This window comes from Lissotriton helveticus, chromosome 1_1 (genome assembly GCF_964261635.1).
Source record: "Lissotriton helveticus chromosome 1_1, aLisHel1.1, whole genome shotgun sequence".
NCBI classification, from domain to species: Eukaryota; Metazoa; Chordata; class Amphibia; order Caudata; family Salamandridae; genus Lissotriton; species Lissotriton helveticus.
Genome location: NC_136057.1, coordinates 1,620,575,918 through 1,620,720,096, shown reverse-complemented (window position 1 = coordinate 1,620,720,096; position 144,179 = coordinate 1,620,575,918). Strand labels below are relative to the sequence as shown.

The following is a 144,179-nucleotide window of genomic DNA, read 5'->3' as shown; positions in this document are numbered from 1 at the left end:
TCTTGCGAGGTATGGGTGACAACATTGTCAGAGTAACTGCATTCCCAGTTCACTCAAAGTCCCTTACACGACTCTCCTGGAGTGTGGAAAGTCCCTCTACTGTCATCCACCGTTGTTGCCAGCCATTCTCCAAACACAAACAGCAGCGCAATCTGGGCAACCCTGGGCGGCTTCTGCACAGGACATCCTCCACCCCCTTTCGCCCTCCCCAATGCTAAATTTGGAAGGCCTGAATGCCACATTTTGGGGAAGGAAGTTGGCTCTGAGGTTTGCTCAAGTTCCGAAATCGAACGTTGAGCTGGAAATGTGGAAATAATCTAGAAAGTTATTTTGCAACGTCAACAACAGAAAACACAATCACCCTGACCATTCAGTTGTTTGCCATTTCAAGATTGGCCAGGAACCACGGGGGAATTCCAGGGCTCGGTCACATGCTGTGCTATATCCGAGTTCGCCGAGTAGTACAGTAAGCACAGCCTTGCTCAATGGGCATGGACGTACTGTTACAACGCACAGTCCGACATTGGCTCATCGGTTTTTAGGGAGTTCATGTCCCTGAAATGTTATCACCTCATTAAACACGACTGATCACCCCCAGAATGCAACGTTGCTTCCTGCTTGTGCAATGCATCCACTCTTTGGGCACGTCTTACACATACCAACTGGTGAACTGGAAGACCCAGCAGGAACTTTGTGCATGAGTTAGCTTTTGCTTGTTTGGCTCTGTATGTTTCCGCTCGCATAGGTCTGCTCATGTTTTTGCTTGTTGGGGTCTGCATGAGGCTGGTTTGGCACACAATCTGTTACTTGGTTTAATTCAGTAACAAAACTGCAGATCTGAATAACCCGTTTTTTTCCACCTAGCAAAGAGCTGTTCTTCCATTTAGTGCCACGAGTTGTAAATCCTCAGAAATAAGTTGGGCAATTTGTATGGGAGAAGGATAGTCCATTCCCTGCAACCTGGAAGATAGATGTTTAATACTATTAGCATAATATATTGTAACAGTTATTTAGAGCTTATTACCCTAAGTGAGGCGCTGAAGCGTGTTCCCACACAGGTAGCATGCTACACCCAGTAGGATGTGTGGTTGGGCGTTTGCTGTCTTGGTATTGAGCCTATATGGGAAGGTGGATGCAGAAGCGTGAAAGATGGATGTGTATGGCTTATAGTCTTATGTTCTCCATCCTATCTCCTGAGCTGGCTGTGGCAGGAGGTTTTCCACTCTGTGATCCAAGGATCTGGGGGGTAGCCAGTGTGGAGAGGGTGTGAATTGAAATCATAAATCTTCCCTGGTAGAAGGCATTACAGCCCTCTTTTAAATGATTGCCATTATGCCACCTCAGCTATGGGAGGTTTGCTAAGATGCACGGTGGTAATAGTATGTGGGCGTTCACTCTTTGTGCCTGTTCGGGCCTGCAGGGACTATGTTAGAGTCCTCCGGTGACCAGCAACGCGTGGCAGACCTCCCTGGGTTTTGAAGGCTTGTCGACAGCGTCAAGCGGTTATTTAAGTGTGTCTGTTTCCTCCAGCTGCCAGCAAGGTTCCCCATGACCTTTCATATATTATATACCTGTCCCATTAATATGAGGGATAAGGTAGTGAACTGGTCTATGGTATCATACGGTGCCTCAGATTATGTCAGATTGAGGCCATGAGGACCATAAGTAGGCCAGAGCTACTGTTCTCCATCTTGTGGTCACATGCTTAAAGCGTTAGACATTGTTTACTATCTCCTGGAGCCAAAGTACAAGAATCTCCACCTTGTGGTTGCATACAGGGGGGTGTACTCCCCTAGAGCCAAATACAATTAATGATTCTCTGTAGTGGTGATTGGGTGTGTACCTTGTGGTCGAGACAAGGAGAAGCAGAGTTCCTGGCCCTGTGCCCTTTCCAGGCTCAAATAGGCACCACCTTTAACAATATAAAGGCCTTGAACTGTAAGTATTCCATAGATTTTTTGAATGTTTATCTGTGACATCAAGAAGAAATTTCTATGAAATATTCACATTTCAAAAACTTGAAATTGTCTCTCAGATAATCAGTTAAATCTTGTTGCTGAACCCTGGACACTTGCTGGCGCTGACACGGCAGTAATAGTCCCTGGCAACGTGCTGCCCATGGCACAACACTGTTTTTTCTTGGTGACATGTTGGCATTGGCATAATCGTGGTAATTCCAGGTAACATGCTAGTTTTAGCACAATGTGGTAATCCCGGCTAACATGCTGGTCCTGTCACATTGTTGGTATTTACTAATAACACAAGGATCCTGCCACAATGGTGGGAATCAGTGGCAACACACAGATCATGGCACATAGGTGGTCATCCATGACCACACTTTGACCCTGGCACAACTGTGATAATCCTTAGCAGCAGGCTGCCCATGTCAAAAGGTGATAATCTCTGGCAAGATGCTTGCCCTGGCACAATTGAGATCATTCTTCTCAACATTTCAGCTCTTGAAACATTATGGTTATTCCGGGTAACATACTGGCCCCAGCTCAAAGGCGGTAATTTGTGGCAACACACTGGCCCTGGTACAATGGCGGTATTTCATGGTGATACGCTGGTTCAGGTACAATAGTGTTAGTCCGACGCAATATGCCAGCCCTGGCACAATGCTAGCAGTTCCTGATTAAATGTTCTCCCTGGCACAATGGGTGTAATCTCTGGCCACGTGCTGGCCCTGGCACAATGGTGATAGCCCCAGCAATATGCAATGATGGTCATCCCTGTCACCACAGTGGCCCTTTGACAATGGTGGAAATCGCTGATAATGTGCTGGCCATGGAACAATAGTGGTAATCTCTGGCTTTATGCTGGCCCTGGCAAAATGTTGAGAAATTCCTGGCAACATGTGGGCACTGGCGCAGTCGTGATAATCCCTGGCAACATGCTGACCCTGGCACAATGGCGAATGTTCTGGGCAAAATGCAGGTCATGACACTATGGTCAAATTAGTGGCACACTGGCAGTATCTCAGACAACATATGTCTTGGCACAATGACCGTGAATCCTGGTAAAATTATGTATTTAGCACAACTGTGGTAAACCCAAGCAATACACTGCTCATGGCACAACTGCGGTAATCAATGGCAACATGCCTGCTCTGGCACAGTGGTGATAATCCCCTGCAACACGCTGACCTTGGCACATGGTGGTATTAATTCCTGGTGATATGGTGGTCCTGACACAATGGCAACAATCCTGTGCAGTAAACTGGCCCTGGCACGATGGAAGTAATTCCTTGTAAATTGATGGCCCTAGCACAGTGGTGGTAATCCCTGACAACATGTTGGCCCTGAAAATGATGGCATTTCCAAGACAAACTGTCAACGCTGATGCAAGGGTGGTAATCTCTGGCAACATGCCGGTCATGGTACAGTGAGATCAGTCTCTGGCAACATCCTGACCCAGTGGTGGCAATCCCCGACAACATGCTGATCCCCACACAATTATGGTAATCTTTGGAAAATGGCGGCCCTTTCGCAATAGTGGTAACCTCTCTTAACATGCGAAAGTTGGCATAATGGTGGTAGGTCTTGTTAACAGGCTGGAACAGTCACGGGGGTTGTCATCCCTATCAACATGCTAGTAAAATGTGAAATATGTTTCTGTTATTGATATAGACGTTGCATTTGACGGTACACCCTGTGAAAATGGTCTTCCTGTGAGCACCTTCTGAAAGGTGCTCATTAATATCAGGTCGCACGTTCATGCTGTCCCCGTTACATGCAGAGAACAGTTTTAGGGTGACTTTTAAGGAGGAACCCCCAGTCTACAAAGCATGGGTCAGCATCATCTTAAACACATCAACGGAAACTAGCAGATGGATAAGCTGCAGACATGTTTGAAAAGCTTTATTCAGAAAATAATAACAAACATAGACATCAGCAAGAACAATTCTAAAATATGATCAAATGTAATATGAAATACAAGCAGTGCTGACATCAATACTTGAAAAAACAGCATTTTATAGATTTTGTGAAAGAGGAAAGGAAAGGGGAAGAGAGTGGAAAAGAGGGGGGAGGAAGGGAAGGGGAGGTACGGATAAGAAATAGTGAAGTGAAGCATAACCATTAATCATCAAATATTAAACAGTAATAAACTTATGAATAAAGGCATATACATAAAGAAACTAAATAAACCATACATATAATTCAACATGATAAAATTATGTAGCAAGATGCCTGTACAAAGGACAAAAAGATAGAGAGTCAAATGTTCAAGGGGGTTTAAAATTCTCTGAACTGATGCGTAAAGATTTCTTTGAGGCCAAACCATCTAAATAGGAGGTGAAAGGCAACCAGAAAAGATCAGTATTGCGAATTGGTTTACAGGAGGAGGAAAAGGCAACATCCAATCTGTGAAGTGACAGAGATTATTCCGCCAGCCTTGTAAGGATATATTGGTGAGGGATTTCCAGTTAGAGGAGATATGTTGAAATGCAAGAGCGAGCATTAGGTCAAAAAGGCCATGTGAATGAGCAGGAAGATCTAAAGAGTCAGAGAGACTACCCAAGAAGAGAATGGTATTGGAATAAGGGACAGTAAGCGTAAAAATTTGTTTAAGATAGGACCAGATTTTGTTCCAAAATCTAGACACAACAGGACAGAGAAAAAAGAGATGAAGAAGGTCAGCATTAGGAGTACCACATGTCCAACATTTAGAGTCAGTTGAAAAACGTGACAAAGAAAGAGGAGAGAAATAAATTCGGTGATATAAGAAAAATAAAGACTGAGTAAGAGAAGCAGAACGAGAAACTTTTAAGGCTCGTGACCATAGTTTATCCCAGAGAGCAACAGACCAAGTGCAATTAAAATCTAATTCCCAGGAAAGCTCTAGCTTAGTTTTAGTACGTTCCGGATTAGGGGAGGTGAAGAATTTGTAAATAGGAGACGCTTCAGGAATAGTGGCAAGAATTTTAAGGAGAGAAGAACTGGGCACAGGTACAGAGGAAGATGGTAGAGAATAATAAAGGTCAAGAATGATTGCCATGAGAGTGGTGAATTTCTGCAGAAAGAATCGCGGGCTATGAAACAAGAGTTGAAATTGGGGAAAAGAACAAGGTAAAATTCCATTAAAGAGTTGATTGACCCAAATAATACCCTTTAATCTCCAAGCATTCCAAGAAATAGGTCTGTTATTCAAAAGGATCAATGAGTTATACCAAATAGGGGAATTTAAAAAAGATTCACGTGTAACAGTGGAAGGGACAATGAGGGGTTTTAAGATAGAGGACGTGTGTTTGAATAAAGGAAGTGAGGTATGGGGAGACTTGACAGAAAAACGCATTATTTCATCAAAGGAAAAAAGTAGTAATAATGTCCGTTCAATAAGTAGCCAAAGCGGAGTAAAAGGGGAAAGATCTGAAGAAAGCCATCTTGAAGCTTGACGCAATGAAAAAGAATAATGATAAAGACGGAAATCAGGAAAGTTAACTCCTCCATTAGCTTTGGATTTCCGTAGAGCAGCAAGGGAAATTCTAGATTTTTTATTCTTCCAAAGGAACTTCGAAAGAGAAGAGTCAATTTGTTTAAAATAGATCGCAGGAATGTGAACAGGTAACAGAGAAAGTGTAGATGAAAATAGGAGCTATCATCATTTTAATTGAATGATAAGCTGCAGACATGATGTGTGGTATTCTGTTTCCGGATGCCCGATTCATAGAATAAACATATGAGCTGTTAAAGCAGCAAGATAAATGTCCATTTGTGTTTATTGTTGACAGCATGACCAGTAGCAGATAATTGATTTCATTTGGAGTGCCTCTGCTCTGCATAGGTGTAAAGATGCTATTTGTTAGGCCGCTGGGTAAATATCAGAGAATGTGTGTGTAGTGGCGTCTTTTGTATGTGTAGTAGCAGCCTGGGTGGTGAGCAGCCAGCTAATCAGCAGTGTGTGGGTGGTACCAGTGCTGCTGGTTTGAGGGACGTTGGCGGGGTCATGTCTGAGTCTAAGCCTTGGGACAGCAGGCACTGCTGCACAATAGAGATTCAATGAGCACGCTGTGTGTGAGTCCAAACGCGGGAAAGTGAAGGGGTGCAACTACTCAGGACTTAGGAGAACTGGCAGGGTTTAAGCACTGTGGAGTCATGGGTTGCAGTGGACTTGAGGTGCATAGCTGAGGTATTTCTTCACGCGAGGTGAGTAGGACGGAAGTGCATTGGTGGAGCTGCGCATGGGTCTTTGTGCTGCAATAAGAGAGAGATAATTCATCAGAGGTGAGCATACGTGAATCTAAGCACTGTAGTGGAAGTGGTGATGGACGCGCTTTGTTTTGCAGCAACCTATTACTAAGTTATATTTAATTCATTGTCAAGGCTGCTGTATCCAGTAAAGGAGTGCTCCGGCAAGGGAGCCTTAGATGGGTTCACAGGGCCCAAGTAGATGTCCCACTGCATGTTACACATGGACCACATCAGCATCCAGTGGTGGGGCGGGGGCACTGGGGATGGGAGTGAGGAAGGGGGAGTGCGAGGGGGGTTTAATAAAAAATGTTTTTTAAAAAGAAAACTTATCTCCAGCTGCTGCCTTCCTTCTGTGTCACAGACTCGCTCCTCGGTTCCTTGTCCCAGCAGACACTGGTACTACGTCACAGACTCTCTGTGCAATCCCGGCACTGTTCTCATACTATAAGAGCAGCATGTGAATTGGTCTGAGCAGGCTGAAAAGAAGCTCCGCTTAGGACAGGGAGGCTGTGCAGTTTCTTCAGCCTAGCTGTTCAATGCAGCCGGGCTGAAGAAACCTAAGTGCGCATGTGTGTTTGGCCAGTCTGAGACAACCGGCCAACGACACATGCCCAATTAGAGAGTGCATATAGCGCTCCTCCTCCCCCTCCCATGGTCCTGGCCCCGTCCCTCCCTATCGCACTCCTGCTCAGCCAGCAACTGAAAAATAAATCAATGAAGTATATAATTTTATTTTGTAGATGGTGGTTCTGTGCCAGTGGGGGACTCTCCTCTGCCATTGCAGAGGAGCTGGCCCTGTCAGCATCCCATGATGATCTCCTTTAAGAGCACCTTGTAATACTTCACTGCAGGAATATGCACTGAACTAAAACTTCCCTTGACTATAGTTTTGCTCCATCTAAATTACAAAATAGGGCTACATCTAGGGTGCAACTGACTTTAGGGAGGTGCATTTGCTGTCAGCTGTCGATATTCATTACATTGAATGAGACGTGTCCCTATGTCTTTGCCTGTATGTTGGCTCCTGGTTTCTTTTGTTCTTGGCAGTCACTGTGATCTAGGTCTCTCCCTCACAAAGAAACTGTGTTTTATCAGCTTCATTATGTTGAAGGGTCTTAGATAAATACAACACACTTCCAACTTTGTACACAACCACTTTGTAGCTTAAAATGCAGGCTCAGCCAAGATGAGATACCCAGCACTTCAGAAACTGTGTAGGGGTTTAAAGGCAGCCCCTCTTTATGTCAAGCTGATGGTCTGAGCTGCTGCCCCCTAGCTTCAGCTGCTTGCCATTTTAAAGGTGATAGTGAAAGAGGCGGCATCAAGAAGTTTTGGAGCTGCACATGGGCCTTTGTGCTGTAATAAGAGTGAGATATCATCAGAGGTGTGCATAAGTGAATCTAAGCAGTGTAGTAGAAGCATACTTTGACCCTAGGCAATCCACACCTCTGTCAGCCCAGCTTCAGTAGCCACCCCAGAGGGCCCTAACTTAACTCATGCATCATCTCCCACCTCCGCTCCCTCCTCCCGTCCTAGTTCTTGTGCAGCCCCATAGGGTAAGGGTCTTCACTGCAACCCCCACCGTCTTCTCACCACAGCATCACAGAGTCCACCATGAGCAAGACCACAAGTGAGCAGGAAACCGTGGACCTGAGGAAGAATCACATCAGATAATAAGCTCATGGACACTACATAAGTCATAGGATTTTATTAAGCGCACATATCACCCAAGGTTCTCAAAGCGCTAGTGAAAACCAGTGAAGGGAAAGAAGGACGATGGCAGGAGGAGGAGAGTGACCAGAAGAGCCATGTTTTTAACCTCTTCCGAAACTGTTTGTGATCAATGACCATACGAAGATGAAATGGAAGTTCGTTCCACAAAACAGGGGCCAGATGTGAGAAGGATCTACCGCAGTTCCTGGCGGTACCAATCCTAAGAGAATTGAGAAGATGTTTCGTTCCTCACCTGAGGATCCTCTTAGGTAAGTACCAATTTAGTTTTTTGGCAAGGTAACTAGGCCCTTTCCCATACATGTTTAATGTACCAGACAGATGGTCTTGAAGCGGATTTGTTTCCTGATGGGAAGCCAGTGAAGAGCTTTCAGACTGGGTGCCGACGGGGACGGTGAAGGAAGATTTAGTACCAGTCTAGTGGCAGTCTTCAGAAGTACTTGGAGTCTGGTGAGAGGCTCTACATTGATGGAGGCCATCATGGCATTCCCGTAGTCGAGCCGACTTATGATTAGATCCTGGATAAGCAGTTTTCTTGATTCAAATGGGATCCATTGAAAGATCTTACGTAGGCTTCGCATTACTCCATAACAGGTGCTCGTTATATGGTTTATGTGGTCTTTCATAGACAGATTGTTGTTGATCTTCACTCCAAGGTTACGTACCATGGGTTTGGGAGAAGGACAGGGGTCAAGGCTCTGAGGCCACCAGTCACTAGACCAGAATTCATGAGTCTTCCCGAAAAGGATGATGTCTGTCTTACTGGCATTAAGTTGAAGGTGGTTGGTTTGCACCCAGAGGTTAATGTGGGTCATGCAATTTATAAATCTGACTCTAGTGTCAGTTGGTGTGATCAATAGTTGTGTGTCATTAGCGTACCACACTGTATCAAACCCATAGGATCTGATCACCTTGTCCAAGGGTGCCAAATATAGGTTAAAAAGCATGGGGTTTAGAATGGATCACTGTGGAACTCCATTGTCTACTGACCGGCTGCGAGAGCCCAGAGTGCCTAGCTGAACCATCGAAGTTCGGTCTGTTAGATAGTTCCTGGGCCAGGCTAGGGCTATCCACCTGACTCCCATCTCCCACAGTCGATGCTCTAAAATCCCGTGGGAGATGGTGTCAAAAGCAGCCGACAGGTCTAGTAGGACAAGTATGGCTGACTTGCTGCTGTCCTGGGCAAGTCTTAGATTGTCAACTACCTCTACCAGTGAGGTTTTAGTGCTGTGGGCAGCCCTAACCCTGATTGGGAGGGGTACAACAATTTGTGACTTTCCAAATAGATTGTGAGTTGCTTATTGACCAGGGAATCGAGTACCTTTCCAAAGTAAGGAAGAGGAGAAATCGGGCGCTAGTTGCTGGGTTCTTTATGGTCTGTTGAAGGCTTTTTCAAGATTGTCTTGACTCTGGCTGCTTTCCGTTTTATAGGGACTGTTGCTTGATTTAGAGACAAGTTAAAATGGTCAGTGAGACTCTTGAGGAGCGCTGGGGCAATGCTAGACAGAATGTAAGGTGAGACAGGGTTGACCGGAGAACTCAAATTGACCTTAGAGAGGGCAATACTAACATCTTCTTGAGTGAGTTTGGTAAACTTTTCTAGGAGTGTTGAGGCAGATGTCTGATTACTGTCGGGTTCATTATAATAATATTCGGTAGTATGATCAAAAAAGGAGTTATGAATGGTGTTGAAATTCTCCTCAAAGAAGGTGGATAACGTGCCAACCCAGTCTTTTGAAGACGGATTATCAGAGTGACAGGAGGAAGGGTTGGTAAATTCTATTAGTATTTTATAAAGCTCCTTATTTGAGTTAGCAGCCTTTTTGATTCTGTTCCTAATATATGTTTTTTGTCTGATTTGATATTATCTAGGTAACGTCTATAGATGAGTTTGTATGCCTGTCTGTCCTCGGAGCTTTTTGGTGTTCCTCCATTTCCGTTCGGCTTTCCTACTGGCTAGTTTTTCGGATTTTAGGGATTCAGTAAACCAAGGTGACACTCTGGGATTAAGCTTGACCCTTGACAGGGGTGCGAAGATGTCTAGAGCCTGAGTAATTGCCTTATCAAAGGCGTCCACTGCGTGATCTATATCATTTGTGCTTGCGAGGAGCGGGTGGCTGAAGTAGGGTGAAAAAGTAGCTAGACTAACTTTCCTCCAGGGCCTACTCCATTTCTATTCACTAAAATGATTATTGTTAATAGTGATTATTTGTAAAGAATATTTCAATAAACTATGATCCGACCAGAGCAAGGAAATAGGGGGCTCCACTTTAATATTAAAGGGGATTAGTGAACAGGAAGTCAAGAGTATGGCCAGCCAAGTGGGTGAGTCCGATCACCAATTGTATTAATCCCAGTGTGTTTAGACTAGAAATCAGTTGGCACGTATCCTTGTCGGAAAGAAGCTCTGCAAGAAAATGTAAATCGCAGATGAGGAGAAAGTTGTTGGCTGTTAATACACGTGGAGCAATAAAATAGTTTTTAGGGCCGGGAGTTCTGTAAACTAGGGCACCTCTCCAGGTTTCCTTGGTTTGTTTTTCGATTCTAAAAATACTGGGGCAAATTTACAAGCCCCTTGCGCCACTTTTGCGTCATTTTTAACATGGGAAAAATGACACGAAAGTGTCGCAAGGGGCTTGTAAATCTGCCCCACAGAGTTCAACCTACTGTGAGGAAATAGTTTCCAGTATATTAATCTTCAATACAAACCTGAAGGCTATTGCTGGGCCACCTCCTCTCTTGATATTCCTGTCAAATCTGTTCAATTGATATTCAGAGGGGAAAGCAGTTGCCACAGCAGGAAGGGCAGACTCATGAAGCAAACTCCATATCTCGGCGACTGATCAGGGTGGTGGCAGCACCTTGCTACATCGTTGGGAAAGGCGAGCAGACTGCGAGAGTCTCTCTTCTGCTTACTCGCTCTTTGTAGTATTACTGGAACAGCGCATTTTAAACTTTTTACATACAATTGATTTAATAATTGTGTTGTGTAATTAACTGTACCGTTTTTAAATACCTTTGCGCGCTGCTACCCGGTCTCCCTGTGCCCCGTTCCACCGCGGCTTGTTGGTGCCGATTGCTGTGGAGGGCCAGGTCGGGCGCCATCTTTGGTGAGTCCCGGACCCCTGCTGGACTCGAGTTAGCGGTCCAGCTGGGGGAGGGGCTTGGGCCTTAAATAGTGATGCACTTCAGAACGCGCAGCGGTCTCGCGCAGCGGGCGCGCCGTTTGCGCGCCGAAGGAGCACCAAAGGAGGGCCCGTCTGTGCCCGTCCGTGCCTCGGACGGGCCCAGGGCCAGCCATTCTGCCCGATATCCCCCCGGTCGGAGCTTGCCCGGCAGGATCAGGTATTCCCGCTATGACCTACTGAAGCTCAATATGCCAGCCGGAGGGGGTCTCTGTATGCGGGCGGGGCGAGATTGCACTATTGTGAAATGCACTAATTGTAAATTTTTGCCCCAGCCTATTTTACCCACATGGTTGGGTAGTGGAGTGTACCCCACGACGATTAAGGCTGGGTTAATCAATGCTAGATCCATGGTAAAGCACGCGGCTGATATCTTTGAAACGCTCGCGGATGGTCAGCTCGAGCTCCTTTTCATCACGGAGACGTGGCTTACCAACACATGTGCTCCGTTCATAGAACTCGCTGTCCCTAGAGGTTTCAAGATTGCCAGAGTTGATAGGTCCTCAGGCAGAGGGGGCGGACTAGCAGCAATTTATAGGGAGGGATGGCACTTCTCCAATGAACAATCCGATGCAGTGGCTAATGGAGAAGTTCTCCACTTCTCTTTAACTATTAATTCCCATTTTACCTTGGGAGGAACATTGATCTATAGGCCCCCAGGCTATGCTGGCCACTTTATTGATGTTCTAGAGGAATGTATAGTGCCACGGGCTTTGAGCTTTTCGAAATTTCTCCTGGTTGGCGACCTCAATATTCATGTAGATGTCTTTGACTCTACTGAGGCGCGCCGCTTGGGGGAAGTTTTCGATCTGGCTCAACTTAAACAGTGGGTGACTTCTCCGACCCATCTAGGCGGCCACCTTCTGGACTTAGTTTGCTCTAATTTTTCCATCGGGGCACTAAGTTCAGAGAAAGTGACGTGGTCTGATCACGATCTGATTAGGTTTTCATGGGAAGTCGAGGATGTAGGCAGATCAGCCTATGCACTGCCCATTAGCCACCCTCAGAAGGTCAACTTGGTTGCCTTCGGCCGGGCTCTATCTAGAGCCCGCCCGACGCTTATCCCTGAGATAAGCGAGGCGGTTAGTGGTTTTAATGAGTGGGTGCTGCGGGCGGCTGATGCTTCAACGAAATACACTACTATACCAAGGCTCCGCCACACCCCTTCTCAACCCTGGTTCTCACCCGAGTTGAGGGTGTTGAAACTAGGGTGTAAAAAGCTGGAGAGAGCATGGAGACTTGAGTACAGTTCAGAGACTAAGGGCGCTCTGCGCACAGCCCAAAAGGACTACTATACCGCTATTAAGACAGCCAAAGGTTGTTACTATGCAGGGAGAATCACTAAAGCGGAAAATAACAGTAGAGAGATTTTCTCCATTGTAAAAAGCTTTTTATCCCCTGCTGCCGACACAACCATACTACCTTCCTCCATTCACTGGTGTGAGGAACTGTCTGACTTTTTTATCAATAAAATAGCCAAGATTCAGAAGGATTTGCTTTCTTCGCTGCTAATGGTCAGCTCAGCGGCTGACTCCTCCCTTTTGCCATGTCACTGTGACACTCAGCAGTTCACGGACTTTTCTGTAGTGGCCGACTGTGACATACTGCTACTCCTTCAGTCCCTTAAATCGGGCTCACCTTCAGACCCCTGCCATGCCCGGGTACTCTCTGAAGTGGCTAGTATAGTTTGCAGTGAGGTCACCCAGATAGTGAATCTCTCTCTATCTTTAGCAACAGTTCCCACAAGTTGGAAGCAGGCAAAGCTTTTGCCGCTTTTAAAAAAACCTGGGCTGGATGCCGCTGCACCTGGGAACTATCGTCCTATATCCCTTTTGCCGTCATTGGCCAAAAGCTGCGAGAAAGTGGTTTTTCGCCAACTCGAGAACTTTGTTGAGACCTCTAATGCCCTTCATCCAGCTCAGTCAGGTTTCAGGGCGGCTTACAGCACGGAGACAGCTCTGGTTGAAATGGCGGAGGCGATCCGGGAGTGCTTGGACGGTGGCGGCAGAGCGGTCCTGATTCTTCTCGACCTCTCTGCCGCGTTCGACGCCGTTCCTTACGAGCTCCTCCTTGCCAGGCTGTCCGCAATTGGCATTGGAGGCTGCGCCCTGGCCTGGCTGTCGTCATTTCTAACAGACAGGACACAACAGGTCTGGATGCCGCCCCATGCCTCTGAGCCTAAACCACTTCTCACGGGGGTCCCTCAGGGCTCTACTCTTAGTCCCCTACTGTTCAATGTTTATATCACTCCATTGGTTTACCTGGCGGAACAGTACGGGGCTAAGATTATTGGGTATGCCGATGACACACAACTGTTGTTTACCTGGCCGGACGACCATCTGGACACTACAGCAGTCCAGCTCTGTTTGTCCTCAGTCTTTCGCTGGTTGACTATGGCCCAGCTGAAATGCAATGAGGACGAATCTGAGGTCCTCTTCTACTGTTCTTTCCCTTCCAGTTTTAAAAACTCATTATGGCCCCCGAACATTCCTAGTCCCAAGGTGATGGGTGGCCCCGCAATAAATCTTGGTATATGGTTTGGGGAGGACCTTAGATTTGAGGATCACATAAAGAAACTAACAGGGACATGCTTTGCCACTCTGAGAACATTACGAAGATTTTTCCCCTTGCTCCCCAGAGAGGCAAAAGAGACTATTGCCCGTGCTCTCATCTTAGCAAGACTGGACTATGCGAACGCTCTGTTTAGCGGTATCCCTGCCTATCTGGTTAAACGCCTGCAGGTTATCCAGAACGCCGCTGTCCGCCTCTTGTTCAATGTTCCAAGATGGAAGAGCGTCCGCTCTCACATGCGCAGCCTGCATTGGCTGCCAGTGTCTCAGCGCATCTTGTTTAAATCTCTAGTGCTCTCGTTTAGAGCAATTCATGGTCAAGGGCCTGCCTATCTGAAGAAACGACTTACCTTCTATGCCCCTCCACGAGCTCTCAGATCATCCTCCCTGTTTATGATGACTCTTCCTCGCTTTAAGCGAACTAGTCTAGGGGGTCAGTCTATAGCCGTGGTTGCTGCCCGGGCTTGGAATGCCCTTCCCCTCCACCTGCGCTCTATTCAGTGCGTAGGCCAGTTTAAGAAATGTCTGAAAACCCATCTATTTACCAGTATGGTATAAGCTGGTCTCTGCTCTGACTTCTCTGTCTTTCCCATCGCGCCAGGATACTCCCAAGTAATAGAGCGCGCTATAAAATGGTTTATACATACATACATATACATATCTCGAGAGCATGTTTTGGGATTGATTGTGCGGAGTGAGGGAAGGATTCGAATTGAATGTCTTCCGTGTCAACTTTGAAAATAGATGATAATAATGAGGTTGCCACAAGACTTTCTGATGGGTTGGCAGCGTGTTGTATATTTAGTGCTTTAAGCTCTTCACTCGAGTAGCGTTGGACTGCCATCAAATAGGGGTGAACAGGCCACTAGGGATGGCTAAGAATGGAGAAGGGAGAAAGAGAGACAAGCATTGGCATAGCCAATAGGTCTCGCTTTTGGGACCTTATAAGTATTTAGTTGTGCAGCAGAAAATCCTTGGTGCAATAACACCAACTGTTGCATGGCGGAATGGAGGAAAAACAGAAAACACGTTTTTGCATCTGAACCATAAACTAGAATATTCACTGGCGGGTGAAAATAATTCAGTTTACAGTTAGGGATATATACAGAAATTTAAAATGTTCCTAGTTGTAGTCGTACACATACTCTACTATTTTTTGTGAGTGCTAAATAAAATAACAATTGTTAGGCTCATAACTTGACTTATTAAGCAATTCTTTTTTGTGAATCAGACTCTGTATGTTTCAAAGAAAATGTGTATCTTCAAAGTTATTAGAGCCAATCTACCTACAGTTCATTACAGTATCCATATATATCGAGTTGAATCAGCAAGTTGGAGAGAGGGGTTGGCCTAGCGGCTAAGGCGCTCGACCTCGGACCTGGGGATCTGGGTTCGAGTCTCGGTAACAACGCCAAAAAAACCTCCTGTGATTCTGGGCAAATCACTTAATCTCCCCGTGCCTAAAATGAAAGTGTGTCCTCATGTAACGTAACTGGTGCTATGTAAAGCGCTCTGATACCTGGTTCGGGTCTAGTTCGCGCTATATAAAACTCTGCAAAAAAAAAAAAAAGTTAAAAGAAAAAAAAAACGCTTGGAAGTAATTTGTGTTTTTTTGAAGTGCAGGTAGCGGGAGTTGGTGTGGCAACACAAAGTGCAGGTGGGGGGAGCAATGGGGGTGAGCAAGAGAAGCAACAAGTGACAACAAAGGAGGGCAAGAGTGAGGGGAAGCAACATGAAGGACTGGGTGACAGTAACAACATGGAAAGCGGTGGTGGGAAGGAGAAGCAGGGGAGCGAGTGACCAATGTGGAGCAGGTGGGGGAGAAAGAAGCTTGCGGCCAAAAGCTCAACGGGGAGGACACAAGAGTGAGTGCAACAACATGGAGGCGGGGCAGGGAGAAGCACACATGCAACATATAACTACACAGACTGCAGAGGGCTAGAGGTACATGACGGAGACGGGTGGAAAACACGCACACTCTCATTGCTTAAACAAAAAGAAAAAATAGTGCTTGAAAAGCAAATGTGGTGGGGGCATAAAATCCAATAAAAAAAGATGGTAAAGAGACTAGGCGTCATGGGAGGGACAAAGACAAAAATGACAAGCTGTGAAACAAATAAGCTGAAAAATGAGTGACAGTAATGGTAAGCAATGGGCAGGCAGGCTTCAAGCCCCTGTATATTCATAGCAAACCAACAATAAGTCTTTTGCAACCAGAAAGGATGTCGGCTCAACCTAAAACCGGAGTATCATTGGTAAAAATTAAATGAAATAAGTCTGTAACAAATGCAATACCTGCTGCTCCTTTGCAACGGGCCATGGGGAAACGAAACGGGTTTCGGCATTCCAGGTGGTTATAAAAATATCAGCCAGGGAACACAGAACCATCTCAATTCTTTCGCGCTCACAAACAAGCAGAGAAACACACACAGAACCGGAGCTTTGCCTCTCAGCATTTATCACACAGCTGCAGCAAACGGTATCAATTACTTGTCATAGACGGGATAACAGAGAGTTACCAGAAGCCAGAAGGTACACATGATTGGTGGAAATGTTGGAGCCCGTCTCAGCCGCCGTCTCAGGTAGTGGGATCTCCGTCTGTCCTTCTCCAAATAGACACGGAAGCGGAGAAGGACAGAGAGGAAGCAGGTGGTGACGGAGGAGAGCGCCAGGGCGTACAAGAGGAATAGAAAGAGATGGGGCAAACAGAAACGGAAGAGGGGAGGGAGAGGATTAGTGGAAAAAGAAAGGGGCAGATTAATAAAGGGTGAAAGTAGCAAGAGGAAGGAAGTGCAAAGAAAAAAACAGGAGAAAGAGACTGGGTAGAGGAGAAGGAAGTGAGCAGAAAGAAAGGAGAGAGTAATACACAGACGACAGAAAACCGGTCTGTGATTTTGTCGATTAAAGAAATATAATCCAGTGACAAGTCGGCAACGTCTCCCAGAAGAGGCCAGTCTGTTGTTTTTGAGGAGTGTGCACCTTACATTTCTTCCATATCCTTTCTAGACAAGCGCGTGCCTCGCACTGAAAGTCCGCGGCCGCGCTGTCACGAAAGTGAAAGTGATCGCAATCGCTGGGTGTAAGGGTGCCCGCGAGCGATGCACTTAATGACCCATGACATAGGAAAGCTCGATGGCAGTGGTGCGCGTAACCGCAAGCGCTAGGCCAACAAAAGCGTGGGGTAGCACTTTTAAAAGCCCACTACTAAATGTCTGGCAGTGCAGCGCATGCACTGCCTCAGGCGAGACCTGAAAAATGGGCAGGAATCCTGGCGGCGGTCAGACGCGGACATGCACAGACACGCACAGACAGGCTTGCCTTTGGCGTGCCTTTGAGCGTGTCCGCACCCATTCCTACCTTAAGTAGGCAGGATAGGGAAAGAAGAAAGCAGGGTCTAGAGTGCCTACTGGCCGATCTGTGGTACACTCACTTCCTGTGCCAACAAGTGAATCGGCTAGGCAAGTCCCTCCGCTCAAGCCGTACAAGCTGTGGTGAAACTGGGACAGCTCAGGAAGGCTTAGGTGGGAGAACGTTCAGTTAAGATGCAGTGCAAGTTTTAATAAAAGTTTACAGCAGATGCTGCTCGTGATAAGAGACCATGAATACAAAGTTTACAGTTAAAACTGATGCGCGCAGAATGCCAGTTGTTACAGCATCTAACCTGGTATGGTGCCATTTGTTCACTCAGATGAAATGCGCAGCCTGCCTGTTAAAATGGAGAGTTCCGGGGGCGTGGCTTGGCGCCCGGCGAGGACGGCAGCGCGGATGTGAGCGCTCCCGGTCGCTCGGGGATTCCGCCGCTACCAACTCACCAATTCCACCTGCAAATCAGTTTTCCTTGAAGCGGAGACCACAGCCCACAAAGCGGTTCCGGGCGCTGGCTTCATTAAGCGCCGAGATGGTTGGTTTCAGCAATAACGTAGCGGACGCGGCTGAGTGAGAGTCGTGCCCGCCATTTTGTTTTCAGTCAGCGCGGACTGCGGCGCATCTCTCACCCGACCATGCGAGCTTCTTTATGACACCCGGGCATTGTCAACTCCTTCTGGTGAGATTTTCTTCTGCACTTTTATCTCAACGCTGCGCAAGTTTAATACGAGCTGCTCTTCAATGAAGCCAAACGAGTTTTTTCAGCGTTCAGCATGTCTTGGGCAGCCATTTTAAGTAAATTGAATTTCCTCTCCTCAAATACCCTGTTGGTGTTATTGGACTGAGTCACCTTTGTGTTGGAGGCGCTGTTTTCTCTCACGCTCCTATATTCTCAGGGCAGCTTTCAAATTGACTTTTACACGCTCTCCACATCTACCATCCATATCTTTTTGATGTTTTTCACCTGAAGAATCCTTTCTGTCTCACAAAGGGAATTGGCTGCAGCTCTACCCATCTCTTTGACTCTTTGGCGCTATTACATTCTGTGCAGTCTTCTGCTGTCTTTGAACAAGCAGTGCTTATCATTGGACTTTATCTTTCTTGTTTTCCTTACCAACGATTCACTTCTATTTCACTTTTATGGATAAGAAGACATTCTCTCGGGCCCCCAAAAACCCGCGTCGTGTCTTCCTCAAAAACTCCAAAGTCTTCTCTGCACTGGCACACCTTGAGGCCTCTCAGAATCTTGTCACTCCAATGTCGCAGTCATCTGCGGAACGACCTACTCAGTCTTCAGGGAAAATCACGACGAAACGTCTCAAAAAAGATCCTCCATCGCCAACGGGGTCCACATCGGCTGTCTCTATGGAGCTGTTATTGGAAGAGATTCGTGCTCTCAGGCCCTTCATGGAAGAAACCAATTCTAAGTTGCAAGTTCTTACCGACAATTGGGCCCAAATGGATGCCAGAGTGACTACAGTGGAACACTCTATCATTTCTCTCCAGGAGTCATCCTCCAAGGTATCACACATGCAATCTCAGATTTCCTCTCTCCAAAAGCAAGTTGAAGAATTGGAAAATCGAAATAGGCGCAATAATCTTCGTCTTTACGGCCTGGCGGAGAACTGTGAGGGGACTGATCCTATTGCCTTCTTCAAATCATTTCTACCCAAGCTCCTTCACCTACCTGAAGATACTGCACTTAATATCCAGCGTGCGCACCGGTTGGGACGCCCCCCTTCTACTTCCTCTCCTTCTTCACGGCCAAGAGGTGTCATCATGTACTTCTTAGAATACACTGACCTCCTCAAAGTTATTTCAGCAGCCCGTGCCACACCTCGACTGCAATGGTTAGGTTCTAACCTTTTCTTTGCACAGGATTACGCAAGAGCTACAGCTACTCGACGCAAGGCCTTCTTGGACATGCGACCAGATCTTCGCGCCATTGGAGCCAGATACGGTCTTTTCCACCCATGCCTATTCCGAGTGACCTACAACAACAAGACTACGACATATGAAGATCCTGTCCGTCTACGAAGCTTTTTGAATGCAACTCAAGCCTCCGATATGGACTTCTCCAGCTCATCATCAGCCTTTCCGCCATGATTTCTATGTGTTACAGCTTTGCAATTTCAGTTAATTTGCATGCTTGTCGTGCATGGTTAAACGTCTTTTTGCTTGTCCTTGTTATGTTGTCAGGCGGCTCTTGTTCTCATGTTCCCCTGTTCTCCCCCTCATTTCCCTTCGTATCTCTTCTCTCCCTGTTCAATACTTAGTATTGTTTACTGCCGCCTGTTTATGTACCTTTTTGCTACTCATTATTGCCTTGTTCCCATCCTCTTTCATGCGTCTCATTCATTATTGTCTTTCCTCCCTTCTCCTTGCAGGTTTTCCCATATGTTTGGCGTCATTCCCCCGACCTGTTGGTTCGTTTGCATCGGGCGCTTGCTTCCTTTGCCTGGTGCTCCCCCCCTCACTCATCTCCTCGCGTACCCTCCCCCTGGTGCTCAACCCTCCCCATCTCTACCCTTCGTAAGTATGTTTTCCCTTTCCTCCCAGGTGTTCACTTTCCTCCTTGTATCTTTTTTGCTTTTATGTCTCCCAATTTTCTCTGTTTCACAGGTGTCTCTTCTTCTTAGTTCTCGAATACTCTTCTTTTGTTGTCTTATATCTATTATTCTGCCTACTTCTTGGACTACCTCATCTTCTCCTCTACACAACTCGCTTCTACTTTTCTTTTCCTCACCCTATTTCTTCTTCCCTCATCCTTTTACTCTCTATTGTACTGCACTGCTTTTTATTGACTCTCTTATTCTTCTTGGCTTTTTAATCCTTTGGGTCTCTTTTGCACTCCCTTCTCTCTCTTTGGTCTTCTTCTTTTTCTTTGACATGATGTGTCCCTGGACCACCTTCTCATTTTTTCCGCATCTTCTTTTTCAGTACTTTTTTCTTCTCTTCTTTTGCTTCTCTTTTTTTTTCTTCTTCTTTGATATGATATGTCTCTTAAAATAATCACTTGGAATGTTAAGGGCATCAACTCCCCCATCAAACGACAAAGAATCTTGTCTCATCTTTCTCGTTTAAATGTGGACATTGCTTTTTTACAAGAAACCCATCTGTCTGCTGAAGAATCTGTTAAGCTGAAAAGAAGCTGGGTGGGTGATGTTTATTTTTCCCCTGGGGATGGTAAACGCAATGGAGTTGCTATCCTTTGTCACAAAGCTCTTTCTCCTTCTATGATTGCTCAAGAGTCAGATACTGAGGGCCGCTGGACTTATGTTAAACTCTCTGTTAGGAATGTTCCAGTTTCTCTCCTAAATGTATATGCCCCTACCACTGGTGATCCCACTTTCTGGCATTCATTTTCCCAACATGTCACCAGATTCATTGATGATAATTTTATTTTAGCGGGAGATTGCAATCAGCCCTTGGATCCCTTTTTAGACAGGAACTCCAAAGCACATTTTATTCCTAATAAACCTCACAAATCCTTTTCCCACACCATCTCCCAACATAAACTCACTGATGCTTGGCGTCTTTGTAATCCGAATCTCCAAGAATTTACGTTCTACTCCCCATGTCATCATTCCCAATCTCGAATTGACTACATTTTTGTTACTCACAATATTGCCCAAACTATCTCTTATGCAGAAATAGGTCCAATTTTACTTTCTGACCATGCCCCTACATTAGTTCAATTGAATCTCTTACCCAAATTAACAGGTCCTAAACGTTGGCGTTTCAACAATTCTCTTCTCCTCGACCCCAAATTTACTACCGCCTTCACCTCTTTCTCCCATGAATTCTTTGCCCTAAACGATGACTCTCCTGTTCCCAAACATACTATTTGGGATGCTTTTAAAGCAGCAGCAAGGGACTTTATCATTAGATTTGTTGCTAAAAAACGTAGAGCTGCTCGAGTAGCTACTAAAACCATCCTTCTAGTCATTAAGAAACTGGAGCATTCTTATTTTACTTCTCGCTCACAGTCAACTCTGACCGCCCTCATCAGCGCTAAGATGAAATTTAACAAAAAATCCACTGATGATGCATCACTATATCTATTAAAATCTAGCGCCAAGTTCTATGGAGGCAAAAATAAGGCTGGCAAGATCTTAGCCAATTATTTAAAGGTGAAACATAACAAACTAAACATTGAATCTATCTACGACAATGACTTAAACCTTAAACACACAGACGCAGACATTCTCACTGCATTCTCTACTTTCTATAAGACCTTATATTCTTCTGAAACTCAACCATCCTCCCATTCACTGGATACTTTTTTTTCCACCATCCAAAAGCCATCACATTTTCCACTTGACCTTTCTCAATTAGAACACGATATATCCCAACAAGAATTACTCAAAGCACTTCAAACCCTCCAAAAAGACAAAGCCCCTGGGCCCGACGGCTTTACGGTAGAATTCTTTCTCCACTTTTCTAAGCTTCTCATACCCAGACTCCATTCCCTTATTGGCACCTTCCTTTCCTTGGGTTCCTCCTCTGGCTCCTTTTCAGACGCTCATATCTGCCTCATACCCAAGGAGGGGAAGGATCCTCAATACTGCAAGAATTACAGGCCGATTTCTCTGGTCAATATTGATTACAAAATGTTTGCAAAATCCCTCGCAGCTCGACTCGACCTTCTTCTTCCAGACTTATTGGGTGAAGAACAGTCCAGCTTTGTCAAAGGCCGATTTATTACTGATAACACCAGACTCCTCTTTAACATTCTCTCTAAATCCCGCCCTTTACCTCACCCTCTTGCGGCCATTGCTTTGGACGCTGAAAAAGCGTTTGATAGAGTTGAGTGGACTTACTTGTTTCATACCCTCCAATGGTTCGGTTTTGGCCCTGTTTTCACGTCTTTAATTTCGCTACTTTATTCTAACCCACGCGCAGCGGTTTGTGCTAATGGTCAACTTTCTTCATTTTTTGATTTAAACAGAGGCGTTCGTCAAGGATGTCCCCTATCTCCCTTTCTTTTTAACTTGGCGTTAGAACCCTTCCTCTCCAAGCTTCGTCAAAACTCCTCCATCCTTGGCTACCAACTACCAGATTCCCACGTCAAACTAGCTGCTTATGCAGATGACATTCTGTTATTTGTCTCCAACCCCTCTGTCTCCATTCCTGCTTTTCTTACTGAAGTCCATGCTTATTCCCAAATCTCTGGTTACAAACTTAATAATGATAAATGCGAAATCCTTCCTTTAACTAAATTTACATTCAAGCCAGATTTTGCTGCCTCCAACTTCACATGGAAACCTTCCCATATCAAGTACCTTGGAATGCATGTTGCCCCCACCATCCCAGATACTGTTTCCTTGTGTATGTCCAAATGTGTTCAAAAATTGATAGATCTCACGTCCAAATGGCACCCCCTTTACCTCTCCTGGTGGGGCCGTTTAGACACTATAAAAATGATGCTATCTCCCATTGTTTTATACACACTCTCTAATATTCCGGTCCCTATCCTATCCAAATTTTTTAAACAGATCAACTCCATTTTAACCTCCTTTCTCTGGAACCAAAAGAAACCACGAATGTCCTTGGCACGCTTGATTCGTCCCAAATCAGAGGGTGGGGTCAACTTCCCTGATTTCCCAGCCTATCACAAGGCGTTCCAATTGAGACAAGCCTCTTTTTGGCTCCAGGATCCTGATACTCCATGTCCATTATGGGCCAAACTTGAACGCCTTCTTCTATCCCCCTTCTCTTTTTCTGAATACCTCTCCTTCTCTCGCAAACCTACATCTGTTTCTACCCCGATTCATAAGTTTACCACAAAAATACTCCTCTCTTCCTCTCATTCACCCCCTACCACTATTGCCGATTTCCTATCCTCCCCCATATGGCATAATACCTCCTTACTCATCCGAGACAGACCCTTTTTCTGGAAATCTTGGCACACTCGGGGTCTGCAATGGATTTCCCAACTTTTTTCCGATTCTTCTTTTTCACCTTTTCATGAACTTCGTATCCTCTATGACTTACCCACCTCCTTCGCACGCAAATATCACTCGCTTAAAAATGCAGTTCTATCGAAATATGATCTCCTCGCTCAACCCAACCCTCCTTCTTCCTCACCCACACCCGCTATCTCGCTCCACTCCTTTTTGCGCACTGCACCAAAGGCTACTACTATTTATAAATACCTCCACGCTACTAGGACTCCAAGACCTAAATCCAAAGTCGAGGAATCCTGGGAGCATGACTTGTCTGTATCTTGGTCAGTTCCCTTCTGGGACAAAATCTGGATCAAACTCCGCAAATCTTCAAGAGCAGCAACACTCACTCAGACTTTATTCTTTATTTACAATAGACTCCTCTTCACACCCTCTGACCTACACAAACGCCTTCCCAATACTCCTCACACATGCTGGTCTTGCTCCTCTCCACAAGCTGACTTATTCCACATGTTATTTTTATGCACTCATGTTCGTAGTTTTTGGTTACAAGTATGGGCTCAACTTAATGTGATTTTTCATACTTCCATCCCTTTCTCCCACACGCATATTTTTATGGGTAGCCTCTCCCCTTGCTGGGATGATGTTGACTTAAAACCCCAGATTATTGACCTTTTACTTGCTGCTGCTTTCCAACAAATAACAGTTAACTGGAAGGATTTCTCCAAAATTTCTTTCAAAGCGTGGTGGTTTAATGTCTGCCATAACCACAGACTCGATACCACCCATGTTTTCCCGGCATGTTTGGCTGTTAAACGCATGGACTTATGGACTCCAGTTACACTTTATTTGGACTCTTGCAGTAAACGTCTGTTTCATCCACTGCCCTCACAACAAGAAGTTCCCAAACCCCCCTAAACGCTCAATACATTCCATCTATCCTTCATTGTTTCACTCTCTTAAATTTTCCCAATGATTTTATGATTGCCATATTTTACGCTCATGCATTTTTCCGTTCTCTCTTCCTTATTTTTCATTTTGTACCCATATTTCTTTTTTATTGCAAATGCATTTGTACGTTTATGTCCTTTTAAGAGTCTTTAACTTTGTATTCCATTGTATTTTGTTTTGACACCTGTTCTTATTTTTTATTATTATCAAATAAAATCCTTTTGAACTTAAAAAAAATGGAGAGTTCCATACGGTTGGATTCTGTGTATCTTAATTTGCAGATCCATAACTGGAGGCAGCACACACCACTGGAGTGTCCCCACCAAACCTTTGAACTATGACATCCCTGTGAGCTCTACAGAGATATTCACACCCAGCTGCATTCTATTACCACTATACAGCACTCTTACAGTGCGCCCGCCCCACCATGCCCTAACAGCAGCTTTGACAAGACCACTGGGGACTTCATTAAACACAGTTCTGCGTTTTACTTCATTTATAAATGGAGCAGGCAAAGCCGATAGGGCTGGCTTTCATTAAATAAACATTTGTGAATGCAACTCAGGGGAATCGGCATCTGTGAATGCCTGTGCTCATATGCTTTGGCACATTACTAAATACCTAATGGCATTTTCCCAAGGTTTATTTTGTAGATTGACTATTTTCAGAATTGTTTTTATTATTTTCCTCATGTGAGTCATTCTTGCACTCCCTTAACAGAGTAGTTTGTTTTTGGGGAGCGCGTCCTGCACTGGGCCAGTAGAGCAAGCATAGACCACTCGTTGTCCCTCATTCTAGACATCATTCACAAAGCTGTTTGCCACCACAGGGTCAGCTTTGGCTTTGGCGGGCGAATTCAGATCCCAGCCCCGACCAGTGGAATCAGGACTTGGGAAATATAATCCTTACTGTCAGTGGCAGACACAGGCATTCCAGACATGCCCTAGCTGTGCAAGTAGCATATGTGGGCTGGTGGGTGCACATACACCGCTTTCATGTAGATCTCCACCATGGAAACGCTCACAAGTTTACTCCTGCAAAGAATAGGAGTAAAAGGATTTACACAAAGGGAATGGGGAGAGGGAACACCCTGGCATCAGTAGCGTATACAGCGAAGGGGTTACTCCATTGGAAAAAAAAAATATGTTTCCGGGGAGAAACAAAGTAAAATGTGCATATGTAAATTAGGGTCAAAGTGCTATATGCAGAATTCTCCATCTGGAGGAAATTCCACTTATACAGGTAATGTTAGTGAGCACAGCTGGAAAAACGTGTTATCTCAGGACTTCTTAGCCCACGGCATTCATAAATGTACTCCTATGGTAGGAGTAATTTACCAGTATTTATCTCATACCTTTTGTGTCTAGGTCACTGTCTAATACTTATCTTGCGTACCTTTCTACACTGATGAAATTATGTGAAACTGTTGTGATGCACCAGACGTAGCCGAGTTGTGTCTTTGTAGTTAGAGCAGTATTGAAACAATAGCAAGATACCATAGAAACACTGGAGCAGAAAATGTACTTTTCGGCCGCAGGGAAGTCCTCCAGCTGAGTCAGTCCTCACACACGTGGCTGTGCGGTCTGTGGTTGGTGAGTGGAGAAATCAGGGAATGGAAGATGTGAAAGGTGACTGCGTGTATTACAGTAAATGTGCATCGGTGGGGTGAGCAGGTCACAAGTTTACTGTCTGACCTCGACCTAGGACTGTTCCCATCTGTAATGTAGTGGGCGCTAGGCCCACATACTTGCAGATAAAACACACGGACATAGTAGTATGGTACTGGTAACTGGCCACATGCACCCGGGCACTTTTATGAGTAGTGTCACATAACTGGTGATGCCTGTGATGGATGGGTGTGGGGTGCATGTGTCCACTCTCACGAGGGAGTGGCTCACTAAGTGTCTGCTGAGACACTAGAACATGTCCAGCACAACACTACATTCCACCCAAACTTTATGCAAAATAAAACAAAGTCCAACCTCTGGAAACAAACTATTCACATAGGACACCCCACAGTCTCCTGGTCCAGAGAGGAAGTCCACGGGACAATAATGGACAGGTGCAGCTGGGAGCACCCGAGCATCTCGGCACATGTCCATAATTTAACCAGAGTCTACTTGGCACGAACAATGCGTCAATGGAGTCCAGATTCCTTGGCAGCCTATCCTTCAGATCAATGTCCTCTCATACACTGCTGGATGAGTTGTTTGCTCTGTCGGTGATGCTGTTGGTGTCTGTCAACTAAACGATGGTGCATCCGGTGCGTCGGTGGAGTCCTGCTGGAGAGTCTTCACTTAAGATGTCTGGCCACTATGATGACCAATCTGCCAGGGCTGGAATGGCGTTGATGATGTTCAGGGCGTTATCCTCTGAGGGCAGGCCGCAGTACTTCCCAGTACCTTGTTGGTGGAGCCACTTTCCGACCACCTCTCGTGTGAGGATCCCTGAGTGCGGGAATGTTCTTTGAGGCCCTTGTATTGCCCTGCCATAATATTGTGTGGACTGTGCGCTGCAGGAACACAGGATCCGATGACATTGTTTGGGCAACCGCCCGGGTTTGTGACTTAATGATCGGATGGGGTGATGCACGTGACTGTGATGTTGTGGTTGCTACTGAGCCTTGACGACAGGTAGTGACAACTTGCTAGGAGAGAGGATGTCTAGAGGGACTTCTCAGCCACGTATCTTTCTCTTGCTGTGACTCCCTCTTGCCTGTCCTGAGCCACTGGTGATTGTGTCTTGAGGCAGTGTGAGGGAGGAAACTCTGTGTTGTCTATGGCCCCCGGCGGGGCTTTGCTGGTGCAGTGGAGATGTAGAGGCTCTCCCTGCTACCTTCAGCATTGCTTCTTCTTTGTGAAGAGGTCTCTCATTCCTGGGCTCATGCCCATGCTGTCAGGCTCTCTGGTGCAGCTTTCTGCGCACCTCTGACTTTGTGCGCTCAGTCCTCTTCGTGGGCTCCCTCTTCTGGCACTAGGTGTGCCAGTTATGTAGCTTGCTGTGGTGTTCATTCACTACAGAGGGTGGGCGGCGCAATCTCCTTGCTTGTGGTGGTATCAGACATCCACTGGGTGTTGCACACTCTGCGCACGTTCTTCACGTACTTCACTGTGGGGTTTGCTGTCTTCTTTGGCTTTGCTGCTCTTGTCTCTTTTGTGCTTGTCTGGGCTGGTGTATCTTTGGGCTTCATGGGGTTCTTGGTGGGGTGCGACAGTCTTTCTCCTTCTGAAGGATAGGCAGCCCATTGGGGGCATGTGGTGCACTCAACTTACAATGCTCTTCTCCCCCTTCAGGGAGATAGGCAGTTGCTTTCTGGTTCTCAGGTCAATGCTGCACATTCAGGGTAGACAGTCTGTGCACTCACTCTTGGACCCTCTTTGTGCTGGGTACGCCTTCATGACGCTGTGGGCTGTGCTGCTCCTCACAGGCACAGTCTTTCTCTAGGCTCTTTAGGGCATATTATCAAGCAGGGCATAAACAATTATCACCGTTTTAGCGGCAGAAAACGGAAGCTTAAGAGGCGATAATGAGCTTGATAATATGGCCTTGTGCAGGGTTGTGGACCAGGGTCGATAATTCTCGCCTCGGTGCCTACTCTAGTCAGAAACCACACTCGGCAACTCTGGGCATCAGCTTGCCTCATCTTCACAACGGCCCCCCCAGACCGCCGGGGATGCTTGGTCGCACCTTAGAGATACCCATCAGGGACCATCTCTCAGGGTGAGCCAGGACGGGTTCCCCAGCGGTCGAAGCGTGGAGATACTCCTCCGGGAGTCGATTCCTAGCGCTATATAAATAGAAGCCCATGTTCTGGTGTGAACATGGGCTTCTATTGGAATTCTCCAGGGCATATTATCAAGCCCATTATCGCCGCTTTAGCAGCAGTTTTTCAGCCACTAAAACGGCGATAATTTTAACGCCCTGCTTGATAATATGCCCCATAGTTTCTTGGCCGCCAAACACCTTTTCTTCCCCTGGGGCTCTGTCTTGGTTCTGCTACTTTTGTTTTTACTTGGACTCTTGGCAATGTCTTGGGGTGTTTTTCTGGGGGCTGGGGCAGTCTTGGGCTTCATGTCTCTTTGCTGCTGCTTTAGAGGTCTACTGCCACAAGGGTGCACTCAGCACCAGTACTGGCTGTGTGTCTCTCAGCCTCCTTCTGCCTTTTCCCTTGTTTGGCAGCTCAGAGTCTGGTGTGGCACTGTGGCCACCAGATGGCACTGTGGGTGCTTTCTTAGGGGCCTCAGCTTTCCTCACGCTGAGGGCTTTGTAGCTCATATGGGTGCTGTGGAATAGAGTGCTGGGGTAGTACCTGCAAGCCCAATGGAGCATCTTCTGTGTTTTAATACTGCTGCCCAGGTATGGGGGCCGGGCGATGGAGAGCGGTGCAGCTCACATTGAATCAAGTCTCTGTTCTGCTGTTCGTGCTGCACTGCTCATGGGAGTGCAGGAGTCTTTGGCGTGTGGAAGCTGCAGCAGTACGCCGTACACAGTTCTACCTCGTTGACCAAGCGCTCCTCCTTTCTTTTCCTACTGGGACAGCAGAAGGCAGGCTTCTTTAGTCAGCCTTTTCTTTGGGCTCTGAGCCTGACATCCGAGTTTACAGTGTGGCCCCCAGGGGAAGTAAAGGTCACAGACCAGTCTTCCCCTGGGGTATTTGCGCAACGGCCGGAAGGACAAGGTGGGGGTTGGATTAGAGGGCAAAGGAAGGGGCGGGAGCTAGGAGGGTATATAAGGTGTCAGGAGAGGAAGATCCGGCCTCTTCCTGAGACCTGAGTGCCACCGGGGGATAGAAAGGAAGTTTGTCCACCCACCCAGCCTACAGGTCTTAAGCAAGGGCTTGGGGTGGATGTTGGGTCTGAGCGTGCCAGTTTAGGGCAGGTTGCAGAGCAGTGACGTTACAGTACTTTGGACGGGTGGTGAGTCACATACAGGCGGATCCACCCCTGGGGGGGGGGGAGAACGGTACACAGGTGACTGATAGCGGGGTGCGGGAGGCAATGAAGGAAATTCAACAGAGGATGCTTGGTGGGCAAGTGGAGGTGAGAATTGGGAGAAGAAGGAGGTCACCAAGTGAATGGGGAAGAGTCAAACAGGTGAGATGGTTTTGAGAAGGATGAGTGAAGAATGAGTCGGTATGGGAGGGGAGGGGAAAAGTATATTTATTGCATTTATGTGCTGTTTTAATAAAGACTAAATGCTTGCAACCTTGCCCTAATAAAATAGCCTTTTACGCTTCAAGTAACAGCGTGGAGTGTGGTTCTTGCGTGATTACACTCGGGCAGGAAAACAGCAGGAGTTTACCGGTGAGGTAGTTGATCCGTGTTTAAGGCTTGGTGCGGTACTTCACCACTAGGAGGCGCTGCAGTCACTTAGTAGGCCATGGCTCTCTTCGCTGAAACTGCAGGCCACGCTCTGATTAGAGCTGTGTAACCGGCGGGGTAGGGAAAGGCAGGAGACGGGTCTTGGTGATGGTTAAAGCAGGCTTTATGTGGTGGAACAAAAGGTCTGTACAGGTTTTCCTGGACACGACTCTTCTCGGAGATCTGCTTCTCTCGCGTCGGCTCTTTCTTAGTACCCCTTCCTCCCGTCGCTGAGTTGGGCTCCTCCTCCTTCTTCCTTCTTCGGGCTCCGTGGTGACCCAGGCTCCGCCGACGGGGAAGACACAAGAGAGGGAGTATCAGTTACGCTTGACAAACCAACAGTCAGGGGGAAAGGGGGTGAAGACAACCACGGTGCTCGGGGGGTAAATGGACGTGATGGATGTGGATACCGGGGACTTGATAAGGGCTCACGGGGTACCTCTACCCGGCCTACCAACCCAACCCGCTATCCGGTTACGCACCTCGGTTAGCCACGCCCCTCCAGGGGTGTGGCTGGGCGATGCGTGGGGTCGTTGGCCTCCAGTCCCGACCTCCGTTGCCGCTCTCTCCTCCTCCTCCGCTGTTGCTCTCGCCTCTTCCTCCGCTGTTGCTCTCGCCTCCTCCTCCTCCGTCACTCTCGCCTCCTCGTCTACGCTTTTGCTCCACGCCGCTCCTCTCCACTCACTGACCGCTCCTCCGGTGTAAAAACACACCTGTTCACTCTTACTGTCTTCTTTTAAGGCGTAGCCGTGCTCCTCCTCTGCAACGCTCCCACCAGACCACTTAAAGGGCCCGAGGCCCATCTCCTCATCATCGCAACTATAACGCTCCTTGTAGTAAATACTATCTTCACTGTTCCTCTCTGGCTAGACAATACTATTATACTTATGACATCATAGAATGCCAAGGAGTCTCTCTAGCTGACTGTACCTTTCTATTCCCTATTGAGGCAGTTGGTCATCTGAGGTTGAGCTACCAACAGCGAGCTCCTGGTGGGGTCTATCTACAGTTTTCCTTATAACTTAACTTATCTGTCTAACCTGGAAGGAACCTGCAATAAAGGATCTTAACTACTAAGTGGACTCTGCATCATTCATTTATTACAACTTGGCGACGATTTTTAAAAGGAGGAACCTACGCGTGATCTAGAGATAAAGACTTAAGGAACTATAGGAAAGAACTCAAGAATTCAAGACTTTCAAGGACACTTCATTTCACAATTAAGGTAACGCCCTGCCGACCCCACCAGTGTCCAAGTCCATCTGGACAGCCTACGCCGAGGGCGTGTGTTTCAGATTAAAGTCTGCTGTCAGTTTACGAGTGAAGTATTCTTCTGCACCAAAGAGTTGTGTCTACTGTTTGTCTACTAGACGTGATCAAACTGTCTGCAAACAACCCTCAAACTGAGTTTTGTGTGCTCTGCGAAGTTTTATAACAGCCTCTGCCTGCTCAGCTCGTTTCTGCCTGGTGTGGTAATACGAGCATTCACTCGAGAGACAATTTTGTATGAGTCAAGTGGTTTATAATGAACTCTGCGAGTCCCGCTTCATACACTTTCTGTCTTCTGCGCAGATCGGATTAAAAGCTTTGCAGTACTCTATAAGTAAAGGCAGCACACGAACCCTACTCTTTGCAATTTAGTTAGAAAAGTGCAGATGTGAGCATTCTATGTCCGACATTGTTCTTGTTAGCACATTTAAAGGAGCACTACAATATTGTGACAAGAATTGAAGAGTAAACGACCTCAACTTTCGACGCATTTCCGAACTCATTTACTCACCGTCCTGGATGCCTTTGTCCGTTGGTCGACGGTTGGCCACAAGCGATCTTCTCTCCTTCCTACCGGCCGTCCTTCTGATGACGTCTATAGAATGCTTCGAGGAGTTGGTGAGGCAAGATTCTCTTCATGCTCTTCGCTCCTGTGACGCCTGTGTCAATTTTCATAGAAGACACGTTCCTCACGCACTTTACGTCACTACGACAAACGTAGCGGCCATGTTGTATTTTGTTTGGCTGCCATGACAACAGCTTGCACTGTGCGCTTCCTAGTTGCTGTTCGGCGCGTCCATAAGCAGCTGTTCAGTTCTTCGTCAGAGTACTCGACTGCCAACGTTTCTTGTAGTATTTGAATACAACGTGCCTCAACACACAGACGACATTTGAGTCAATATTGATCGGATTAGTGACAATATGCGTGAACAGTCATCACTATTAAGAAATCGATCTTCTCATCGTGTGGGAACATTCAGCTATGACTGCGCACATCTGTGTACAGATCCCGGGTGAGATGTCGCTCACCGGAGCTAATATCATTTATTTAATTATTTATATTGCAGTTATTTCATCTTTGCATTTGAGTTAACACTGGTTTTTTTCAGGAATGTGGTGGGTGCTTTTAACAAAGCAAATCTGTTGTGCTCATATGAAAAGTCTGTATTCTGCGTTGGAAAGTAGTTTGGTGTCTTTGGGTAGTCAATACTATGAAAAGTCTGTATTCTGCGTTAGGGATGTAGTTTGGTGTTTTTGAGTAGTCAATGCCCATCCATGTTGTCAGGGTTGTTACCCTGAGGTGCCTTTCTAGGGAAGATGTTTTTGTGAGGGTAGTCCATGCCCATGTTATAGTGTATGTTCATCCATATAGTCAGGGTTGGTATCCTGAATTGTACCTTATCTAAGAGAGGTGTTTTTTGTGTGAATAGTCCATGCCCCATATACTTGGTGTTTGCGGGTAGTACATGCTCCATCTCTTGTCCCAGGGTTATAGTCTTTACTCTACGCTGTACCCTCTCAAGGGGACGTTAGTGTCTGTGGTAGTCCATGCCCATGGTTGGTTGTTCAGGCATGTTGATGGGTAGTCAACGCCCATAGTATGTTCCATAAGTATTTATGGCTAGTCCATGCCCCTTTTCCCACAAATGTTTTGTTTACTCTGCGGTGTACCCTTTTTCAGGGGAAGTTATGTGTTCTTTTTGGGTAGTCAACGCCCATAGTATATTTTATAAGTATTAATGGCTACTCCATGCCATTGTTCCCAGAGATATTTAGTCTACTCTGCGGTGTACCCTTTTTCAGGAGAGGTTATGTGTTCTTTTTGGGTAGTCAACGCCCATAGTATGTTTTATAAGTATTAATGGCTACTCCATGCCTTTGTTCCCAGAGATATTTAGTCTGCTCTGCGGTGTACCCTTTTCAGGGGAAACTTTGGTTTTTTGGGGTAGTCAACGCCCATGCTGTCCTGCAGCGTACCCTTTTCAGGAGAGGTTCATCGTCTCCTATTATTGGTAGAGATTGTTTGTACACTGTGTTTTATCTGAGTATACCTTCTTGTGGCTACTGGCCAGGGCTTCATTTAGGTAAGATTTTGAGTTGTATTTTTGTCATACATTTAGTGTCGACATATCTTCACCAAGAGTAGTGTTAAGGGTAGTCTTAGTTTTGTTTCAAAACCTCACTCTTTTGTTAAGGAGAGGGGATGTGGCATATTATGTCATAATGCTGATGTCATAATGCTGATTCTTTGTTCTTTTCTCAAATAATAATACCTCATGTTAAAGTCATCTTTTGTTGTACACTACTACTTTTGGTTATTCTAAATTGTGTACTTCCTTGCTGTCTGAAGCACATTAGGTATTGTTGCTGATTATTCCTTTGTTCTGCTATTACTCCATAAAGAGAGAGGATGTGTAGTAAATACTATCTTCACTGTTCCTCTCTGGCTAGACAATACTATTATACTTATGACATCATAGAATGCCAAGGAGTCTCTCTAGCTGACTGTACCTTTCTATTCCCTATTGAGGCAGTTGGTCATCTGAGGTTGAGATACCAACAGCGAGCTCCGGGTGGGGTCTATCTACAGTTTTCCTTATAACTTAACTTATCTGTCTAACCTGGAAGGAGCCTGCAATAAAGGATCTTAACTACTAAGTGGACTCTGCATCATTCATTTATTACACTCCTCCCGACAGTTCCACGCAGGGGTCGTTGACGGCTGTGGAAACAAGAGGGAGGGGTCACAGGTTACGGGCACACTCCGGGGCACAGGGGGCAGGGGCCACCCGTCGCGGTTACAAGCTGTCAATGCAGGTGGTGGCATGCAGCGCCGGGAGGCTCATTATCTTAACCCCGGTCGGGGTGGTCGCAAGGAAGGACTCCACTAATTGTTGACTCTTCAAGCACAGTCCACTTTTCAAGTATGGCGGGCTGTGCCCAGTGGCATAACAAAAGTTGAAGGGGGCCCCCTGCAAGGTACACAGAGGGGCCCTGCTCCAGATTTAATTCGGAGCTTTCGGGCGTGAGTACAGCGCTGAGGGGGCCCCCTGCAGCTCGAGGCCCCCGCACTGGGGGGGGGGGGTTGTGTGGCCTGTGTTACGCCCCTGGCTGTGCCTAACTATGCTGGCGTTGTAAGCAGGTTGTAGGGATCATGGCCATTACTCTTGGATACTGTAGGGCAGCTCCAGGAGGCGTTACTGGCTTGCTCTACTCACACTGAGGGGGGGGGGGGGGCTCCGTCCTTTCACTTGCCAGCAGGGTGCTCAGTGCTGCAGCAGCTTCAAGATGCTGCTGGTGAGACGTTCCTCACAGGGCAGCAAGAGAAGGTGCAAAAGGGGTGTACTTAGCAATCAGCAGTTCATGTGCATTATGCAGGTTCCACTGGTGGTTGACAGTGGGGCCGTGTGCATGCAAACAGCTGCAGAGGCCTTACCCCTGGATGCTGAAGTATTTGTTGTGTTGTTGTCTGCCCCGACTTCCTCTAATCGGGATGTCAACAGGTGCAGAGGGGGTGGTTTCAGCTTGCAGATTGCAGCAGGGGGGCTCGTCTACCTTTAAGTTCACCTGGTTGGGGCTGCTGTTTCACATGCAGGCCACTGCAGCCTTCTTAGCACTGCGGCCTGTGCTTGGCTTTGCAAGATTTATGTACATGGCTGTAGAGGGTAACTCTGATGCGGCTTGCAGCCGTGCTGATCTGTGCCCTGCTCACCTGCAGGCACTGTGTTCATTGCACTGTTTGTGTAGGCTCTTCGCCTGCTTGGTCACTTGAGGCGTGTATCGGGTGGGAGTCTTTGTCCCTTGCAGAGAGAGTCGGCAGCGTAGGGGTTCCTAGAACGCGGTGTGTGCTGCAACACTTTTCCCCCTTTCACAGCTCTCAGTAGATGTTGTGCTGGCAGCAGGGGGTGCCTTAGACGTGGGCTGTACTGCCCCCCTTGAAGACGAGCGAAGTAGCTACCAGCATGCATGCAGGTATCGACCCGCTCATCACCTTTGTCATACAGTGGGCGCTAGGTCCACATACTTTCAGATAAAACACATGGACACAGTAGTAGGGTACTGGCCAGGAGCTCGTGCACCCTGGCCCTTTTATTAGCAGGGTCACGTCACTCGTGATGCCTGTGATGGATGGGTGTGGGGGGCTTGTGTGTCCACTCCCGCGAGGGAGTGGCTGAATAACTGAGTGTCTGCTGAGACATTAGAACGTGTCCAGCACGACACTACACCATCCATGTGCTACAGTTTACCCTAAGCCCAGGGAGTAACTAATGGCTTGTTTCTGACACGACGCATGGCCTGTCGTTCTTTGCAGGACTAATGCAGCCAAAGCTAAAATGGAGTCCAGCGAAATCAAATTAGTACCCTGCCTGAGCTCCCTCCCTCTCCTATGCTCTACTCTGTCTTTCTGTCTTTCCAGTGTTTTATACCTTCCTCTTCTAAGTGATGTGTAAGAGGAGATACTAGTATGCTTGTTAATAGTGCTCCTGCTGTGCGGTACCATTTTATCTGAATGAGATATGCTTGGTCTGCTCCTGACATTGCTGTACCTATGATGTGTGCATGAGAAAACTAATCATACAAGGTTAGATACACCTCTTAGCTTGCCATCTAACAATGGATGTGGGGATGTTTAAAGGACAAAACAGTGCTGGGTGAGAGTTATGGGTAGTCTACCACTGACTTAACCCGCCTACACCCTTCTGCTTGTGATTCTAGTGGGAGGTGGTTTTGGGGGAATTCTGTGTTCCCAGAGCATGCCCCCACCCCCTTAACTGAATCACCTATTCAGATGCTAAATTAGAGGTGAGACATGAAGTGTGTGGGGAGGGAAGAGGGTGTGATGGTGAAGTAAGGATGGTGGGATAGGCAAATAAAAGGAGATTAAGGGGAGGGAACATTTGTGCAGTGACTGGAGAGAAGAAAAGTGCCAGGGTATCCTTTATAAAGGAAAAACATTGTTTGTGCATTTTATGTGGAATACATTTGTCATGGATTCAGGGGTGCAACTGGCAGCCCCACAGACCCTGCAGTATGGGGAGGCCCCCAGTCTTCTCTTCATGAAGCGGGCCCTCTCAGCAGGGCCAGACTGGGAACCAAAATCGGCCCCGGCAAAGTGCTCGGCGGGCCCCGGGAGGGAGGTTGGGGTGCAACCGAGCTCTTTGCCGGGGCCGGTTTTCGGCCGATTTTGTTACAGGGCTGATTTTGCAGCTATGCTGCATAAACGGGCCTGTAACAAAACTGGCCCCCAGGGGCCCAACACCGGCCACCACTCGTGCGGCGCACTGGGGGATTGCCCGGTGCCTGCAACGGCCAGTCCGGCCCTGCCTCTCAGCATGTCTGTACAGCGTGTCTCTCTAATGCAGCTGCAGTGTGAAGCATACTCTGAGCTGACATCGCACAAACCCAGGACTGAAAAGAAACAATTCTCCTCCTTCGGGGCCCTTCCAGTCACCTTACATGAGAGGGTGGGGCCCCCTGAAGGAGAGCATCCATAACGGAACACATGCTGCTCTTAAATGGAAAGACAGCAAAACACACAAGATGATGGACGGAATGTTGCACATTGGCAAAACATTCACCCCCAGTCACAGATCTGGGTTTAATCCATCGTTATTTTGCTCACCAAGCCACCCCAGTTCAGACATGGCCATATGCAAATCAGTCTTGACCCTGTGCCTCATGGGAACAGTCCAGCCCGAACTGCCAAGCCATGTCTTTCCTGGACCGGAATCAAGCACCCTAGGACCGGTTTCTGGCTCTCAGCCGTCTTCAGCCAGGATAGCTTAACTCCAGTGACTTGGTGAGCAAGGGACCCACGTCTGGGCATACCCTTCTCACATAGGGTGAACAGCAAAACGCACAAGATGATGGACGGAATGTTGCCCAATGGCAAAACATTCACCACCAGTCAAAAATCTGGGTTTAATCCATCGTTATTTTGCTCACCAAACCACCCCAGTTCAGACATGGCCATATGCAAATCAGTCTTGACCCTGTGCCTCATGGGAACAGTCCAGCCCGAACTGCCAAGCCATGTCTTTCCTGGACCGGAATCAAGCATCCTAGGACCGGTTTCTGGCTATCAGCCGTCTTCAGCCAGGATAGCTTAACTCCAGTGGCTTGGTGAGCAAGGGACCCACGTCTGGGCATACCCTTCCCACAGACGTGGGTCCCTTTTGCCATTGTGCAACATTCCGTCCATCATCTTGTGTGTTTTGCTATTCACCCTATGTGGGAAGGGTATGCCCAGACGTGGGTCCCGTGCTCACTAAGCCACTGGAGTCCAGCTATCCTGGCTGAAGACGGCGGATAGCCAGAAACCGGTCCTAGGATGCTTGATTCCTGTCCAGGGAAGACATGGCTTGGCAGTTCGGTCTGGACTGTTCCCCTGAGGCACAGGGTCAAGACTGATTTGCATATGGCCATGTCTGAACTGGGGTGGATTGGTGAGCAAAATAACGATGGATTAAACCCAGATCTGTGACTGGGGGTGAATGTTTTGCCATTGTGCAACATTCCGTCCATCATCTTGTGTGTTTTGCTATTCACCCTATGTGGGAAGGGTATGCCCAGACATGGATCACGTCCTCACTAAGCCACTGGAGTCAAGCTATCCTGGCTGAAGACGGCTGATAGCCAGAAACCGGTCCTAGGATGCTTGATTCCTTCCGGTCCAGGGAAGACATGGCTTGGCAGTTCGGTCTGGACTGTTCCCATGAGGCACAGGGTCAAGACTGATTTGCATATGGCCATGTCTGAACTGGGGTGGCTTGGTGAGCAAAATAACGATGGATTAAACCCAGATCTGTGACTGGGGGTAATGTTTTGCCATTGTGCAACATTCCGTCCATCATCTTGTGTGTTTTGCTTAGAAGGAAAGAGCCAGCAGAGAAATGCCTGGAGTATATGTAGGGTTGCCACCTTTCCCAGAGAAAAATGCGAGCTCACTCTCTTCATGTTTTAAGATTCTGCAAAGGCGTGTACATGATTCTTAAGTAGAACTTTATATGAAATAATCCAGATTAAACCCCAGAGTTCTTGTTTGCCCCAGGCATGCTTTGAATAAGGCATCTAGCGAAATTTTAAAGCAAAGTGCAATACTTATAGTTTCAAAATAATTGACAAATATATACCAATAAAAGCACAACATTGAAAAATGTGAGTGACCAGCTTTACTTAAATATTTCCAAGCACTTTGTGTAATCCACAAAGCAGATTGCCTTTGTGTTACATAAAAATATTCAGTGAATCCAATATTTAAATAACCATTTTATGTAGCAGTGTTGTAAAGCAGAGATCTCAACCTCGCGCTTGTCAGATGTATCTTCTTTGCAACCTAGTTCTTGTTATTTTGCTTTTCCCATTATAAACAGAACTACAAGGACCACAATGAAATGCATCAACGATTTACACCTGAAATGGAAAAATGCGAGGTCACTGTATAGGGTCTAATGGATGATTTCCTGAACATATAGCAAGAAAGTGGTTTCCTTCATTGCTTTCACATAGTTCGTTTGTGTTTTCATTCTGCAATAATAGGAATATTCAGCAGCTTTGCAATTTTAATTTCCAAACTAAAATCCTTATCTCATGTATAACAAGGGTGTCCATGATACCAAAGCATTGTCTATGAGGAAGGGGGCATAACACATGAGTTTATTGGACAGATGATGATAATGCCAAGTGGCTGTAAGGGAATTATTGCTGAAAGGGGAGTCTAAAAAGCTTTAGTATATTGCAAGTGGGTTTAGTGCATATTAAAAGGCCATTTTGTGGTTGCAAACCCTATGACTTTGTCAATTGCAGAGAATGGGATCCAAACTTCTTTGTTTTTTAGGTTCTATGGGCCATATGTAGGTAATTTGTGTTTTGCGATTCTCAAATTGCGATTTTGAATTGAAATTAGAGAATCGCAAAATGCAATGTAGGTAGGATTAGCCAAATTTTTGCGAATCCCACTTATTCCTTATTTGTGAATCGCAAATTGAGATTCACAAATAAGGAATACCTTCTCATTCATTCCTATGCGCTAGATGGCCCATAGGAATGAATGGGAAGACATTCTCAATTTGCGATTCTCAATTAGAGAATCGCAAATTGAGAACGCAATTTCAAGGGTGCAAGGGTGTCAATAGGACACCTTTTTGCACCCCTGAAATAAACATGTGTGCACATGTGGTGCACATACATGCGCTATGGGCATGTACGTGCGCCACATGGCACTTTGAAAAATGCAAAAAATTCAAATTTTCAAAGAAATCGCAAATTACCACCAACCTCAAATTGGTAATTTGCAATTCCTTAAGCCAAAATTCGCACAACTTGGGTGCTTCCTACATTGCATTTAAGGAATCACAATTTGCGATTCCTTAAATGCAAATGCAAAATAGGGAATTGCAAATTTTGCGATTTCTTATTTTGCGTGTGGGTTTTTGTGTGCTACATAGCACCCTGCCCAAATTGCGATCACAAATGCTGAAATTCTTTGAATTTCAGCATTTACATTCGCAATTAGGCTTCCTACATATGGCCCTATGTTAGGTAAATAATTAATTTATATTCAAGTGTATGTTGCGGTTAAAGATGTAATGTGTTTTAAATTGGCCTTTTTAAAATAGTTTTTAGGTCAAATATTTACTTTTCCATTTTGTGTACCTGAAAACAAAGTACAAATATAATAAATAGAAGTTAGGTCTACTGATTTTACTATGGGCAATCCCTTATGGTGGGGATTCCATCAGCATATCTTGTAGGCGGGGGCAACTCAAGTTTTGTCACGTCACGGGGTGGATTGTCTATCAAGAAAAGGGTCACAAATTTGAATGCAATTGCCACCAAAAAGAAAATATTCATTCTTAAACTGAAGACATGTTTTCTGAAGATCATGCCTGAACGAAAAATAATTTTGGTTTGGAGCATAGTTATTAATAACAGTAATAGGTATTTTGTTCGTGGAAAGTTTAGTAACAATCCATCTACCACACTAACACGTTTCCTGGGTCAGTAAGATGGGTTGCCAGAAAAATAACTAAATCAGGTTTCTATTTTGCTAGGTGAGAAATAATTATTTGTCTCTTAATGGGATGATTTAAACCTCTAACAATCCAAGTTATAACTCTGAATTTGAAAAATCATGCAATATAACTGACTATCAATAGGCAAAAAATAACAGGTAAATATAATAAACAGGTACATGGATAAACATGAAGCGGGTGAAAATGGATAGTACAATAATGGAAAAAAGGGAAAGGAGAGTAAGGAGAAGAATGGGAAGAAGTAGAGACAGTAGACAATAAAAAACACAAATGTGGTGACTGGGAGATGTACCTGTGGGTATTAGATACTTGCTTATCTAGAAATTTTATTTTTTGCACCACTGTGGTGAGGTAAATTGTTTTGTTGTAGGTCACTAAGCAGAAATATTGTTTTTACATTAGTTAATGGTGAATGAAAATGTTCATGCAAGGTTTCGTTACACTGGTGCACAGTGCACTTGCTCTTGGTCCTCTCCTCACACAGTGCCTCTTGCATATCCCAGAGGAGCTACGTGTTGGAAATTACGCTACTGTGACCCTTTTGCTCGTAGCTTAATAAAGTCACTTGAAAGTCTGGCAGTAGGTGGACACATGCGTGGTTTCCAGGGACTGGCAGAGCCTCCTGAACTGAACCAACGCCTTGAGTAATCGTTGATAAAAAATAAACATTATCAAAGCCAATAAGTCTCACCTACGCAAGAGCTACTGGCTCTGTCAATGTCTTTTAGCCATGTTGTACAGGCTGGGATGGGGCAGTGAGCTAAATAACGGTGATGGATCAAGCCCTGATCTTTGGACTGGGTAAGAGTGGTCTGCTTAATTCAGACACTCTGTTCATCACCACCCCCTTTTCTGAATCGTTTTTGGCCACTATAGGTGTGGCAGGGTATACTCAGACATGAGTCCCTTGCTCACTGCTCCATCAGGATTCAAGCAAGCCGGGCCGACGAGGCTGAAATGCCAGAAACCGGTCCCCGGTAGCTTGTCTCCTTTCTGGTGAAGAATTGGCTTGGTAGTTTGGTCTGCCCTGTTCCCATGATGCACTGGGCCAGGGACAGACTAATTTGCATATAGCCAGGTTCTGAGCTGGGATGGGGCAGTGAGCTAAATAACGGTGATGGATCAAGCCCTGATCTTTGGACTGGGTAAGAGTGGTCTGCTTAATTCAGACACTCTGTTCATCACCACCCCCTTTTCTGAATCGTTTTTGGCCACTATAGGTGTGGCAGGGTATACTCAGACATGAGTCCCTTGCTCACTGCTCCATCAGGATTCAAGCAAGCCGGGCCGACGAGGCTGAAATGCCAGAAACCGGTCCCCGGTAGCTTGTCTCCTTTCTGGTGAAGAATTGGCTTGGTAGTTTGGTCTGCCCTGTTCCCATGATGCACTGGGCCAGAGACAGACTAATTTGCATAAAGCCAGGTTCTGAGCTGGGATGGGGCAGTGAGCTAAATAACGGTGATGGATCAAGCCCTGATCTTTGGACTGGGTAAGAGTGGTCTGCTTAATTCAGACACTCTGTTCATCACCACCCCCTTTTCTGAATCGTTTTTGGCCACTATAGGTGTGGCAGGGTATACTCAGACATGAGTCCCTTGCTCACTGCTCCATCAGGATTCAAGCAAGCCGGGCCGACGAGGCTGAAATGCCAGAAACCGGTCCCCGGTAGCTTGTCTCCTTTCTGGTGAAGAATTGGCTTGGTAGTTTGGTCTGCCCTGTTCCCATGATGCACTGGGCCAGGGACAGACTAATTTGCATATAGCCAGGTTCTGAGCTGGGATGGGGCAGTGAGCTAAATAACGGTGATGGATCAAGCCCTGATCTTTGGACTGGGTAAGAGTGGTCTGCTTAATTCAGACACTCTGTTCATCACCACCCCCTTTTCTGAATCATGTTGTACAGCAGGGCGGCTGCTGTGCCGGGTGGCTGAAAGTTAGGGAAAAAAGTGCTATCATGCGACCAACACAGGCAAAGTGATAGTACTTTTTTGATCTAGGGGGGTGGGAAATGGCACGCACAAATGCTGGAGTGGGGCTGGAGGTGTGTGGGTGGGGTGTGGGGCAAACAACAATGCAGGAGGGAGCAGGATCAAGCAACTAAGAAAGAGGGAGTAGGGCCAAGCACAAATTGTGGGAGTTGGCAGAGCCAAGCAACAATGAAGGGGCAAGTAATAATGCAGGAGGGAGTGGGGAGGGACAGGGCAAGCAACAACAGCGCAAGCAACAATGTGGGAGGGTGGAAGCAATACAGTGGAGCTGAGTTTGGGGTGGGGTAGATTAAAGTGGAGTAGATTGGAACACAGTGGGATAGATTGGAGTGGAGGGTGTAGGTGAGTGGGTTAGATTGATTGGAGTGGAGTAGTCTGGAGAGGATTGGAGTGGAGTGGATTGTGGTAGAATGGGCTGGAGTTGGATAGATTGGGAAAGATTGCAGTGGAGTAGAATGAGTAGATTGGATTGGAGTGGAGTAGATTGTGGTAGATTGGAGTGGAGTGGAGTAGACTGGGGTAGATTGGGGAAGAGTGGGGTAGATTGGAGTCGGTTAGATTGGACTGGGTAGATTGCATTTGGGTAGGTTAGAGTGGTAGATGTGAGTGGAGTGGGGTTTACTGGGGTGTGATATATTGGAGTGGAGTGGGGTAGACTGTGGTAGTTTGGATTGGGGGAGATTTGAGTGGGTTAGATTGGAATGGAGTGAAGTGGGGTAGATTAAAGTGGAGCTGCATAGATTAGAGTGGAGTGTCTTAGAGAGGAGGGAAGTAGAGTACAGTGGCAAGTCGTAGAGTGGAGTGGCGTATCATAGAGTGACGTGAAGTGTCTTGGAATGGAGTAGCTTGGTGTAGAGTAGAGAGGCTCAAAGTGGAGTAGAGTGTTTTAGAGTGGAGTGGTGTAGAATGTAATGCCATAGAATTAACCCTGGTTGTAGTGTGCGTAGTGGGGCTACGCGGAGTGCCACGGAGTCCAAAACTCGGGATGGATTTAGACCCAGATCTGTGTACTGGAGTGAGCGTTTGATATTTTTCAACTTTCCATCCATCAATTGTACTAATTGCATATGACGGAATGCCTTTGCCACTGCTCCCATGCCATAACACAGACACAGTTGCAGGTTAAAAGAAACTGTTAGGAAGCTTTCTGATTGTGTGCCACCTACGAGGTACAATAAGGGCAACCCCTGAAAGTGTACTGCCTGCCTGGAGATTCTTCGCCCCTCTTCAAAACAATTCCCATGAAAGAGGGAGCTGTGGCTTCAAACTCTTTCTTTCACCCATAAGCAGACAGGAACTGAGGACAAGGCATGGTTTTTCTGTAGTTCAACTCACTCTCCCGGTCTGTGGCAGTGGCACCCAATTTTAGTGTGTGGCAAAGTGCAAACTGGTACGGCTCATCCAATATGTAATTTGATACCAAGTGTAGTTCTAATTAGTCAAGAAGACTACAACACTTACACAACCTTTTATGACGTGTGGTCATTTTATTACCCACTAATTCAAAGTCATTGCTCCGTTGGTAACGTCTCACTGAGTAGAGAAAACAAATCAAATCTTATTACATTTTATTTCCGATTGTTAAAATTTGCTTTGAACTTGTTTTCATGATTGTATAAATTTTTTTTGTGTTGTTCCGGGCTCAGTAATTTAAAGTTTTGAACAAAGTTATATAAAACATTGAAATAACATCAAATAAAATAAACTTAAAATAATAATAAAATACATTGACAATGACAAAACGCATGACATCATTGTGGGACAAGAGACTTTTACAGTTGTTGCAACTCGTTTCACCTGTGCAGAGGAATCTTTAGAACCCAAAAAGATGCCAGTGCTCGGCGGCTGCCTTTGTGCAATAAACTAACTCGAGTAGTCCAAAGAGACTTTTTACGATGGATCTCTTCAAATGAAGCCGCTTTAGTTTCATATGCAAAACGTTTAGGAATAAGTTTAAGACAGCATATGATGGTGGACAATAAAGTAGCCATGGAGTATCCGAATGACCATCCTTTGATTCAGCTCCATGGAAGAAAGTCTTCTGAGTACCACGACTTGGAACCCAATGAGATTGTGTCATTATCTGCCTAAGCATGGACCCGCAAGGAGAAGACAGCCTCCTGTTACATCTCAGCATAGAGTCTGGTCTGCAAGTGTTCAGAAGAAGACCTTCTGGTGTTCGATTAGTAGGTGTACCACCAGGCGCTGGGATGAGATATTGCTTAGGACCACCAGAGGATCCTGGCTGAGGGGCCGCATGAGCGTGGGCCCGAAGATGATGCTGAGGTTTGCTGCTCCCATGAGGTTTTCAGCCTCGTGGTCACTGACCCTGAAACACAAGAGAATAATGGCCTATTAATGTGGATCCTGTTACACCGATAAGGCACAACAAAGGTTGAGGTCCATTAAAAAAAAGTACAGGGGATGGAAGGGAACGCGAGGAAATAATCAAGAGCAGGTTGGCTGAGAGCTTTCACATTCATTTGTTTCCTGATTGGCCCTGTCCATACATATTTACCATTGACAAATTTACGGGTGAAGAAGAAAAATACAATGTTGCTTACCTGTTAACCTTGGTTTGAAGTTTGTCCTGTTAAGAGAGTTGCTTATTGTAATGGATCTGGAATGGTTCTGGCTTCAGAGGAAACTCAAATGTACCATGATCGTCTGACCAGAAGCCCACAACGTGTTATGGTACAGGCCCCAGCTCGGATTATTTTAGCTTGTTTTGGGCCTAGCTGAGCATTTTTTATTAGGAAATGTATCCACGGTCTCTCCTATTTGTTCAACTCTCTTTTGACCATTTACTGTGTTTTCAACTGATATTTATTTGAATGATCTGTTGATTCTTACCTATGCATTTAGGTCAATCTATGATGTTTTGGCAACATCGGTCCCTCACGTCCCTTTCTGTGGAGTGCACACCAAGCACAGATTGATTCTACTTAATTATCAGTCCGCTGCGCTCTTGTTCAGCCACTATTTCTTCTCCCACCCCACCTCCTTTTCCATTGCCCCATCTAGTTCTCCCTCCCTCCTCGCCTGCATCACCCTCGTAACATGGCTTAAAAATAGTGCTATGACGCGGTCAATGCTGGCCGCATCATAGCACTTTTTCCTTGTTTACCATTTGCATGCCAGTTAAGTTTCTGTGACCTTCTTTCAAGCAGCCAGCAACTGAGCGAAGGTCAATGGAAGAGGCAATCCCCCGAGATTTGGTTGTTTTTTCGGTTTTCGCAGGTTGTATTTCAGACTGCATTTCTAGCCTTGGAATTCATTGGGAGTTTCTTATGCACCTCACTATGCAGCGTGTTGCCAGTGGAAAACTGCCATTAAAACGTGGCTGTTTCAACGCAAGCTATTATAGCGCAAGCGTTACTACGCATGTGTCATTACAATACAAAGACTTTACTACGCGATTTTTTACTACATGTATGCTTTTACCACGCATGTCTTTAGAACAAATTTTGTTGTAAAGGTGTGCATGGTGAAGGCATTTGTGTAGTAGAAAAATATATGCATATGCATGGGAACAGCCGTTTTGGCAATCCACATCGTTAGAAGAAAGGGAGATGCTCTTCCGCTTCCTCACAATGACGTGCACTGCCCCCCTAGAAGAGCTGTCAGCATGAACCACAAGGAGAGAGGTATGGGGGATTGGGTCTGGAACAGGGCCTACTATTTTAGGGGCTGAAGGCCGGGGGGGGGTCTCGCAGGGGTGGTGTTTTAAGGTTTAGGGTGGGGAAAGGGCTGGTGGTCGGGTAATGGTAGGGTTTAGGGAAGGGGAAGGGTATTTTTTAGAAAGGTTGTGGGCCGGGGGTGGGGTGCGTCAGGGACCAGGATTAGGGTTTAAGGTAGGCTTCATGGAAACCTTTACCACACATATGCTGTTATCATATATGCTTTTACAATCAATTTCATTGTAAAGGCAAACGTGGTAAAGGTATATTCGTTGAAAAAATATACGTGGTAAAGGTTTGCTTTGCAATGGTATACGCGTTGTAATGCATGCGTGGTAAAGGCATGCATTACAACGGAATGCGTTGTAACGTCATACAACCGTTGCCAGTATGTTATTGAAACTCATGCAATGAACTCTAGCTGTCTTCACAAGTAAATATTTTTTAAAGCAGTGCTGACTTCTACCGTTCTCTGGCAACCCCTTTGCTGAAGCAGATCTTGAAAGTCAGCGTTACTGAGGTCGAACGGTGTCTGTGCTGGGAGTCTGTTTACTATTTGGGATTTCTGACAAGGTAATTGAGGGTCTGGATTTAAAATGCAGATTTGCAGCCAGTGTCCTCTGATATCTGCTTTTCTCATTTTTTTTTCAATTTAATTTTAGCAACAACAATGCTACAATTGTTGGCAGGTCGCAGTGAGGAAAATTACCCTTTTTGCCTTAGAAATCATGAATTCTGGTGTTTTATGTTAATACTTATAGAAACGTGACTACACTGTAGCAAGCAATTTTCTTTATTTTATTTGTGATGTCTGAAGCTTAAGCATACTTTTAAATGGGTGAAATTGCATTTTATGTTAATCTTCTAAATAATGTTGTTTAATATAATCAAACAATCTATCTAAGCCCTATTGCCCAAAGGTATGGGATTTAAATGATACCAGTAAAAAAACAAAAATCAAATGATTGATTTTTAAACTACTCTTACAACAGAGGTTGCGGACTAGGATTTTCTCCCGGCTTAAATGTTTGATGTTCACTTTTTCATGGTTTTTCAATAGAGATAAAACTTTTGTTCTTGGAGCCTTTTTATGTCACATTCTCAGCTATTATGATTGGCTTAATAGATAAGTAGGGAATTGAAAATGGTGTTGCTGGCTGGCATCTGTTTGAATTGTGTACATGTCAACTCCACATGTAGTCACTCTGATTATATAGTTGATGGGTTTAGGGGGAATGTCAGGTGCACGCAGTATATAAAAGATTATCCAGCCCATGCAGTCTGAGTTTGTCTATAACCATAGTGCTTTCATCACTAGACTAAAGTGCTTCCATTGGTAAAACTCAGGAAACCACAGAATGTTTAAAGACTTGTAGGGTAATTCATGGCATTAAGATTGAATGGGCTTATGCCATTGAACCCGCTCCTTTCGAGTAGAGGTAAGCAGGGACATAGCTTGTGCATTAATGATCTAGTGGCTACATTAAATGCCTCAGACCACACGGTTTGTAAACTTTGCTCTTGCTATCAAACGAAAGCCCTGGCACTTTGCCTCTTAAGGCTGAATAGTTCAGTGAATGTCTCTGTGAGCATGCCTCCATTTGGTTCCAGTACCAAATGTAGTGCAATTTTATGAAAGTGTCAGGTTTAACTCTAATGGAGACGTCGGTCATAAAATACATAGAGATATGGCGATCCGGATTCCACCATCAGATTCTGTTGCTGTTGATTTAAACAAAGCTCTTATTTAAGTGGTACAAGTGTGCTCTCGGTGGAAACTCGGACACTGGCTTTCGTCCTCTTCATTTTTTCAGGAGCGGGGCAAAACAACAGTGCAATGTCGGTCCCTGACTCCACTCACTAACCTGTTTCTAGAGATCCAAATTATGAGGCCGATTATGATGGAGGATTTTCCGCATCCTCCGGGCCGGCGGAAGCCACCGCCGGCCCGGAGGATGCGGAAAATCCTCTGCGGACTCACCAAAGACCCACCGCCACATTAGGATGGCTGGTGGGTCCTGTTTTCAGTCCGCAGCTTTTCCGCCGCGGTTGGCTTACAACCGCGTCGGAAAAGCACTAACTGGGCCAGACTGGGAACCGAAACCGGCCCTGGCAAAGTGCTTGGCCGCCCCCCCCCCCCCTCCCCCGGGGGGTTGGGGGGTGCGACCGCGCTCTTTGCTAGGACCAGTTTTCGGCCGATTTTGTTACAGTGCCGTTTTTGCAGCTATGCTGCAAAAAACGACCCTGTAACAAAACCGGCCCCCTGGGGCCCAAAACCGGCCCCCACCCTCGCGGCCGACCGGGGGATTGCCCGGTGCCTGCAACGGCCAGTCCGGGCCTGAGCACTAATATGGTGACGGTGTCTCTCAGACACCGTCAGCCATATTAGGATGCCCGAAAAGAAATGCTTTTCCACGGCGGATTTTCCGCCGTGGAAAAGCATACGGAGCTTCACTGCGGGGCCCGTTGCGGGCCCCCTGGGTGAAGGGGGGTGGGGGGTGCACATGGGGGGTACCTATGGTCCCCCCCTGCATTTGTATGCAGTAATCGGCAGGCACCGTGCGGTGCCTGCCGCTTGCTGCATACAAATGCTATGTATGCATTTTTAACATTGCGGAGGGTGCAGCTTGAAGCTGCACCCGCCGCAATGTTAAAGATTGAGGATGTGACCGCCACCCTGGCGGTCACATCCTAATCTGCACAGAGGGACCGCCGCAGCCCCTGCGGACGGTCCCTCCTACTCTATGGTGGCGGACGGACTCAGGTCCGTCCGCCATCATAATCGGCCCCTAAGTTGGGCTCTTTTATCATGACATCTCTACTTCATGTTGGTTTTTGCAACACGTTTAAATATCCATGAGGGTTATTCAGGCTGGCAGCTTGCTCTGGAGTTGAGGATAATATTTTACAGGCGTGCTTGGCCTCAAACTGTGCCAATCATTTAGCTATACACATTACTTCTTCTGTCAGCTGTGTGTTGATGAAGATTATTGAGTTTACTAGAGGCAGTGGGAGTTTCTGCAGCTCAGGGCACCGGTACCAACATGGTCCCTGGGAACATACTTTTGCCTCCACTGCACTCTACTTAATCTTTGCCACTCTACTCCACTCTGTGCCACTCCACTCTATGCCACTCCTTCACTTTTAGCCATACTGAACAGCAGCCATGCTGGTGTACAGCAAGGCTAAAATACACTGGCAAAGTCAATAGCTCTCTCCTGTGCGAGAACGTTTGGCTTTGCCAATGCTTGTCTTAATCTAGCACTTGAGCTGTCGAGTAGCTATTTCAAGTTGCGTATGCAGCAGAAGAGGTGTGTACATTGGAGTGCGTCTGGTGATCACCCCCCAGTTTGTCATTGGGCTATGGAGGTCAACAAGAGTCTTGAGAAAGTCACCACCAGTGGTGGAAGTGCAGGAAGGTCAGTGCGAGCCCCAGCCCCCTCGAGGACCCATGATGTCCAGCTGTGAAACAAACTGCTGTTGGGTGAAAGCAGAACATGTGATGTTGGGCATTGGGGTGTAAAATGCCCCCAAATTTCAAGCCGCCCCCTGCTCAGCCAAACCCTTGGTACATCTGAGAGGTGCCCGTCACTCGTCTTTGCTTGGGCTCCATCTTTTTGTGTGACCTCACTGGCTTACCGTCTGAGGTGGGCGATCAAAAAGCGAAGGGTCGCGTAATGGGCCGGCGGAAGTTGCCTCAGGACTGCACACAGCAAAATCACTCGCTCCTCAAGCACCGGTGACCCTGAAAAAGAGAAGGGGACAGAATGAGATGCCACCGTCCTCTCATGCTCATATACGGATGCAGGAAGCCTGCGAAGGATGTGATGGATAAGGAGTTTCACAGTTGGGGAGTGAGACACAAGATACAGATGAAGGCATTCATACATTTATATTATACAATGTTAAGGACTTGGCTTTTTGCATCATAGTTGGTGATTGTCTGCCTCCCTATTGCCCCGCTTAGCGCCTTGACACCTATTTGGTTTAGTGCGCTTTACAAATCTTTATCCTATCCTATACACATGTAAACGCTTATATTGTGTATAATATTGTAATTTTAAATTTGCAAAGCGCATAAAACCAAAATACATCAAAGGTCTATAACCGGCAAGAGCATATGGCGGGGGCCAACCAAGAAAGTTATAGTTGTGAGAAAAGCCAGTTCCTCGCATTCTTGCACATTACCTACATTTGTAGTGGCTGCTGGTCAGCGTTTGGGCATGGTGTATATCCGGGGTGAGAGGTGGGGGGGGGCACTGAAGTAGGAGGCATTTTATTGTAATGAGGATGAGCTTTTGAGATGTAAGACGGTGGGTTTTTAGCGCTCTTTTGAAATGCAAGACAGAAAAGGTATTTTTTAATGATAGTCCGCTTACTGGTTTGTATATCCCATGCTTTCCTGCTCTGTGCATTTCTTCTGGCCTGCCCCATGTTTATCTTTCAAAACAATCAGTGTGCTCCGTGGCAGGGCTGCATGTTCCCCTAGGGCTGACCGCAAATCTAGGCATTAAGGGCTTTTACTCACATAGGGCAGCCCAATGTTTATCCTCAACCAGAGGCTGGCCACAGCCAGAAGGACTGCTGCCGCCTAGCGTTCTTCCTACTAAGGCGGGAGGAAGTTCTGGCTTGCAGAGAGTCCTGAACCGGATGTTGTACAGTTCATGCCCTGAGTTGGTGAAGCTGTTCCAAAGTCTGGGACATCCTGACATCGAGCTCCTTCTGCCATCTTATTGTCAAATGATGGGAAAGTCTGGCGGTCAGAGGTTATTCACAGGGGTGTAGTGGGGAGTCAGGTCTTCAGTTCTTGCAGCTCTTCTATAAGGTGCAAATGGTTTTGAATTAAACCTTTGACTTCACAAACAGGTAGTGGGGTTCATTCAAGGCTGGATTTTCCATGATCACATTTCCAAAGGCTTCAGACAAACACTGTAAGGAAGCTGTACACTAAAATTCTTAGTTGAGGTTGAAGGTGTCAATATGTATGAGGAAAAGGTAAGAGGAGGCACGGCTGTTAGCAAATAATACTTTCCACTGGCCTGTCAGTTGTGGACCCTGCTCTACATCCTGCCCCGTCATTTCATGAAAACTTTCTTAAGATGGAGACCTGGGGTAGAAATGTGGGCAGCCACTGCTCTCAAACTGCAGTGAGCATGATGATTTAAAGGGAACATTTAAAACAAATGCAAATTGGTAATCTGTATATGAAAATTCCTATAGAATAGGGGTTGTAGTGAGGCATATTAGAGGTGTGGAATATGCTATTAAGACAAGCATAAACATTACACTTTCAAATGCTAGAGTGGAAATCTCAAATGCTCTCACTTTCTGGACCTAAATTCTGAGCAAAGCACATTCACTGGATCTGTAGTGTGATCTGTATACGCTGATCACAACACAAATTACATGCTATGGCTCCCTGCTCGTCAATTCCACCAGTGATTATGTTATTTTGGCCTACCCCACCTGTCCCAGCAGCAGCCACATCCCCTTTCTATTTCAGCCAACGCCTGATGGATCATGTTCTCTGCCATGCTGCTAATCATTTCCAGTATCAGTCTCTTTGGCTTGAAGAGACATTTCTTAATAACAAGTTCAACAGAATCTGCTCAAGTTTATATAGATGTTCTGAATTCCCCTTTCAAGTTCAAGTTCGGAAATTTGTATAGCGCACTACTCACCCAGAGGGTCTCGAGGCGCTTGGGAGGGGGGGAGGGGGGGGAGGAGGAGGGGGGGTACTTTACTTATTGAATATCCAAGTTTTAAGTTGCTTTCTGAAGGAGAGATGGTTCTGTACAAGGCGGAGGTGGGTGGGGAGAGAATTCCAGGTTTTGGCCGCTAAGTAGGAGAAGGTTCTTCCCCCCATGGTGGATCTATGGATGCGCGGAATTGCGTCGAGGGCTTGATTGGATGAACGTAGTTGGCGGGTGGGGGTGTAGAAGGACAGTCGCGTGTTGAGGCATTCGGGTCCTAGGTCGTAGAGGGCTTTGTGTGCGTGGGTGAGGAGACAGAACGTTATTCTCTTGTTGACGGGGAGCCAGTGGAGGTCTTTCAGGTAACCGGAAATGTGAGCTTGACGGGGGATGTCCAGTATGAGTCTGGCTGAGGTGTTTTGGATGCGTTGGAGTTTTTTCTGTAGTTTGGCTGTGGTTCCCGCGTAGAGGCTGTTTCCGTAGTCCAGTCGGCTTGTGACCAGTGCGTGGGTGACTGTCTTTCTTGTTTCGGTGGGGATCCAGCGGAAGATTTTTTTGAGCATGCGTAGGATGTTGAAGCATGAGGATGAGACGGCGTTGACTTGTTTGGTCATCGACAGGAAGGAGTCCAGGATGAAGCCCAGGTTATGTGCGTGGTCCGTAGGTATGGGTGCGGTTCCCAGGGCCGGTGGCCACCATGAGTCGTCCCAGGCAGAGGGGGATGATCCTAAGATGAGGACTTTTGTCCGAGTTCAGTTTTAGGCGGCTGTTCTTCATCCACTCGGCTACTTCTTTCATTCCTTCGTGTAAGTTGGTTTTGGCGGTGTTAGGGTCTTTGGTGAGGGAGAGGATCAGCTGGGTGTCGTCTGCGAAGGAGATGATGTTGAGGTTATGTTGGCGTGCGATGGATGCGAGGGGACTCATGTATACGTTGAAGAGGGTGGGACTGAGTGATGATCCTTGTGGTACGCCGCAGATGACTTCGGTGGCCTCTGATCTAAAAGGGGGGAGGCGGACTCTCTGGGTTCTTCCGGCGAGGAACGAGATGATCCAGTCCAATGCTTTTCCTTGTATTCCGATGTTGCGGAGGCGTTGTATTAGGGTGCTATGACAGACTGTGTCGAAGGCTGCGGAGAGGTCAAGTAGGATGAGGGCAGCTGTTTCTCCGTTGTCCAGTAGAGTTCGGATGTCGTCTGTTGCTGCGATGAGTGAGGTTTCGGTGCTGTGTTTGGCTCGGAAGCCGGACTGTGAAGGGTCGAGGGATTTGTTGGTTTCGAGGAAGGCGGCGAGCTGACTGTTGATGGCTTTCTCAATCACTTTGGCAGGGAATGGGAGGAGCGATATGGGGCGGTAGTTTTTAAGTTCAGTGGGGTCTGCTGTGGGTTTCTTCAGAAGGGCGCTGAGTTCCGCATGTTTCCAGCTTTCCGGGAAGGTAGCGGAGTTGAGGGAGCAGTTGATGACGTCTCGGAGATGGGGTGCGATGATGGAGTCTGCTTTGTTGAAAATGTGGTGGGGACATGGGTCGGTTGGCGATCCTGAGTGGATGGAGTTCATCAGGCGGATGGTGTCTTCAGTGGAGATTGGGTTCCAGGCGAGAAGGTTGTTAGAGGGGGGTGTTGGTTCGGAGGTGGGTGGAGTGGACTGGTCCCCGGGTTGGTTTTCAAAGCTGTTATGTATGTCGGCGATTTTGTTGTAGAAGAAAAAGGCTAGGGAGTCTCAGAGGTCTTGGGAGGGAGTGATGTCGTTGGTGTCGGAGGTGGGGTTGGTAAATTCTTTGACGATGTTGAATAGTTCCTTGCTGTTGTGGGCGTTGTTGTCAAGTCGATCCTTGAATGCTGATTTCTTGGTGGATCGGATCAGTTGGTGGTGTTTGCGGGTTGCGTTCTTGAAGGCGGTCAGGTTGTCAGTGGTTGGGTTTTTTCTCCAGGCTTTCTCGAGGGTGCGACATAGCTTCTTGGATTTCTTAAGGTCGTCGTTGAACCAGGGGGCTTTTTTGTTACCTTGCTTGATTTGATGGTTTTTCAAGGGTGCTAGTTCGTCTGCGCTGTGGGTGATCCATTGTGTGAGGTTGGTGGCTGCTTGGTTTGGGTCCGATGATTTGGCAGGAGCGTTTTGGTGAAGCGATGTGAAGAGCTGGTCGGTAGTAATTTTGTTCCAGTTTCTTCGGGGAATAGGTTGTGGGGGGTTGTGGGTCTTGGTCTTATTGTAGTTGAAGTGAACGCAGCTGTGGTCCGTCCAGTGGAGAGCTGTGGTGTGATTGAAGGAGATGTGCTTGCTGGAGGTGAAGATTGGGTTGAGCGTGTGTCCGGCATAGTGGGTGGGGGTATTGACAAGTTGTTCGAGTCCGAGGTTGGCCAGGTTGTCTAGAAGGGTGGTGGTGTTGGAGTCGTTTTTCTTTTCCAGGTGGTAGTTGAGATCTCCCAGTAGAATATAGTCCTCGGAGGGGAGGGCGTGTGGGCTGATGAAGTCAGTGATGTCATCGTTGAAGTGTGTGCGGGGTCCTGGTAGTCTGTAGATGAGGGTGCCTCTGAGTGTGGTCTTGGGGTCGGTGTGGATCTGGAAGTGAAGGTGTTCGGCGGGTGTGAGGTTGTCGTCGGAACTGGTCGTGATGCGGATGGTGTTTTTATGGACGATGGCGATGCCTCCTCCTGTTTGGTTGGTGAGGTCCTTCCGGATGATCTTGTAGCCGTCCGGGATGGCTATGGCGATGTCGGGTGCTGATGAGGCGTTCATCCATGTTTCTGTAAGAAAGGCGACATCCGGTGATGTAGTGTCGAGTAGGTTCCAGAGTTCAATGGCGTGTCTGTGGACCGAGCGGGTGTTGAGTAGGATGCACTTTAGGTGGTTAGTGTCGGAGCTCTTATTGGAGTCTGTGGATTTGGTGTGGGTCCTGATGCAGTCGAACTTGCAGGAGTGGCAGGTGAAGGGTCCATGGGTGTGTCCTGGGGCAGCTTGGTAGCAGTTTGGAAGTCGGCCGGGGTTAAGTGCTGAGAGGGATGCGGCGTCGTACGTTATGTGGGTGGAGTGGATTTTGCGGGGGCCAGGGGGTTTGGCGCTGGGCGCGGTCCAGGCGCGGACGGGCTTACCTTTGGCGCACCTTCGGCACGCATGGGGCGCGTCCGCTGCGCGTTAACGCTGCGCGCAAAAGCATCTGTCATATGTGGATGGTGGGGGGCGCGGGGGCGAGGGAGGAGCAGCTGGGAGGCGGGAGCGGGGTGGAGAGCCGGGCTGGGAGGCACCACAACAAACAAACAAAATGGCAGCGAGCCAAAAGCAAAATCGGACGAGATTGGGGCACGACCTTGTTAAGCGCTATGAACAGGCAGCACAGTTAGGCAACAATATTCTAAGCAGGCAAAGCGAGTGAAACACAATGGTACAGTAAATCTCACAACACGGTCTAGCAGTGAAGCGCTACGATAACCCAATAATCAGCAGTGCGAGCAATGCGAGATATATGGCACTCTGGCAGTAAGCGCTACAATATTACAGTATTCAGGCAAGCAATGCGTGGTAGCTGGCAGTCTGGCAGTAAGCGCTACGATACCAGGAGATTGGTTGAGCAGGGAGCAGCGAGGGGAGCGACCGCTTCTGAGAGGCTCAGGACGGTCACAGCGCTAGTCGTGGAAGAGCGGAGCCTACACTTTCTGTGGGAGGGAGGAGCAGCTGGGAGGCGGGAGCGGGGTGGAGAGCCAGGCTGGGAGGCACCACAACAAACAAACAAAATGGCAGCGAGCCAAAAGCAAAATCGGACGAGATTGGGGCACGACCTTGTCAAGCGCTATGAACAGGCAGCACAGTTAGGCAACAATATTCTAAGCAGGCAAAGCGAGTGAAACAATGGTACAGTAAATCTCACAACACGGTCTAGCAGTCAAGCGCTACGATAACCCGATAATCAGCAGTGCGAGCAATGCGAGATATATGGCACTCTGGCAGTAAGCGCTACAATAATACAGTATTCAGGCAAACAATGCGTGGTAGCTGGCAGTCTGGCAGTAAGCGCTACGATACCAGGAGATTGGTTGAGCAGGGAGCAGCGAGGGGAGCGACCGCTTCTGAGAGGCTCAGGACGGTCACCATCAAGGAATAGTTAAGAACCCAGACAAACGTATCTAGAGCTTAAAGGAAATGTTACTTACCCTGTAAGCATCTGTTCATGGCATGTGGTGCCGTAGATTCACATGCTGTGCATACTCCTGATATCAAGTGTTGGGCTTGGACATGTATAACTCGTTTTTTAGGTCGAGCTGGTGTAGCAACGCGAAGCACTGCGTCCAGCGAAGTATCTATTGTCGGCTACTTCCTGGGAATCTGAGACAGGGGATGTGCACGCGCAGGAGATTCCCCCATGTGAGCGCGCACGTCTCCTGTCCCACATTGCCAGGAAGCAGATAACACACACACACACACGCGCGCGCGCACGCACACACACACACACACACACGCACGCACGCACGCACGCACCCCCCCACTCCACTCACGGGCTCACGCCCACACACACAGCCCCCCCACCCCACTCAGCGGGTCACACACACGCACACACACACGCACAGACCGCCCCCACCCGACAGTACTCACGGGCTCACGCGCACACGCGTGCACACACACACACACGCACGCACGCACGCACCCACACCCCTCCACCCTACTCACCGGGTCTCTCGGGCTCCTCTCGTCCCGCGGTGGTGGTGGCTGCACGGGCTTGGTAGGCGGCGGGGGCAGGCACCGGCAATGTGCTTTGAGCCCCCTCCGCTTCTCTCCCCAGACTGAACGTCACGTTTTCTGCCCAGCTGGGCCGTTTGCGCACTCTCGAAAGGGAGCCACCGGTCACACTGTCGTGCTAAAGGTGTGAGCCAATGAAAGGACGCTTGTGGTTCAAACCTCGTTTTCGAACCCAATCCGACCTGTCACAGTTCGGCTGGGGTCTTAGCGGCATTTTGTCGAAAGAGTCATGGCGTCTATTGACGGAAAATCCCTTGTTAAAAACATGTTAGCATCACGTCGCTTGAGGCAACGTGAAGGACACGGATGTCCACAACATGGTTGTCGGCGTCTCATGACGTGAAATGTTGTGCACACAGGAGCGCAGATGTATTTGGAAACAAAGCCCCAGGCAAGCGGCATGGCATGCACGGTTTCACTCGCAGGCAGGGGATCATTTTCACAAGCAAGATCTCCGAGTGAATGGGTCTTTAAATAGACTCTTAAACACACGCTGTTAAACTACGCGGGACTGTGCTTGCCGGAGGAATAATCTTTGTTCTGGCTGCCCGTATGTTATGTGTCACTTCCTCAACTGGTGGCAAACTGGGCACAATGGATTCTGCTCCAGATTAGCTGGGGTTGGCACTTTACACCCCAGAAGCCCAATACTGGAAACATGCATAGCGAGTGGTTCCTTGGTCCTAAGAGTATCAGAGAGATCTTTTTAACTCAGAGGCAAGAACCCTTCAGCCAGAGCCTCGAAATGACCATAAATCATGTTGATGAAAGATTGCGTCAACCGCCCACTGTCAACCAATAACGCCCCTCCACCTCTCCCCTGAATGGAAGGCTGGATGACATAATTACAGGTGGTAAAATCGGGGATTCTTTTCACTCCCCCTGCTGAACTCTAAATACTGTAGGCCACAGGTGCTTGTTAACCAGACACCCTAAAAGGAGAGCTTGACCATTCCCCCAGCCAAAGTCATTTGACGGTCGGACAGAGACTACAGTTCAAAGGGATTGCATGGGAAAATCTCCTCTCAATATGTCGACTTTATAGCACATGCCAAGTTGGGATTGCTAACCGGGACATTCTCAATGAAGCCCAGAACGGTAATAATAATCTTGAAAAGGTGCAAGGCTGTTCCGCCCAGCTGTGATTTAAAGCTGCACCTGAGAAAGCTGCTCACACACGCAAGTGGAGGCTTTGGGTCACTTCCTCTCAGCCGTAATCTTTCATGTGTTTTTCATAGTTTTCCACTGCTTGTCTTTGAAGAAGGTCGTTTTGAGTCACAGGACCTAGTGACTCCACCTGTAGTAGTAATGTACATGGGCATTGGCGGCATTGTTAGATTGTTCTTTTCCCCACACCGGAAGTGAGATTGGAGATAGAGCATAAAGACACAGTAAAGATGCCCATGCAAAGCAAAGTATTAAAAGAAAACTAAAGGAACGAATATCAGCAATTGCTACAGGCGGCCAGGGAAGAGGGCAGGAGCATGTGACCCTACAGTACTACAAGCCACACACAGATGCCTACAGGGCAAATGTTTTGTTTGTTGCATGTGTAGCTGTATATACAGATGTGGTGCAGAATGTAAAGCAGTCCTCCTAAAAGCAGTGGCTTAGCCTGAGGATGTAGGAGAAGACTGGAAAATTGTATTAGGACATTCTGGCCAACCTTATGTCTGGCTAGGACATCCTGCAGTAGTGTTTGGCAAAGGGTATGCATGGTGGATAAGTAGCTGCTTTACAGATGTCAGCCAGTGGTATGATACCTAAGAAATCCATGAATGAGATCTGGACGGGAAGGACAGGGTTCTTTTAGCTTTAGCGTAACAAGTCTGTATGCACTTGACTAGCCAATGTGCAACACCTGCCTTCGAAATCGCAAACCCCTTGTGTGGTTTGGAGTTGGACAGAAATAGCTTCTGTGTCTTATGGAAGGGTTTTGTCCTGTCAATATAGTACATTAGTGCTCTCTTGGCCTCTAAAGTGTGCAGAGCATGTTCCGATACAGTCGCTGGGTGAGGAAAGAAGACTGGGAGCTCTATTGTTTGATTAAGGAAAAAACTGTAGACTACCTTAGGGCAGAATTTGGTATTGGTCATGATGGACTTGTAAGGAAGGCTCTTCCAATGTAAGAGCGTGTATCTCACTGACTTACCTGAGGGAAGTGATGGCTACAAGGAAGGTTATTCTCCAGAAAAGGAATTGTAGTGGGCAAAAGTGTACTGGTTCGAAAGGAGGACCCGTGAGTCTTGTGAGAACAATATTAAGATTCCACACAGAAGCAGGAGGTGTCTGGTTTGGGATAATCGGGTTGAGGCCTTCCTTTAAAACCTTAATGACAGACATTCTGAACAATGAAGTATACTGTCTATTCTGTAAGTAGGCGGCTATGGCTGCCAGATGCAACCAAATGGAAGTGTAGGCAAGGCCTGACCTTTGTGCAGATGAAGGAGGTAACAGACAATGTCCTATACAGATGCTGTGAGAGGATTGACCTGGTTAGGAAGAGATTAGTGTACAAACCATTTCCATTTAGAAATTAGTGTACAAACTGTTTCCATTTGGCTGCATAGTAGAATCTGGTAGTGAGCTGGGGGTCTTCCTTGAGAATAGACATGCATTCTTCTGGTAGGTTGAGGTAACCAAACTCTAAGACCTCAGGAGCCAAATTGCAAGGTTGAGTTGCTGAGAGATGGGGTGCCAGAAAGTGGTTTTGTGTGAGAAGGTCCGGCATGGTGTGGAGCTTCTCATGGGGAAAAAGAGAGACCTCCAACAAGGTGGTTTACCATGGCTCGCGTGCTCATTGAAGAAGGTTTCCGTCAGCCTCTGGACCACACGCAGGAAAGGTGGGAGAGGCAGAAAAGCATAGGCAAATATCCCTGACCAGTTCATCCATAGTGCATTGCCCATGGACTGTGGATGTAGTAGACTGGCAGTGAAGCTTGGTCAGTTTGCTTTTTCAGCAGTGGTGAACAGATCTATCAGTGGAAACCCCCAACGTTGTAAGTATGGGAGTAGGATCTGAGAGTGGAGTTTCCATTTGTGGATTTGTTGATGCATCCCGCGGAGCAGGTCTGCCAGAATGTGCTGGATGAGCAGATGCCCTCCGTGATGCATCACCCACCGCCAGACGCTCTGGGCACTGCGGCTAACTGTGATGAGTGTGTCCCTCCTGGCTTTTGTAAGTAAAACATAGCAGTTGTGTTATCCATTTGGACTGTCTTGTGTTGAATGAGAGGATTGAAGACCCGGAGAGCCAAATGGATAGTGAACAACTCCAGGATATTGATGTGGAGGGACTGCTGAGTAGGTGACCATTTTCCCTAAATGGTAAGGTGATTGAGATGTGTAACCTGGCTGGTGAGCAAGACATCCATTGTGATGGTCTCTTTCGGAACTGGGTCGAGAAAGGGTCGTCCACTGCAGAAAGAGATGTGTTCGGCCCCAAACCAACACTAGATCCTCTAGATGACCCTCCAATCAAGACACCCGTGCAGCTACGAATTCTTGCAACAGGCACCTGTGCAGTCCGGTGTGAGGAACTATGGCGATGCAGGATGTTATCATTCCAAGCATGCGCCTCACCTCTCTGTTACTTGGCAAATCTGGCTGTAAAATGGGTTTCATGTTTTGGAACGCTTGCATCCTTGCTGGACTGGGGCAAACCTTCCCAACCCCTGATTCTTGCATCGCCCAGAGAAAGGGCTGTACTTGAAGGGGATGGAGGTGGGATCTGGCCAGATTCATCGCACAAGAGTTGAATGGTGGTCTAGGCGTGTGTTACGCATTGCTGGGGCATGGCGCTCTTAGTCAACCGTCGTCCAGGTATGGAAATACATGAATATTGCTGCCACCACAAACAAACATTTGGTAAACACCCTGGCAGCAGTGATAACCCTGAATGGAAGCCCTTTGAATGTTGTCCACTCACCACAAACCGCAGGTATATTCGATGCACTGGGTGGATGGGCATTTGGAAGAAGGCGTCCTTCAGGTATGATTTCTCGTATAATCAACAAATAAAAATGCTCCGACAGAATATATTTGTTGAGCAGGCAGAGGTTGAGGATGGATCGGAGGGAGCCGTCCTTCTTGGTAATAAGGAAGTGTAGGGAATACACCCCCGTTCCGCTGGGGGAGGACCACTTGTAGAGTTGTGGGCTAGGAGTACTACAGGAGCATTATGAAAATAGGATATAAAGCACCTTTTTGCACCAATTGACTTTTTAGCTGCCCAGTTTCAGAGGATAGATCTTAAAGGAAAGAGTTTAGTCCATTTGTTTTTGGTACCAAGGGTCCCAACTGGTGATCCAGGCCAAGGTATGGTGTATGCCCATCCTCTGAACTGTGTCTTATGCATGACGCACAGTGACGAGTTGGATGTGCTTGGCAGACATGCAGTGAGGTATGTCTTTGCTACCCCATCAGCTGAGCACTGTTGTGCTCTGACAGGTCGACGCCAAGGATACTTACGCACGGCTTCAATGGTCCGCTGGTAGAGGCTGTAGGGGATGAGAGGGATGGGTAGCTCGCGGAGGTACAGTTTCAGTGCTCCAGCCAGGGCATGGACATCTTCACAGGACTGTGCAGACTGGATACCACTTGCTGCTTCTGGGAAGAGGAGGTACAAGGAGAAGGAAATTGTTATGCGAGTATTGTTGGCTGACTTAATTCTCAACTCAGTCAAGTCTATAAAACAGAGACGAGACAGAGAAAGGCTTATATTCATCAGGCAGTTGATCAAGAACAAGAATGATTATTCCTGCATAGCACTAAATATGACGGGGAAAATTGGCAGAGTTTTTTTCAGGGGACATACACTTTCAGTAGCCATCACTGAAGGGTGTTGTATCACCCTAAATGGCATGACAAAAATAATTCCTAATTTTTTGTTTCTGGGCGGCTATCCAGTCTTTTGGTTGGCTGAGAAGGAAATATTACTTGTATTTTTACTTCTGCACCATAGGAATCTTCATGAAAGTCATAAGGCTTGAACAGCTCTGTGCATTTGTGGAATCCCAGAATTTTTGTTCGATAATGCACATATTCAATGTATATATATTTAAATGCAAATAAGATGCTGCAGCCACTTTTTCACAAAGCATATTCATTGAAGATATGTTAAAAATAACAGTATAACAGTAAAATAACCTATGTCACACTAGTGCCTCTTTTGAAAATCTTTAAATTATACGCAAAACTGTACTGGACACATACACTTCTGTCACTGTTCGCAATAAAGTAGTAATATTAATCGTTTTCACTGCACAAATTAAAAATGCCATTTTTCATGACACTTAAAAACTAGATGTTATTATTTCCCATTTCAATTATCTTAATTTTTCAGGCGGCATTGGAAGGACTAGTTAAGTGAACTGTGGTTGAACCGGAATCTGTGGTCTGCAGCTTGCAAGCAGATTTGTGCAAAAAGCACTGAAACCATTGAGCTATCACGAAAGAGATAATACACCTTACTACTTCAAATCCAATCAAGGTAGGTTCATCTTTTTATTTTTTCAACTGATCAACTAAAAAAAAACGCTGATATGGTTAATGATAACTACAATTGTTAAATTGACTGATTGCAAGCTAGTTTGTGATGTGTGCATATAATTTTTCAAACAACAGCAGTTAGTCAGGACCAAAGGGATTTTATAAGACCAAGCTCTGACAAGTTCCCTAAATATATTTAACAACAGATATATCAGAGGGTCTAGAAAAAGAACTCAAAAAATGTACGCCATGTAATCCAAACGTTCATTAAACATGTGTATAACAATCTAAGGTCATACCTGTAGTGGTCAACCAAGGATACCCATCAGTCACCACACGGAATCGCCCTTCATCATTTGGGATTCCAAACAAGACCAAAATCAGGGGTGCCACTATACTTTCACAGTGAAGGGTCCAGATGTATGTAAAGGTACCCTTAACCGGTCAGATGGGTCTTACTATGGTCTTGCTACTCAATTAAGAGGATCTTGGCACACATGATACATGGGGGACTGATGTTGCAGTGCACAGAAATAAGTGTAAAAAAAAAAATGTGAAAAAAATTAGAAGGAGTGAAATTAAAATTGGATGAGAGGGTACTGATAATTTTATTCGGGTGCTACCCAAACCGCCAATGTTAAAAAGTAGTTACTGACAGTCACTATAGTATGGACTGCCCAGATGTTTAAATGGTCAACATGTTTCAGCAATTCGTGACACATATAATTTTTCAACACTACAAATGATCAAAATAAATTATGCCTAGACATAGCTTTTATTACATGCACACAGTGTCGTGGAGATCAGATTTTCTGGATATCGTGGACTTCACAGAGCTTCCTGATTTAACTTTACCTACCCATGAGCATTAGCGCCAATAGTGTGTGCACCCATATTGAGTGGTAACTCGTGGGCACCTTGTATGGGACGGTATATCTTCCTTAACCTTTCATCACAAGTGCTGTGAAACCAAGTTGTAGCAGAGGCTCTAAGGAATTCCGTACAAGCACTCATCTTCTCATAGCAAGTAACAACACTCAGGATGGAAGGTAGGTCAGATTACACTCACATACAAAATGCTCAAGAAGTTACACTTTTTATACACTTTCACAGAACTTTGAGTACTTGCATTATTTTAATTTCCAGCAAGAAATATCTGATTTTTTTTGTGGGAAAGCAGTGCAACTTCGCACACCCATAAAATCAATATCTATCCTTTATGTGCAGTCCTTGGAGAGCATCGGATTGCAGAAAAAGACACACGGCATTAGTAAGTAATCTGGAATCGCCAACTGAAAGCTCTGCTCCCAAAATGAATGCCTTGAGCACCAATTATTCCCCTTGCACAAATCTTTCCTAGTGTTCCAGACTGAAGGATGGGCACCAAATCTGGTCGCCTCCTCAATGTTCTGGTCACTAATTCTGGCTATTTGAAGACTTTGAGCACCAGCTTTGTATTGAGAGGATTGTTCCCCAGGTCCTACCTGAATTGAAAGCCATCCTCAGGGCCTCGATTCTGTCACTGGACCCGGACACTCGATACAGTCCCTCACACCGCAGACCTGGAAGATAGAACATCACACATGAAAGAGGAGCTGAAGTGAGGTGCAGGGTTAGGCCTGTGGTCTCCAGATTCCCCAGCATGCTTTGAAAGAGGCACATCAACATTGAATAGAAAAGGTACTTCCTACGGGGAACTCATAAGCGATCCACTGGTCTGAGCTCCATCATTTTGCATTAAGTCACTGGCTGATACCCACCATTTGCATAAATTAAGCACTGAAATTCAGGCTTCTCAGCTCCTTTTATTAATTCCCTATCCCCACTTTCTGGCTCTTCTGCACAGACTTAGCACCTGATTTAGATCTTGGCGAACTGATATCCCGTCCGCGAAATATAAACCCGAATATCCTCTCTGCTGAAATATAAATCCCATAGGATGTATTCGGATGTGAATTTCAGCGGACAGGATAACCATCACCCTTGTGACGGGGTATGCCGTCCCCTTAGCCTGCCCTATAATGTACATTATAAATTACACGTTGTATTCAAAGCAACCACAAATTAGTATTTCATTTCCACCACTAAGCATTTTACGTGTTGTACAGCCTCCTCCTTCTGATTTGCCTCTCTCAACGTTGTGTCCATTCTATAAGAATTTCAAAACAATATGTATACAGGATCATTTGTACAAACCACATATGCCTAGAGCCACCGTTGAGAAAGGCAAACAAAGGCCTCATTTCACAAGCCAGACTGCTCCTAGCCATGAATTCAATGCTTCCATATGCAAGCAGATAATTTGTGATAGTTATATGGTAAAATGACAAACTTTCGATATCTCGTTACAAAAACACGTTATTCTTCGGTATAATAAACAGTGCTGTTTTACCCCCAGGTATCACACATCCTGCACTCGCCTGAGATGAAGTCACTTATTCCCAAGTGGGGAACTTACCAATTATATGTTCCTAAACTAAAATATCGGCACAATTATCCACATAAAATGTGCCTTTAAATAAAGGCAGTATAAATTATGTTAAATCGAGATGCATGTCTCTTACTAAAGTAAGACCTGCTCTATTGGAAGTTTGTGAATAAACATTGCACTGGTGCAAGAAGGACAAAAATAAGCCCTTTTTGAGATGCATGCAAGGAATAGCAAAACTACTCGTGTTTGGTTTGAGGCCCTCATACTCAAATTTACTAAAGTAAACGCACTCTTATGCAAGAGACACAAACATGAGCGCATTTTTCGTGTATATGCTACCAATGGCCCACAACAAAAGCAGGGGAGGAACTTGGGTGGCGGGTCGGGGGGTCACCCAACACCCACCTAATAAAGGCATTCTTTAATAAATAGTTGGGTAGAGATGTTTGTCGGACTTCACTTGGGATTTTCACATAAACACACAGACCAAAAACACCCTCGTTTCTGTCTTGAAGATTTTTTAAATGGCTATTTGACAAAATATTGAGTTTTAAGTGCCCCTACCAATCCACACTCCTCTCCCTTTCCACTGCTCCTTAGCACCCCACATGCCCTGCTTCTCATATACTGTACTTTAACCAGCGTGATTATTGGTGAAAGCTTGATCCGTGAACCCCCCCAATCTTACTGACCAAGCTATGCCCTTGAACGTAAACCCTCCCAAGGACTTGCCCAGGACTTGCTTCCCCCAACCACATTACCTCTGGCTTCGATTTCATGGATGCAAGTCTCCACCACAAGTGGGCGCACTCTGTCCTCGGCTTTCACCAGAGTGGTGAGGTCACACCCATAAACCTCCTGAGTGAGGGTCAGCGGCGGTCTGCAGTCCCGCCGAGTTAACCTCATGCATTCTGTGTGCACCCGTAAGCCGCAATCTGAAACAGAAATATTGATGATATAAGGTAAAGTAACTAAGAGAATCTGAGAGGTTAAGCATGCCACATGGTCGCAGTCTAGTAGGTTAGGAAGGACTGCTTGTCTCAAGGTTGGGTGAGAGAAATGAACATATAGTTAGTTGACCTTTTTCTGTAATGGCTAGAATAATGATATGGAATGGAATGCAACTTCAAAAAATTACCAGTGGATATGGAAACTCAAGCTTTTTCATCCAGCAGTTTACTTATGTCAGCATTATGAGAAGCAAAGAGTGATTCAGGGAAGAGGTCATATATATGTTTTTACCTCAGTCTTTGTCAGGAACTGTGACGCACATATTTGATGTGGGGACATTCGCCACACTGCAATAATCTTATCTGAATGCTTGATGAAGCCCTATGAGCCTTGTTACGACTTAGAAAGGGTTGTGTGTGGTTACTACACCTTGGGCCAGATGTAGGTGGCCAAATAGCGAGCGCTAATGCTGAAATTCGCAGAATGTCAGCGTTTGCGATCGCTATTTGGCAGTGAACAATGGGGCATATGTATGTATGTAGTCCTCCTATTCATTCCTATGGGCCTCCAGGCCCATAGGAATGAATGGGGAGGTATTCCCTAATTACAAATCGTAATTTGCGATTCGCAATTAAGGAATATGTAGGATTCGCAAAATTATTTGCAAATCCTACATACATAGCGTTTTGCAAATCTCAAACAGCGATTCTCTAAAAATCGCTATTTGAGAATCGCAAATGTATCCTTTGATACATATGCCCGAATGTAGGTAGGTTGAAACCTACTAGCAAAATAAGGAATCGCTAAATTGTGATTCCTTATTTTGCTCTTGCATTTTAAGAATGCAAATTGCGATTCCTTAAATGCAATGTAAGTAGCACAAAAGAAAGTGCAGTTTAGCCTTAACCCCTTCCACGCTCATGACGAGCTGGGCTCGTCATGCAGTAGCCTGCTCACACGCTCATGACGAGCCCAGCTCGTCGTGAATAATGGGTTTTTGAAAATCCCAGCGCATGGTTGTAAATCTGCGAGCATCGATGCGGTTAAGGAATCACTAATTACACCAACTTCAAGTTGGTGGTAATTAGCGATTTCCTTTTAAAAAGCACTTTTTTGCTTTTTTTTAAGTGCCACGTGGCACAAATTCATGCCCTTAGGGCATGAATGTGTGCCACACATGCACATTTCAGGGGTGCAACAGGGTGTCCTTTTGGAACCCGGGCACCCTTAAAATTGCACCCGCAATTTGCGAGTGTCTCTTGGTGACTCGCAAATTGCGGGAGCTATTCCTATTCATTCCTATAGGTCTCTTGGCCCATAGGAATGAATGGGAAGGTATTCCTTAATTGCGAATCAAAATTTGCGATTCACAATTAAGGAATATTAAGGAATCGCAAAAAATATTGTGATTCCTACCTACATGGCATTTGCGTTTCCTCAATAACGATTCCCTAAAAATCGCTATTGAGGAATCGCAAACAGGCATTTAACTACATCTGGCCCCTAGTGATGTAGAGAAATCAGTAGAACAGATAAGGAATTCAATACATGAAAAAACGAGAAATTCCTAAACTAGCTAGACACAGAGACATTAATTCAATGTAATTTGTGAAACTGAGAAGTGGTAAAAATAGGATAGGATCACATGGAAAAATCTGAATAAGAACATTTAAATGAAATTGGTATGTAGAAAAATATGACATTTTCTGAATGTGCAAACATGGGGATATCTATATTACAAACCAAAAAACAATAATTTAAAAAATATAGAATAATAGAAACTCATCCGATGTAATCATGAGATAAGCAGGCTTCCAGGTACCCCTCTTCTAATGAAGGCTCAGTTCTCCTGAGCCTAACCCTACTTAAGCAAAGGCCTCAGTGCCTCCCACTGATTTCCTAGATCAACTGAAGGATTTAAATGACAGCTATTCTGGTATTGTAAACACTGCTAAAACGTTTCACAAAGCAGTAGGTGGTATTTTTTTGGGCACGGACTGTTTACCAAAGGTGCAAGAGCAGCTGAGTGGGGTCTGAGTGGGTTGGCAAAATAGAAATGTGTCTGTTTGTTCTTGTGGCTCCTCATAGTATGGTTGTTCAAGGAAGTGAGATAGAATCTGCTGAAACTAAATTGATGTATTTACAAATGCAATCTTTCCAACAAATGGTCAGAGAGAGGGGCCAAAAGGAGGAGAGGGGAAAGGGCAGAAAGGGACAAACTTAGGTGAGGGGAGAATTTGCCCCACTTGGTAATACCTTCTGTTTCAATAGTGGCCAGCTACTTCCTACATTGAAAGCAAGATTACCTGAGTTAAACACAAAGCACGCATGACCTGCACAAACAGCCCAATGTTCCTCCTTTGCCTCCTAACTGGTACACACCATGTTAGCACAGTCCCGGAACAGTAAACTCTTCTGACCCCAATTCAATCCCTATAACCAGAAATGCCGTATGTAGGGTATGTCATCAACAGAAAGCCGACTTCATGCCTTATTGATACTGGAACTAATCAATTGTCCATGAAAACTCCTACTAATCCTGTGTCTATTTTCTTGTGTGTGGATTATGGATGAACATATATTTTTTCTGAGTCATCCTTCACTGCTGGAAAGGAATCTTTTGTGTAAAATGAATTTTACTGTATATTGCAGTACAGATGTTGTCTTTTTAGACGTTCCAATTGAAAATCAAAATTATTTTTTGGCTGTGTTAAGTGAAAATGAATATATCTCTGATAACAATACTGATATCAATAGGTCTCCATAAACTAGCATCAATGTGTTAGCGCAAGTTTCTTTTTGTTTTGATCTCACCACAGCAAGCTGCACAAGTAGGCTGGATTTTAACCATTGACTTTGTTAATTTTCAATTAAACCAATTGACGGAACTTCAACGCTAACCTTCAGCACCGTGCTCACCATGAGGGGCAGTGATCCATTTTCTTAGTATGGGATTATTCTGTTTTCACAAAAAAAAAATCATTATCTTACGTCCAAGCTGGTTTGCCGTTTTGATCCTGCATGAAGACAGAACCAAAAAGACCATGTAGAGTAGGGAGCACAATGTCGTTTGTATCTTTGTAGCATCTAGACACTCGCTGGTGTGACTTTTGGGTGTGTTTTTTTCTGGTGTGGCAGGAGGGGGCTAGCACCAAACAGGTTGGGTGGAGGTGGACTGGGCAAGCAACAATGGGGTAGGTGCAGAACAGACAAGCAACACAGAAGAAGAGTGGGAGGCGAGGCAAGCAACAATGCAGGAGTGGGGAGGGAGAAAGAGGTGCAAGTATAAGGAAAAAAAAAAGTACCTCTGAAAGCAGCGAGCAGTGTAAGGACACTGGGCAAGGGAAGCAGTATTTGGGCCATGCTCCGGGGTAGTGGCATACACATGAAGAGGAAGTAAAGACAGCACTTGCAGACCAAAGAGAAGCAAGTAAATAAGAGCAGGACCGGCTTTAGAGCAGTGCGACTGGTGCGGCTGCATTGGGCACTGACCTGGGGAGGTGGGTGCTAACCTCGGGGGCGCTGTGTTTAGCAAAAACCTATGATTTAAAAATACATGCGGCAGAGCTCCTTTTCCGCCAAGTTTTTAGACAGAATTTAAAAAGTCAAGATAATTCTTGTGATTAATGTTCCTGCTAGAGAAAGATCGGAGTTTTGTCGTGGCAGTTTTCACTTTCCACAAAGTAGCGTTAAGGGTTAATATGTCTGCTGCAAGGGACTCATACTGTGCAGATCAAATATGTATTTTATGTGGATAGCTAAGTTGATTACTGCTTTTGTCACATGGATTCTTTTGTCACCGCAGTTCATAAGACACAACTCTAATACAGAACAGGGTCTGTCACAAACTACAATCAAAGAGCTGCATGCAAACTGCAAAAAATACGTTAGGACCTTATGTTCTTTCCCCTGTCTTTCATGATCTATTCCTAATATTGCTGAAAAGGGTTTGTTTGGGGAGATATACATCCTTATTAGTAAAGTAAGCCTTTACCAGTGCTCTAAAACGAATTAAATGTATATGAGAGAGAGGCTATTGGGAGATGAGGGGCCCTTTTGCCTGGTGGTCATGGGGGAATCTGAGAAGGAGGTCATGAGGGGGAGTGCCAAAAATGATTGCTGCACCATGCACCAACAGTGCTAAAGCTGGGCCTTAATGAGAATGACTATGAAGCCAACCAATTTTAAGTAATGGGCGGGCTCTAACCCCCTAAGTACAGCGCATGAACTGTCTCAGGTAAGGCCTAAACTATAGGGTGTAGGGCAGAGGTCTACAATCTGTGGGGCGCGACCCCCAGGGGGGTCGTGGAGTCCTTGGAAGGGGGTCGCAGATTCTGTCAGAGCATGCAGTTCCTGGCGTGGGCTGATTGAGGGTGCTTACAGCGGAGGCCTAATTCACCCCGAGGGGTGAAAAACATCAAAGCCTCATTAACAAGTAAAAGGTCTTTTAAAGACCTGTGAAGTGCTCGGGTGTGGCTGTGTGTGTGTCCCTGAAGCTGTTTCAGCTGGGCTGACATACACGAGCTGGGGGGACGGTGACTGGAGCTGTGGGTCCTGTGACACGTCACATAAATCATTGGTTCAAGTCCCAGGAGCCCTCATACCTGGCGCCTGGGTGGGAGAAATGTGCCTGAGAGTCTGATGTTGTTACAGCCTATCTGCCCCCTCCACCCCCCCCCGCCCCCAGCAGGGAGGCACAGAGATGCCCTCCCATGAGTGGGAAAGAAGAAGGAGGAAGAGCTGAGAGATACTGACACCCCCCCCCCCCATGAGAGAGGCACAGAAAAGGTGGGTGGATGAATGATGGGTGGATGGATGGATGGATGGATGAAAGGGTGGACTGATGAAGGATGGATGGATGGATGTAAGGATGAAGGATGGATGGATGTGTGAAAAGGTGGGTGGATGAATGATGAGTGGATGGATGGATGAAAGGGTGGACTGATGAAGGATGGATGGATGGATATAAGGATGAAGGATGGATGGATGTGTGAAAAGGTGGGTGGATGAATGATGGGCGGATGGATTGAGGAAGGATGAAAGGGTGGATGGATGGATGGATGGATGGATGGAAGGATGAAAGGGTGGATGGATGGATGAAGGATGGATGTATGGATGGATAAAATGTTGCATGGATGAATGATGCATGGATGGATGTGTGAAAAGGGGGGGATGAATGATGGGTGGATGTATGGATGAAAGGGTGGATGGATGAAGGATGGATGTATGGATGGAAGGATGAAAGGGTGGATGGATAAAGGATGGATGTATGGATGGATAAAAGGTTGCATGGATGAATGATGGATAAATGATGGGTGGATGGATGGAAGGGTGGATGGGTGTATGGATGGAAGGATGAAAGAGTGGATGGATGAAGGCTGGATGTATGGATGAAAGGGTGGATGGATGAAGGATGGATGGATGTGTGAAAGTGTGGGTGGATGAAGGATGGATGGATGTGTGAAAGTGTGGGTGGATGAATGATGGATGAATGGATGTGATGAGGTCTAACAGGTGGATTTATGGTTGTCAAAAGTTGATGATGAGGAGTACCAGTGTCTAGAAACTTTTGTCGGAAGGGGGTCCTTACGCCTAAAAAGTTTTTCAAGGAGGTCTCGGCATCAAAAAGTTTGAAGACCTCTGGTGTAGGAGGAGGGAGCTGGGGAAGAAATTGCAAACTGATGAAGAGGCATAGGTGCCCGTGAAGCATATTGATGGGCATAAAACAACCAACAGTGCCCCCAAACCATTTTTGTTCTAACTGCGGGGAAACAACCTGTACCCGCTTGACCTTTACCACACAATCTTTACCCGCAGGTAAATATTTTTTCAAATAACATACTTTTTATATTATTTTTAAAAAGGGATTTTAGGGTTTAAGGATGGGGGAGGTAAGGTAGACTTTAGTGTTCAGGGGTGGGTAAAGGAAAAGGTAAAGGGATGTGAGAGTGACTTGAGGGTTCAGAGGTGGGTAGAGGTAAAGGAAGGTGAGGGGGACATGAGCATTCAGGGGTGGGTAGAGGTAAAGGGATGGGAGGGGGACTCGCGGGTTCTGGGGTGGGTAGAGGTAAAGGGAGGTTCGGGTGATTTGAGGGCTATGGGGTGGGTACAAATACGTGGAGGTGAGAGTGACTTTAAAGCTCAGGAGTGGATAGAGGAACAGTGAGGTGAAGGTCACTTGAGGGTTTAGGGGTGGGTAGCGGTAAAGGGAGATGAGGGTGACATGAGGGTTCAGTTGTAGGTAGAGGAAAGGGGAAGTGAGGATGACTTGAGGGCTCAGGGGTGGAAAGAAGTGGAGGTGAGAGTGCTTTAGGGTTCAGGAGTGGGTAGATGAAAAGTTAAGTGAGGGTAACTGGAGGGTTCGGGGTGGGTAGAGGTAAAGTGAGGTGAGGGTGACTTGAGGGTTTAGGGGCGGGTATATGTAAGGGAGGTGAAGGTGGCTTGAGGGCTCAGGGATGGGTAGATGTAAAGGGAGATGAAATTGACTTGAGGGTTTAGAGTTGGGTAGAGGTAAAGGTAGGTGAGTGTGGCTTGAGGGCTAAGCGCTGGGTAGAGGTCAAGGAAAGCCTAGGGTGACTTGAGGGTTCAGGGTGAATAGTAAATGTAGTGTATTTTGTAAAGCGCACAGCTGCCCCAACGGGGCGTCCCGGCGCTGTATAACGCTGTGGAACCCTTCCTGGCCCTCCCTGTGAGAAGCCCCTCCTGGGCACCCCCAAGGTGAAGCCAGGCATCCCAGTGTTGTAGGGGCCGTTGTGGAGATTAAGCAAGCTATTGCCCAGAGTTGCAGCGTGTGACCCATGATTAGAGTAGGTGCTGAGGCGAGAATTATCGAGTCCGAGGACATTGAGCTCAAGACCCTGCCGCGTCGGGACTTGAACCCTGGTCCCGGGCCCGATCTCTGCTTCAGAGTCTGCCGCTCTAACCAGTGAGCCACACTTCTCCACCAGAGGTAAAGGGAAGTGAGGGTGACTTGAGTATTCAATGGGGGCAGGGGTAAAATTAGGTGAGGGTGACTTAATTGGATAGTATGATATCTAAATGGTACGACCTAGATTTTATGGTATGGCTGTCATTTTATAGCATGGTATATTATGGGCTGTTATTGTTATATTATAGCCTGATCTTGTATAGTATGGTATAGTGTAGTATGGAGTGTCACTATATTGTATGGTATGGCCTGTCATTTTATAATATGTTATAGTATTGGCTGTTTTTGTATGTTATGTTATGGCCTGTTACTGTATAGTATGGTATAACATGGTATGGAATGTCTGTATTGATTGGTATGGTACATCCGGTTATAGCATAGTATATATAGTTTGTTTGTATTAAATGGTAGGTTATGTTATTGTATATTATGGTATGGTGTGGTATGTCATGGACTGTTACTTTATAGTGTATTATGGTTAGGGGTGGGCGGTGAACTCCACTCCGCCAGTGGAGTTCACAGAGTTTTTGTCACTCTGCGCTCCGCTGAGGGCGGAGTTTGGCAAAAACTCTGCCTATGCCATGTGCCGGCGTTTACCGGCGCTCGCCGCTCATCCGACAACTGCTGTCTCCTCCAAACGCCAGTTCCATACAACAGCACGATGCCAGCAGTTATTTACCGCCCACTTGACTGTTCAACCCTGCTGATCAGCACTCAGTAGCTGCGAGCAAGGAGGGGAGTGCTGTTGCTTTCGATGCAGACGTGTGGCCCCAGACCAGTTGTACAGTTCCTGACAGCAACGCCAGTCATTGCTCTGCAGCAGGTCAGAAAACCTGAGCAGCATTTTTCCTGAAATCTTGTCTGTCTTCTGCATGACAGAAAGCTGGATGAGATCATTTGGCATGGGGACCCGGTTTCCCTTTGGTCAAACCTCGCTCCTGTCTGCTTGTTCCAGGGATAGTCTGTCTGTTAGGTCCCTTTTACAGTTTTCAAGGGACTGAAGCAGACCTGTGTTTGCTTGTGCTTACCAACTTGCACCGGACTGCCCACTCTTGACCCTGCCTCCCGGGTGAGCTCGTCCTCAACCTGGGCTCCTCTCGGTCCCTCTTTCTGCATAGGCTCGCTTGGAAGTGGTTGCCCTCACCCGCCTTTCTTTTACAGCGGTCGGGTCGCCATGGACCTCTGGACTGTCCCCGGCCTTAAGTGCCTGCTCTGGCCAGCCTGCTACACAATGGCCTTGTCATGGATGGTGTTCCAGCTTCAGCCATTGGTGGGTGTAGTGGAAGGTGAGTGTGCATGAGGCTGTAACAGGGGTGCCGGGTTTGTGCAAAGTTCACCAACGATTTATCCATCTGCCCAACATAAGATGATTGCTGTTTGTTTATAGGGAAGTGCTAGTGTCTGATTTTTCGCCGGCACTCCAGAAATTTACATAGCTTCTTTAACAATGCCCTTATTGCAGCGTCGCAAAGGCCGCCAGCCTCCTAATTAACGCGCCTTCTGGCACCAATGATTGAAAAACCTTTGCAAAATTATTTTGATGTTTTCATTGTGGCCGCGGTTGGCCCCAGACCAGGGGCGCAACTAGGTCTTAACTTCGGAGGTGGCTAACATGGCAAGTGAGAGGCGTGGCTAAAGTTAATCAATGGGGCGGAGCTAAAATGGCAGACAGTCAGGATCAGGTAATGCTCAGGCCAAGCTGATAAACAGAAGTGGCGATTCTGCAATACAAAACTGAACCTTGGTATTCATCATGCACCGCATGGAGACGCTTTCCACAGAGGCTCAAAGCAAAGACAAAACTCTTCCAACCATACACCCACAAGGTGTAACTTGCTACTCGCATGGACAAGTGCTTCAGCATCGCACATAGGGGTAGTAAGTGCTCTACAAATACAATATAATACGCCCTGCATTGTGTGTCTCTCTTGGAACACAATGACTATGTGAGGACTGTCTCTGCATTAACATATCTTAATTATTGATGACAAGCATCAGAATTGGTAGGACTGATATGTCCCGTCAAAGGAGAATTCCAAACAGGCTATGGCTAAAGGATGCACTGGTTGACAGTATAGATTGGGGTCACAAAGCAGAAGATGGAAACACTTATGGCGAAGATTAGGTAGAACACTGGTTATGGGAGCACACCCAGGAAGGGAGGAACAGAGATAGAATAAGAGCCACAGTCCCCTAAGTATTCTCTCCTGCGACAGCAGTTGGTGAGTTACCTTCACTCCGCGATGCTCTATCACATGTTTATGTCACTACAGTTTTATTTTATTCCGTATGGGGTTGGCTCTGTGGACCTGAATCTGGAGCTCACAGCTACTTCACCTCTTTCCATGGGGGTTGACACCTCAGCAAAGTATCCTGCCTTTCTTCTATTAGGATCTCTGGCTGGATTCAGGCTGCTGGGAGACTGGTAACACTCTTGTTCTGAATGTTAGCAGTAAAATTCTCTCCGCTAATGTAGAGATCTTTTGGTTCACATTTCTTTGTATTTGCTCATATTTTCTCTAACCTATTCCTGACTTTGCCTCTGATAGATGGACCACGGCAACGCATTGGTGCATCCTTGTGGCTGAGATCTTTTGGGGGGGTCTCCCTTTTCTCTCTCCCTTATCCCTTTCTATCCTCCCCATGGGGCAGTGACAGACCTCACCTCAACCGCTGTTGATATTCACCATCATAGGAAACAGAGTGAATTTGATGGCAATGATGCAGTCTCATCCAAACTGAATCTCGATCCTAACACCAGGCCCATGATGGCCCAGGTGCCTTGACGCTCATGTACCATTTCTCTTAAAACGACTGTTGACATGGGTGGCCCATGTGCCCAAAGAAACATGCACCACCTTTCTTCAAGCAAAGTTCTCTGTCTGGGGCCAATGTTCCTCTCAAAGCAGCTGCTGCTTTTCCTTGTTAAAACAAGTGAATAAAAATTAAATGGACGGGTTTGTGCACTCGCTCCTTCTGCTGCCTGTCCACCCCAGGGATCGAACTTTGGCCTGGCAGTAAACTCTGGTTCGGATGGTTTCAAGGACAGCGGAAATACTTGCTATATGGATTGCCTTCTGCCTTGAGCACACAGGCCTCAGTGAACTTGGCTGACCTAAATATAGGATATTCCCAAAATGATATTCGACCCACTCGAAGGACCAAACCTCTGACTTGCATGTTGGACACATTTGTTTTCAGCATGTAGATAAATCTTCTTAGGTAAGAATTAAATGTAAGATGAATTTAAACAAGTATGATATTTAAATATGCATCATTCCCCTTGATCTACCGTATTCCTTGATGTAAGTGATTTGAATAAACAAATGAAGAAGTGAATGAAAGTCAATCTGTGGCCATTTTCAATTTCACATAGGAAAGGTTTGTGCTGCACGTTTGCCAGACTACCACATGCACGTATAGAGGAATAAAGTGCATTTGGCTTTGGGTCAAGGACTCGCCCAGCTCTCTGCATTTGAGGGACCGTGAGCTCAGATTGAGGTCATTACCTTCTGGTTTCCCCTGACCTGGTATATGCTAGCTTCAATGCTAGCATATACCAGGTCAGGGGAAACCAGAAGGTAATGACCTCAATCTGAGCTCACGGTCCCTCAAATGCAGAGAGCTGGGTGAGTCCTTGACCCAAAGCCAAATCTTTTTTGTGTATTCTAGGCTTCCCAGGAGTACTTACTACCGCGGTTGCATACCCTGGTCTCTAGAAGTCACAGGATTTTCAGGGAAGGCACTTAATCCTAGATCTGCCATTCCACATAGGTCTACGACCAGATGAATCCTCACCTGGTTTATCCACCATCCGTGTAGTCTCCTCACCTTGTGCAGCTCTTCAGGTTGAGCACATGCTCCATCTTAGTCGTGTGTAGCCTCCGCATCACAAGCTTGAATCCCGGCGCAGCCACTCATCCTTTTATCCTCCCAACAACAAAATGAGGAGCACCGAATCTAACGACGCTCCAGGTACCGACTGGATACAAGTAACGACTGTTCCTAAGAAAAATTTGATTTAGGTGTTCCTAAAAAAAACTGTGTCCAAAATGCCCAGGGCAGGCAGGACCTCGCTTTAGAGGTAAGTCACAGAACCCAAGCTCACATAACACGACTCTTGGCGCAGTATGCTACAACCATTCACTCCCATAAAAAGGTGCCCCCGGCCCTCACAAAGAAGGAAAACAGGCTCTTGAAAAGTTTCTGCCGGCTATTCTGATAGTATTCTCTGGAGTTGGGCTGATCAGCAGCACTGTTCTGACATCTAGCCCCTCCTGAAAGTCTTCCTGTTCAGATAAAGGTTAAAATGTCTCTTGGTTTCTCCTGCATGAGTTTACTCTGCTTCTTCGCCACTGCCCTTGGATGCAAGAAAGAGATAGCTCCATGGCCCTGTTCACCATTCATCTGGTGAGCAGCCCAGTGGATGTGTATTCCATTCAAGTGCAAGACAGCAGGGGGGAAGGGATGGGCAGTGCAAGTGACACTTTTCCTTTGTAAAGTAACTCCTGCTGTCATAGCCCAGGGTTTGCTGTCTGTGCACTTGTATGGAATACACATCCATACAAGTGCACAGACAGCAAACACTGGGCTATGATATCAGGAATTCCTTTACAAAGGAAAAGCATCACCTGCACTGGTTTTCCCTTTCCCCCTGCTGTGCACATCTTCCCACTCCCACCCTATGCTGCACAACACACCGAAATCAGGAAAGGGTATCACCTCGGTGGCAGCCCGCCTCAAACAAAACAAGAGGTGGGGGGCAGGGAGGGTTGCTGAAACCTGGGGCTGGTTCTGGGCCTCTAAGAAAGGGTCATTAAAGTCACATTCTGGGATGCCAAAGCATCCGATGCTGCACGCAGCCTAAATAGAGATGTAACTGGGAAAGAAACGATTGCATGCTTTCATTATTTTAATGTGGGTCAGGAAAGTGTCATGCGGTCATTTTAGCCCGGGGGGGGGGGGGGGGCTGAAGCTCCTTTATCCCAATGGGCGTTGCGCGCCTGCCCCAGACACCTGAATAGTGAAAGGCAGTGGTGTGTTACCACAAAAACCGGAGAAGCAGGAAGGATGGAGGAAACACAACAGCGCCTCGCCCTGAATATTTAAAAGAAAAAAACACGCTTGCCGCTATATTGTACTCAGAGCAAGAGAAGGAGCATTTATATGTGTAACAATTTGGGTGCTTTGTGGTGCACTATGAAAGGCATTTTCACATCATCATGATTGTAATTAGGGATGACTGTCGGCCAAGCAATATTTCGCCCGCTCGCAGAACTCCGCGGTGTTCGACGGAGTTTGTCAGCGAACTGCGTGGAATTCCGCTGCCTAAAACTCTGCAAGCTCCGTTCAGGACAAATTATGGTATGAGTATGGTATGGCGTGTTATTGAGATGTACAACGTATGAACTGCATACGCATGTAGGCAAGTACCAATATCACCAGCTGGTGCAATTTTAAAACATGTAACTTACATTGACTTTCCCAAACTATGGTAGAAGGCAAAACTGCATGAAATGTGATCAAAATGAGGATGAGTCATAAGCAAGCACACCCACAGTGAATGCTGAAAACATGTAACTTTATTAAAATATAATAAATTGTGTTGTGTTGTTATGCGGCTTAGATGGCTAGTCGGAAAAAAGCAGCTTACTGGAAAGTGAAGTTGTGAAAATCTGGAAAGCTAACAATGAGTGAGGGAAGCGGTGGCCCAGGTCCACAAAGCATAAACGAGGGTTCATAAAAGCAGCTAAAATAAACGAGCTACAGTAGCGTAGGACCATGTAAAAAGAACATAGAATATACTAACAAAAAATACACACACAACTAAAGTATCACAATACGAGTGCAAGCAGAGCAGAAGGACACTAATCAAGAAATCAATCAGTACTTGGTCCATACTCCAGGAAAAAGAAACTTATCATTTTGTGCAAGGCTTGTGTGCCATTAATGTTGAACCAAAGTGAAGTAAATTACATGAGACCACTCCGTGATAAAGTCTAGTTTATTCGTGACCAGCTACATACGTGAAGCGCCCTTGCCTGCTCTGGTCCAACTGCCCCACAGCTGGTTCCCAGGATTCCCATGCATCATCGACCTCCTGGGCACCATGGCAACAGTCACAGACCAGCTATCGCCTCACATCATAACACAAACCAAGCTATTCTTTTTTTTCCATTGCAATTGTTGTCGCTATTATTTAAGATTGTTGTTGCTGATATTATTACTATAACAGCAATAACAACAACACAACATTAATAATATTATAGTAATTTGTGATGTACAGCTTCAGGATTCGAGCTGCTGCTTGTTTTTAAAGCTTACCTCGTTTTTCATTTTCTTTCCGTTTTCTGTTATTATTCCCTGCTTTTAACTGCGCCTGGCCCTCACTTGCATTTTAACTTCTGGGAAACACACCGCTGTTGGGCGGGTCCGCTTCCCTGCGTAGCTCCTCGCAGTAGTGCCATCTTGGAAGTAGATGGTGCCGCTTTTCTGCGCGAACAGGTAGGCTTGACGCTTTAGTTGTCAGTTGGACGCTAGGCGGGTACATAAGTGAGTCATGCTGACGCGCAGCGGTCACGCGCAGCGGGGACGCCAGACTGACGCCGGAGTTACGCCAGAGTTCAGCCCGTCTGCGCCCGTCCGCGCTGAGGACGCGTTGCAGGACGGGCTGGACCCTGAGACTCCCGACTTGTTCGCTCCGTCTTCCAAGGTCGATCTGTTTCGTGTCTTGCTGTCTCTTAGACCCCCTGTGAATCTTTGCCATCATCGGCTCCTCCCGGAGGTTCTACATCAGGCGCGGTCATGCCCCTCATGTAAAACATCTATTGACTTTTCTACACAGGCTACTAGGAGTCCTGCTCTCCCTCTCCCTGGTCGACCAATCGGTCAACCCAAACAGGGCTTTCTGATTAATGCACGGTCTCTGATCAAACATGGGATAGATTTTCATGACTTTGTTAGCATGAGGCAGCCGGACTGGGTCTTTGTCACCGAGACATGGGCCTCGGACTCCTCTGGCCACGACCTTCTTCTGGCTATACCGGAAGGATACGCGTTTCAGAGGTTGGATAGAGTGCGTTGTAGAGGTGGTGGATTGGCTATCCTTTTTAAGTCCACACTCTCTTGCACTGTAAAATCTCTATCGGTTTCCACCGATCCATTTGAGGCCCTATATTTTAGTATTGTGTGTGCCCCGTCGAGTTCCTTCACTGGAATCCTCGTATACAGACCTCCAGGCTCCAGAACCAATTTCTGCTCCGAGCTTTTTAGAATTCTGGAACCCTACTTTGGTAGTTCTCACTTTACTATTCTCGGTGACATGAATTTTCATCTAGAGGATAGGGCTTCGAAAGACACATCCTCCCTGGTTAATTCCCTGGAGGCATGTGACTTTGTCCAAAGGGTTCTTCATCCGACTCACAAGGCTGGTCATACCCTCGATGGGATATTTTCTAATGATTCTAGACTAACTGTCCGCACGCCTGTGCCGATAATTTGGTCTGATCATTTAGCAGTTCCCCTGTCCTTAGACATTCCCTGTCTTGAAGGTAATCTGGGTACCAACAAGAAATGTTTCAAAAGAAACTTCAGGAATCTTACAAATGAGGCTCTCGCCCCTTTTATTCAAAATACTAATATCACATCTCAGCGGATGGTGGATGAGGTGGCACAAGAACTCATCGACTCTATTACCGAAGCCGTAGATGAGCTAGCCCCCCCCTCTCTTAAATTTGTAGCGCGACAGAAGCCAACAGCTCCTTGGTTTACTGAGGCACTGAGGCTTCTCAGACAAAAATGCAGAAAAATGGAACGGGGATGGCGCAAATCCTGGGACCCTAAAGATAGAGAAGCCTACAAGGTCATGTTACGAGAATATAAGAGCAGAGTGATTAAGGAAAAACAGGATCACTTTACCAACCTGACCTGTGCTCTCACGTCATCTAAAGAGCTCTTTAAGATCGTGGACTCTCTATGCTCTCTCCAGGCACCTGATCCCGTGGTTGCATCACAGGAGCTATGTAACAACATCTCAGATTTCTTCTATAATAAAATAGATGATATCTATCTAGCTCTACAATCACAGAGGGTTTCTCTGAGTGAGGAGGACTCCTCTCGAGTCAAACTTCTGGAATCTTGGGATGCGGATACTCCTCAGGTCCTTAACCATTTCCCTGCGCTCTCCCTGGAGGGACTCAATCTCCTCCTCGACAAAACGAAATCAGCTTCTCCGCTGGACCCGGTTCCTTTGAAAATACTAAAGGACCGTAGGGACATCATTCTTCCTCCGATGTTGGAAATAATGAATGGAGCCATGGAACATGGTATTTTCCCGGTGGCATGGAAGAGAGCTATTGTAAAGCCTCTTCTCAAAAAGCCCTCCCTGGATCCCGGCATATTGAAGAACTTCAGGCCAATATCCCTCTTGACGGCCCCTGCTAAGATGCTGGAGGCCCACTTGAATTATCATCTTTCCAATTTCCTTGATGCTTCAGGGTTTTTGGATGGGTCCCAGCATGGCTTTAGAAAGCTACATAGCACGGAATCTGCTTTGACCAAAGTCACGGATAATATTCGCAGGAAAGTAGATCTGGGGCAAACCACCGTGCTTGTACTGCTGGATCTTACAGCTGCATTCGATACCCTGTCTCCCGATACTTTAACATCTAGGTTAAGGGAGGCTGGGGTAGCAGGACCGGCCCTCAGTCTCCTGAGCTCCTTTCTTCACCAACGAGAGCAGCGTGTAATGCTAGGAGAGTACCTCTCCCCTGTCAAGTCTCTGCAATGCGGGGTGCCACAAGGGTCGGCATTGAGTCCGACCCTGTTCAATGTCTACGTGGCCCCCCTTGCAAGACTAGTAAGATCTCAGGGGATGGAGGTAGTGTCGTATGCCGACGACACGCAGATTATGGTGTCCCTGACCCACTCTGTTAATGTCACCGCGTCAAGCTTTAGATCCTGCATGCAACTTGTTGCAGAGTGGATGATTCTCAACTCACTAAAGCTGAATGGTGACAAGACAGAGGTCCTGGTCTTTGGCAAAGACCAGGGCATGTGGTCGGGTGAGTGGTGGCCTTCATCTTTAGGCATCTGCCCCACTCCCACACAATCTGCTAGGAACCTAGGCGTCATCTTTGACACTCGGCTCTCCATGGAACTCCAGGTCAATAGGACGGTGGCCACCTGCTGGGGTGTCATTAGGACTTTGAAAAGAATTGTCCACTATCTTTCCCCTCAGGCACGGAAGCAGGTTGTGATCGCTCTTGTTGGCTCAAGGCTCGACTATTGTAATTCACTTTACGCCGGGGCCAACAAGGGCCTTCTGCAGCGCCTGCAGGTTGTACAAAATGCGGCGGCGCGTTTTGTTCTGGCCCTGCCTTGGCTGTCCTCTATGACCTTGGCTAGGAAGAATCTCCACTGGCTCCCTGTTCCTTCCAGAGTCCTGTTCAAACTTCTCTGCCTCACATATAGTGCTCTGATGGCAGGCCCAGCTGATGCCCTTGGATCTCTGCTCACCAGGTATGTTCCGAGCAGATGTTTACGCTCGCTAGAGCTAAACCAACTGGTTGTTCCGCGAGCTAAGAAGGCTAGATGGGGGAGTAAGGCCTTTTCCATCCTGGCACCCCAGATCTGGAATACACTTCCCCTGGAGATCAAATTACTGCCTTCACTTGATCTCTTCAGGAAAGCGTTGAAAACTTGGTTTTTCACTAAAGCATATCAGTAAGCTCCTGTTTCTGACTGCTGTCAGCTAGTTGTTTGCGTTAGGCGCCTTGACGCCCACTGGGCATAGTTGCGCGTTACAAATGCCATTTCATTCATTCATTCATTCACAGCAGTACATGCAAAACAAGCTTTTCTTATAGTTGAAGATGCATGTATTACATTTGAATTAAGCAGTGTCCCTAAGGAAGGTCCCTGCAACTGAAAATAAAAATCCCCCTTTGCTGGCGCCACTGCTGAGGCCTGCTATGAGCTGTGGCATTAAGCGCCAGACCCTAAGCTCCCAGCAGACCCTCACTGCTGCCGCAGGCGACGGATGTCGAAGAGCAGCTATATCACTTCCTGTTCCTCGTCTGCAGGCGCCAGTGTGGGGGCAGCTGCTCTTTCCCCCGAGCAGTTGTTGTGATGGGAATTACATTTAGCCTACTTAGCTGTATCAACAGAGTGGATCTCTCCTCCCCCCGAGCCCTGGGCTCAGGTGCGAGGATGTGGCATAAATGAGTTACTGGAATAGGCTATGAGGTCACCTTATAATTCGCTGAATGCAGAAGGGGGGGGGCGGCGAGGAGGGGGTCTGAGCAGGGATGTGGTGATGGAATGGGAACTGACGCAATGTCTCTGCTGGGCAGGGCTGGCTTTGGTGCAGGTGCAACAATCATTTTTGGTGCCCCCACACCCTATGACTGCCTGCTCGAATTCTGTCGCTACCAACAGACAAAAGTGCCCCTCATCTCTCCAATCATAAGTTATTGCTAAACACAGCGCCCCCCTTGAGGTCAGTGCCCCCTACACAGGTCAGCGCCAAGTGCGGCCCCACCAGTCGCACTGCCCTATCAGATTGTAAGGCATGGGGGCCTCTGAAGCAGGGCAGGAACGGGAAGTAGAGCTGTACCTTTGGCTGTATGTGGAAGTGGAATGTGGGGTGGGTGGGTGGTATGCAAGAACTCCCAGGCTGTGGAGGGGAAGTGATGTAATCAATTCCGTTTGAGGGTAGCAAGGACTGATGCAGGGCATCTCGGACACGTCATAAAGGGAATGTAGTGTGGTATCTTTTAGGGGAGAGGTTGAGTTGGACAAGGCAGAAGATGGGAAGAAGTAATGTAGTGCTTCTCGGGTCAGAGTAGTCCTTGGCGAGGAGAACGGAAGCATGGCCTTTACCCTCGTAATTGACTCACCTGCACACTTCTGTCCCTGAGCCATCTTTCCCCAGATGATGTTGGCACAGCACTTGCACCAGTGTGGAGCCCGGAAGGTGTGGACCTGGGAAGGCGAAATGAAACAGAAGGCAAAATTATTAATTTGGGGGTGTGGGGGAAGCAAATGTACTTCTGCATCTTCTGAAACAGGAGAAGGATAAGCAAACGTGCAGTAGTCAAGTCAGTGTAACCACCAGGGCTCGAGTCGGGGGTACACGCAAGTACACGGCGTCCCCCCCACTCTTTACACAGGGTGGACGCCGTCCCCCCTGCCCAGAAGCTGGGCCCCACAGAAATATGCTGAATGTGTCCTGGTGTAATTTTCAGACACCGAGACACGTTCAGCACGTGATGTCATGAGTTAATTTGCATATTTCAGTTCCCCCACTTCTTTTTATAGGACTTGTGCCCTGGTGACCACCCTCACCTCTTGGGCCAGGATACCTGGACTTACATATAGGCTCTGCATGCTCTGGCGAGGACATCTGGAACCCTTAGCAGGAAAAAAAACAGCGCTGCTGCGTATGTGTGTAGTAAAGTGCTCAATGATGGTGTGGTTGTTCACCACACCGAATCGACACAGCATTTTACATACATGTAGAAATGCTTATCACGCCCATGTGTTTCACGAAAGCAAACTGGTTGTTTAATTAATCAGATCAATATGCACTGCAAGCCAGAAATCAGAAATTGGCAGTGTTAGACGGACCGGGAGGGTCGGCCGAGGATAAGGGGAGAGGTCTCCGGGGAGAGCCGTCTCCAGTGAATCGTACAGACAAGTAACTCCCCCCCCACAGACGGACACCACACAATGATAAAGTTCAACGATACTTTATAGGTAATTCTTCAAGTACGGTAGAATGGTACAAGGAGGTCTGGACTCAGGGGTCCCCTCTATTCTGGTCTCTGTTTGGGAAAAGGGTAGCGGGACAGTCTTGTTACCAAAGAGATGAAAATAGCTCTCAATCCTCGAGCTCGGTGGTGTAGATGAACGGGCCGCGGCGGAGCCAGCAGGTCCCGTGATGGATGAAGGAAGACGACGGTCCGCGGCAGAGCCAGCAGGTCCCGATGAAGGTGGTGGTTACAAACGGTCCGCGGCCACGCCAGCAGGTCCCGACGATGATGAAGGATAGGGTGGTTCCCAAAGCCGCGGCAGCGCCAGCAGGCAAGACGAAGGTGCACAAGACAGAGCTACGGCAGCGCCAGTAGTCCGTCAAGGATGAGTTCTTCTTTGCGTCTCTCGACTCCAAGATACAACTGCCGTCCGGCTCTGGAGCTGCCCCAGTTATAGGGCTGGTGTGCTTTGATGTCCGGACCCTCGCACTTGGAGGTCGGGAGGTCCGGGATGAGGGGGTTCAGACACCCAGCAGGGGGGTGGAGCCAGCGCCCGGGGAGGCGATGGGCGAGCGGTACTTGGCGGGGGGGAGCCATCGACACCTCTTGCTCCCATTGACTGACCAAGTAGCCCGCTCACCTCCTGGGTGGATGTTGGTGCCGGAATGTCTGAGGCCTGGCCGGGCCCAGGGTTGAGGTCGATCGGGGGCCAGGCGGCCTCGTGGTGGAGTGTCCAAGATGGCGCCCAGGATGGGCGCGCAGGCCGGTAGTGGGTCGGCCTACGCGGTCAACAGGTTCGAGTGTAGGGGTCCCTGCGGGGACGGTGGACGTGTAATGGTGGGGTGTGGTACTTGCGTGGCTGGTTCGGGCCTGGTTGGGCCGGGGGAGAGCGGCCCTTCATGTGGCCTGTCCAACATGCGTCCCCCCCAGCTGAAGGCGGGGAGAGTTACCCATTCTCTTGGGGACTCTTTTCGTCGAGGCGGAAGAACCGGGACAGGCCATCTGCGTTGGCGTGATCTGGCCCAGGCCGATGTTCAACTGTGAAGTCCATCCCTTGTAGGGAGATGGACCAGCGTAGTAACTTCGGGTTTTCCCCCCGCATCTGCATCAGCCACTGCAGGGGTCGGTGGTCGGTCTGTACCCGAAAGGGTGTGCCAAAAAGGTAGGGCCGGAGCTTCTTGAGGGCCCATACCACTGCAAAGGCCTCCCTCTCTATGGTGCTCCAGCGTTGTTCCCGTGGTAGGAGTCGCCGGCTGATGAAGGCCACCGGCTGATCACGGCCTTCGGTGTTCACTTGAGACAGGACTGCCCCAATGCCATGGTCGGAGGCATCCGTCTGGACGATGAACTCCCGGCTGTAGTCGGGGGCCTGGAGCACAGGGGCGGAGCACATGGCGGCTTTCAATTGTTCAAATGCAGCTTGACACTCTGGGGTCCAGTTGACTTTCTGGGGCTGATTTTTTGACGTGAGCTCTGTGAGGGGCCTCACGATAGTACCATAGTCTTTCACGAACCTTCGGTAATAGCCCGTGAGGCCCAGGAAGGCCCGTACCTCGGTCTGGGTAATGGGGGGCTGCCAGGACTGGATGGCGGCAATTTTTAGCTGCAGAGGGGCCACCAGGCCGCTTCCCACCTGGTGCCCGAGGTAGGTTACAGACCCTTGCCCAATTTGACATTTGCTGGCCTTGATCGTGAGGCCAGCTTGCTGAAGGGCGTGCAGCACTGCTCGGAGGTGGCGGAGGTGCTCGGACCACTGGTTGCTGTATACAGCGATGTCGTCTAGGTAGGCGGCGCTGAATCCTTCGAGCCCCGCCAGGACCTGATTGACGAGTCGTTGGAATGTTGCTGGGGCATTCTTCATGCCGAAGGGCATGACTGTGAAATGGAAATGGCCATCGGGAGTGGAGAAGGCAGAACGTTCTTGTGCCCGGGGTGTGAGGCCGATTTGCCAGTAGCCCGCCGTTAGGTCGAAGATACTGAGGTAGCGGGCAGCTCCCATGCGGTCGATTAGTTCATCTGCCCGGGGGATGGGATGTGCGTCTGTCCTGGTGACCGCATTCAAGCCCCGGTAGTCGACGCAGAACCGGAGTTCTGGTGTGGTGCCGGGGGCAGCTGCTTTGGGGACCAGTACTACAGGGCTGGCCCAGGGGCTGTCTGAGGGCTCGATGACCCCGAGCGTGAGCATTTTGGCTACTTCCTCCTGGATGCAGGCCCGTACCCGATCTGGCACGCGGTAGGCCCGGTGGCGGATAGGGGGGCTGTCCCCCGTGTCCACATCGTGCGTACACCAGGAAGTGACACCTGGGGTGAGGGAGAACATGCTGGCGAATTGTGACAGGAGAACTTGGCACTCCTGGCGTTGCTCTCGGGTGAGGGCCTCTGAGAGTCGGACCCCCTCTACGGAACCATCTTTCTCCCGCGTTCGTAGGAGGTCCGGGAGGGGCTCGGAGTCCTCTTCAGCCCCATTGTCTGTGGCCATCAGGAGGCTGAGTTCTGTCCGTACAAAGTGCGGTTTCAGTCTGTTAGCGTGGAGGACCCGGAGGGGGTTCCGGGAAGATTCCAAGTCGATGAGATAGGTAGCCGGACCCTTGCGCTCGACCACTTTGAAGGGCCCGGTCCACTTGTCTTGTAGGGCGCAGGGTTCGGTGGGGGACATCACCCATACCTGTTGCCCAGGTTCAAATTCGATGGAGGAGGCATTCCGGTCATACCACCTTTTCATGTCCTCTTGACTGGCCTCTAGGTTGGCTTTTGCTAGTTCTCGGAATCGCCGGGTCTGGTTGCGGAGTGTTAGGAGGTAGCGGAAAACATCTGGTGGGTTCTTTAGAGGGGGCATCTCCCAGCCTTCCTTAACTAGGCTGAGCGGCCCGCGCACGGGGTGTCCATATAGCAGTTCAAATGGGCTGAAGCCCAGGGACTTCTGGGGAACCTCTCGATATGCGAAGAGGAGGCACGGCAGCAGCACATCCCACTGGCGACGGAGGGGCTCTTCCAACCCCCCGATCATCCCTTTGAGCGTGCGGTTGAACCGCTCAACGAGGCCGTTTCCTTGAGGGTGATAGGGGGTCGTGAACCGGTAGGTAACCCCGCACTGTTGCCAGAGAGATTTCATATATTTCGAAATAAAGTTCGTGCCCCTGTCACTGACGACCTCCCGGGGGAAGCCCACCCGGGAGAAGATCCCCATCAGAGCCCGGCCGACTACCGGGGCTGTCACAGTCCGCAGGGGAACAGCCTCCGGGTAGCGGGTGGCGTGGTCCACTAGCACCAGGATGAATCGATGGCCTTGTTTTGTGCGCGGGTCCAGGGGCCCTACGATATCGATTCCGACCCTCTCGAACGGGGTGGTGACCACGGGAAACGGTTGCAGGGGGGCTTTCAGTTTGCGGCCACTCTTCCCACTGGCTTGGCACGTGGGGCAAGATCGGCAATGCTGGTGTACATTGTCCCTCATTTTGGGCCAGAAGAAGTGGGTCACCAGGCGGCTATAGGTTTTGTCTTGACCCAAGTGTCCTGCCAGGGGGACATCGTGGGCCAGGTTTAGCAGAAAGTCTCTAAAACGGAGGGGTACCACTAGGACTCGGCTGGCCCCCAGCTCCGCGATTCTTTGCTCACTGTACAGCAGATCATTGTCCCAGTAGACCCAGTGAGTTCCGGAGGTATCCCCTGCGCTTTGGGCTAGCGCTTGCTGGCGGAGTCCCTCGAGGGAGGGACAGGTCTTTTGTTCTTGGCGAAATTGTTCTTGCGTGGGCCCCCCCTCTTGAGGCCACTGGTCGAGGTTAGCGAGGTCTGGAGGTTGAGCTGGTTCGGGGGGGACGTCACGGTCGGTGGTTTCGGCGGGGGCGACCGGAGGCGGTGGCGCCGGCCATTCGAGTTCCTCTGGGCGGGTGTTGGCACGGACGGTCATGGACCGGGTGGTGACGCACGCCCAGTCCGGGACGCCCAGCATCCCCAGGTGCTCTTTTCGTTCGACTGCTGCCCATGGAGAGCTTTCCAGGTCATTACCCAGGAGGCAGTCTACGGGGGCATCATCTCGGACCGTCACCTTCAACATGCCGGAGACCCCTCCCCATTCGAAGGGGACGCAGGCCATCCGACACAGGCTTTCTGAGTTATCGGCTGAACGTACAGGGCAGAGAATGTTTGGTAAGTATTGTTCGGGGGTCACCAGGTGACAGCGGACGGCTGTTATACTGGCCCCAGTGTCACGAAGGGCTTCAGCCCGGCGTCCATTGATGCCCACCCATTGGCTGTACTTCTGGGTATTAGCGGGTAGGGGGACCCGCGGGACCATGTCTCTCCCCCCTAGGCAGGCGAGAGCCATGGCGGCTGGCTCCCATTCTTGGTGGTCCTGTTCATATTCTTCTTGTTCCTCTGAGATCTGTTCCTCCCCCAGAGCAGCAGCGGCTACTTGGCGGGGTCTTGGGCTCTGGTACTGGGGGCAGTTTGGGTCGTTTGCATAGTGTCCGACTCGTTGGCATCGATGGCAGGTAACATTGGCTCGATGTCCCGGTCGCGCTGGGGTGCTGCCCCGGTTGGCCGGGGGGGTGGGGCTGGTAGTGAGGGTGACCGGAGCGTTGCTTCTTCCGCGTCCTTGGCCTCCACCTCCTCGGGGACGGTGCTGACCATTGTTGTTCCGGTTCTGTTCGGAGGACCCATTTCGACTCACTCTGGTGATCTCCCACCGGTCTGCTTCAGCTGCAAGCTGCCGGGGATCCGTTAACTTGCTGTCGAGGAGGTGCTGACGAAGTTCAATGAAGCAATTGTTCGACAGATGCTCCCATACCATAAGATTGAACAGTTGTTCGTAGGTTGTGACCCTGCTTCCTTTGATCCAGCCCTCGAAGGCTCGGCTAAAGTAATTGACATAGTCCACCCAAGTTGTACCTGGGATGCGGGTGCAGTCTCGGAACCTCTGACGGTACATCTCGGGTGTGAGGCCATAGCGGGTGAGGAGTGCAGCTTTCATATGGTCATAGGAGGTCATCTGGTGGTCCGGGAGTTGCAGCAGGGCGTCGCGGCCCTCATTGAGGAATCTCCCCCACAGACCGGCCCCCCAATCGCTTTTATCGATCCGGTGTGCAGTCATAGCGATTTCATAGGCCTTAAACCATTGCTGGATGTCGTCCTCTCGGAAGTATTCTCGAACGACATCCTTGGGGATGTGTACCTTCTTCTCTGTTGCCCCTGGAGTGTGGGGTTGCTCGGGCACCCCTGCTTCTTTATTCTGTTTGCGTAGGTCGATTTCAGCTAATTTCCGCTCATGTTCATAGGCCAGTTTCTTTTCCTCGAGCTCCCTTTGTCTCTGTTTCTCCTCTCTTTCTTCTCGGAGACGCAGGTGCTCTAAGTTGATTTTCTGTTCGGCCAACTTTAGTTCAACGTCCATTTTGAGCCGGGCCATTTCCAGCTCGTGTAGTCGGGTTCTTTCTCGTTCCTGGATCTCGTCTGGCGAGAGACCCGTTCTTCGTTCTTCAGGGGCCATGGGGGTTTGTGCTGTGATGTCTTGATCGGGGGTTCCGGCAGCCCCGGTTTCTGCCCAAGATTCCAGGGCCTGCTTAAAGTCATCTTTGGTATTTAGTCCGGTGGTAGCGATACCTAATTCGATACAGAACTGTTTAAGTTCACGATGGTTGTACTCGTCCAATTTCTCCATCTGGAATTTCTCCGTTGATCCGCTGTCTTTAGTTGACATCGTGATTCGCCGTGGGGTGAGCTACTCTCTGTACGGTTTATGCGGTGATTCGGATCCCGTCGCTGGCCACCAATGTTAGACGGACCGGGAGGGTCGGCCGAGGATAAGGGGAGAGGTCTCCGGGGAGAGCCGTCTCCAGTGAATCGTACAGACAAGTAACTCCCCCCCCACAGACGGACACCACACAATGATAAAGTTCAACGATACTTTATAGGTAATTCTTCAAGTACGGTAGAATGGTACAAGGAGGTCTGGACTCAGGGGTCCCCTCTATTCTGGTCTCTGTTTGGGAAAAGGGTAGCGGGACAGTCTTGTTACCAAAGAGATGAAAATAGCTCTCAATCCTCGAGCTCGGTGGTGTAGATGAACGGGCCGCGGCGGAGCCAGCAGGTCCCGTGATGGATGAAGGAAGACGACGGTCCGCGGCAGAGCCAGCAGGTCCCGATGAAGGTGGTGGTTACAAACGGTCCGCGGCCACGCCAGCAGGTCCCGACGATGATGAAGGATAGGGTGGTTCCCAAAGCCGCGGCAGCGCCAGCAGGCAAGACGAAGGTGCACAAGACAGAGCTACGGCAGCGCCAGTAGTCCGTCAAGGATGAGTTCTTCTTTGCGTCTCTCGACTCCAAGATACAACTGCCGTCCGGCTCTGGAGCTGCCCCAGTTATAGGGCTGGTGTGCTTTGATGTCCGGACCCTCGCACTTGGAGGTCGGGAGGTCCGGGATGAGGGGGTTCAGACACCCAGCAGGGGGGTGGAGCCAGCGCCCGGGGAGGCGATGGGCGAGCGGTACTTGGCGGGGGGGAGCCATCGACACCTCTTGCTCCCATTGACTGACCAAGTAGCCCGCTCACCTCCTGGGTGGATGTTGGTGCCGGAATGTCTGAGGCCTGGCCGGGCCCAGGGTTGAGGTCGATCGGGGGCCAGGCGGCCTCGTGGTGGAGTGTCCAAGATGGCGCCCAGGATGGGCGCGCAGGCCGGTAGTGGGTCGGCCTACGCGGTCAACAGGTTCGAGTGTAGGGGTCCCTGCGGGGACGGTGGACGTGTAATGGTGGGGTGTGGTACTTGCGTGGCTGGTTCGGGCCTGGTTGGGCCGGGGGAGAGCGGCCCTTCATGTGGCCTGTCCAACAGGCAGTATTTTTTGTTGTCCCAGTAACACAACGGGATGACGTCATGTATCCTGTCCATTTCAAGCCTCTCTGAATAGACTACATGAACTGGGGCTGTGTTCCACTTTGCTGACTGTTCACCTTTCCCGCTGGATTTGCAGATCCAATACATGCCCACATGCAGACCTGGGCTGAATCAGGCTGCTGAGACTTCTTTTCAAATGCATTAATTGTTTTCTAGATGCCTGTCCGCGCCTGGCTTTAATGCCAGCACTGCTAGAGTGGCTTGTCGTTCCTTTGTGGATGCTTTCTTCGACTGGTTTCATCAGAAGTGTCATCAACACCTCTACTCCTCCAGCAGAAGGGACTGTTGGGGCTCGTTCAGACCCAGACCCAGTCCTCCCGCTATTTCAGAAGGACTCTCCTGTTGTGAATTTCGTTTTGTTTAAAGGCCAGTTCACCTACACAACTGAAAGTAAGTCTTAAGTGTTTCCTATAGGAAGTATATCATATGTATCTATTTCTTTCTTCAGTTTCATATCTCGACCATCCGATCCATTAGATGTTCAGAGCACTGTACAGCTAAGCACCACGGACTAACAAAGTATCTAGAAAGCAATCATTAGAAGTATAAGTAGAGTTATGTAGAGTCTAAAAAGCACAACCACCACAGAACCGAGAAGGAGGCACCAATCAGCAGCTTGATGGATGGTCAGGTGTGTGCATAAATTAGCTCACCTAAGGGTTGGGTGTCTAGGCCTGACACAGATAATGATGAGAGAGAGGGAGAGCTTATCTTCCCTGTCTGGCATTTAAAGAGTGTATACGTGCAACTGTTGTCAACTTTGATAGTTCTTCCAATTGTTAGTCCACCTTTTTGGTGCAATTGTACAGCAATATGCCCTAGCCCCAACTTTAAAATGTGCACGTCATTCCCCTTTTCACCCTCACTAGTTTTTCTTGGCTCCCTTTCTTCGGACCTCCCTCACTCCTCCAATCACTACCCTTTACTTGACCTTTTCATTGCTGTAGCCTTTCATATCATCACTTCTAACTGGAAACAGGCTGCAAATATTTCATATCAGTCTTGGTGGAATGAAGTCTGTTTTAACCATCGTTTAGACACCAATTATGTATCTCCCATCTCCCTAGCTATCAAACGTGACCTGATTTGGCTTCCTTTGGTAACATACATCTCTTCCTCCGCCCCTGTTCATCCCTCTCCTGATCCTGAAACAGTTGAAATTCGCAAACCCCCGTGATTTTCTTATTACCTGCTTTTCTCTTTTTATTTGATTACTATAATTATTAAGTCTCAATATACTGTGTTTTACTTATTGTATTTGTACTCTTATGATGTGTTTCCCAATTCTTCATGCTTGTAATGCTTACTTTTTATGAAATTATTATTATATTGTTTATTTCTTCCATCCACTTATTGTAACTCTTCTCCTTCACCCCCCCTCCCTCATTCCCCCCTTTTTTCTATTCCTCAATAAATCTAACTTCAAAAAAAAATGTGCACGTCATGCGAAAGTCACCAAATGTCACTGCTACTCTACCTTTTAGTTAGTTCTTTTAGTGGAATATAAGTCATTTACAGCATCCATACCTTTAAAAAAATGGTACAGTCTCCATGCAGGTAGCCAATTGAATTACTGAAAAAATAACCTTTTCCTGCAGTGATCTGTCCTGTTACATCCTAGAATCCAGTACAGACATATTCCTTCAGATCCATCCCTATTCCTACACCAGGTGCTGTATTACAGAAGTGCCTCAAGAGTGCAACAGACATTTGCACCTGATTTTTGTGCCCCATGGGGCACTTTTGTATTACAGAAGGGGCTTCAGACGTTTGTGCGCACATGTATTGTATTGTATTGTATTGTAATTGCATTTATATAGCGCTTACTACCCCTGACGAGGCGTCAAAGCGCTTTTTCGGCAAGTAGCATGCTACTCCGGGACCCATAGAGGATTAGTGTTGAATTAGTATAGTGAAACATGCAAGTACTTTTTAAGTGGTGGATAGTCAGTTATTTGGATTTGGAATGATAGCAGAAGGATAGAGGAGGACAAAGATTTGTATTTATATCTCAGCACCTGCGGTTTATTATGAATGTGGGCGCAGAGACAAAGAAGCTGTCAGAAGGCACAGTGACAGTGCACCGCAAAAAGGAGGAACATTGTCAGTGCGCTGCCCGATGACAGGCTTCTGGAGGGGGCCAAAGAGGGTCACATGGACTCCCTAGATATCCCCTTGAAGATGGGTGCATTTACTCAAGAGGATCACTTTCCCATCTTAAAAGTGCTGGAGGGTGTCACCAACACAGTGAAACAAGAAGCGGCAACTTCAAAGACACTCTGTACTTCACTTGAATGCACTGCCCCCAGCACGGGTTCGAGGCTGTCCTGAGGGCAGAACATTCAACATAGTGGCTGCTGCAGGTGAGAGTGGTGGGGCCAGCTAGGGGGGATTTCGAGAGACAACTGAGAGGGAAAAGTAATTATTTATTTAATTTTCCCTTGTGGTCGTCTCTCGAAATCCCTCCCCCAGCTGGCCCCACCGCTCTTACCTGCAGCGGTGCACGTGTTTGAATGAGCGCTGTGGCTCAAACAGGCAAAGTGCACCCTGTATGTAATAGGGCTCCAGGTGGCCCAACCGAGACTCCCTTTGCCAGTGTATTACTGGAACCTGGTCATTCCCATTATATGGGGAGCCGGGGAACTCCTCTGCTACACACTAAAGCCAGTCCGCCACCACAAGCTTAACAAGCATTTACAATGCAATGGTTTTGCCTTTGTTAAAGTTAGAGCTATTGGCATTGCTCTTGACATTATTTTTATTTATGTTTTTTTTAACATAAATAAATGGCATTGTCATTTACAATGCCACTAGCTTTATCTCTCGCAAATGACACACACAAACACACGCAGAGCCCCCCCACACATACACCCACACAGAGCCCCCCCACACACACAGCCACACAGAGCCCCCCACACACACAGCCACACAGAGCCCCCCACACACACAGCCACACAAAGCCCCCCACACACACAGCCACACAAAGCTCCCCACACACACAGCCACACAGAACCCTCCACACACCCACACAGAGCCTTCCACAGACACCCACACAGCACAAGCAGGCAACAGGGGCACACGGAGGCACAAGCAGGCAACAGGGGCACACGGAGGCACAAGCAGGCAACAGGGGCACGAAAACGGAGGCACAAGCAGGCAACAGGGGCACACGGAGGCACAAGCAGGCAACAGGGGCACACGGAGCCACAAGCAGGCAACAGGGGCACACGGAGGCACAAGCAGGCGACAGGGGCACGAAAACTGAGGCACAAGCAGGCAACAGGGGCACACGGAGGCACAAGCAGGCAACAGGGGCACACGGAGGCACAAGCAGGCAACAGGGGCACACGGAGGCACAAGCAGGCAACAGGGGCACACGGAGGCACAAGCAGTCAACAGGGGCACAAGCAGGCAACAGGGGCACACAGAGGAATAATAATCAGCGCCAGGACACCTCCGGGTAATTCAAATGCAAACTGTGTGAATATTCTAAAATAGCAAACTTCACTGAAAGAAAGGAAACGCATCCAGCTATGAATTAAAAGTTCCCTTGGAAAACGCTGCATTAATACCTGGGATAACCTGGGGCTCTAATTAGTTGAGCAGCAATGACACAGGCACATTGACAGAGGGATTTGTTGCAAAACCTTGTTTGTTTGGATCCTTGATTGTCAAATTTGTTTTTGTAAACCTTGTTCAATGTGCACACGATTCTCGGTTACAAAAGGAGCATTTTGTGACCGAGGGTAAGCGGCTTCTTATTAACTTCCCCTCTGGATCTGTGTCAGAGCTTCCAGGCTGACATCTTTACAAGCTCATTATTTTAATAATCAAAGCCTGTCAGTTCTTGTAATCTCATTATCCGATCAATCAAGCATAGTTAGCGTTCTTCAGAATTACTTGAGATGGTCTTCCCCGTAATGTATACTATCATTGTAAGAGCAGCACAAGAGTCTAAATATCCTAAATAATCACAGTTTGCCTATAACATTGTTCTGGTTCACTATAACATGTCACCCTTGCGCTGTCAGGCACTAGACATAAGACGAAGCCACATTTAAATCCAATTACACAGGGTTTCCTTTAATTTGTAAAAAAAAGTTTGCAATGTCTTTCCTTTATGTTACGGAAGCAGTTTTATAAGGAAAAATTGAGCCACTCTTCCTCTTTACATGGAACGGTGAAGTTCTTTTTTGATGACATTGACTGACCCTTATCAACCTCACCTGCCCCCTTCAAATGGGTCTCCCGGGCTGTGTAAACTATTTTTACATGGAATAATAGTGCTCGGGAATGCCCTAATTTCTATATGCCAAGATGCGCTTCATTTAGATTGTCATCACGCTCTTAATTGAACCCATCAAACGTTTGAATATTCATTATGAATCTGCTAGCGGACTGCAGATGGAGGGATGGTGGGATAGGGGAGAGCTAAAGGAGGAGGAGGGGCCAATACAATAAAACTAGAGAGGTTAGTCTGTCATATTCCTTTCCTTGTAATATATTTGTTACCCCATGGTACAAAAGGTTGCCCTGTCTAAATGCCATTATTTTGCATCTTGCGCTGAATATCAGTTAAGGAAACGTCTTTTATTTTGTTTTTCCTAAACTTGGGTATTTACCATTGTATAAGCAATTTCTCTAGCCACGCTTTGACGGTTGTGTTTTTTCTACGGAGCTACCTTGGCAGGAACATAAAAGTAGATTGCATGTTGTCCAAAATTAATACTCCAAGATGGTGTAATATGCACCAGAAATCACGTGATGGGAGATGTAAAGTTTTAAATGTAGAAAAGATAAAGAAGATGATAGTGCTGGTGGCAGGTATTTAAATATCTCTGAGATGTACATGAACTAGGGGGAGGTGTGGGCTTCGAACCAGGGGTCATGAGTACAGGTATCACAGAGGCGGCCTATTTGTGAAACTGCTGTGCAGCACGAGTAGTGTGAGCCAAAACCACGGCCACACACTGACGGGAGAGCGGGAGGGGGGCGGGAACGGCCACAGGAGAGCGGGAACGGCCACACACTGATGGGAGAGCGGGAGGGGGCGGGAACGGCCACGGGAGAGCGGGAACGGCCACACACTGACGGGAGAGCGGGAGGGGGGCGGGAACGGCCACGGGAGAGCGGGAACGGCCACACAGTGACGGGAGAGCGGGAGGGGGGCGGGAACGGCCATGGGAGAGCGGGAGGGGGGCGGGAACGGCCAAACACTGACGGGAGAGCGGGAGGGGGGCGGGAACGGCCACACACTGACGGGGGGCGGGAAACGAACCAACAGCGGGAGGGGGGACAGGAAAGGGAAGACTCACCTGGACTTCCTCGGCCGGCCTAAACAAACCTCGACGAGCCCGAAAAAACGCCCCGCCCACCGAGTGAACACGTCTACATGACGTGAGCAGAAAGGGAAAAATTCTCGGGAACGCCCCCGAATCTGGTCCGGCCTTTGAAGGACAGATCCGGCTCCCAATGGCTAGCCTCCATTTATGGAGCTAGCCAATGGGAGGAGGGGGCAGATACCCGACCCCACATAGAGGATTAGAGGATATCATTAGATTTTGCTAGCGCATGCGTACTTCGTACGCATGCATCGCTAGTCAAAACCTAAAAATTCATGAAATAGATCAATTGAGACAAAAAGGCAAACAAAGAAAACACTGAGTAATCTCTTACCATGTGCTTTTGGACCTTAAGATTTTTAGGTTTCGACCTGGCAAGAGCTCGCAGAGCTCCGCACAGGTCGAAAACTTTTGTCAACAGTAGGGATGTTCGGCCCGCCTCTGTATCCCATGTGCACGTCGTTCTGGCCAAACACGCCCCCGAATCGCCTCGCCATCGCCTCGCCTTCCTGCACCGGCTGATGCGTGATTTGTGAGATCCTCGGCAGTACCAGTAGGGCAGTCCGTTCTGTCCAGTCCTCAGTGAACTCCTTTTCTGAGATGTAGTATAGGCTGCACTGTGCACGCTGGATACAGCTTCACTTCGGTAATGTTACACACGTTAAGCTGCTCGCGCCGGGTGGTTCCGCGCGTCAGGGATGCTGCGTGCACTCTGCACTGGATGCTTCAGTGTTGAGCACAGCGACCTGCCCTGCACACAGCTTACGAAATGCATTGGTTGTGACCCTGGAAGGGAAAGCACAGGACCGGACTTGCCCTGCGCTCTGCGTTTCTCAAAGGGGGTCCCGCCTAGTCCCGGGTTCTTTACTCCCTCCTCCTCTGGGGTCTCGCAGCTTTCCGCCTGCACCGGAGCTGGACAGGGGTGCGCTGGAATGTACAGACTGCCTGTCCTGCTCTCCCAGATAGGATCAGCCTAACATATCACACGGGGTGGGGGTCAAAAACCTCTGGCAAGGAGCTTACACCGGGCGCGCACACAGCCCGCCCCTTTTACGAGAACCTTTCCTCTCCCTACCACCACCTTCAGCATCCCTCCCCCAAGGCACTCCCCCATCTCCAGCAACCCTCCTCTCGTCAGCACTCTTTTCCAGGGCCCCTTCCCCCCACATCTCCGGTCACTTTCGAGGAGCACCTCTTCTAGCGCCCCTTTCTAACACCTTCCTGCACCAGAAATTCTAACCAAGCACCTCTCCTCCAAGCAAAACTCCTGTACCTCCGGATACCCACTCTTTTTTCACCTGTACCCCTTCTTCTCCAGCCGAAGGGACTTACCACTAACCCCTATCCCACAAAGCACACCCACTCACCAGCACTCCCCTTCCTCGAGTATTGCTTTCCTCACACCCCTCCTGCTCATCACCCCCCTCCGCCAGCAGCTCCCTCTCAGTAGCACTATTCCTCCACAAACACCCCTACTCTCACCAGCACTCTTTGTCAATTAACACTCCTAGTCTCACCGGCACCCCGCTTCTGACCAGCACCACCCCCCCCCCCACCCCTAGGTCTTTGGCGGGAACACCCCGCTGTCTGCCACTGCCTCCTGGACTGGGGGTTTGTCCTAGCACCCTCACCGTGGGTCTGCGACGTATTTAAACAATGTTTAACCCCTTCCCCCCTGTCTCCCGTTCGCACTGTTCTCCCCTCTTAAACTATTTTTTCTGTTTCCCCTTTCGTAGTTCGCTCACCTCTTCTCTACCTCTCGCCCAAGAGCATGTACACCCCACTCTTCCATCCTGCCCGCTTTCCATTATGCTTTACTCATCGCATATCTGCGTTGCCCTCACTCAAGCTCCCTCGTTTGTACTCTCTACCCCATGCCCTTCCTCCCCCCCAATATTTCCCCGTCCCTTTAAGTTCCTTTTCCACCGTATCCCTCATTGCTCCGTTACACTATGCTGAAGGAAGCACCCCGGCCTGTCCACCGGTGAAGCCCCTGCGAAACATAGCTCCCTGGAGCCTGCTAGTGCTATCTCAAGGAACAAGCATTTTCAATGCAATGGTTTCGCCTTTGGAAAAGTTAGAGCTATTGGCATTGTAAATGTCAAAATTTGAATTTATGTGTTTGTTTTGAGAATAGCAAAATAGATGGCATTGTCATTTACATTGCCATTAGCTCTAACTTTTCCAAAGGCGAAACCATTGCATTGAAAATGCTTGTTAGATATTAGGTACAGAGACAGAGAGAGAGAGTGTATGTCACACTTAGGCACAATAGCTTTCAGCCATTCCCTATGGTGACTACACACATGCTAGGAGGCACAACTATGCTGGTGAAACATGGAAAGGTATCTGGACATTTTCTGTGTCCAACTCTTACAGGGTGATAAAGCACATCTTCAAGTAGCACACATAGGGAATGGCATTCAGTCAATCAGCACCAGGCACAAGGCATTGCCTTCACCTGCCGACCTTTAGCTGTCTGTCTGAAGTACCCCCAAAGAATTGACAAAGCCAACCAAGTGACCATGGAGCACATGTCATCGCTTTTGGAAGCTTCCAAAACGAGGCCTGTGAAATTTAATGTGTGCCAAGGCCTCCCCTATGCGTGTCTTGAGCTCGCCATTCACCAACTGGCTCAATATTTGCGTCAAAGAGATCCTGAAACTCCTAATGCTGAGATGCCCTCATTCAAACCTACATCCCAGATTTACTACTTCTGGAAGCAACCAAATTTGCTATGCTGAGTTGTACAAGAGGAAACACAGCGCAGAGTCATATATGCTACGATTAGCCTGCTGATTCGGTCATCATTTGGGCTGGGGCTATTAAAAGGCTGCCTTGCGGCACAGCTTCACAACATAGTGCAGAAGTAAGTATGCACATCTACCATACGATTTGTACTCGAACCATACCCTTCGAGTACAAATTCCTATAACTAGACAAACTCAGAAGGATCACACGCATTGGATGTGTGCTGTGCACTGCAGCACACCTGCTGTGTCATTTAAAAAAATATATTTCTCCCTTTTCCCCCCCTCCCTCCCCCCTCCCCCTTCCCACCCCTTGTCCTCCGGTGCAATCGGCCTTTGCCCTGAAGGGTACACTACACCCTGGCACCCTCGCGTGTAGTTGAACGCGGACTACACCGCGCCACCCACGTAATCTCCCTCCGCCCTGTAGGCTAGGCCTCACCCTGTCAGCTACAGGCATTGCTACCCGCTGACTATCTATATCCCCGCTGGGTGAGCCACCCATCGCCACGCTATACCATAGACAATGCCGTGGTTAGCAGTAAGCTCGCACCTGACACTAAAACCTCCGCCTAGTTCTCACTGTGAGAGCCTTGCCACCTCTGTTGCCTCACTAGATTATTATGACTTTGTCATCTAGCCATGATCAATGGTAGAGTCAATTGATCTTTGCTCTGCATACTGTAATACGTCCCCGCCCCTTTGCCTTGACCGTGCCTGGGTCCAATGCACTATTCCCTTTGAGGTAGCCCCTATCAACAGGCACCCCTGTCTCACCATATACCCTTGACATCTCAACCACATTCCCTGCTCCTTTACATCCTGCAGGCACAACCGCCAGACAGCGCTGGCCTCACGGGAGCAGACTGCGAGGCCCTTTTTAATCGCCCTTAGGGTAAGAAACTGTTGGGTTGTTCCCTCTGGTGTTTCCCTGACTGAGGTGCTGCATGGATGGATTCGGCTACTTAGCTTTTTATTGACAACATTCTCCATTGAGAGATTATAGTCGTATTTACAATGAACCGATTATGAATGAGTTGTTTTATTGCACTCCCTGCACGTTTTTGCACCTCGTACCCCTCAATGTGGAGAGTAATATATCTCAGAGTGACCTAACACTTTATCAAAGTATTAATTATTATTGTGAGATATGCTTGAAACCTGTTTCTGTTCTTCTGTTTTTCTTTTATTCCATAGGTCGCATAACTAGAGCAGGACCGTAGGCCCTCTTTTCAACCGACCCAGTGAGGTTGTATCTGTGTTTTTCTTCTTCTTTTGTTTGAAACCCCCCCCTTTTCTTTCACGTGTAGTACTCTGTTCTGGTCCTGACGAATCGCCGGATGGCGAGAAACATGTTGACCACATCAGGGGGTAGAGTTAGGTTCTGATACTTACTACAGTCTCTAGCTCCCCTCTCACCCCCATTTAATCAGGGAAGCAGCCACGCCAATAAATCCTATTGTGGACTGGTTACCCTTTTTAATATTCACCCATTCCACACTGACTACACCTTCTTCCTTCTGACTCACACACACCAACGGCAAGGAATAAAAGACCTCCGTTAAAAGGGTGCTCTTGAGCATCCCGTCAGACATTGCAGCGCCGGTCTGACGAGGAGCAGTGAGCCAATGATGACACTGGACACCCTACGGTCAGGTTGTGTTCCACACCTAAACACCCCGGGTGTGTGAGGCTCTCTAATTCCGACAATGGAACCTCTCAGTTCCTTGACTGTGAGAGAGCGCAAACTGATATAAATATATGAGTACATCACACTTACCTATAGAGAGCATAATTCATGAAGAGAATTGCCATGAGTGCTAATAGTATCTGAAATTATATTCTAAATGTATAGCTAATATAGAGATTTAAGTAGAAGTGGAACTAATACAGAAATGTGTGACATTATATGATTTTATTAGACGTGATTATTTTGAATCTATGTCGTGTAGCTGTTAACATATAAGATGGTCTGTGGTAAAACGCAGAACGTGGTAGGCCTCAGGGCCAGAGCTGGAGCTAAAAGGGAAGGTGTTTCTTTTCACGACACAGATTGTTTAACGTTTTTGGTCATTGCATTAATGGGCCATGATTTAGAGTAATGTTTTCTAAATAATAGAATAAGAGTTTTAACATGCTTTAATTAAATGAAGAAATTGAATGCTATAATCATAATGTGAAATATTGTAGGCCTGAAATGTTTTAGCATTGATTTACACGTACATGTCTGGGCTGAGAAATGTTGCAAGCTTTTTTTAGAAGTCTATGAGAGTTGGGTTCTTGGCGGCAGATATCTGTCTGCAACAGGAAAGGGGGGATCCAATTATAAGTGAATGAATAGAGGTCTGTTCAGAAGACGGCCCAGACATGGAGGAGGGTTCTGGAATGTTTAAGGGGTATCAGCGGGCCGGAGAAGAGACTGAGAAGCAAGGTCAACTCTAACGTCTGAGGCCCAATACAAAGCATCATGGAAAAAGCCTGAAGTTGCACCACGTGAGAGGCGTTTCGCAAGGGGCGTCTCAAATGTTGTTGACTGTTTTGTATTAGGGACAGCACCCCTGGGTGGAGTTAGAGCAGAGACCTGAGGACCCTTTAGAGAGCGGATGGGTAGGCAGTGAGGGGTCATGACTGGAGAACTTTAGGTTTTCACCAAGAGACTTAGAGTGGGTGACTTCCCTTGGGGGTCATTCATTGCTGACACCTTTGTTAGGTTGGGATTTGGTTAAGTAGGGATACCATCTAGAACAGGGTAGGGACGCCTAACCTGTGTTTGTTTTCCTCCAACCTAAATGAAGGAGAGATATGCGTCTATGCTGATAGCTTTGCTATTTTTAGAACTTGTGTTAGTGATTTCTGTTGCTCGTCTGAGGGCTTTTCGAGAGCACATGTATGTAATTGGACCTGTGTATCTCGTGAATCTCATCCTGAGATGCTTGTATTTGCAGCTCATTATATCTTTACAATAAACTTTTGAAACCTAGAAGTTGTCCGTGATCTTTGAGAGTAGAGTCCTTTCTTGGGTGAACTAATTTGCAGATAGGTGTACTGTTTCCTTCCAAGACAGGCAATAAAGGTTCAGTCGACCAGATCGAGGTTTGGATCAATAGATATAAGGTATCGATCAAAATCTCGCCCTTTCAGTTGGTAGCTATAGAGGATGGTTGCCTTCTTGAGGACGGTGACCTAGGCCAGGTTAGCTTACCCCAAGGCCCCTAGAAATCGATGATCGGAAGAACAGCCCGCAGATGAAGATCCGGATGACGTGAGACAGAAAAAGCAGCAGTATCGGTCGAGAGTGAGTATAAAGGGTTATGCGTGTTAGATTGCGGTGTTTTTGTATTGTATCTATGTTGTAATGTCTGGCGGAGTTGAATGTCTGTAGAGTGACTGTGGAACAGGTTGTGAGCGCGCGCAACCGGTGGAAATCTTAAGTTCAAGGAGAGCTTAAGTGGTTCGGGTGTATCGGACACCCAGAGTAATTGTCAACTAGTGTGAAGGGGGTCATGAGGTACCATTGATCACCCGAGAGACCGAGATAGGGGGAACGTAAGAGTGAGTGCGTGAGTAACGGACGCTGGTCGGAAGTTACTGTGTGTGTAAGTAACCTATCAGAGAGACGATAGACATCTCGTCAGTTGTGTTGACAATTACAGATAGACTGTGGACGTACAGTCGAGAGAAGTGACCGCTTGGTCGGAAGTAGTCATTTTTCAGTGTATGAATGGGACGCATGCATAACCGGGAGACGAGTTGAGAAAGGAGGGGTGCTGCTGCGAAGCGGAGAAAAGAGACGTCAGGTGGTGTCGCGCAGAGATTGGCTGACCGGAGAAAGACCGCGCTGTGATAGGCCAGCTAGCGAACACGTCATACAGGGTCGCGACGTGATTGGCCAACAGGAGAAAGACCGCGCTGTGATAGGCCAAGCTAGCAAAGCCGCGACAGGATTGGTGGATTGTCATCAGGAAGTAAACAGAGTAGCGAGGCTGAATTTTGTGCGCATAATTATGAAGTGTTTTAAATGGTTGAAAGCGCTGTTTAAGAAAGAGAGGCGAGGATCGTATGAAGGGGAAGAAGCCCCGCCGGAGGGTACGCCAGCTCGTTATATGGCAGTAAATGTTGGGTTGCATACGATCCTTTGGATATCAGAGTGGAGTAAGATTACTGAAGGAAACGAGGAACTGACGTTCCCGAAGTACGGGACGTTCAGATTAGAGGTGTTACATCGATTGAAATCAGTCATGACCTCAAAGAGACCCTTGCCTAGACCAACCCAGTTTGAAGCCCTTGATGCATGGCTTAGGGCAGCGCATGAAAGGAATATGAACAGACGACAAGAAAGGGTGAAACGCTCGGTAAGGGCAGTACAGGATGCCAGGTGGGATGCGGATGCTAAAAGATGGAGAGTGCATAATTTGGAAATAAATAAACTGTACCCAGTGTTAGAGGCGCCAGTAAATAAAAGCCCCCTAGAAGAAGATGATGAGAGCGAAACAGAGGACAGCCTGATAAACAGATTACTGACAGACAGGCCACCCCCGTATAATAGAGCAGGGGGAGAGGTCGAGAATACTGAAGGAGAAAAGGGGGGCAATGCAGGAGAGCATAGACCGCTTCCCAGTTCAGAGTGGGATCCTGAGCCAAAGAAAGAGTTGCTCCAGCCTAGTCAGGTGCAACAGGTAGTCGGTAGGTTTGTGGTACAAAGAGCGCCGGAAACGGAAAGCGCCACATCCTACCCATTACCAGATGCACTACAGGTACCTGTTACCATAGGTCCTATAATATCGATATATGACCAAGAGAGAGCAAAAGGGGAAGAACGGAAACGGAAAGACAGAGAAAGAGCAGAGCAGGCAAGGAGGAACGATACCACTAATTCCCCAAGTCAGATGCCGATACCCAGAGAGTGGAGCACCCCGATGCACACAGCAGGGGACCCAGGAGGAGATCCTGGGGGCCCTAGATGGCCAATGGATCTGAGGGGATCTGGACGAAAATCCTTTCAAGAGCTAAATGAGTACATGAAGCAGTGGGATGAGGCAGTGAAGGCTCAAAAGTGCATCAATGCTGCAGAAGCAGAAAGGGAAAGTCAGGACAGCAGAGCACGAACTCACTGCGGGGCTGGGGAGAGTAGCCCGGAGTGGGACTGTAGAGGGAGTAGGGGAGTCACCCATTGGGCCCGGAATGGAGGTAGAACAGACCTGGAAAACGGGGGCCCCGGGAGTGGAGGGGTGGCGTGCCCAATACTCAGTGAAGGGGAGAGGAGAGCGCAAGAGTACAGGAACAGCTTTAAGTGTCCACACTGTGTGCCTGCCACCAGAGAACAGAATGGGAGTTGTGAGAGGTCGCACCATAGTCCCTGTGATGACAGAAATGAGCGCAGCCCAGGGAATATGGGGAACCAGGAAGGATCGTATCGGATACTGAGCGATACGAGGCAAAGGGAGTGTAGCGACCAGAGGGAAAATAACAGAGAGATGTGCGGTGAGAGGAGAGAAGAAGACGAGAGTGGGCAGAGAGAGAGTAGGGATAAAAGGCCCGTGTTCCATCACCTTCCAAGATCGGATGGCCGAGCATGGGACCTGGAGAGATGGGAGCAAGGGAGGCCACCCATTAATTCTCCTGAGCCCAAACGCAGAGCTCGAAGTTGGGATGGTAGGGAGACCAGTGAGCCCCCTTCAAAAGACATATTGCGAGCTGAGATAAAAGCCAAGAGACTTGATGTCTCCAGCTTAAGGTCAGATCTGGATGACATGGTAGATGGTACCCTGCCTTTAGAAAGAATGGAAATGTATGAACAGGATGAAATACTGTATATGGCAAAGGACATCACACGAAAGGCGAGAGCAGTCCATGAGAAGTTAGTCGAACTAGCAGGCAAATATATGGTGGACTTGTCAAGAACCAAAGCATTACAGGGTAACCACAGGCTACATTACTCAGATCGAGATCTAGATGAGAGGAGAACGATTGGGCTGAAAACACACATAAGGGAACTGATTACTGGAATAAGGACATGGAGGGCACTAGATAAATGGGAAGAGAGGTGGTCCAAGAAAGGGACCGGCAGAAGAAGCATGATTGGTATAACACCAGGACAGCAGGGAATAGAAGCTTACCCTTTGCGTGAAGTTGCCAATGGGAGCTATGTACATGTCCCTTGGAGTAGGGGAGATTTAGCTGCTTTTACCACATCTTTCCCCAAGTTACGAGAGAGCCCCGTGGAGTGGTACAAGCAAGTCGAGAGGTTTGTAAAGATCTCAAAAGTCCTATGGATAGATCTGAACACGCTGTTTGACATTGTAGTACCAGGAGATCTGTGGACAGCATGCAAGGTTAGCGCTGAGTGGCCCACAACGGAGCCAGAGAGAGATGCTAGGACTAATGGGCCGTCCGAGATCGTGATGGCAAAATTCGAGAGAGTGATGACTTGGCTGAAAGAAAAAGTGCCAATGCAAGACATAGATTGGGTCAGAATAGACAGAACGAGACAGGAACCCAAAGAGACAGTCCATGAATATTACGAGAGATTGCTGAAGGCGTTTAAACAGTATAGCGGCTTGGATGTAATGGATCCAAAGGACATAGGGCAATTCGTGTCCAAGTTCGTCCTGGGACTGAGACCGGATATTAGTTTAATGATTCAGCAACACTCGATTTGTTGGCAAAGTAAACCCCTAGATGAAATACTGAGATATGCCAGGTACTGCTGTGATGAGGTAGACTCCAAGGCTAAGAAACTAAAAGAGAAGCTGATGGTGGTACAATTGCAGACAGCAGGAAAGGGGGGACCGCAACAACAGCAGCAAGGGACAGGTACAGGAGGTAAGAAGCAGTACAGTCAGAACAAGGGTAATGAGGAGAGTACTACCTTTAGACCCAGAGTAGACATAGCTACCTTGAAGAAAACGACTAGGTGCCACCAGTGCAACGAGTTGGGGCATTGGAAACGCGAGTGCCCTTACAATGTAGAGATCGGAGAGCAAGAGATAGAGGAGGAAGAGGTCCAGAGCGCACCTATGAGAGGGGCGACGCCATACCAAGGAAAGGTGCTCAAAGGGGGGGGGGCTCCTCCCCGAGCCCAGTTCCCGCAACCTCCTCGAGTAGGGAGTATGGGTAAGACCTATAGACAAATGCCCCTGTTTATGGAAGGGGAAGAATGCTATTATGTGGACCCATTAACCGGACAGAGAGTGGAAAGAGAAGACTGCACCCTTGGGGCAGCCTTAGAGGTAGATCAGAGGGGACCCTATGTGGAAGCAGAAGTAGCAGGGTGCCCTACGACATTTCTGGTGGACACAGGAGCCACTAGATCCACGATCAGATCAGCTGCAGTTCCAGACCTGCCCATGTCTGGAGAGACCATACAGGTGGTAGGGGTCGCAAACAGGAGAATAACCAGCCAATTGACAGAACCGGTACAGGTGAAAATAGGGAAGTACAGCGATGAGCACCAATTTGTGGTTTGCGATTCAAGCCCTGTGTGTCTGCTAGGAAGAGACCTGTTGTGCAAATTGAATTGTACTATATATTGTACACCCCAGGGAGTGGAGGTATTGACTAATGATGATGATGCAGATTTCAAAGTTGCAAACTCAAGAATATGTGTGGAGCTGTACCCTACTTTGACAGTAGACGAGCTTCCCTGGGATTTGAGAGAGACAGTGGCATCAGAGGTATGGGATTTCACTGGGGAAGAGATTGGATTGGTCAAAGGGGTGGACCCAGTGAAAATTGTAGTGAAACCGCATGCTGAGTTCCCAAGAACACCCCAGTATAAATTGACTCCAGAAACGATTGCAGGCATAAAACCCGTGATCGAGTCCATGATTAAACAGGGAATACTGAAAGAAATCGTGGGTAGTCCATGTAACTCCCCGATTATGGGTCTGCAGAAACCAAATGGGAAATTTCGGATAGTGCAGGACCTTCGAAAGATTAATAACATAGTCGTTTCATGTTGTCCAGTGGTACCGAATCCATCAGTGATACTGTTTCAGATTCCATTCCAAGCTGAGTGGTTCACTGTGATAGATCTTTGTCAGGCTTTCTTTTCGATCCCTTTGGACGAAGATAGCCATTTTCTTTTCGCATTTAAGCTGGAAAATCGCGTCCTAACATGGTGTCGTATCCCTCAGGGGTATACAGAGAGTCCATCGATCTTTAACCAGCTTCTGAAGAAAAATCTTGAAAGTCTAGTGCTGCCCCAGAAGTCAGTTCTGGTCCAGTACATAGACGACCTCCTTGTGGCGTCAGACACAGAAGAAGCTTGCAGGGAAGACTCCATTGCTTTGTTAAATCACCTAGCTGCCAATGGGCATAAGGTATCCCCGGGAAAATTGCAGTACTGCCTGACAGAAGTGCAGTACTTGGGACACAGAATTGAGAAAGGCAAACGAAAAGTGTCACCAGATAGGATAGAGGCGATCATGAAAATGAATGCGCCTCAGACCCAGAGAGAGGTCAGGATGTTCCTAGGGATGGTGGGTTATTGCCGACAGTGGATCGTGAACTTTTCACTGAAAGCAAAACCTTTGCAAAAACTGACGCACAAGGAGGTGAGTGATCCGGTACCATGGGACAAAGACTGTTTGATGGCATTCTTACAGCTGAGAGAGGACCTGTGTCGTGCTCCGGCATTGGGAATGCCTGATTACAATAAACAATTCTTTCTTTACTGTTGTGAGAGAGAAGGTTGTGCGTTGTCTGTGTTGGTCCAAATCCATGGGAATGCCCGTAGACCAGTTGCTTATTTCTCAGCTACTTTAGACCCAGTAGCCGCAGCGTTGCCCGGATGTCTCAAATCCGTTGCTGCAACGGGTGTCAGCATTGAGAGATGTGAAAATATCGTCATGGGGCACCCGTTAGAGGTGTGCGTGCCACATTCTGTTGAACTGTTGATGACCAGGACCAAAACACAGCATCTGACCAATAGCAGGCTCACGCGCTATGAGCAAGTTATTCTTGCTGCAGAGAACGTGACCCTCAAGAGATGCTCTGTTTTGAACCCTGCTACCTTAATGCCACTTCCAAATGATATTGATGATGATGATGAATATACAGACCATGACTGTCTCGATGTGACTGAACTATGCACCAAACCCAGACCCGACATCGTAGATGAGCCACTGACCGACCCAGACGAAGTTTTCTTTGTCGATGGCTCATGTGTAAGAGACGAAGTTGGGCAGTTGAGAGCAGCTTATGCTGTTTGTACAATTGAAGGAGTTGTGGAAGCAGGGTGCCTGGAAGGAGTAAACTCCGCTCAGGTAGCCGAGATTATTGCCCTAACACGTGCTTGCTTAGCAGGCAATCAAATTCGAGTCACCATCTACACCGACAGCCAATACGGGTTTGGGGTAGTTCATGATTACGGGCAGTTATGGTCTCAAAGAGGGTTCATGACTTCTTCAGGCTCTCCCATTCGCAATGGAGAGTTTGTGCGCTTGTTGTTAGAAGCATTGCAATGTCCAGCAAGTATCGCAGTTGTAAAGTGCATCGCACATACCAAAAATGAGGACTTTGTTTCGAAAGGCAATAGATATGCTGATGAAGTTGCGCGGTATTGCGCAGAACAAGGTTACTCTTTCACAGAGGTGGATGTGGGTGGAATAAATGTAAGAACTGAATTAGCCATGATACTGGAAACTGTTGATACTTGGGATGAATTGTCAACCATGCAAGAAAATGCTCCTGATTCAGAAAAGGAAACATGGGTAAAGGCAGGATGTGTAATGGGTGAGACTCATTTTTGGGTCTCAGCAGACGGCAGAGCAGTGTTGCCCAATGAGATGGTGAGTCCAATGGCTAGACTCATACATGGTCCCGTACACTTAGGGAGAGATGCTATGCTGAGAGTGTTTAGACAGACTTGGTACAATCCTAAGTTTAGAATAGCAGCAGAAGCAGTGTGCCAGCGTTGTGTGACCTGCCAGCAGCTGAATGTAGGGAAAAGAACACCAGTTGCACTAAGTCACATAGGAAGGTCTGGAGGTCCATTCAACAGAATGCAGATAGATTTCATTGAAATGCCAAGATGCAACCGCCTCCGCTATGTCCTGGTGGTTGTTTGTGTGTTCTCCAGATGGGTTGAGGCATACCCTACACGTAGGTGCGACACCCTCACAGTGGCTAAGTTACTGCTTAGAGAACTTATCCCTCGTTTCGGGGTGCCGGCCTTTTTGGAATCAGATAGGGGAACACATTTTAACAGCGAGCTTGTGAAGATGATTTGTGTTGCACTGAATATAGACCAAAAGCTCCATTGCAGTTACCGACCAGAAGCCTCAGGAATTGTGGAACAAATTAATGGCACGATCAAGTCCAGAATAGCGAAAGTTTGCTCCTCAACGACCCTGAGTTGGCCTGATGCCCTGCCATTAGTACTCATGAGCCTTCGTAGTACCCCAGACAGAAGAACAGGGTTGTCACCACATGAGGTGTTAATGGGGAGAGCAATGAGACTGCCATCTATTCCAGCTACTGCACTGTTAAATATCACAGATGATATGATCCTGGACTATTGTAAGGGGCTGTCTGACGCCATGCGTTCTGTGTCCCTTCAGGTGCAGGCTGCAGAGGTTCCAGCGTGCCAGGGCCCTTGCCATGACCTGTATCCTGGGGACTGGGTCCTGGTGAAGAAACATGTGAGAAGAAGCTGCTTGGATATTCGTTGGCGTGGGCCCTACCAGGTCATCCTGATCACAAGTACAGCTGTAAAGGTGGGAGGCCTGCCCAACTGGATACACGCGTCGCATACGAAAAGGGTTCCAGCACCTCTGGAAACAGCTCCTCTCTCGGATGGACGTCCAGCTGAGGACCAAGAAGCCATAGAGGGGGCTAGCCAAGCTGTAGAGGTGCCAGTGGAAGCAGGGAACGAGTCTGACCAAGCTGAGGACGGTCAGTACAACAGCGAAACAGAAGACGCTACAGAAGGAGAAGACAGCTGGGAGTACGAGTCTGACCCTGACAGGTCTGAAAGAGAGCGAGAACAGACCAGAAGGAGAAGGAGTAGAAGGGCACGTGGAGAAGCAAATTGGCCGCAAAGAAGAAGTTCTAGCCTGAGGTCAACTCCAGAAGCAACCCTTCCTCCGATATCAGAAGACTCAGACCCAGAAGAAGGTGCTCAGGGCGCTGAGGCACCGAACCGAAGGAGGTCAAGAAGAGTGCGTGTGCCTAACAGAAGATACTCCACACCTGAGTGGACATATCTGGCGACAAATGTCTGTGAAACCGGAGACAGGGAGGATCCGAGCGGTGGTGGTGTCCAGTTCTGAGCCCATTATCACCGTGGAAATACAACTGTTGGTACCCGGTGTCGAACAAGAAGGGTCACTAACATTCGTGCTCCCCAGACCTCCCCGCCTCAGCAAGTTAAAACACATGTTTCTTACAGAATTGAAATTCCCCGACTTTGGTACCACGATAACAGCACATGAAGAGCATACTCTTCGCATGGAAATATTGAACTATGCTATTGAAGCTGCAACCACAAATCTAATAGTCGATTGTTAAAGGACTTTGTAAATAAAGCAAGCAGAAGAAAAGAAGATTACCTAGCGCCCAGGAAGCAGAGAATTTTAGGGAACCCCTTGAGTGGATGGAGAAGGGCTAGGGTTGTCTTTTTGAACTGTGAAAGGACTTTTTGCGAAAAAGGCTGTCAGCCTCCAGCTGTGTGGATTCTAAAGACAAAAAAGGATTGAAAGAGACTGTAAAGGAACGAGAGGAAAAGAACTTTTTTTTGCAAAGAGAAAGGGAAAAGCTAGATTGTCTGACGAAATGGAGGCCGGCACCCCGAACCGCAGAGCTAAATGTATAATAGGTACACTAATAGTAGGAGTGATAATATTAATAGCTTTAGTGGTAACAATTTCTTATGTAAAGGGACATGAGGAAGAGGTAAAGGTAACTGATGCGAATTCTGTAGTAACACTTACACCCACTGTTGCAGGTGAGAAAAGGGAAAACACTCAAGAGAAAGCGTTATTGGCTGCAGAAGCCCGCAGGTTACATGTAGACGAGTCCCAAGGAGACTTTAGGTCAAATGCTTATGCTAAACTTTTGTATGAATACGTGGATGCCATGGAGGTTAAGGATTGCTACGTCTGCATGCAGTTGCCTGCGTCTGTAGATGAAGGAATTCGATATCATCACCTCCCTCTGACATATGGCATTACATGTAGCTTATTGCTTAGTATATTTTATGAGAGAGATAGTTTTGAATACTATTTCTCCAATTATGATTCTGTGTTGCCAGAAGTCCCGAATTATAAGCAGATGAATAAATGGGATTACTGGAAGAGTGAAGACAGATTGGCCAAGTTCTTCATTCCTTGGATTACCTTAGATACTTCACATGCCCGTAGAAATAATCTGACATGCAAGGTGTCAGAAGTCGAGAAAAAGTTCATAGGGCAGGTGGATGATCGTTACAGGAGACAAAAGATTTTGAAAAAATCAGGACAAGGGAAATTAGATTGGACCGAGGAAGAGAAGTCACACAAGAGAAAGGGTAGTAGTGGTCCAATAGCTTTAGATAAAGCGCAGAGAGGAAAGTTATGTCTTCACCGAGCCAAAACGTATTATGAAAATGTATACGTGGGTGAAGTTGACTGTGAACATGCTTTTAATTTAGAGTACTACACTAAGGATTTCCTGAAGGGAATGCAAGTGATTCCAAATGTGTATTTTGTATGTGGAAGAAATGCTTACGTGAGACTACCTGACAACTGGTATGGATCATGTTACTTGGCAATTGTCTTCCCCAAAATATATCATGCACAAGACTTATTGATCATTGAGGGCCAGACATCATCGAGGGGAAGGAGAGATTTAGGCGATGCAGAAATGGTTGGAGATGTCTTTGGAGCTATGTTCCCTCTTTTGGGAATAATCCTTAATGATGTTAAAATTAGACGACTGGCAACAGTTGTCGACAGGTTGTCTGCCAGCACTGCTCAGTCCTTAATGCTGGTAGAAGGAGAGATGCAATCGATAAGGGCTATGGTTCTTCAAAATCGGCTTGCATTAGATGTCTTATTAGCAAAAGAGGGCGGAGTCTGTAAGGCTTTGAAGGTTCAGGAATGTTGTACTTACATTCCAGACCTTTCAAAACCCCTTGAGAAAGTTATTAAGAACATAACTAATATACACAAAGAGATCGAAGACTTGAGTAGAGAAAATGTCTGGGAAAAGGTGGGCCACGGAATGAGTACAGTTGGAGGGTGGTTTTCCACCTTAGGCAAAAGCTTTATTTGGTATATCCTAAAGCCTATCATCATAATATTGATCTGTGGGATAGTATTGTGGGGATTGGTGAGGGTATTCAAATGGTACAGAGCAAGAAGGTCAGAAAGGGCCCAAAGAGAACAGTTGCAGAGATTGGCTGCCATACAAGATAATCAGTACAGGAGCCTGAGAGCTCTGGAAGCGCAGAGAATGCCAGCAATAACTGCAGTTTAAATGTTAGTGATGACCCCGAGAGGTCATCAAAGGGGGGAACTGAGAGAGCGCAAACTGATATAAATATATGAGTACATCACACTTACCTATAGAGAGCATAATTCATGAAGAGAATTGCCATGAGTGCTAATAGTATCTGAAATTATATTCTAAATGTATAGCTAATATAGAGATTTAAGTAGAAGTGGAACTAATACAGAAATGTGTGACATTATATGATTTTATTAGACGTGATTATTTTGAATCTATGTCGTGTAGCTGTTAACATATAAGATGGTCTGTGGTAAAACGCAGAACGTGGTAGGCCTCAGGGCCAGAGCTGGAGCTAAAAGGGAAGGTGTTTCTTTTCACGACACAGATTGTTTAACGTTTTTGGTCATTGCATTAATGGGCCATGATTTAGAGTAATGTTTTCTAAATAATAGAATAAGAGTTTTAACATGCTTTAATTAAATGAAGAAATTGAATGCTATAATCATAATGTGAAATATTGTAGGCCTGAAATGTTTTAGCATTGATTTACACGTACATGTCTGGGCTGAGAAATGTTGCAAGCTTTTTTTAGAAGTCTATGAGAGTTGGGTTCTTGGCGGCAGATATCTGTCTGCAACAGGAAAGGGGGGATCCAATTATAAGTGAATGAATAGAGGTCTGTTCAGAAGACGGCCCAGACATGGAGGAGGGTTCTGGAATGTTTAAGGGGTATCAGCGGGCCGGAGAAGAGACTGAGAAGCAAGGTCAACTCTAACGTCTGAGGCCCAATACAAAGCATCATGGAAAAAGCCTGAAGTTGCACCACGTGAGAGGCGTTTCGCAAGGGGCGTCTCAAATGTTGTTGACTGTTTTGTATTAGGGACAGCACCCCTGGGTGGAGTTAGAGCAGAGACCTGAGGACCCTTTAGAGAGCGGATGGGTAGGCAGTGAGGGGTCATGACTGGAGAACTTTAGGTTTTCACCAAGAGACTTAGAGTGGGTGACTTCCCTTGGGGGTCATTCATTGCTGACACCTTTGTTAGGTTGGGATTTGGTTAAGTAGGGATACCATCTAGAACAGGGTAGGGACGCCTAACCTGTGTTTGTTTTCCTCCAACCTAAATGAAGGAGAGATATGCGTCTATGCTGATAGCTTTGCTATTTTTAGAACTTGTGTTAGTGATTTCTGTTGCTCGTCTGAGGGCTTTTCGAGAGCACATGTATGTAATTGGACCTGTGTATCTCGTGAATCTCATCCTGAGATGCTTGTATTTGCAGCTCATTATATCTTTACAATAAACTTTTGAAACCTAGAAGTTGTCCGTGATCTTTGAGAGTAGAGTCCTTTCTTGGGTGAACTAATTTGCAGATAGGTGTACTGTTTCCTTCCAAGACAGGCAATAAAGGTTCAGTCGACCAGATCGAGGTTTGGATCAATAGATATAAGGTATCGATCAAAATCTCGCCCTTTCAACTGCACACTCTTTATGAGATTCTCTCTCCACTACAGTATAAGCCTCCACCCCTAAAAAAAAAACCTATTCCCGCTCCTTCTCCCCGGGGAACTTTGTATCCTTCTGTGCATTTTAAAAAATATACTCATTTGCCCTTGTTTACCCCTGCTTTAATTCTGGCTAGATTAGAAGATCGGACTTCGAGTAAAAAACAGTGGGTGTTTGCACCGATCCGTCCCGTAATGCCCACTCAAGTGGTGCAAAGCTCTATTTGTGCTGAGTAAAGGGCACCTTTCAATCACATAAAATCTTTTCCACTAGGTAGTAAATAGCGTGTAGCTTTGTGATGCTCTGCACCACTGCAAAGCTTTAGTAAATATTGGCCTATGTCTTTCCAGTGCTGGAATTGAAGTCCTCATTGGCCAGCCCAGATTCAAATCCCAGCCCTTTTACTACAGGGCAGAAACTCTCATTGGCCAGTTCAAATTCAAATCTCAGTCCTTTAACTCAGAGAGGAAGCCTTTATTGGCCAGCACAAATTCAAATATCAGTCCTTTCACTGCAAGAGCGCAGGTACTTATTGGGCAGTCCAAATTCAGATCTCAGTCCCTTAACTGCCGGAGCAGAACCCCCCATTGGCGAGTATTCATTCAAATCTCAGGGGCATATTATCAAGGACCGGTGTTAAAATTATCGGCAGGAAACTGCCAATAAAACGGCGATAATGGGCTTGATAATACGCCCTTGTTAATTCCCATAGAAGCCCATGTTCTTGTGTTAACAAGCGATAAAACGGCGATCATTTTGACACCGGTCCTTGATAATATGCCCCCCCCCGGTCCTTCCACTGCTGGAGCAGGCCAGACTCAAATACCATTCCTACTTAATCCCGCCAACCCAACTGACAATATATCTGAACTTTTTTACCCGCATTTGTTTGGTTCATTTATAACACACTGCATAGAATTCAAACCAAAAGAGTGCACGCTAAAGCACCCATAATCTTTTCAGCGCATGCCTGGTATCAGTCTTTTACATTGTGTTCTTTTATATCTCAGAGAGACTCATGACATTTCAGTTTCGCTATTAAAGTGTTCACTGTGTCCTTAAATGCTTCTTCCTACTTTTTCTGTTTCCGAATGCACCTCGAGCCTTCCCAACTTTGCGTACTTTTACTCCCATTCTATTTCCCCCAAAAGCGGCATCATGTTGTGGTTGAGAGTCTCAGCAGAGAGGCTGATGTTTGTATGAGCATGGAGATCATGTTCCTCTCACCCACCTGGGCACGGTTTATGCATGCCGATGGACCTTGCAAGCAGCTGGCACCTAACTGTGGCGGACGAAAGGCCCCTAGACTCTCCTCAGCGCCATTTATACGATGAAATTATAACCCCAATACCTCCAAATGTGCCTAGAGGTGAATGCTCTTTCAATGTGAGCTACACAACTAAAAGTATCGACAACCTAAATAACTGTTCCCTGGAAAAGAGCAGTTATGGCACAGAGATGTAAAGTTGTGCAGTGTCAGGTGTAAACATAGCCTGCTGCCTTTGTTTATAATTTGTTTGCCTTCTAGTTAGTGTTCATGTAAGTTTTGCTTTTCTGAATATAAAAGTACCAGAATGCAAAAAAGCAAAACCATCACCAAATGAGCTACTCAGACCCGGCTGTGGAATCCTGGATCTGCAGACACTACCGAAAAAAAATGAATTGTGTGTGGGGGTGGGAAGGGGGGACACTCACAATCCCCACCCTCATTCTCACAAACTGCACACACCTAGCAGACACTCTACTCTATTGAGAGGGATTCGCATTCTTCTCTGGCCCCTATGAAAAGTCTCAAGTACACGCCATCAGGCGCTTCCTTCCTTGGGTAGTGCAAAAGAAGGGGGGGGGAGCGTTAAATCTCATCAGGGTTCTCCCCACAACTCCTCATCCGTCCAACCCCAGGCCCTTCTCCGTCTTTGCCTTCTATTCATTTCGAGAAATACCAGCTTTTTAAACAGGCGTCACTGGCCCTGGCTACTTGACGTCAAATTAGGTTCAAACACCAATTTCCGCTGGAATGTGGCTGTGTGCTAAGGGAGGGGGGGGGGCTTTAGAAACACATTTCGCTTTATCTCTATATGGTGGTCGGGGTCAAAACCCTCCAAATGAGGGTCGCTTGACTTCTGAGCATCTGTCTTAATATGCAGCCTGTGCAGATCAGGACAAGTTAATTTACCAGACTGTCACCAGCTAACAAACAACAACAGCAGTAATAATGGCAGTTATTTCAAGAAATAATTTATGCATCACAACACTAATTGAGATATCTCTTTGTGCTTGCTTTAAAAATAGCAGTTCAAATAAATCAAAGTTAGTCCATTTGCAATGTGTACAGCGCAGATCCAGCAGTGTTGGGCTCACCTCATATTACCAGGATAACCACTGACCGTGTGAATGGTTTCATTTAGGTTCATTGTGCGTTAATTTATCTTATGTTACTGTCGTGTAAATCTGGCATGGACCATCTCCCCCGTAACTATTTTTTCATTTTCATATTTTAGGCACGTGGAGCTTTTTTTTTGTTATTTGCACAGAATCGTAGAAAGTTAAGTCGCCAAGACTCGAACCTAGGGGCATATTATCAAGGACCGGTGTTAAAATTATGGCCGCGATAAAACGGCGATAATGGGCTTGATAATACGCCCTTGTTATTCCCATAGAAGCCCATGTTAACATCAGAACATGGGCTTCTATGGGAATTAACAAGGGTGTATTATCGCCGTTTTATCGGCAGGTTCCTGCCGAAAAAACTGTGATAATTTTAACACCGGTCCTTGATAATATGCCCCATAGTCCCTAGTTCCAAAGTTGGCAGCTGTGGCTATCAGGCCGCATTCTCTTCCCACGGGTAAGCTTTCACATGTAAACACAAACATGCAGAAATGTACTCTACCTACGTGTGTCGAATATTCCAACATTTAAGAAGCTGGAAAGTGGCAAGAAAGAGGGGGTTTACCTGATGAAGAAAGCCCTGCACTTGCTTTTGTTTAATAAGTACTGCCTTCTATTCACAATGTCAGAATGGGATTGTATCACGCAGCTCTGTCCCCTATAAAGCAGAGTTAAACTTGAAATGTGTTGAACATTGAAATGGAAAAATAATGTACAAAATCTGCTACGCACTAGACATAAATCTGCCTTTTTTTTAAATGAAAGTACCACATAAAGGTTGCATTAAAGATCTATTCTGTACCAAACAGAGATAATACATAAAATGCCCCAAATATGAGATGACTATAAATAGTTTGTCTTGCAATCTAGGCCAATCTTTATAAGGTCACCTACAGAATTCTACGTCAAAGAAGGCTCTCCCTTTCTCTAAAACAGGGGGCACCAGTTATCTGTGGAGTATCAAATAAGTCTCCACTATTTACAAGGCATTCATTTGTTGCATAGGAAATAGTTGCTCTTTACGATAAAAATTTTTTTAAAAAGGGGCTTAATTGTACAGTGATAAGCATCTGCACAAAACCAAGCATTTAAGCATTCGTTGCAAATTTTAGTAAAGTTACAGAGCTGTAGCCACAGGCAGGCAGTTACACTGTGCACTCGAGGTGCAGTCATTTCACTCAGGTACCCCTGCATGTGCCTAGGCTAAAAGTGCAATTACCAAACATTGGGGAAACCCAAAAGACCACAGGTCCAGGGTACAGTTTAGTAATAAAAACACCCGATTGGTCCAAACAGGACAACAATTTGAGTTAGGAAACACATTTCACTTGAAAAACGCAAGTGAGACATTAATTGACACATTATAATCTCTGTGGAGAAAAAAAGAAAGAAAAAGAAATACAACACCAAAGCCAAACTTTTCAAAATATTGTATATATTGTAAATGTGTAGTTATACACAAAATTCAAAGCATGATAGCAGTTGCTCCATTGGGTGTAAAAAGAGCAAAAGAAGTGCTCCTGCAATATGACAAATGATCCATATTTACAAATATAAAATGGAATGCGAGTTGCAGTGCACACAAACAACTTCAGAGGGCGTGTCTGAGGTTAAATATCCTAGTGACCTAGTCAGTATCCTTTTGACAGTGGTAATGTTCCACTCAATCTTGGTCCTCTGAAAGGATAAAGAAACAGTCCAGGAGGCCAAGGAATAGGTTGTCGACGTCTCGACTCAAAAAGTATGTGGTCACTCAGAACCTTTTACATGGGTCTTCATTAGGACTAATGAATGGGGCAACCTGTATGGGATATTGTCAATTAAAATCGTGTCTGGTGTCTTCTCCTATGTCTATATACACTCTTACATGCAAAACTCTCCTAGAGTTGCATGGCAGGACACCCCTCACATAGGAGTGATTTAGGCTAAAAGTAACTGTTGGTGCTTCCAAGCAGTTTGCAGTCTTGGCGGCGCTATGTTCAGGTCTAACCTACAAGCACCTTTCGTGGTCTTGCCAGCCTCATGTTCCATATAAGGGGTCTTTATCATGCGATGACCTGTTAAATTGAAATTCACATTTTCTTTTGCTCACCACTGCATACACATTCAGCATGGGAAAATGCAGCAGCCCAGGATTGGTGGATAAAAGCTCGCCTTACATGTCTCGTATTTCTGTTTACTATTTTTTCTTCTAATTTTTATTGGATAAGCGTGCAAAAATGTTAAAAAAACAATACAAGCTTGTCAAAGATAGAACTATTGACTTTGCCAATGGTTCTTTTTAACGTTACCTTCAATGATACTGTCTTATTGCATGAAGCAGAAGCTGTGTTTATTTTTTAATCTCCATCTTTTATGAATGTATAAACCTGCTGTGCCATTATATTACCCTAAATTGCCGACAGGGGCCAAACAACTACCACAAATCGCTCTCAGCAGCGTGTTACACTGATGGTCCAGTGCAGCACACATGTAAATTGGGAAACGTTTGAAGAAAATACAACTATTCTCCCCCTTTGCGCTTGCCTCAAGGAGAAAATTTCTGTTTTACAAAGCTGTATCTACAAATGTGTGTGGAAAGTGCTTTGTCAGAAAACCCATGGGTGCTGCGTAGGAATGCCCATGTAAATGTAAATGTGGGATACTTGTAAAGCGCACTGTTACTCTACCCGAGTGTCCTGGCGCTGTAGACCGCTGGGGAATCCGTCCTGGTTTTCCCTGTGAGATGGTCCCTTTCTGGGTATCTCCAGGGTGAAACCAGGCATCCCCGGCGTCTGTGGGGGGCCATTGTAGAGATGAGGCAAGCTTAATGCCCAGAGTTGCCGAGTGTGATCCCTGGTTAGAGTAGGCACCGAGGCGAGAATTATCGAGTCCGTTGACCCTGGTCCACGACCCTGCCGCGTGGGGAATTGAACCCTGGTCCCGGGCCGTTCTCTGCTTACAGGTCTGCCACCTCTAACCAGTGAGCCACACCTCTCCATGTACACCCATGGGTCGCCCACTTGATGCAAAGCACCACGTAGAGCTATTTTGCTGTACTTTTAGAAAACTTTCCAATGTGAAAAAAAGTAAATCGAAAATGAACTCTTTCAGCCAGTTTGCATCATCTTTGTTGACTTTGCACGGGCGCAAAGTGTTGATAAATCTGCCCCTTAGTGTATGCAAAAGAGACAACCTGTGACACTGAGACGCGGGAAATTTCCACGGTAACGTTTTGTCACAATTGCTGTGCATTTTCAACTACTTCACAATTCTCCAAAATGATAACAGAGCACTGCACGGAGAGTGAATTTTTTTTTACTACTTAATACCGCCTGCCTCCCTTCACAAACTGCCTTGCTACCGTGCCATGCATTTCAACTTCGTGAAATACTTAACAAACGTTTTGAATACACTGAGTGCCCTGTATGTTGTGCGTTCTCTTAGTGTGATTTAATGGGCAGGTTCTTTTTTAGAAGGATTTATCTACTTTTATTGCATGGTTTTAATTAATTACGAATAAATACATGAAAGACCCTTGTCGTTGTGTTCCTCTGTACCCAAAACATATGTTCACGCCACAGCTTACAATACCAATGGCGGTTTTAAATAATCTTGTTTGGTGCTATATAGAGAGATGCTTTGAGGCACCGTCAACTGTTCCCGCCAATTCGTCATATATGAGTCAATGTGAGTCTCTGCGCTTTTCCCGAGAAGCCTTCGGTTTGGGGGAGCTATTCTCACGCTTAACACCTCGCAAATCTTACAGAAGCCCGTAAAACATGGCCACCATTCACATGGGTTTTAAATGAAGTAATTAGCACAGAATAAATGGAAGGGTGGGACGTCATTAGGCAGGCTGAGGTATGCCTGGCGCAGCCTGCCCTGCGTGAGGCAGGTGCTAAGAGACCGCCGAGCCTTTGTTACCTGCCAGGGGAGGATGGGTTTAGAGAAGTCTGGCCTGGGTGCTAATAACCCCCAGTGAAGCTGATGAGAGGCAGGAAAGGCGGCCCTCGCACCCCGTAATCCACTCAGAGCGGGCCCCTTGAAATGCAGACTGGACAAAGTGACAAGAGAGGGGAGGGGGGCGGGCGTCTCCACCTCACTGGATGCCGAGGTAAACACCGCAGCCACCGAGACAATGCACTCCTTCCAGCCGGTGTTAAAAGTGGAGGGGGAGGGGTGCTGTTGATTAGGAATGGCAAACTTCCCTTCGCACCTCAAGCCTCGCTGGTGCCTCCTACATCTCAGCACAGACATACCCCAAAAGGTCCATCAGGGCACAAGCTCTTTTGGGAGACAGACAGACCCGTTTAGGGATTGTTAACCCTTCATGAGAGTAAACGGTGGCCTCTCTATGGCCAACAGTTTCTTTCTAGGAGGACGCTGTGTTTAGTGTAACTGCCCCTTTGGGGGTGAGCCTGTTCCTCATTAGGGCAGTGGCTCTGTCCGGAAACGATTCACAGAAATCCACTACTTCTACCAACAAAAGAGGGAAGTATTTTCTGGTTAGGATTTGTCTTTGGGCTGTGACCTCCAGATCAGTGGGTGTTATTTGGTGTGAGGAAGGAAATGAGCCCTTGGTCCCTGTCCGAACTGTGAAATACAGCAATGATGGGGGTTCAGTGGCTCCCTCAGACCTCTGGGCCCAAGTGTTGCCGCACCTGCTGCACCAATGAAAGCTGGCCTACTCCAGAGAAAGATGTAACTTACATAAATTGGCCGGACGCCTGATAATATCCCTTTTCAAAGACCAGGGAAGCTACTTCTCAGCACAGACAGGCAAGATTGTACATGTGCTCCAAATATGGTGACCAGAATTTTAGAACCAACAAAAACCGGGACATTTCACAAAAATAGAAGAAGGACTACAAGTTTACTTCAACCGAGGGCACAGAAAGACAGCGCTCCTCAGCACAGACGTACACAAGAGGCAGTAACAACATAAATAAAATGCATTTTTTAAAGCCAGTAGCATGCCTGTTAATTATATTGCTTTCCTATTCCAGCTTTGCATAATAAGCATTTGCAATGCAATCGGTCTCGTCTTTGGGACCTTATAGTATTTAGCTATGCAGCACATTAGCCTGGGTGCTGAAACAACTACTGTTCTTTAACATGGAGGGAAAGTAAGCACCAAACTGTGTGACACGCCAGGTATGGGTACACATGAAGAGAAATATTGCCTTTCTTCAGGAAATGGTATAGTCCAAAGCTCTGTTTTTAATATAAAATCAGGGCCTTCGGTGGTCCTATCAATGAAAATATAAGATTTGAAAAATATATTATTGTCTATGAACTCTAAGCATCTTTTTCTATCAAGACAGTTAAATAGAGGCCGTTGAATAGAAAATAAAATCCCTAAGTGGAAGCAGACAAGTCCTAGGGCTGATCTCCAGAGCCCACAAAGTACATATACATATAAGTATATACTAAAGTATATACAAGAGGTCTCAAATGCTCGACCAAAAAAGGCATCTCCCACCGTTTTCAGTTGACCCTCTCTAAAAACCGGGACATGAGTTACATTTTCCGAAATCTGCCGGGACAACTGGTGAAAAACCGGGACTGTCTTGGCAAATCTGGGACACATGGTCACCCTAGCCCCAAAGAGCATAAGAACCCTTACACCTAATGAAAATCAAGAAAAGAACTAAATGGCTTTTTTTCAAATCAGGACCCAAGTGACTCCCAGATCACATCTCTGACTAGTTTGTACATGTAGCTAGTTATTCCATCCTCATATTAACTACAAATACAGCTGTGGGATGAATGCACCAAGTCCAGAGCACATTCCTTAGGCCTCAATACAACTCCAAAACTCAACACTAATCAATGTTGCTCGACCTCACGCACACCAAAACACAACATTAATTAATGCCCCTCCCCTCACGCACCACACCAAAACTCAACACTAATCATTACCATGAGGCCTCAAGCAGAACGCAGAAGCTCAATACTAATCAATGCCACTTATCCTCTCACACAACACCAAAACAAATCAATACCCTTAGGCCTCACATACAACAGCTCAACAAAGATAAATGTAATTAGGCCTCATGCACAACACCAAAACTCAACATTAATGAATGTCTCTGGCCTCACGCACAAAATCAAAACTCAACATTAATGTCCCCGGTCTTACGCACCACACCAAAACTCAACATTAATTCATGGCTCTGGCCTCAGGCAGAACATCAGGATTTCCCAGGCCTCACTCACATCAAAACTCAACATTAATGTCTCCGGCCTCACTCACAACATAAAAATTAAACACTAATAAATGTCTCTGGCCTCACGCACAACATAAAAACTCAACATCAATGTCCCCGACTTCACACACAACATCAAAACTCAACATTGATTAATGTCTCTGGCCTCATGCACAACTTCAAAACCCTGGCCTGTCCCACAACACCAAAACAAATCAATGTGCCCCCCCCCACCCCACGACAACAACAAAACTCAACAGAAATAAATGTTATTGGGTCTCATGCACAACTCCAAAACTCAACATTGATGAATGTCCCTGGCTTCAAGCACAACACAAAACTCAGCACAAAGGAAAGTCACTTGGCTCATGCAGAATATCAAAACTTAACACTATTTACTGCCACAGGGCCTCAAGCAGGACACCAAAACTCAAAACTAATCAACGTCTCACAGCCTCACGCACAACACCAAAACTAATCAATGCCCTTCTGCCTCACATACAACCACACCAATTCTCAACACTAAGAAATGTTATTGGGCCTCATGCTCAACAGCAAAACTCAAAATTAATTAATGTCCCTGGCTTCACACACAACCTCAAAGCTCAGCATTAAGGAGCGTCTCTGGCCTCATGCACAACATCAACACTCAACATGAATTAATGTCCCTTTCCTCACGTACAACACTAAATAATGTCACAGGGTCTTATGAACAACACCAAAACTCAACATTAAATAATGTCCCTAGCCTCAAGCACATCAAAACTAAATAATAATTAATGTCTTTGGACTCACACAAAATATGAAAACTCAACATTATTGTCCCTGGCCTCATGCACAACATCAAAACCCAAACTTAAATAATGCCTCTCGCCTCAAGCATAACATCATAATGTCATTGGCCTGACGCACAACACTAAAACTTAACACTAATGAATGTCACATGGCCTTATGTACATCACCAAAACTCAACATTAATTAATGTCTCTGGCCTCATGCAAAGCATCATAATGTTCCTGGCCTTCCGCACAACGATCACAACTCCTACAATAATGTCCCGGCCTCACACACACCACCAAAACTCAACATGAATTAATGTCCCTGGCTTCACGCACAACACTAACATTTTACACTAATGAATGTCAAAGGGCCTCGGGCACATCACAAAAACTGAATAATAATGAATGTCCCTGACCTCATGCACAACACCAAAACACAACATTAATTAATGTCTCTTTTGGGATGAGCGGATACAGAAGCGTGTAGAAAATCTTCTTTATTAAGCACTAATAAATGGCCCCTGGTCAGCTCTAAGATCCTCTGCAACCTTCTATCTCAGCTTCACAGCAAATCCCCAAGTGGATTCCAGAAATGGAATCACAAGGTGCATTGGAACAGAGCAACAGTTACTAGGGGAGATACATATTAACATAACAATAACAGAATACTACTTATCCCCTTTCCTTAACATGTTAAACTAATGTACAGACATCTTAAATAGCACATTTCTAAGTGCATTTGTAATCCAAAAGCCACAACAGACTTTCTTTGCCCAAACCTCTGTTTTTTTAACCACGCTCATTTCACAACCCTCTCTTTCCATCCATTCCTTCTCCTCCACCTATTCTTCTGGCATTCCACCGTTTGATATTGAACAATAACAACAGATTTCCTCACATTTTCTTCACCTTCTTGGGATTAGATAAGTTGGAGCATCCTCTTTTGACCACATTACCTGTACACACTCTCACCATCACACTTTCCTCAAATGTTCTGTTCCCTCTGATCACCTTCTCATTGTGTCTCCATATGTAACCTGTCTGATAGCTTCCCACTTTGTCACACAACTTCTCACTCGGTGCCTTCTTCTGACCATACCTCGCCTTCCACGCAGGGACAAGCATTGTACAGGACACCCTTACCTGTAACAAACAGAAAATGTGCCGCCCCGTCACAGAATGGGGAGTGATTCTGTAATTCCACAACATTTCTTTCACATTTTTCCTCCAACAGATATTTGTTGACACTGCCAATTGCACACTTTGCCTCAATACACGGTTTAAGCACCCAATAGGACCATTTCCTCTTGGGTGATATACAGGTTATGTTTGATGCCCCATTTCTTGAGGAAACTACCAAACTCCTCAGACACAAATTGCGGAAAGTTGTCTGTCAGAATTTCTGCAGCGCATCTTCACCTCAGGAAGATGTCTTCATAAAAAGCAATTATGTTCACTGTCTTCAACTCCTACACAAAAGCCATTTCTGGCCATTTGGAATAGTAATCCATAAGTAGTATGGCAAACCTTTCATTCATTCATAAATAGTCGAAGGGACCACAAATGGCTACCTTTTGGCTACTTTTAACATGCCCTGATGGGCAATTCCCCTGGATTAATTGTAGTTTCTTTTAAATTGTGCGATTTGTCGCTAGACTTACACGAAAGATAGCTCCTAACAAACCTTTCAATTTGTCCATCCCTGGCTACCAGAAATCAATCCTAGTCCTAATTTTCATTGATTCCACCATGTCCCTCATGCATCAAAGAAAACAACCTGCAATGTCAGCCTTCCAACACAACCAACTTATCTCCTCTTCTCACAATTCCATCTACTTCAGACACCTCTTCCCACACATTCTTGTGAACAAGTAACTCCTTATCCAACATCCACCCAAACACTTTGGGAAACAATTTCTGCACCGTAACCAGCACAGAATCTGCAGCCATAGCATCCTTCCATTCAGTTTCCTCAGTGGCTTGACACACATCAGATATTTCTGGAACTGTTCACCCATCTTCTTCTTCAACACCCACGTCATCCAGAGGCAATCTAGACATGAAATCTGCATTTATATTCCTCACACCTGGCACATATCTCACAGTGAAAACATACTCTTGCAATTGATGCAACCATTTTGCAATGCATGGTGTAGCTTTAGATCAACTAAAGGCTTATGAACCTTCCAAAGCTCAAACTGCATGCCCCACATAAAAATACAGAAGTGTTGCATGCCCCAATAACAGACCAGGACCTCCTTCTCCACCAACAAATACATCTTATCAGCACCCCTTAAAGTCAGCGATGCAGACGCCACAACTCTTTTCTTCCCTTCATGTTCTTGCATCAAAACCGCTCGGAGACCATAAGCACTGGCATCAGTGACAACAATCGTTCTGTCCACAGGATCAAACGGTTTACACGTTACAGCCTTCACAATTGCCCTATTCACAACATCAAAAACTTGCTGACATTCATTCGTCCACAAATACTCAACATCCTTTTTCATCAATTCACACAAAATGTGAACCCTCACTGCGAAGTGATGTACAAATTTGGCATAATAATCTGCCAGACCCAAAAAAGATCTGAGCTGGTCCTTATCTTATGGAGATGGGGCTCTCTCTATGGCCTCTGTCAAGCTGTGTTTGGGTATAACCCCATCGAATGTTAAAACGTGGCCCAGGTATTCTACTTCTGACTTGCAAAACTTGCATTTTAGCAAACCAATAGTGACCCTGGCTTTCTCCAATATGCTCAACACCTTCTTAAGGACCTCAATGTGCTGCATAATGTCTTTACCCCAAACCAAAACATAATCTTAAAACACCAAGACATTGGCCATGTCCTCCACAATGCCTCTCATGAACCTCTCGAACACAGCAGACGCATATGCCAGACCAAACAGCATGTGGACAAACTGGAATGCCCCCTCTGGCATGATGAAAGATGTTAAATGTCTAGACTCGGTATGCAGGTGTACCTTGTGGAAGGCGCTTGATAAATCCAAAGTAGTAAAGTAGCGACACCCCCCCCCCCCACCCCTCCCCACCCCCCGGCACACCCGCCAACATTTCATTTTTGGGGAGTAGAGGATTATGATCCACCTATATGCACTCGTTCAGGTCTCTCGAGTCCACGCCCATGCGGATACTGCCATGAGATTTTTTTGCAATAACAATCAGACTAAGCCACTCTGAAGCCTCGACAGGTTCAATAACACCATTGCCACACAATCTTCGTCATTCTTCCTTCAGGGCACCCTTCAAAACCAATGGCACATTCCACCTAGTGCACTTTGGGTGTAGCATTTTCCTATAAAACAATTTTGTAGTCAAATGTTCTTAAACAACCTAGGTCATTTCTGAACTATTTTGGAAATTGGTCATCTCACTCTCCTATGCTCACAATTAGCAAAACTTGTAGCGGAAGATTGGGATCTAGAACCATGCCCCAGGCATTTGGTTCTCTCCCACCCAAAAGTGACCTCCCTTTTCCACAACATACACCTTACCATTTGCACGTCTGTCCTGAAACTCTAAATTGGCAACAAAATATCCCAGAAACATGTAATATTACTCACCACTATATCCTTCTGGTTCAACATCTTTAGGATGCAATTAAGAAACCTTCACATTCTGCCAGATAGATTTGTCAATAATGGTGAAAGGTGAGCACAAGTCTGCTCAAACCTGCACTTCCACACCATTCACTTGAATGGTACACCTTAGTGGATTATATCCTTCCCCACAAAAAAGCGGAGACTGTACACAATTGCCCACCTGTCTCACTCACCATTAGTACCACAATGTCTCCTTGATCACTATAATGTGAATCTTCATTTTCCATGTCCCACACTACATTTACAGATTTTCTAGTACTGGTAGAATCCCTCATCCTACATACTCTCACGAAATGCCTCAACTTGTTAGACTTGAAGCATTTGCTTTTGATAGCAGGGCAGTTACTTTCACTGCCACATCTGACACATGTTCTCTTTTTGACCCTACTTTGCGTTCTTCCAATATCATTCACTGGCATCACGAGTCTGTTTCCTTGCTGCCACTATTCCACATATTTTCTCTGCATCAGAACTCCGCTTGGACCCAGCTCCCCCTATTCTCCTACATAACCATGAGTGTTCTCCATGCATTCGGCCACATCAGTCATCTTGTCTAAGATGGGATCTTTCAGATCTAGTAACTTTTGCTGAATTTTTAAATTGCTTATTCTGTCATTCGATCTCTTATAATGTCATCCCTAAGATCACTGAACTTGCATGTGACTGCCCGTCTCTTTAATGTGGCCACATATTGTCCAATAGACTCACAGGATTCCTTGACCACGTGAAAAAATTGTGTCTGCGACACCAAACTGACTTTTTTCCTTAATTCTCATCCAACGCCTTAAGAGCATCCTCATACACATCCTCTTCCTCATTGTCTGATCCATCGATACACCTGCCCACAGGTTTTGGCAACGTTTTAAATACCTTCCTGCCATCCACACCTAAACTGTGCTTAAGAATGGCCAAATTTATTTTTGACACATTCACATCTCCCCCAATAGCCTCCAGGTAAGTAAAAACGGTCCCCTTCCAATCAACCCTATCGATGGAAGGTAGGCCAGGACCCTGTAAAAAATTCGGTGGAGGAGGAATGGTTTGTGAAGCCATTTTCTCTACTAAGCAGAAAGTACAGTAGAAAAAAAACTAGCCAGCAAATTAACTTGTTCTTAAGCTGTACCACAGCCTAAATTAATTATTCAAATGCAACTGCAAATAATTCTTGCATAGCGTGCCTGTCACTGAAGAGAACCACTGTGCCTGTCACCGTACCAGACACACAAATGACAATGGCAGGCAAATAGAAGAGAGAAACATTGTTTTTTAACGATGTATCTGTCACTGTGATCCCCCCAGCAGCAGCAGACAAGCAATAACAGGCAAAACGAGGCTTGCTTGTCACAATGAAAATCTGCCAAACGTGACAGACGCCGTGAATGTCTGGCTGACCACTGTATGGGGCTTTGGTGTGTTCTATTATGCTAAGGAAAATTATGCTATGTATGGGTCATTAGGATGTTAGGAGATAGTTTGCGGTGGTGTAATTTTCCATATAATCTTAAACTAGGCAAAGTTATGTTATTGTTCAGTTTATTGTTGTGTGTTACAACATAGTGCATTGTACTAGCGTGTTCTACATTATGCTCTGTTACGGAAAGTTATCAAATGGTCTATTATTATATGTTACAGAAAAAGAGGTATGACATTGCATATTATGCAATGCATATTAAGTTATGGGATGGTATTTGGTGTAGTATGCCAGATTGTGATAGAATAGGAAGCTATGTATGGGTAAATTGTGTTCTGGCATGGAATGGTTCCTTGCAGAACACAATTTACCCTAACATAACGTCCCATTCTATCACAATCTGGCATACTACACCAAATACCATCCCATACCTTAATATGCACTGCATAATATGCAATGTCATATCTCTTCTTCTGTAACATATAATAATAGACCATTTGATAACTTTCCGTAACAGAGCATACTATAGCATGTTGTAACACACAATAATAAACTGAACAATAACATAACTTCGCCTAGCATAGGATTTTATGGAAAATTGCATCACAGCAAACTATCTCATAACATCATTAATATGTACTGTAATATACATTATATTGAAAATTACATCACAGCAAACTATCTCATAACATCCTTAATATGTATTGTAATATGGTATTGTATAATATGCTAGAGTATGTAAATTATGTTACAGTATTTCATATATTACGCCAAATTATGTTATGGGATTGAAAGTTATATGTTAGCAAAATGCGCTGATTTATTATGGAATGCTATAAGATATAGTATAATGTGATTTTGTATTAACTAGAATAGGTACATTTATGCTATGGGATTTGATGAACTATGCTACACAACAAAATCATGGACGGAGTGCTGAAACTTTTCAAACACTCACCCACCCCCCAGTCAGTGATGGGGGTTAAATCCAGTGTTCACCATGACACCCCAGTACCGCAGCGAGCGAGGGATCCATATCTGGGCACTTAAGGTGAACATATCAACACAACAAAATATTGGATGGAGTGCTGAAACGTTTCAAACACTCACTCAGTCTAGGAGGGCACAAGTCCTAAAAAAAGAAGTGGTGGGACGCTCCAAGTTAGGTGGTGTCACCGGAAGTGACGTCACAACAGGACGTGGTGTCACGAAAGGTGGCTTGCACCATCAGACTCATTGCCTCCCCTCGCTCACCCCATAGATGCGATTGCATCAGAGAAGCCAGCGCATGAGCAGCGTTCTGAATGAGCTACGATCTCTCCCCAGAGAGGCCGAAGAGTGAATGTGTGGCTCCATTTGCTCCAGTTATCAAGCTCTCAAGTTTTCAACTGTTATGTGGGCGATGTCAGCCAGTCCTGGTTTTACAAATCTCCTTGCTTTGCTTTATGCAGAATATTATAATAGTAATAATGCAGGTAAAATTCCAATGGCACGGATCTCTCGTGTCACTGGGTAAAGGGAGATCGACGGGGCGGCCGAACGGGCAAGTAACGTCATAATTGAAAGTTTAGCTTTTGGGCAGGGGGACGGCGTCCACCCGGTAAAAGCTCGGTAAAATAAGTGCGGGGACGCCGTCCACCCGGGTGGTACCCTGACTCGAGCCCTGCAGTCTAGACAGTGGCTCACTTTGGCACTGTGTTCGAGCTAGCTTGACTGATGACGGTTGATACCTCGAAACCGGACCCAGGATGCTTGTTTCGTGTGCAGGAAAGACCTCGACTGGCAGTTCAGGCTGGACTGTTCCCATGAGGCACAGGGTCAAGACTGATATGACTGGGCCGAAACTGGGGAGGCATGGTGAGCAAAAAAAACGATGGATTAAACCCAGATCTGTTACCGGAGGTGAATGTTTGACACGGTTCAGCATTCTATTCATCATCTTTTTGTGTTGTTATGTTTGATGTACTATGCCAAATTATGCTATGGATTAGAAAGTTATTTTAGAGGAGCAAAATGCTCTGGTATCGCAAGTATATGGTACAGAATGAGGTGTTATGCTGTATGACACTGGATATGCCACCAAGGCAGTGAGATGCGCCCCATGTACATTTTAATAAAACTCATTTAATATATAGACAAAGTATGAGAAAAAAAAACATAAAGCAGGGCTGGCACATGTCAGAATCAATGTTGAGGGATTGTTAGCTGCCTGCCGATATTTGGATAAACCGCTCTGCAGAGCAGGACAGGGGCAACAATTGTCAAGGAAAAGGCAGTCCAAACTGCCCGCTAACATGTTGACTCATAGTAGTCCAATTATTGTGAGAAGATATATTACAAAGTCAATGTATCTGCTGCAGAATTTTGAACACAGCTTGCAGGTCGTGGGCACCACCAATTCACGTGGGTAAATCTCAGAAAGACGTGTTTTACTAAAGATGATAAAAACAGTTCGACAACAGCCACACCGATGAATACAGTGCTTCAAAACCGCAAACCAGAGGTAGCCAAGGATATATGTAAAAGACTTGCGAGCAGCTCACAGCAATTATGTGGTTATCTCTCCAATATACAATCTACACCATAAAACATAGTTCTTCCCACTTCGCAATGCAAACATAGCTGCCAGCGGCATCATTACATGTATGACATTTTCAAACGGTCATGGCTGATTGCTAACAAGCCCAATGTATTTTGGGTCTTGGAGGCCCATATTAGCATGCACAATAAAAAAAAAAACAAGCCACAGAATGGAAAGTGTCCTTAACACGGACAATAGGAAATCCACACGTTCAAAATGCAAATGTCTAATGGCAAGAGACAAGCCTCGCCGAGGTGCCACGCAATCAATGGCCTATCGGGACGGTAGGGGACAACGTGCATAGCGCCTACCTGAAAATGATGCGCCTTGTGGTTCATCGGACACGCATTTTGCTCCTCGGAGCTGCTGGGTTTACGCAGCAGAGGGTGCAGCTCGGAGCAGGCCAGCAGCTTCAGCGGCCGCCACAGGCCACCTGACCTGGCTTGACCCCCCAGGAGGGTGGCCAGCAGTGCGGGTACCCTTCCAATGTCCAGCGCCCGACGGGCCCCTCGGCAGGGCTCCTCCTGCTGCCTCGGGTTGGACTCCTGGCACGGCATCCCGCAAAATATAAATAAATATTTTTTTATTAAATGAGACCCGTCCTCTTTAAAAAATAAATAAATAATAAATAATGTGTATAAATATAGGTTCGCGGCCAACGGACGGAGAATTGGATGAAAAAAAATTAAGGCCAGGTAATTACTGGAGAAAAACTCGGATTTGAGCGAGGCACCACCGGAACAAAATATCGACGGATTCTGCAGCAGCGTTCAGGGGTCCCTCCTTCCGGGACACGGCTCTGCCAGATGCCAGGCCGCAGGGAGCAGGGCACAGTGACAGATGGAGCGAAGAATGGAGGCGGGCAGTGAATGTCTCATCAGCCCCCCCGCCATACAGAGCCAGGGAGAGAAGCCGAGGGTGGGTGGAGAGGGGGGCTGCACTGACCAGCCAGCCAATAGGGAGCTAGGAGGGGGAGGGGGGAGATCAGCGGAGATAAGGACCACCGCGCGGGCGCATCCTCGCCTCCTCCCTGGCACTCTTGGTGTCTTTCAAGGGGCGCAAACTGTCCAAGGCAGCACCCCTGTTCAGGGCAGTTGTGCGGGGCAAGGTGTGGGGCCCAAGACACCCTGCTGTTTGATGGGGTCTGCTCCTGTCCAGATGTTGACTGGCTCTACAGTTGTCTAAATTCCCGCATCACTCTACACTCAACCCGGGGTTGTCATTAGCTCGGGTTTTGTATACTCCTCCTCTTCAACTGCTCGACTGATGGACGGCTGTCTCTCTGTCCCCCCCCTTTAATGACCCTAAAGCGGTGTCCATTCACTCACAGTCGCGTGGACACTCCTGTAATTATCAGAAGGGCGCGCGCAAACTGCATTTTAGTCATGAGAAACTTCTAGCCAGATAGGGATCTTCTTTGCACTAAGTAACAGGCTATGAAGATTATTTTAACGGCTAGCAGGAAAATATTTCCTTATTCTATGCGTCAGTGTTTTCTATTCTCTTGTCATGAGGATGCGTCACGCGTGGTCTCCACGGTTAGATCGACTGACTCTGCCTAGTCGGGCTGTAGGCGCATTATAAATACCGATACAATACCATATTTTTGTTACCTATTTTTCGATTGCTCTATTGTTTCGGAGCCAACCCTTCTATTTTTGTAAATCCGCATTCTCCATTTTGAGCTGACGTCTCCTTTTCTAGGGATTATAAATAATTATTGTGTTCTTCGGTTCTAGGGCTGACCATTTCTCTCCCTGGGACCTGAGGGTGCTTCAATCCCCAAAGTTCCCATATTCTTGCCCTGAGAGTCCACTTGTTCTTGCCCTGTGCGTTCTCCTGCCTGTGGGGCTGGGAGTTCCGTTCTGCGACTGAGAGTTCCGCTGTTTTTGGGCTGCATGTTTTGTTCTGCAGCTGAGTGTTCCCCTGTTCTTTGACTGCGTGTTTTGTTCTACGGCTGAGCGTTCCCCTGTTCTTTGACTGTGTGTTTTGTTCTACGGCTGAGTGTTTCCTTGTTCTTGGACTGTGTGTTTTGTTCTCTGGCTGAGTGTTCCCCTGTTCTTGGGCTGAGTGTTTTGTTCGGGGGCTGAGTGTTCCCCTCTTCTTGGGCTGGGTGTTTTGTTCGGGGGCTGAGTGTTCCCCTGTTCTTGGGCCGTGTGTTTTGCTCTGCAGTTGAGTGTTATCCTGTTCTTGGGCTGTGTGTTTTGTTCTGTGGCTGAGTGTTCCCCTGTTCTTGGGCTGTGTGTTTTGTTCTGTGGCTGAGTGTTCCCCTGTTCTTGGGCTGTGTGTTTTGTTCTACGGCTGAGTGTTCCCCTGTTCTTTGACTGTGTGTTTTGTTCTACGGCTGAGTGTTCCCCTGTTCTTGGACTGTGTGTTTTGTTCTGTGGCTGAGTGTTCCCCTGTTCTTGGGCTGGGTGTTTTGTTCAGGGGATAAGTGTTCCCCTGTTCTTGGGCTGTGTGTTTTGCTCTGCAGTTGAGTGTTACCCTGTTCTTGGGCTGTGTGTTTTGTTCTGTGGCTGAGTGTTCCCCTGTTCTTGGGCTGTGTGTTTTGTCCTGCGGCTGAGTGCTCCCCTGTTCTTGGGCTGTGTGTTTTGTTCTGTGGCTGAATGTTCCCCTGTTCTTGGGTCGTGTGTTTTGCTCTGCAGTTGAGTGTTACCCTGTTCTTGGGCTGTGTGTTTTGTTCTGTGGCTGAGTGTTCCCCTGTTCTTGGGCTGGGTGTTTCTTTCTGCGGCTGAGTGTTCCCCTGTTTTTTGGCTGTGTGTTTTTTCCTGGGGCTGAGTGTCCGCTCAGGAGCTGAGGGTTACCCTGGTTTTGTGACGGAGTGCTCTGTTTTGGGGCTGAGTGTGCTCCTGTTCTTGGGCTCTCAGTTTTGTTCTGGGGCTGGGTGTTTCCCAGTCATTGGGCTGTGTTATTTGTCTGCAGATGAGTGTTCCCCTGTTCTTGGGCCGTGTGTTTTGTTCTGTGGCTGAGTGTTCCCCTGTTCTTGGGCTGTGTGTTTTGTTCTATGGCTGAGTGTTCCTCTGTTCTTGGGCTGTGTGTTTTGTTCTGCGGCTGAGTGTTCCCCTTTTTTTGGGCTGTGTGTTTTGTTCTGCGGCTGAGTGTTCCCCTTTTCTTGGGCCGTGTGTTTTGCTCTGCAGTTGAGTGGTCCCCTGTTCTCGGGCAGTGTATTTTGTTCTGCGGCTGGGTGTTCCCCTGTTTATTGGCTGTGTGTTTTCCCCTGGGGCTGAGTGTCCGCTCAGGAGTTGAGGGTTACTCTGGTTTTGTGACGGAGTGCTCTGTTTTGGGACTGAGTGTTCCCCTGTTCTTGGGCTCTCAGTTTTGTTCTGGGGCTGGGTGTTTCCCAGTCGTTGGGCTGTGTTTTTTGTTTGTGGCTGAGTGCTTCCCTGTTCTTGTGCTGTGTGTTTTGTTCTGCGGTTGAGTGTTCCCCTGTTTTTTGGCTGTGTGTTTTATCTGCGGCTGAGTGTCCACTTAGGAGCTGAGGGTTACCCTGGTTTTGTGATGGAGTGCTCTGTTTTGGGGCTGAGTGTTCCCCTGTTCTTGGGCTCTCAGTTTTGTTCTGGGCTGAGTGTTTCCCTGTCGTTGGGCTGTGTTTTTTGTCTTCAGCTGAGTGTTCAAATATTCTTGGGCTGTGTGTTTTGTTCTGCGGCTGAGTGTTCCCCTGTTTTTTGTCTGTGTGTTTTTTTTCCTGGGGCTGAGTGTCCGCTCAGGAGCTGAGGGTTACCCTGGTTTTGTGACGGAGTGCTCTATTTTGGGGCTGAGTGTTCTCCTGTTCTTGGGCAGTGTGTTTTGTTCTGCGGCTGAGTGTTCCCCTTTTCTTGGGCCGTGTGTTTTGCTCCGCAGTTGAGTGGTCCCCTGTTCTTGGGCTGTGTATTTTGTTCTGCGGCTGGGTGTTCCCTTGTTTTTAGGCTGTGTGTTTTCCCCTGGGGCTGAGTGTCCGCTCAGGAGTTGAAGGTTACTCTGGTTTTGTGACGGAGTGCTCTGTTTTGGGGCTGAGTGTTCCCCTGTTCTTGGGCTCTCAGTTTTGTTCTGGGGCTGGGTGTTTCCCAGTCGTTGGGCTGTGTTTTTTTGTTTGTGGCTGAGTGCTTAAAAGGTTCTTGTGCTGTGTGTTTTGTTCTGCGGTTGAGTGTTCCCCTGCTTTTTGGCTGTGTTTTATCTGCGGCTGAGTGTCCACTCAGGAGCTGAGGGTTACCCTGGTTTTGTGACGGAGTGCTCTGTTTTGGGGCTGAGTTATCCCCTGTTCTTGGGCTCTCAGTTTTGTTCTGGGGCTGAGTGTTTCCCTGTCGCTGGGCTGTGTTTTTTGTCTGCAGCTGAGTGTTCACCTATTGTTGGGCTGTGTGTTTTATCTGGGGCTGAGTGTCCGCTCAGGGGCTGAGGGTTACCCTGGTTTGCCACAGAGTGCTCTGTTTTGGGGCTGAGTGTTCCCCAGTTCGTGGGCTGTGTGTTTTCCTCTGCAGTTGAGTGTTCCCCTGTTCTTGGGCTGTGTGTTTTGTTCTGCGGCTGAGTGTTCCCCGTTTTTTTGGCTGTGTGTTTGATCTGGGGCTCAGTGTCAGGAGCTGAGGGTTACCCTGGTTTGCGACAGAGTGCTCTGTTTTGGGGCTGAGTGTTCCCCTGTACTTGGGCTGTATGTTTTGTTCTGGAATTCAGTGGTCCCATATTATGGGGCTGAGTATCCATGAGCTGAGGGTTACCCTGGTTTGAGACGGAGTGTTATGTTTTGGGGTGAGTGATGTGTTCTGCTGCTACGTGCCGAACTGTTCTGGGCTCAGTGTTTCCTGGTCCTGGGACTGTGTTTTTCCTTGTTCTTGTGCTGAATGTTCAAGGGCCAAGTATGCCCCTTTTTTGGGGCTCACTGTTCTTTCTACGCCTCGTTGTTCCTCCGCCTGAGGCTGAATGTTTCCCTGTTTTGCTCCAGTGTGTTATTTTCTTGATTTCTATGTTCCCTTTTACTGGGGATAAGTGTTTTCCTTTTCAGGTCCTGAGTGTTTTGTTCTGGGCCTGGATATTCCCTAAATTTGGGTTGAATATTCTCCTGTTCTGGGTCGGTGGATTATGATCTGGGGCTGTGTGTTCTGGGGCTCAGTGCTATGTTCTGGGGTGAGTGTTCCACTGTTCTGGATCTTAGTGCACAATTTTGGGGCTTATTTTTATGTTCAGGTGCTGAGTGATCCAATGTTTTGGATCTGGGTCTCTATTCTGAGGTTAGGTGTTCTCTTGTTCTTGGGCTCAGGGTTTCAATCCTCTAGGGCTGAGTGTTCTCATCTGGAGCTGAGTGTTCCCCTGTGTAGAGGCTGGGCTTTCCCCTGTTCAGAGGCTGGGGTTTCCCCTGTGCAGAGGCTGAGTCTCCCCTGTGTAGAAGCTGAGTTTTTGGCTGAGTTTCCCCTTTATAGAAGCTAGGACCCCCTTTGTACAGAGGCTGAGTTTTTGACTGAATTTCCCTTGCATAGAGGCTGAGTTTCCCATGCACAGAGGCTGAGTTTTTGGCCACGTTTCCCCTGTGTAGAGACTGGGGTTTTCCCTGTGCAAAGGCTGAGTTTCTGGCTCAGTTATCCCCTGTGCAGAGGCTGAGTTTCCCCTGTGTAGAGGCTGTGGTTTCCCCTGTGCGGCGGAGGAGGTTCCCCTGTGTAGAGGCTGTGTTTTCCTTTGTGCAGAGGCTGAGTTTTTGGCTGAGTTTCTCCTGTGTAAAGGGTTGGGCTCTCCCCTGTATAGAGGCTGGGGTTTCCTCTGTACAGAGGCTGTTTTTGGCTGAGTTTCCATTGCTTAGAGGCTGAGTTTCACCTGCGCAGATGCTGAGTTTTTGGCTGATATTTCCATGTGAGGAAGCTGGGGTTTCTCTTGTGCGGAGGATGAGTTTCCCTTGTGTAGAGGCTGGGTTTTCCCTGTGCAGAAGCTGTTTCCACTGTCTAGAGGCTGAGTGTTCCCCTGTGCAGAGACTGAGGTTCCCCTGTGTAGAGGCTGGGGTTCCCCTATGCGGAGGCTGAGCTTTTCCTATGTAAAGGCTGGGGTTTCCCCTGTGCAGAGGATGAGTTTCCCCTGTGTAGAGGCTGAGTTTTCCCCTTTGCGGAGGCTGAGTTGCCCCCATGTAGAGGCTGGGTTTTCCCTGTGCAGAAGCTGTTTCCTCTGTCGAGAGGCTGAGTGTTCCCCTGTGCAGAGGCTTCGGTTCCCCTGTGTAGAGGCTGGGATTCCCCTATGCGGAGGCTGAGTTTTCCCTATGTAAAGGCTGGGATTTCCCCTGTGCAGAGGATGAGTTTCCCCTGTGTAGAGGCTGAGTTTTTGGCTGAGTTTCCCCATTATAGAAGCTAGGTCCCCCTTTGTACAGAGGCTGAGTTTTTGACTGAATTTCCATTGCATAGAGGCTGAGTTTACCATGCACAGAGGCTGAGTTTTTGGCCACGTTTCCCCTGTGTAGAGACTGGGTTTTTCCCTGTGCAAAGGCTGAGTTTCTGGCTCAGTTATCCCCTGTGCAGAGGCTGAGTTTCCCCTGTGTAGAGGCTGTGGTTTCCCCTGTGCGGAGGAGGAGTTTCCCCTGTGTAGAGGCAGTGTTTTCGTTTGTGCAGAGGCTGAGTTTTTGGCTGAGTTTCTCCTGTGTAAAGGGTTGGGCTCTCCCCTGTATAGAGGCTGGGGTTTCCTCTGTGCAGAGGCTGTTTTTGGCTGAGTTTCCATTGCTTAGAGGCTGAGTTTCACCTGCGCAGATGCTGCGTTTTTAGGTCTCGCGACCTTTCAATGCGCATGCGCATTGAGCGGAGCGAGAATTCAAGTGCTCAAAATACTCGTGAAACCATGGGTTTTTCCATGCGGTTTTCTTCGAGTTCACGTGGCCACAGGCACGCGCTTTTGGGCCATAAACTTTCACGGCCATCTGTTCCCCAGCTCCAGCACCTCCCCTCTCTCTCCCCGCGCACAGCCTTACTTGGATTTCTCCTCCCCCTCCCCAGCCAGCTTCCCCCAGGCCGTAGCAGCACTCCTCCCACACCTTTGAAGTGAAGCTTAGCTTCACTTCATAGGCCCCTGCTGCTTCACACCCTCATCCCGCTATCCCCGTTCGGCCCCCTCCCCTGCCCGCCGTGTCGCATTTCTCCTCCCCCCTCCCCTTCTCTGCCTTCCCTCCGTCTTAGTCTTACTTATTGCCCCACTAGTCACGAGGACCATGCACTGATCTCTTTTTAGGTCTTTTTAAAAATGCTTCGATTTAAATCAATGTGTCGCCGGATTTATAAGCGCTTTAATTTTATTTGCGGGCGCTGCGCTTTTTCTCACAAGTGCTCGCCAACCTTTTTTTAAATAGTTCAATTTGCATCAGCGTAGCTCCGATATTACAAGCGATTCGCTTTAATTATATTTGGAGCTTCATCTGCTCCCCCTATAGCCCCCCAAAAACAGCCTGCCCATTTGTTGCTCCACCCACGGCTTCACCGACAAAAGCCTCTTCCAGCTATATAATGAGCCGCTGTGCCGGGCTCCAACTCGCCCCCTTCCCTCCTTCCCTACAGCAGCTGATTAGCAGCCCGCAACACCAGAACCAGATGCATTTGAGTACTGGTTTTGTTAAATATTTCTTAAAAATATGAATTTTCTGACTTACCTAGACTCGTAAATGGTCATCCCGCTCTCCCCGCTCGGCCCCCTCCCCTGCCCGCCGTGTCGCATTTCTCCTCCCCCCTCCCCTTCTCTGCCTTCCCTCCGTCTTGTTCTTACTTATTGCCCCACTAGTCACGAGGACCATGCACTGATCTCTTTTTAGGTCTTTTTAAAAATGCTTCGATTTAAATCAATGTGTCGCCGGATTTATAAGCGCTTTAATTTTATTTGCGGGCGCTGCGCTTTTTCTCACAAGTGCTCGCCAACCTTTTTTTAAATAGTTCAATTTGCATCAGCGTAGCTCCGATATTACAAGCGATTCGCTTTCATTATATTTGGAGCTTCATCTGCTCCCCCTATAGCCCCCCCAAAACAGCCTGCCCATTTGTTGCTCCACCCACGGCTTCACCGACAAAAGCCTCTTCCAGCTATATAATGAGCCGCTGTGCCGGGCTCCAACTCGCCCCCTTCCCTCCTTCCCTACAGCAGCTGATTAGCAGCCCGCAACACCAGAACCAGATGCATTGGAGTACTCGTTTTGTTAAATATTTCTTAAAAATATGAATTTACTGACTTACCTAGACTCGTAAATGGTACACTTACTTATGCCTTCTTTGCTGCATGTAGGAGATATGCCATATTAGTTCCCAGAAATACATCCTACTGCTCAAAGTGTTACTACGGAAACAGAGGATTAGGGCAGTAAGATGTTTGGTTTACTAATACGCTTCCAAGTTACAGTTTTTTGGGCGACAAAAGTGTTTTTGTCCAGACCATGTTCGGGAACATTCTTCCGCTTTCCATCACATGTGAATTAACTCAAGCGAGCTTATTTTTGCCAGGATCTTCCCAGGGCAATTGAATATGTATTTCGTTCTCTCCTTTTGAACAAGAATGACTATGCTTCCCTTCAATGATTTCAGCATAAACCAAAAATGGCATTTCTGTATATAGAGGTCAAACGTGCAGATGGTTTTAAAAAATAAAATTCTGTAATTAATATACCTTATCGCAAACTACTACTGGTTTGTACGCGTGCTGATGCAACTCACAAAAAAAAAATACTACCTATAGAATTATGAATAAGTGTTTTTATCCTGCCAGTATTTCTTGCAGGGGTGGGGACGCTTTCCTCTATTTGCAAATACCGTAAACATATATATCTAACGCTCTACGGTCCATTTCTTATCCTCATTATGTTTAACATATACCAACCATATCTAACTGGTCACACCCTCACCCACCCTCACCCACCCTCACACCCCCTCACCCTCACACCCTCACTCACCCCTCATCCTCACCCCCCCTCACAACCCTCTCACCCTCACTCAGCCTCACACCCTCACCCTCACACACTCTCACCCTCACACCCCCTCACTCACCCTCACCCTCACCCACCCTCACCCACCCTCACACCCCCTCACCCTCACACCCTCACTCACCCCCTCATCCTCACCCCCTCACAACCCTCTCACCCTCACTCAGCCTCACACCCTCACCCTCACACACTCTCACCCTCACACCCCCTCACTCACCCTCACACACTCACACACCCACTCACCCTCATCCTCACACCCCCCCACCCTCACACCACTCAGTGCTACAACACATATGTGTGTGTAGGTGCAAATGCAATGTTCTTGGATTTTCGTCACAATAAAATACACTGAACATAATCTTCACAAAATTTATCTACAAACGTTTAAGCTATTGCCATTATAAATTACAATAACTTTTATTTAAGTATTAATTATTTACAAAATTAAAAGCCTTTGTTATTTGTAATATCAATACATCTAAGTCACGTAAATACAACACACATTGCATTACAAATGCTATAGGTGTGACATTTGCGAATGTTAAAATTATTGACATTGTAACTGACAGCTATTAATTTTGCTATTTTCAAAACCATCACATACATTTAAAAAAGTGTCATTTACAATACCAATCGCTCAAACTTTCCTAATGCGAAAAGTTAAAAGTATGGGCATTGTAAATCACAAAACAAAAAAATAAAATGTCATTTAGAAAACCAATAGCTCAAACTTTCCTACTGCGAGACCTATTGGCAACGCCAGTGCTTGTTGGCTGATATTTCCGTGTGAGGAAGCTGGGGTTTCTCTTGTGCGGAGGATGAGTTTCCCTTGTGTAGAGGCTGGGTTTTCCCTGTGCAGAAGCTGTTTCCACTGTCTAGAGGCTGAGTGTTCCCCTGTGCAGAGGCTGAGGTTCCCCTGTGTAGAGGCTGGGGTTCCCCTATGCGGAGGCTGAGTTGCCCCCATGTAGAGGTTGGGTTTTCCCCTGTGCAGAGGATGAGTTTACCTTGTGTAGCAGCTGGGGTTTTCCCTCTCTAGGTGCTAAGTTTTCCCCTATGCAGAGGCTGGGTTTCCCCTGTGTAGAGGCTGGGGTTTCCCTTATGCAGGGGCTGGGGTTTCCCTCGTGCAGAGACTGAGCTTTCCCCTGTATAGAGGCTGGGTTTTCCCTTGTGCAGAGGCTGAGTTTTTGGTTGAGTTTCCCCTGTGTAGAGGCTGAGTTTTCCCCATGTGGAGAGGCTGGGTTGTCACATGTGCAGAGGCTGGGTTTTTTCCTGTGCAGAGCCTGTGTTTCCCCCCCTGTGTAGAGGCTGAGATTCCTCTGTGTGGAAACCGAATTTCCCCTGTGCAGAGGCAGAGTTTTCCCTGAGTAGAGGCTGAGTTTCCTTTCTGTAGTGGCTGGGATTTCCCTATGCAGAGGCTGTCTTTCCTCTGTGCATAGGCTGTTTTCCCGTGAGCAGAGGTTGAGTTTCCTCTCTGTAGAGGCTGGAGTTTTCACTGTGCAGACAGGGTTGTATGACATTACAAAGCGGGCTTTTACCCCGCGTGCCATTACGACTCGGTTTTTACAACGCAAGTCGTTACAACGACTTGCGCTGTAAGTGCTGGATAGTGGAATAGTTTAATTTTCTATTCCAACTCCAGCCCACGTTACAGTAGGGAAAGTGTTGGAATAGAAAATTAAACTATTCCTTTTCCAACAGCGCCCTCCGTTGAAACATTGAAACGACTTGCGTTGTAAAAGCAGCGTCGTAATGGCAGCGCATGGTGATGCCCACATTGTGATGGCTGCTCACCGCAGACAGCGGGTTTCTCCTGAGTAGAGGCTGAATTTCCTCTATGTAGAGGCTGGGATTTCCCTATGCAGAGGCTGTGTTTCCTCTGTGCAGAGGCAGAGTTTCCCCTGAGTAGAGGCTGACTTTCCTCTCTGTAGAGGCTGGGGTTTCCACTGTGCAGAGGCCGTTTCCCATGTGTAGAGGCTGAGTTTCCCCTGTGCAGGGGTGGGTTTCTCCTGAGTAGAGGCTGAGTTTCCTCTCTGTAGAGGCTGGGATTTCCCTATGCAGAGGCTGTGTTTCCTCTGTGCAGATGCTGTTTTCCCCTGTGCAGAGGATGAGTTTCCCCTGTGCTGAAGCTGAGTTTTCCCTGAGTAGAGGCTGAGTTTCCTCTCTGTAGAGGCTGTGATTTCCCTATGCAGAGGCTGTGTTTCCTCTGTGCAGAGGCTGTTTTCCCAGTTCAGGGGCCGAGTTTCCCCTGTGCTGAGGCTGAGTTTCCCCTGCGTAGAGACTGCGTTTCCTCTCTGTAGAGGCTGGGTCTTCCACTGTGCAGAGGCTGAGTTTCCCCTGTGCAGAGGGTGGGTTTCTCCTGTGCTGAGGCTGAGTTTTCCCAGAGTAGAGGCTGAGTTTCCTCTCTGTAGAGGCTGAATTTCCACTGTACAGAGGGTAAGTTTCTCCTGAGAAGAGGCTGAGTTTTCTCTCTGTAGAGGCTGGGGGTTCACCTGTCCAAAGGCTGTTTACCCTGTGTAGAGACCTGAGTTTCCCCTGTTGTGAGAAGTTGGCCTGATATATGATGTTTCCAATTCTGGAACCACCTTGTATCAGTCCAAATAACCCCTTATGGTGTCTGGTTGTAAGTCAACCTTGTAGACAAGCTATCTTAATGGTAGCATAGACTAAGCAGCCTTAAAGGCTTAACTCAAGAGGTCGTGTTAAGCGAGCTGTTTTACCAATCACAGTCCTGTAATATCAAATGAAAGGACACCACACAAGTATATATTATAAAAATATATGTATTTATTACTTACAATAATCCCCAGAACTCTTTATGAATAAAGGGGCACAAGCGTTAAATCAAAAGCACAGTATAACATACAAAGTTGCACAATTATGGATGAGGGCGGGGGGCCACTCAGACCATATACTAAAAAAATGGTATAAGAGATACCAATCGATCAGTGGTTAGGCCTAGGTCCTAGGGAATCGCTGGGAGCAGTCGGGACAAGCAATGCTGAAGTCGGGAAAAGCCCACGGGATTCAGGTGCAGCGCTGAAAGCGCACGCATGCACCAATGTTAGTCAATGGTGCGTAAAAGTTACACAAAGAGAGTTTTAGGGCACTTCCGTTGAACCTAGAAAGACAAAACTTAAGACACAGACCCTAGAGGTGTGTACCAGTGTGGGAACACCGGCGTTGCAATGTTACCTCACCCACAGGAAGCGGGTGCACAGAGTCGAAGTAGTGTCGGGTTTCGTCACGCTGGTTCTTGGTGCTTGAAGCTGAAGAGGCTGCAGGCGCTGTGAAGGAGAAGTGTCCGGTGGGATCCAAGGGTGGATCGAAGTCGAAAAGTACCTGAAAGCAGAGGGGACAGAGTCTGGGTCACTCAGCAGTGACCAGGGTGGAACCAGGACGGAACCAGGCAATGTCGGGCGCAATCAGGTGGTTGTCGAGGAGCTTCTCTCCGCTGTCATGTGGGCTCTGGGGCATCTGCGGCATCCAGGAGCAGGTCACAATCTGTCCCACGCAGGCTCTCGCCGTCGGCACTGTCGGCTTCAAGATTGGAGCAAACAACACTTGGCAAAAGCAATCCACGCGGAACTGGATGATTGCTTCTCACTCGGACCAGGAGGGTCAGAGTGGGGGCTCCTTTTCAGGGGAGCTGGTGCAAATCTGGAGCAACCAGAATCACAAGTTGTATTTCAAGTTTCGTTGGCACAGGGGCCACAAGCCGGCTGGCAAGTGACCGGGCCAACGCGTTGAGCCAAAAGAAGCAGAAGGGCCCCACGCAGCACTCGTCGAGTGTAGAGGGGTGAACTTCGGTGCAAGAGTGGCTCAGAGGTGGGGCTTCTCAAACCCCAGTGTACAGCTTCGAGGGTCACTCGTGGGCTGCACGGTCAGCGTCTCGTGGTCTTTCCAAGATGGCGTGCCCCACACTTCCGGTCGCCTCCACGGGTCTCAGCTCTGCAGGGACTGTGGATCGGGCTGTAAGAAGGCAGGCAAGCTTGATCTCGTCGATCTCTGTTGCTCGAGTTCCGGCGGGAACTGCAACAAATCAGATGTCGAGGGCTGGATGGTGCCTGTTTGCACAGGGTGGTCACTCCTTGACCACAAGGGAGATTCTTCAGTCTTCTACGTTGAGTAGGATGTCGAAGGGTCCAGAGTTTCCTTTCTTATGTTTCATCAGGATAATCTGAAGTGCTTTGGCACTGCTCCCATTCTTATACCAATCTTGGGGGCTGGATTACCTGCTAGGTCCCCTCCTATGGGCGGGACCCAGGAAGGGGGTGGTTACACCCCTTTCCTTTGATCTAGGCCACGCTGGGTCGGGGGCTGGGGTGCCCTAGAACCGGTTTGGCCGGATTATGCAAGGGGCAGCCTTGTGCGCCCCAAGCAGTGTCTGGTTTCTTTCAAACCTCCCTGCTACAATCCACTATCTCCTGTCTGGGGGGGTGTGACACCTCCCTGCGACAGGAAACCCTTTGTCCAGGCCCCCTTGGCTGAGTTTCGGTCAGCTTCAGGGGGTCAGACTTGTGTCTGTGGCAGAAGCATCCATTTTGTGGATCTGAGGTCCTATTAGAAATTAACCGCATTTCAGTAAAGCAACATGTCTTCTCCCTCTAGAGGGGTGGAATGCTATCCCCGTCGCCAGGACTGGCGAGGGGATAGTATTCCAAATCGTATGATACCTTACACGACATGTTTTGATAAAGCCAAACCAAAGTTGCTATATAACCGCGAGGATTATAATGCACTTAAGAGTATATGGTATGGCATTATCCTGAAACAGCTTAGGGAGTTGTTCCCGACAGCTGCAGACAGGCTCAGCTCATGCTAGAGCTCCATCTCACATTAAACCACGCACTCTGCCTCCAGGATTGATAAGGCCTTCCATAGGAGTGGCTCAGAGGTTTATATGTGTCCAGATATAGGTTTAGATATAGGTATACTATATCTAAGCAAGGGGTGATTACACCACCTTGCCCCAGCTGAGTGATCAGCCAGTTGTGTCAATTTAAGAACCAGCCAGGGGTGGCAAAAGATATGCTGCAGCCCCTGGTAGGCCTTGGTGGCACCTATGCCCTGGGCACCTATAGTGCATGGTACAGGGGCTGACAAGGAGTCCATTTCCAATTGTGGTATTACCTAGGGTACATGGAATCCATTTTACAGAGAGAGCAGATGGCCTGGGGCCCTGATTAGCAGGGAACCAG

General features: G+C 47.2%; 1 protein-coding gene across 1 annotated transcript; it reads right to left on the bottom strand.

Moving 5' to 3' along the window:
* Positions 1–41,880: 41,880 nt before the first annotated feature.
* Positions 41,881–130,970, bottom strand: LOC144773752 (N-chimaerin-like). Its single transcript, XM_078658883.1, has 7 exons — positions 130,400–130,970; positions 82,351–82,435; positions 64,335–64,508; positions 62,627–62,704; positions 60,123–60,260; positions 48,874–48,979; positions 41,881–43,883 (listed from the first exon to the last, which is right to left on the bottom strand). Exons 1-7 carry the CDS (start codon positions 130,643–130,645, stop codon positions 43,712–43,714), a joined length of 999 nt encoding a protein of 332 aa, XP_078515009.1. The 5' UTR covers positions 130,646–130,970; the 3' UTR covers positions 41,881–43,711.
* Between the last annotated feature and the right edge of the window lie 13,209 nt (positions 130,971–144,179).

Coding starts and splice junctions, on each gene's coding strand:
- LOC144773752 (XM_078658883.1), bottom strand. CDS start 130,645: ATGCCGTGCCAGGAGTCCAACCCGAGGCAGCAGGAGGAGCCCTGCCGA. Junction 48,980..60,122: donor GCGGACCATTGAAGCCGTGC/GTAAGTATCCTT, acceptor TCTCTTTTTCAG/GGTCACCGGTGCTTGAGGAG. Junction 43,884..48,873: donor TTGATCGCCCACCTCAGACG/GTAAGCCAGTGA, acceptor CTTGTGTTTCAG/GGTCAGTGACCACGAGGCTG.